Source organism: Haliotis asinina, chromosome 10, assembly GCF_037392515.1.
Source record: "Haliotis asinina isolate JCU_RB_2024 chromosome 10, JCU_Hal_asi_v2, whole genome shotgun sequence".
Lineage (NCBI taxonomy): Eukaryota > Metazoa > Mollusca > Gastropoda > Lepetellida > Haliotidae > Haliotis > Haliotis asinina.
Window position 1 is genome coordinate 30,859,577 of NC_090289.1, and position 106,857 is coordinate 30,966,433.

The 106,857-nt window shown below is 39.5% G+C and overlaps 4 protein-coding genes and 1 long non-coding RNA gene across 5 annotated transcripts in view; 3 read left to right on the forward strand and 2 right to left on the reverse strand.

Moving 5' to 3' along the window:
* Nucleotides 1-1,439, reverse strand: part of LOC137298365 (uncharacterized) — a 9,475-nt gene extending 8,036 nt beyond the window's left edge. The window contains exon 1 of the mRNA XM_067830586.1: nt 1,302-1,439. Coding sequence (XP_067686687.1) covers nt 1,302-1,316 — 15 coding nt within the window. The 5' untranslated portion in view covers nt 1,317-1,439. The remainder of the gene's footprint in view (nt 1-1,301) is intronic.
* Nucleotides 1,440-7,028: 5,589 nt separating this feature from the next.
* On the forward strand, nt 7,029-9,469 carry LOC137298263 (uncharacterized). Its single transcript, XR_010957733.1, has 2 exons — nt 7,029-7,150; nt 7,813-9,469. It is a non-coding gene; the product is annotated as an uncharacterized lncRNA (long non-coding RNA).
* A 15,810-nt stretch (nt 9,470-25,279) lies between these two features.
* Nucleotides 25,280-41,461, forward strand: LOC137299163 (aspartate aminotransferase-like). The gene is made up of 12 exons (XM_067831715.1): nt 25,280-25,805; nt 29,470-29,607; nt 30,221-30,348; nt 31,016-31,079; nt 31,795-31,834; nt 32,815-32,905; nt 36,099-36,164; nt 37,146-37,259; nt 38,177-38,259; nt 39,110-39,263; nt 39,811-39,987; nt 40,371-41,461. The coding sequence occupies exons 1-12, from the start codon at nt 25,610-25,612 to the stop codon at nt 40,416-40,418; spliced, it is 1,299 nt and encodes a 432-aa protein (XP_067687816.1). The 5' UTR covers nt 25,280-25,609; the 3' UTR covers nt 40,419-41,461.
* Nucleotides 41,462-47,430: 5,969 nt separating this feature from the next.
* On the reverse strand, nt 47,431-85,883 carry LOC137299162 (electrogenic aspartate/glutamate antiporter SLC25A13, mitochondrial-like). The gene is made up of 18 exons (XM_067831714.1): nt 85,841-85,883; nt 85,642-85,713; nt 68,691-68,747; nt 67,567-67,709; nt 66,283-66,398; nt 64,029-64,168; nt 63,021-63,167; nt 61,802-61,943; nt 61,235-61,328; nt 60,448-60,532; nt 59,319-59,415; nt 58,510-58,718; nt 56,671-56,751; nt 55,848-55,988; nt 55,202-55,340; nt 53,832-53,990; nt 52,621-52,711; nt 47,431-50,204 (listed from the first exon to the last, which is right to left on the reverse strand). Exons 1-18 carry the CDS (start codon nt 85,856-85,858, stop codon nt 50,042-50,044), a joined length of 2,094 nt encoding a protein of 697 aa, XP_067687815.1. The 5' UTR covers nt 85,859-85,883; the 3' UTR covers nt 47,431-50,041.
* A 20-nt stretch (nt 85,884-85,903) lies between these two features.
* LOC137299164 (histone acetyltransferase type B catalytic subunit-like) lies at nt 85,904-101,887 on the forward strand. Its single transcript, XM_067831716.1, has 11 exons — nt 85,904-86,028; nt 88,225-88,296; nt 88,650-88,725; nt 93,931-94,072; nt 94,982-95,123; nt 96,555-96,708; nt 96,949-97,053; nt 97,446-97,552; nt 99,864-100,015; nt 100,353-100,469; nt 101,011-101,887. The coding sequence occupies exons 1-11, from the start codon at nt 85,977-85,979 to the stop codon at nt 101,179-101,181; spliced, it is 1,290 nt and encodes a 429-aa protein (XP_067687817.1). The 5' UTR covers nt 85,904-85,976; the 3' UTR covers nt 101,182-101,887.
* Nucleotides 101,888-106,857: the final 4,970 nt, after the last annotated feature.

The following is a 106,857-nucleotide window of genomic DNA, read 5'->3' on the forward strand; positions in this document are numbered from 1 at the left end:
TAATATATAAAATCGTGTGCCTCGTCATGCTCCAACGCACACACTGACTTGGCTCGTTCCCAGCGCATCTTTAGCAGTACTGCAGCCTGTTTATTGTATCAGTCGGAATTTTACAATGAATGAATGAATTATAGTAAGAATTAAGAGCAAGAATTATAAGTGAATGAATGAAAGAAATAAAGAAAAAAGTACATGTGTGAATGAATGAAAGAATAAATGATTCACCACTGCCATCCCTCTCAAAACATGTTTGAGAACGCAAATGTATCGCTAGAACACATATGTTAACATCAGCTGTCCTTTTAAAAAAATCTACTTTAACAAAATGTTAACTGACACTATCACACATCCCTCAAAAACAGAAAGCGTAAACATATCACAAAGCGTTATAAACACCTTTCCAGTTTTGTCAAATAATAAGGTCAACACGAAATATTAAGATCAAGAAGAAAGAAATAAGTTACAGAACTATAACCCTCACGCATCACCAGCATCAGTGGCGTATCAGGTCAGATCGTCATATTTTTCACTCATATCAAATTCGCCCTAACAATTTTTCTAAAATGATAAAACTCACTATTACCTGCAAACACACTTCACCCGATGGTATATTAACCTCATAAAAAATACAGGTGTATGTGAAAGAGGTTTTAGAATAATAACTAGAAACACTCGAACAACGCAGTGTAGTATTTCAATGGCTGATCTGATCAAATCAGCGATATGTCATATTTTTCACACACTTCAAATACATGTTTTTTAGATGATGAAACTATCACTACTATCTGCAAATACATGTCACCTAATAGTATATTCCCCTCATAAAAAATGAAAGATGTATGTGAAAGATGTTTTTGAAGTAATAACTAGGAACACTCGAACAACGCAGTGTAGTATTTCAATGGCTGAGTAGATTAAATCAGCGATATGTCACGTTTCCACAAACCTCTAATACACCCGGACATGTTTTAGATGATGAAACTATCACTATTACATGCAAACACATTTCATCTGATAGTATATTCCCTCATAAGAATGAAAGGTGAATGTGCAAGATGTTTTTAAGCAATACCTTCTACATATAGTTGTTCAGTTGTCACAACACTCAGCAAATGTAATCAGCTATTGAAAATAAACCGGGCTCAATCTTCAATACTAAGCTGCCGCCATATTGTCTACACTGGGCAGTTGACGAGGCGAGAATACGTTCATCGGTTTTTCGAGGAGTTTCTGCTCCCTCTCTATATAGGCTCCCTGATATACCGAAAGGATATGTCAGCGACGTAACACAACAAGCTTACCTTGAAAACTGCCATTGTAATTATCAGTATCTCACCCTTCGTGTACACGTTTCATACTACGTGATCATAGGTCGATTGTTTCGCCTGCTGAAGTCCCGCCATTTTGTATGCTGATATCAGCGTGCACCTTGATTTTATGCGTCAATAACTACCAGATGCTATAAATAGTCACTCGCATTGTTGTTGAAATGCACTTCCAACCCGCCACGAATGATTCTTACTAATTCCAAATGTACTAGATCACGAATGCAGCTCGAATGAATCGGAATACAGTAGGAACAGTAACAATAACGTTAGATCACACTAAGAATACTGGTAGTTAAAATTGAATTTCGACTGCCGTATGAGTCCGGTTCGATTGCTGCGTGAATAGCACTTGAATTTCAGTTGAAAAGTACCTCGAATGCTGTACGGCTTTACACAGCATGTACTCTTACTCAGAGCCCTCTCGGAATGATCCCGACTATGCATCGAATGTTAAAAAGGTGAAAACAGCTCGAATATTTCAAATGTCCTTCAAATGCACGTAAAAGGTGGAAACGAATACCCTAAATGCATCAAAAATACTCCTGAAATGATCTACCTGTTGAATCTGGACCTTTCATCAGTCTGCCCATCTCCAATGCAATATGGACCTCTGGACCATGATGCTTTGCTCGATTGCTGTTCTCCAGCAAGACCTGACCGAAAGAGATGTGGAGAGGACCTGGACATGCAGCAGAAGAAACAGGAGATTCCAGACCAGACAGTGGCTGGCTGAAGTAAGGAGGAGGCTGTACGGACATTACGCAAGACTGATGGAGAAGCTCAAAGTTGAGGACACGCCTGTCATGTTTGATGAGTTGGTGTAGAGAGTGGAACCAAATGTACATAAGCAGGATACATATATGAGAAAGGCCGCACCTCCAGGCTTGAAGCTTGCACTCACATGGAGTGTCCAGGTTTGGGGGGAATATAAGGATGATGTTATCAGATGTCCTACCACACCAGAAGAATGGTCAGCCACTGAAGAAGCATTCAGGAAGAGGTGGAACATCCATCATGTTGCAGAAACTGTAGATGGCAAACACAACATATGGACGTTGGTGCCTATACGGAAGCATGTCTGATGCTCAGATCTTCAACGACTGCGAGCTCAACGATTGTCTTGAAAACGGAAGCATTGTATTCCTGATCCGTTGCCCTCAGGACATCAGGACCTTCTTATGGTCACATAATGTAGGCCTCTCCAGAGAGACGAGATCTACAGGATCAGCATGAACCGACGGGTAGCGAAAAATGCGTTTGGAACCATGGCCAGGAGATGGCAAATCCTCCTTGCCATCATGCTGCCAAAGCCTTCCGCCGAATTGCATAAACACGTAGTCACTGGTCACTGAAAATTCATATGAATTTTCAGTGACAAGTGGTTACGTGCTATGCGATTGGGCGGTGTTCTGATGACGTCAGGACTCATCTGAAGATTGTTAGGGACGTTCTCGCTGTATTCAAGGTGTATTCGACGTATTCCAAAGGCAATAGAAACATTCCCATACTTTCGAAGAGTGTTCCCCTAAATTCCACCAGCAGCCGAAATGCATTTGGGACATTTTTGAATGCTTTGAAGAAGCTTGCCCTCTCCCATTCTCGTCGAATACTTTCAGAACTCTTAGAATGCATTTATGTTGCATTAAAGGTCACATGCAACCAAAAAATCAAACATAATTAAAACACATTTATCACTCATGCATGACATATAACATACATTGTTGCTTCTAAAAAAAGCACATAAGTAGAATCACAAACGTACAATCGCGATTCAAAAGTGCTATATTTTGCACAAGGGCTTACTTTCCCCGAAACGAAGTGCTGGCACATTAAGTCAACTTCCCAAACCCTGCCAATATCATCGGATTTATGGATATTTATGATAGCTCAAGTACGCATGTTTTCCTCCTATGACTAATAACAGGCAAACTGTAACGCAAACTGGCTTGCGCTGCAAAGAGTATCATGCGATCCAAGCGAGCAATGGTTGGCAACGTACTTCCCTCGCCACCATCAAAGGTGCGCACCCATTTGTTCACTTGCCCTTGGTTGTGCGCTCAGATTTCCAACCCCGTTTTAAATAATTTCTCACGTGAAATATATTTTATTAAACATTTCAAGCGCCGCTCGTGGTATATCTTCGCCTCCATTGCCCCTGCCAGCTTCCGGGACAGTGAAGAGACAGGGGCGTTAAATCTAAATATACTTGTTGAATTACGTGCCCGCCATATGGAATACTTGCGGAGCTACCTCCCCTGCTTCAATTCGCAGTAGAGTAGATTATTTCATGTGTCATTTCAGCAGAGCAAATGTACACATAGAAAAGTGCGTTGTAACTCACTGAAAGCGTCCTACCTTTGTACGCTATGAAGCTGTTAGAAAAGAATGTTTTCATTCAACCATAAGCAACAGTCCTTTTATGAACACTCTTGTTTTTATGCTGTATGCATAACTCATGTCTGTATTTATGTGACGTTCAACAGTTAAAGGAAACCTACTCAGTTACTTCACTGACATTAGTATTTCATGCAGTCAAACATTGTCTATATTATGGACATGAGGCCGGTCTCTTCACTGAAAGAACTGTGTGTGTGTATGTTATGAAATCAGTTATGAATGATAAGGATATAAAGTGATCAGCTTTAAACTGCTGGCTTTAAAACATTAGGAGATCATCTATGATCCAATAGTAGGTCAGCTATGACACAATAATAAATCCACTAGGAAGCAACAGTAGATCAACTATGACACAATAATAGATCAGCTAATACTCAACAGCAGATCAGCTATGACACATAAGTAGATCAGCTATAACCTGAATACAGTAGGAGATCAGCTATGACACATAGTAGATCAGCTGTAAACTCATAGTAAATCAGCTATGACACATTAGTAGATAGACTAAGACGCAATAGTGGATCAGCCATGACGCAATAGTAGATAAATCAGTTATGACACAATAGTGGATCTAAAGACGAAATAGCAGATCAGCTAAGAGACAATAGTAGATCAGCGTAGACGTAAAAGTAGATCACTTCTGACACAAATGCAGATCAGCTATGACGCAAATAGATCAGCCATGACACAAGAGTAGATCATCTGAGACGAAATGGTAGATCAGCTAAGCGGTAATAGCAGATCAGCTATGACGCAACAGTAGATCAGGTAAGGCATAATATAATTATAGATCAACTATGACACAATAGTACATTAATTTCAACGCAATCGTAGATCAGTCACGAAACATAACTGACAGGAGAACTGCTATGAAACTTTGTTATCAACCGTTGATAATTTTAATGCGAATTGTGACAAGTGATTGAGGAGGCTGTGATGTGGTGCGGGAGCAAGGCTGTTGAACTATCCGAATCTGCCCGGGTAAACCCCCGACCCGTTCTGCTGGACGACTTTTTCATATTCCAACATTAGCCTGATGCACGCCTCCGTCACACAGAAGCTAGTTAGTCTGTTCATCTGGGGCGAGGCAACTGCATCACGGGACACAAACTGACTAGCCAGCAATGGGTTGGGTTGCTGTTTACGGTTACCTCCCTTCCCAGGCAACTGTTCACTTTGGAGAAGCATGACAGAGGCGAAGACACACGTGACGAAAAAAGCTGAAACAGAAATTTCTCTTTTACAGGCTGTTCATCCTGACGTGATCAAGCATTGCGTGACCGTGTCGCAACTGGTTGGGTCTATTATTGTGAAGGGGTGCGCCTTTGTCAGGTGATTGTCAACGTGCCCCAACAGCCAAGATAAGATCGCCCTTTGATTTCTCAGTGTCGAGAAATCGTCACCAATACGCTAACGTCATTTAAACAATGGGTTAATGTTTCCTATTCGGGCTTTTAGGCAGCGAGCAGCGGCAGTGAGTCGGATTCTGAAAGCTACTGACTTTACGTTGTAAAGTTAGTAAACAAAACTAGACAGCTCACGACTGCGAAAAAACAATTGAAGTAAACCAAGAAATGACTTTTTGATTTTCTTCAGAAGAGTTGTTTTCCGGGACAAGTTCTGTAACGAATCCATCTATGCATGTATCGCACGAACGCAACAAGAGCAACATTCTCTACATTCTCTGCGCCCCTATTTAATGAAGTTAACTCTATCATCCGTTTGTACCTATTTGTCTATGTACTGAGGGCAGCGTTAGACAACAGACAATAAGGTACGCCAAGGAGAGTGTGTAACGAACCTGGATTCATCCTGGTCTATAGGGTCACTTCAGCCAGAGGGGCCTGTTCCGTGAATGTAGCGGTAATTTGGCAGGTGTGTCGACAATGTTATTTCCGGCGATAGTGGTGGGATTGTGGCACCTGTGCTGCAAGAAAGGGTGTGTGTGGTTTTACGCCGCTTTCAGCAACATTCCAGCAATACCAGGTCTGTGGTGTGACAAACGAACGCTTTTACCACTAGGATACTCGTCGCGAGTGATTTGTTGTCTTTTGGAGATTTTATGAGTTGTTTGTTTGTTGTTTAACACTGCTCTGTAACTGACAATAACCAGACAACCCAGTGATCAACAGCATGAGCATCGATCTTTACAACTGGAACACGATGGTGTGCGCAAGCCAGACCACCCGATCCAGCAATATTTCAGCAAAATCACCGCGGAAGACACCAGAAATATTATTCATACATCCACGTGGAGACTCGAACTCGAGCCTTCGGCGTGACGAGCGTATGCTTTAACACTGGTTTACCTCACCATTCCCGATGCGTTTTCATGGATCTACGTTGTGTTAGGGCAGTAAGTTTGGAATAACAAAGTATATTCGCGTTTCCTGTATCACAAAGCATAAAATATATACATGATTGTTTTTGCAGCAGAACATAACTGTAAATAGTGTTACGTATGTATTAAATGGTATGTATGTACATTGTCTTCAAACACATGAACATAATCATTATTACATACATCATGATCAGTCATTACGCCAATCTTATCAAAACATTCTGCTTTTCCAAAATAGCATAATGTGGCATCAGAGTGATAGTAACCTTTAATTTTTGTTCTCATTCATGTTATCAATTTAGAGTGACCGTGCTGTTTGCAGAAGTAAAACTAGCATTTTACAGGCGCATCATATAGTGTCTTTAATTTCAGAAGGCGTGAGTTTAGCTTAACGCCGCTTTTAGCAATATCCCGTCAATATTACAGTTGAGGACACCAGAAATGCGCTTCACACATTGTACCTATGTGGGAAGTCTTTGGCGTGAGAATCCGAGGATCAACAGCATGAACATCAGTCTATGCAATCGTGATACGATGACGTGTCAACCCTGTCAGCGAGCCTGACCACCCGATCCTGAGAGTCGACAAGCTTGGGTTACTGAAGAATTCTAATCCGGAACTTCACGGGTAAGTTGTACGCGAGAAGTGCACACGCTTCACGCCCTCCTCGACAACTCAGTGCCTTATAACTCGATTGTAATAAATACCCTGGACAAATACGGCTTGAGAAACAACTTCTTCGCTATTATTTGTGTAATTAATAAAGTAAAGACTGGAGACAAAAGACTATTCACACTAAATTATCTGTGATGAGCCTGTGCAACGGAGGACGTAAACGACGGCGGAATGTGTCCGGCATTTGTAAACGTCACGTGACGTACCGCCTCTTAGAGAACGGTAGAGAGAGTGGGCGGTGACAGGTTCGTGTGTGTTGAGACAAAGGTTAATGTTGTTGTCGACTCACAGTCGAATAAACCCTTGAAATGAAGTGCAGACACGCCCCATGTTCAAATATGTTGTTACACTCAGACACTGTCCCACATTTAAGATACTGACGGATCGGAAGAGCAGAATATTGCTAGAGGTACGTACAAACGTTATTTTGTATCAAATTTCAAATATATTTTTACGTTATAAATAATTTTGTTAAAACACTGAGATGTAAAAAAGCATTTGGTTTGTTATAAGTCAGTAACAAAATCAGTATGTTATAAGTCAAACATGTCAAACATTTCAGCAATATCACATGGGAGACGCCAGATATGAGCTAAACACATTGTACCCAGGTGCGCAATCGACTCAGGGTCTTCGACGTGACGAATGGCCTCTTTTCACATTAAACCACCTCACAGCTCCTGGACGTAGTAGGTAGTGATGAAGCTTTCGACATTTCTAGCGCCGCTGAAACCCGTGAGCACAATATCCCGCTGACAAAAAAGATTGAAACACTCAGACAAATGTGGATTCGAACCCATGACCATATGTTTCCGTTGTGCCTAGTGGAGAAAATTCAGGTTGGGTGCGTTAGATGCCGTTCGAAGTATTATATATCTCAAAGTGAACCACATAACCGGCTTGCGTCACCGTGGGTCTTCGGTGACAACACATGTATCTACTTATAAAAGCTGCAGTCATTCCATGTCATGCATCCCCTCCACACACACACGCTTTCCCCACCCACCTTCTGTCCCTCTTTGAACTATATGTACTTTTGTTTGTTACTAAAACGTGCTTCCGTCTCTTCAGACATGAAGTTAACGTCGGTCGTAGCTGTCACGCTCCTACTGTGTTCCACGTCAATAAATTGCGCAACAGTACCGGAAGTAGAGGCACAGGCCGCGTGGCTGTTGGAGGTACCCAGGAGGTCCATCCTGCGGTCCATCAGGATGCTAAAGCGACATCAACTCGACACAAAACCCTTCGGAAACCTTGAACACAGACGACGTAGGACAGTGACCGCCTTCTGCCAGACGGAGGAGTGTTTCAAGTTGATGGGGCAGTATGATGAATGGCTGCGCCTTCATGGAGGATCCGGATCTTCCTCTGGTCGCTGGGGAAAGTAATTCACCTCCAAAGGATCCTCTACCCGTTTCCTTGTAATTGTCATTGTAACCCCTAGAAGGTGTATATCAGTGAGTTATGTCTTGTGCTGTACTATTGCATCCCATTGTGCCCTACCACTATCCTCGTGGTCATTACAACCGCCACGAAGTGTATATCAGGGAGTTTTATCCAGTGCTCTACTAATGGCACTAATGGAACCTAGGGAGCTCTAACATTGTCCTAAACGACTCCCTATGTCATCAAAACACCAAGACAGTTTTATCCAATTCTACAGCACAGGATGTTCTGTCTTTGTCGCCGTGTTCTCTGCCATTACAAGAACAATGAAGTGTGTATCAGTGAGTCATGTCTAAAGCCGTACTAATGGAACCAGACTGCTCTACCACTGTCCTTGAGTTCCCCCATTATTAACTTCAAGAAGTGTATGCCAGTGAATTATCCAAAACGTTTTAAGGACAACAACCCAAATAAATGGGTGTTTTCTTGTTGAGGCATACCTGTGTTCAGCCCAATGTACTTCGTCGCATCTTTTAGGTCACAAACTGTTCCTATTAACAAAAGATTTTGCTGTGTATCTTTGTTGAAAACCAGTCACTGACTGCCAAACATCTCACCGGACAATAGAGCTGATAACAACACAACATGCAAATGCCTTTGTCTATGTTTTATGTCATAAAACATTCCAAGAGAAAATATTAAACGTCGCCCTATACACTTTCTTTGTTATATACTTGTAGTTCCGATAGATGCTAGATACATGTGCGTTTGGTGAAAGCCAAGTATAAAACAAACAGGAAGTGATGGATATGGTGTGGATATTATGGATATCCATAAGTGTGGAGTTTCACCGACTGTTTAAGTCTAGTAACATTCTGATTACATTTGTAGGTTTTTTTCAAAGCCAACTTTAAGGGGAAAGTATCTTTCTTAGACGTGCCATGTCATGCATACAGTGACCAACTGTTTCTGTTGTAATATTTTTCCTATACACATAACCTATATACTTCTACACAGCAGTCGTAATTCTGAAATATCTAACTGGAATTTCCATTCCATCGATCATTTGATTGTCTGGTGTATTTACATGGTATCGTAAATATCGTAATACTGTAAATGTCAGGCGTACTACTGTGTAGCGGCAAGAAAAAATACTTCCATTTTCAGGCAAATTTGACAATGGCGGGCGAAACCGGTAGGGCAGGATGTGGTTACCCTTTTCGCGAACACCTAGTGTCTTCACTGATATTCAGCGGTTTTCTAATGCATTGACTTTCTGTGTTTACGAATAGGTGATTATCGTGTAGCTTCTTGATTTGAACCAATGTATTTGACAAGAGAAGAATAGTTTTGTCTTGGTTTCTATATGCTTGGTGCTTACTCCCTTCTACCATCCCAGGAACTGCATAAGGTCATAGAAAAGGATGGTCACATGAATTACAAGCCACCTTAGGTGTGCCCCCACAGTGTAAGGAGGCGTCAAATTATTACAAATGGCGATGTATTACAACACTAATATGGCACGAGGCCGACAGTTTTATTTGGATGGTGTCCGACACTTTTCATTTGAGGAGTGTATAGTGATTCTGCCGAAGCTTGCACTGTCTGAATTGCCAGATACTCACAAATACATTATGAATCACGTATTGTGGTCATTTATGGCCATGTATTCACATTAATTCCGGGAAAACAAAAATGAAATAGGCATACTTTCAAACCTTACTGGGTTTACCAGTTCCAATACACCCAGTTCCAATACTGATTCTTCGAAACATTGGCAATAGTCAAGACAAGTCACATCCTTGTCTTGCGGTCAGATAATTTATTCAGGCGACAGATCAAGGGTCATCTACCCCCACCTTCCAGAGAACAAGCCTCCGCCGTTGTTGATGTGTTGAGATCTGTATGCTTCCATAAGCATCACACACTCTCTTGTCTGACAGAAGGCAGTAGTAATATCGCGTTTGCCTGTCGCCTGGTCGTCACTCTCTCTCAGCAAATGTGGAAAAAACTGCAACAAAACCACCATGGCATGGTGTCTGCCGGCTGCGTGGTTGCCATGAGGCCCTCCCGACGAAAGCGAGGCTCCATCACACATCCATATACACAGCCAAAGCAAAACAAAAGCGACAGCCTGTTCGATGACCTTCATTCTTGCATCTGTAAGACAAACTGAAGTTGCTTTTATCACATTTCATTAGTTTTATATTCAATAACTGGAATGATATAATGGGCATACAATAACACTGATTGAACTAATCTGTATCTTCTGTGTATATATGTAGGTATATATTTTCATGTTTATATTGACGTTTGTCGTGCCATGATGTGTCTCTCAGTCACATTATAGAAAACATAACACTGTGTCTGCAAATGTTCTTATGCTCCTTCAAAGGATTTCCGTGTATTTACGCGATGTACACACAAACATGAGGAAAGACCTTGAGGTGTTCCTGGGTCTTCCTTAAATGCATTAAGGTGCTACTTCAAATGCGTTTAATGTTCTTCTAGAACTGAGAAATTGTTTGTACAACTATAAGTGAATATTTACAAACGAGTATTTGCCAAAAGTCGCCGTTAACATAGTTTACTTGTCCATTATACCTTTTGTATCAATATTTGGTATACCGTGTTCCATCGTGAAGAAACCTGGAAAGCGGCCATGGTCTCTTTAGTTTTTTTTCAAAACATGTCCACAGAAACAGTGAGGTAATATGAGCTATCACAAAGAATATGGCAAACAGATTTCCACAAGGAAACACAATGTTACGGCAAACAGATTTCCACTAGGAAACACAACGTTACGCGTTAATTGAATTTGCCATTTGAGTCAAGGTATTAATCTGCATCAGTCGAATGATGTTTGAGTTTCCAGTTTCCAAATGTGTAAAACATCAAACAGTAGTAAACGGACACAATGAATATATATTTATTTATAATATTTCATTTCACTCTGTTCCAAAGTAACTTGAAAAATGTCTTCACCATAATAGGGTCTATTTGGGCTGGACAAGCTCGATATCCTGATGGGAATTGAAAAGAAAATACTTTCTTACACATGCTTTTGCCACAACCTTTCATTTACATACCGGTCCCGAATGACCATGAGTGGGTCCCAAGACTCACCTGTGTAGTACCTCCAGGTCTCGAGCCTCTCTCCCACGGAGTAGCCCTGACCAGAATGGTTGAAGGTTAGGTCTAATCACTCACTCTGGTTGTGACCCTGGCTGAAATCAGCCAGTTTATCAGTAAAATACACCTACGATACATGCACTACAGGGAAAACATAGGACGGACTAGAAGTTGTTTTATTTTGATGAAAGAATACCTGGATTTTAGATGACTCTCCGATTAAATACGTCTAGTGCAATAGGTGTAAATGTCTTCATCTTACGGCGGGTGGACTCTCGAAAGAGCTCATATGTGCCTTATATTGCTAATATATGCTTTATATTGAGACAAGCTTTGCTAGGTGGGTGAGTGCTCTCTATCAATGTCTGAACGAAGAGAATATGAACCAGCTGCTCTCTCTCTCTCTCTCTCTCTCTCTCTCTCTGTGTGTGTGTGTGTGTGTGTGTGTGTGTGTGTGTGTGCATGTGTATTTCAGTGAGTGATTGTTTTAATGACTGTGACAGTGGGAGAATGAATACGTGGGTGATCAAGAGAGTGAGTGCATTTATGACAGGGAAATTAATATTCCAGCTTGATGAGGGTGGTCTGTAAATAGACAATCACGTGATCATTACTATGAGCATCGATCTACGCGTGGATACGATGACGTGTCATCCAAGCCAGCGAGTCTGATCTTCCGTTAGTCACCTCTTACGACAAGCATGGGTTGTTAGAGACCAGTTGTTACCCGGGTAAATACGCGAATTGGTCGGTGGAGCCATGGTTTAGTTTAGTTTAGTTAAGAAGGTGGGGCGGTGGTTAAAGCGTCCGCTCGTGACGCCGAACGCCCGGGTTCGATTCCCCATATGGGTACTCACTCACTGCAAAGAAGGCTTGGGTTCATATGTGTAACTGAGAGGAGGACATTGATGTACAGGTTCATGAGTGAGTGAGTGAGTGGGGTGTGCGAGTTATTGAGTATTTCTGGGCGAGTGAGTGGGTAGCTAATCACTCGAGGCGCACGGACCTAATGGTACAAACAGGGATAATCTACAACTTGTTTGAGTCTCCTTGGTACAAAAACGACCTTCGCCATTGCAAGATTTTACTCATTTTCACTAGATTTGATGGAAATGTCCTCCACGTGTCACCATGCAACGTTTGGAAGCCTTTGATATTGTATCCCTGAGGAAACAACTTCATATCGCAGGAAGGGCGAAGCTGATTCTGGATTTTCAAAGGTTGTGTAACTTGGACATCAAAGACAGGAGATGACTGAGAACCAAGACTCGACACAACTGGAAAGTTAATTGATGGGCCCCCGTTTTCTTTACAGTGACCTGTATTCTGTATATTGTATATCCCCACGCACAGATCTAAATAAAAGAGCCGACGAAGTGTTATCTGCCCCTTCGTGTCTTTCTCAAGGACAACAAATTCAGCGGAAAGGAGCTCTATGGTGTGACCATTATTGAGTGAAATTCAATTACCCGTGCAAGCAGACGAATGAGAACGTATTTTTACACCTTTTTAGCAATATTCCAGCAATATCACGTCAGCCGACACCAGAAAATGGGCTTCACACAGCTTTCGAAATAATCACCAGCCTGGAGGCCTATCACCTGTTGTTACTGTATCGGGCCAGCACTTTCAAGTAGTTGCTGGTCCTTGTGGACTGTTATTTTTCTCAGTTTTAATCTTTCATATAATGTTCTTTTTTTTTCTTTATTAACGTTCGGGAATCGTCCATGATCCACCATGTTTCACTTCCTAGTATTTCAGCGCTCTGTGCATGGTGATGTCAACACCAGTCTTTAACAAATTCAAACGTCTCTCTGCGCCCCAGGCTCCGCTCATTCATTTTGAAAAACGTTGTGTACAGTGTAGTCTGTTTGTACCGGTTTGACGTAACAAAGTGGACCTGCAGATTTCATTAAGGGCCTGTAGATTTAAAACCTGAATGGGGCCAGGAGGTGTGGATGGCCAACTTGCAACTGAAAATATTGCAAACACTGTCTGAGACACGTTTTGGTTTGTGTTTGTTCTCTTTATCACATTCGACGTAAAGTTAACTTCCAGTAGTCGAAATGTGATAATCATCACTTATGTATAGATGGATGAACATGCAAGCTATTTTGCTAAGTTAATAATCAGCTGTAATACGATCGAATTAATCGGATGAAAAAGGATACTGTTGTAAGAGAAAAACAGTGATTTGTCTTTTATCTAGGTCAGCATTATTCACAATGCAAATAAATGATAAAAATCATTTCCATATATTTGCATGTCATTTTAATGAAATCTTTCAAATATCTGCATAAACATCAGACTACAACAACTGAAAAATAATAATCCGAATACAGTAAGCAACAAAATCTTTACCCGAAGTATTCATAATTTTGAAATTTCTTTGTGAATGAATATTGTTTTACACCGCCACGGTGTCAGTGTCACCGTCATAACAGCAATGTCATTGTCATATCACTTGAAATACCTTTGACGTCGAACCATGGTCCTCAGCATGACAAAAGCTTGTTTAAACAACTGGGCTGCCTCGCCGCCCACTCGGTGAATTGGGCCGGGTGATCAGGTCGATCAGAGCTGATAGCTTATCTCCCTTGTGAAGTGCTATCACGTGTTTGCCTCAACGGCAGACCGGGTGAACTTCAAGGTCCAATCCGAGATACAAGAACGCTGCCTCTATCTCAGATTCAGTACAATATATACTGACCTGATTATTTCAGGGAGAATACAATCTTACCCTAAACAAACCACGAAGGGATTACTTTATTGTGAGTCATGTGTGACTGAGTGTATTTAGTTTTAAGCTGCTTTTAGCAATGATTCAACAACATCAAGGCTGCGGATACAATATCCCTACTGGCATTTAAAGGCAGTTACCTGGGGAAGTGACTTCATGGATTTTCCGTTAGATAACGATTCATCAACGTTACGTAAGCAGATGATGATGATGATGATGATGATGATGATGATGACAGGATATTTGTATAGTGCACATACATGTATCCACGAAACTAGTACATGGTCAAAGCGCTTGAGTGTTCCCTTGATCAACGGATGTCTTTTTTCCTGGCATTCTTTTAACCAAATCAACTATTTAATTCATGTACCTGTCAGGAGCAACGAGTATCGCACAGCCTCGTCCTCAGGGTACCCATTTGCAGCTGGGTGAACTGGGACACGTATAGTGATAAGAGTGTGTAGATGAGTTTAGTTTCATGCCCCTTTCAGCAATGTTCTAGCCGTATCACAGCGGAGAACACTAGAAATGAGCTTTACACATTGAACCAATGTGGGAATTGAACCAGGGTCCTCAGTGTGACGAGTGGACCACCAGGCTACCCCATCGTCCCTTCGTGTAGGCTTCAAGAGTCGTCTTAAGATGGTTCCTGTGACTTCCTGGTAGATATCATTTCACTTTATGGCTTCAGTAGTCCATCATGCCATCGTAGTCCATCGCCAGCTATGCTTGTTTGTTTTAGTAGATGATACTATGGTGACTTTGGCTTAAAACAGTAAATAAACTGAAAGTTGTACCTTGTCAGCTCGCCGCAAAATGGTACGGGCGGCGGGGTAGCCCGGTGGTTAAAGCGTTCGCTCGACACAACAAAGGCCCGGGTTCGATTCCCCACATAGGTACAGTGTGTGAAGCCAATTTCTGATGTTCTTCTGTTGCCAAAAAAGGCACAGAACTCAACTCACTCACTCATATAATGGTACATTTATTACGGTATTCGTCCATCACGCCTAAGACCTCGTTTGAGTTCATCTTCGGGTCGTGTCCTTAAGAATTTATCGGAATCGCAACTGGAGACTCAGTGATAGGGACCTATGAAGATGCGGGTTAGAACTGATCTTCAGGTTGTCGTAAGAGGCGACTAACGGGATCGGGTGGTCAGATTTGCTGACTTGGTTGACACATGTCATGGGTTCCCAATTGCGCAGATCATGTGGATGATCACTGGATTGTCTGGTCCAGACTCGATTACTTACAAACCGCCGCCATATAGCTGCAATATTGTTGAGTGCGGCGTAAAACTAAACTCACTCACTCACTCAAACTGTAGATTTAAGGACGTCTATAAACCACGTGCGACCTACGACCTCATATCTAAATTAGAGACGACCGCTTGCCTCGTATATCCGGAATATCCTCGCTATCGCCTAATCTGTCGCTTAAAAAACACCCTTGAGCAATTCAAACTCCCCCGGAGCTTCGTAGTCTGTAAACACTGTCGAAATTGTTTTATTCTTTATCGGTCACAAATAACGTTTGGTTTCATCAACATCGCATTAGCTGAGAGATTATCAATACAACGCTCCAAGATAAATGTTGACTCACTGCTGATAATTTTTGTTATTGATAATACCTGACACCGTTTGTTCTAGGGATGGGGAAGTTCCCAACGAATATCAGGATAAGCTAATCGTGGATACGAGTCCCAAACTTGTCCTGAAACTGTCTAGTTTCAATGTTTCCATCACCTCGAGGTTTCCTCCATCGAGGTGACATTTTTGTACAGTCATGATGTGTAAGTGTGGTTTATAGGCCGCTTTTACCAATAGCCCAGCAAGGTTCCAGTAATATCGCGGTGGATGACACCAGAAATGGGATTCACCCATTGTGCCCATGTGGAGAATCGAAATCGCGTTTTCGGTGTGACGAGCGAACACTTTTACCACACCGTCCCATATGTAACTTAAACCCACCTATGTCTCAAAGAATCACATTCGATTCTTCCTTGTTATCCATCAATCAGAAAGGCTTCTACAATCATGATATCTGCGCATGGCATGTAATTAGACGTATGGTCCCAGGTATATATACTCTCCCAACAAAGAAACGCATATATAAGAGAATTTGAACAAGATTTTCTTTATTATGATGCATTGTATTGTTTTTAATAATCAGTGAAATGCAATCAATGAAACTTGTGACATAGGTAATGTCGTAAATGTCGATGTTTGGTACGGACTCGAGAACATCAGGTACAGGATCACAGAAAGACGTTTGCTGGCGCAATTAATGTGACCACCATTGGCGTTCAGTAGTGCACGACATCGTCTCGGCATCCAACGAATGAGTGCCTGGATCTGATGTTCCTGAATTGCAGTCCACTTGGCCTGTAAGAGCATGGTCGAGTTGTTAGAGGGTCTGCGACTGTGTGTTACCCTGTCGTACACTCCTGTCCACAGTATCCCAAAGATCGGATTAAGTCTGGTGATCTGAGGGGCCATGGCAGCTCACTGATGTCCTGATTCCGGAAGAAATCTCTAGTGACACGTGCTGTGTATGGTCTGGCATTACTCCCTCTGATGGTTGCATGTGTGGACGAAGGATGTCAGCACAGTACCGTTGCGCAGTCAGGTTGCCTTGAATCATCACCAAATCACTTCTTCCACTTCTCCCTACGACATCACGCTGTCTCGCCCGAATCGGTCAACCTCGGGGACGCAGGCGTCGGCGAAACGTTCATGACGGCGTCTGTACGTCATTCTTCGATGGCGTCGTTTCAAATGACATCTCGAGTCATCGCTAAACCAGATTCGACGCCAATGAGCCATAGCACAGAGCCAAAGTGGAGTGGATTAGAGCGTTTGAGTCGTGGCATTTTCAATAACTAAAGTGACTAAAGAACAAGCAGGGATCGATCTTGTATACCCATCAGTGACTCGTGACCGGGTTTCACTTGCATTGCACATACATTATGACATTGTGTTCTGTGATACTGCATGCACCAACTCAACATCATGCGGTTACATACAGGTGTTTCATGCTGGATGCGTTTGGAAATGATGTTTTCAGACAAAACCATCATGGGAATAATAAACAAATGAAAGTTATTTGTAAAGTCCTCCCTGTACCAATACAAGAATAGATAAAACTTCAAATTCCGTGAAGCGTTTCTCCTTTGAGAGAGTATATGACTCAGGGGTGCGAATCTCTGTGTGGACAATGATTTTAAAAAATATAAATCTAGACTGTTGCAACCGTATAATGTTTTAGATGCGATAATTTACATATATTTCAAATTTGAACGAAATCGGTGAAGAAATGGATTTTTAGGAAATTCTACCGTTACACTCATTACATAAAATACACAAGGCGATCCTAGAAGCCTGATCGAAAACCACACAGCCCGACTATTTTAACGTGCGGTTCAATCAAACCTTACGTTTTTCACCCCAAAAAAGTGTTGAACTTGTAGGTCAGTCTTTCTCCTCCTTGAAAGAATACGTGCTGGAGATTACCAGTCTTCTGTTATCAGGCGCCGGAATGTTAGTCTGAGCAAGATATCATAGCTTGCAAGCTCGTTGCTACTAAACAGGTATAACAACAGACCGTCCCCGTACAGGCAGACCTAGAATTATCACTGCAGCCCAAAATCGGTTCATCCGAGTACTAGTTGCGAGTACTAGTACTTTGGCCCTGGGCGAGAGGACAGCAGCCAGGGTGCTTGGACATCAGAGGATATACGGTCAAACCATACGGAACAGGTTGAAAGAGATTGGTCTACATGAGTGCCTAGTGACTCTACGTCGGGGTCGTGTTACGTCGTCACCATCGTACTCAGCCTCTCCGATACCAAAAGGTATCCACTTAGTTGTATACACATTACCTATCGTCTAAACTCTCATGCATTGAAGTCTGTGGACGAGTCATACATGTTTGAACATATAACATTTTCCCGACAGGTTTCTCGTCTATGTGTTTCTTGTTTTGGATAGTACACATCCTGCATGACTATAGTAAAATTTGTTTTGTTTGTTCTGGATTCCGGTTATGTGTTCTCGGTATGTTATGTAAAGTGTTACAGATTTTCTGTTCAGCTCGGTCTGCAGTTCCAATCGGGAAGCCAACAATGATCTGGAACATCATAGCCAGAATCCCGAAAGTATTCTCCATCACTCATCGAGCGCGAGTCAGGGTCCATCTGTAGATGTTCATCATCCAGGTGTGGAGCGGAAAAGCATTGTCGCAGATGATGAAGTATAGCACTTGACGGGGGAATACAATTCGATCCGATCTCGTAGCTGTGGATGGTTGAATATATGACTGTCTGATGCTGATCCTTCGGCGACGGCGTTGACCCACAGGAAACTGTAGTCTGCATCCACGAGTGCCATCAAGTTGATGGAGAAGAAGTCCTTACAGTCGTAGAAGATGAACACGTCTTTGCTGCTTTGCAGACCTCACATTGAATGGGTACCTGGTGAAAATTAAAGTAATTTAGAAACCAAAGGTTTACTCAGAAGAAAAAAATGGCATTTCCGTCGAGATCCAGTCGCCCCGGTCGAGCACAGTTTGAGTAGAGGTCGTATCGATCGACTTAGGACGACATCAACATGAGATGCGGTCGAAATTAGGTCGAGTACAGGTCTAGCTGGTCGAGTTTAGGTCGAGCATAAGTCTTCTCAACCTGGCCGACCTGAGTCGAGACAGGTCGACTGAAGTTGGACTGAAATCAGACTGAGGTCGTTACGAGGTCGTTGTTAAGTCGACTCAGGTCGAGATACCCCCCAGGTCGAGACAAGTCGAGTAGTTTGCGAGGTCGAGTCGGTCGAACTCTCGAGATCGTCACTGGGACCGAACAATATTAGGGATACACAGTTCACTTGCTTTGAGCAGAGAGTCGATGATAGTTTGTTATAACAATTCTGTTTCTTGATCACAAGGTTTAATTTCAGTGGCCATAGGGTGTTGGGTACTGTTTGCTGTATAAGTGTAGTGTAGCATGGAGACATTTTTACACTGCTTTATTCAAAGCAAACCTTTTCTATATATGCTTCCCTTCTGTCTCTGTAGACTGCAGGCTTAAAGGTCACATTCAATCAAAAAATCAAATATAATTAAAATACAATTATCAATTATTCATGACATATTTGATGAGCATTTTAGAAGTATGGCGAGTCACAAGAAAGTAAGATTCTGTATGGATAACAACTTCTTTTATTGTACTTGATGCGTCGTTTCAGTATGGATTCATATATCGTTGTCAAACAAAATCATATGCACTAGAACCGGTTGTTATCCATAAAGAATGTATGTAGAGATGTTGGGTTTTGTAGATACATATTCTCTGAATTTGTGTTCGATCCAATCAAAAATAATCCCTGTAGAGATGGTGAAGTACTGCGTGGCTGGAAACTGTCATTCGTCCAAGTACAAACTGACAAGAGTTTGCGGAAACTACTGACAAGAGTTTGCGCCAGTTTCCGTCAGATCCAGTTATCCGAGAAAAATGGATGTAGTTTGTTGGCAACCCACAGACATAAAAAACATGTCATGTGTATCACACCTGCGTAATTACATGATGTGGTAGAGACAGGACTCGGGTGCACGAGTCATAAAACAATTTATTTTGTTTATGGCGTATAGCCTGATAGGTGTCAAGTTCAAATTACGTGTGGTCAATAACTGAAGCTGTGTATTGCATATTGTCGTTAGCAGACAGGCAGGCAGACATATAGGTGTCAATACTGTCTCACTGCGCATGCGTTATAGGCGCAGCGCTGCACAGCTGTTGAAACCACATTTTTCCTAGGCGCTGGAGGAAATATAGTGAATCGTTTGAACTCCGACTTCGCGGGCTTTTTTTTTCATTGCGTTTTTTCAACTTTATATATTATATTGGCATTGTTGATGATTTGTTTCGGTATGTGCACACCGAAAGGTATCAGAATCTGCAAAGTTGTATTTGCATGTGACCTTTAACTTGTGAGATCATGAGATTGGATCGGGATTGGACACAAGTGGTGGGTTATCACCTCTAGTTTTTGCGTTAGTTATAAGGCTGCACAGTTCTTCAGGTACTAAAATATGGTCAAGTGCCGCCATTATATTGATCCTCCATTACATGCCATGAATGTGAAACCTGGACCATTGCAGTTGGATTCCATGTTCAATGGCTGTAAACCCAGATCCAGAACACAGTTACTGAAAACACAAATGCTAAAAGAGAAGTGAAACCCAACTCACTCACCCATAACCTGATTTCAGTCTAGAGTGAGGAAGGTCTGGGGTTCGATCCCCCTCATCGTCGTAATGTTAAACATACTGAAAGGTTAAAATATCGTACTCGTTCAATCATCCTAGCACGGATCTGGGTCGACACAGCGACATATTTCTGTTAAAACAGATATTCTCGCACTCTCGTGACCCAATTTTTTACCAGTTAGAATTCCATGCTTACACAGCAGTATTTCGTTTCACTCTGTTTGTTGTGTGGCACCACTTTCTCAAACACAAAGCGAACTCATCGGTTTGCATATCCTTTTAGAAGGCAGTTGAAGTCTACTCTTATATCAATCCGTTTTCTCATTTTCAAGAAATAATGATGTCTTAATTTGTTTTAATTGAGTGAGTTTAGTTTTAGCAATATTCCACCTATATGGCGGCGATATGTAAATAATCGAGTCTGGACCAGACAATCCAGTGATCAACAACATGACCATAGATCTGCGCAATAGGGAACCGATGACATGTGTCAACCAAGTCAGCGAGCCTGACCACCCGATCCCGTTAGTCGCCTTTTATGGCAAGCATGGGTTGCTGAAGGCCTATTCAACCACGGGACCTTCACGGGTCTAAATTGTTTTAAAGATATATTGAATGAAGACTGATATTTTTGTATACCAGTAATAGCAAGAACTGAAGAGATGTTTAATCGAATTAAAGATATCTCTAATTGAATTAAAGATATCTGTAATGTATTTGTGGATATGTGCAAATTACTTCATGATATCTTGAACTAAATGTAAGATACCTTGAATTAATTTCTAATACAAATAGGCACAAAATGATCGTAATTTTTTTACTGATATTTAAAAACAGATATCACACACTATGCTCTTGATATATCTACAACATTTTGAGATATCAATAGTTTTGTTTGGATAGCAGAAGAAATTAGAGATATATCATTTACCGATATGTTAAAACGTCATTTATATATTTAAACAAGCTACTACTGTCTTTAAAGAAATGAAACAGTGAGCTAATATTGAACATTAATCGGCAATGTCTCAGCCATATCGTGACGAAGTAAACAGATGAAGATATCTTCAGTTTCTTAATAAATGTGAAAACGACTTGCCATATACTTATTCAAGCCTAAATGGACCTTGTCTTCCGTGAGCTAGACTTGCACAAGTTTCTACGATGGTAATTAATAGTTTAAATTAATTTTCTTTAAAAATGTAAATAAAAAAAACGTGGAATAAAATAAAATAGAACACATTGTCTCTTTAACATACTCTACTGCCAACATATCATGCCTTTCCTCTTAAAAGGATTGGTTGGTTAGTTTTTTATTTAAATATTCTAGCAATATAGCGTTAGTCTGTAAATAATCGAGTCTGAACCAGACAATCCAGTGATCAACAGCATGAGTATCCATATGCGCAACTGGGATAAGATGACATGTATCAGCCATGTCAGCAAAGTCTGGCCACCCGATCTGTTAGACGCCTCTTACGACAAATATGGATTACTGAAGACCAATTCTAACGCGGGTCTCTTAAAAGGATAGATATTCTATATATCCATTAATATTGGCTCAACGTTCAAATCGTGAGCGAACAGACTTCAAAAGGAGTACTCTTTGATAATGTGAACAACAGTCATCTCGTGAAGCTCCACACTCTACCTCTCCACGTTACCCCACACAGAGTCCTTGGTGCTTGTGTTCTGAACAAGATAAATCCTGGGGCGTGATATTCCAACATCGACGGCTGTGTGTTTTTGTAGGCTCCAATAACTTTGTAGAATTGGATCAGGTTTAACCTACATTACGTGGCGTTTATGTTTACACTAGATAATTCATAGACTGACCTCGAGGTTCTACACGAGCCCCGCTATACACGCCTACATTTACAAGACACATGTAAATCAGGTTTGATTGACAGACGTTTGGACCTCAATTCGGGCATGAGATGAAAGTACCTTTACACGCTTTGTATCCTCGACCCAGGCCTAGGGTGTGAACGCTTTTTGTCATTCACCTAAAGTTTTCTACCGGTGTGTGTAGTCTCTCAGTCTCTGAGCCACATTATTTCTCCTTCTGGCTAGCCACCCCTGAAGCCAGAAATGAAGCACACCCAGACTTCTTAGGTTCTGAATTTCACATCTCACTGGGGATGAAAACCTTTCTGTTTTTTGTTACTATCAAAATTATTCATATTCACAGACTGAGCGTTAGTCTGGGTTCTGTGCTGGAGTTTTGCATATAACGTTAATCCATGGAATGTTTCAAGAAACACATCGGCTGCTGGTGTTGGCATTTTATGCTCTGGATATACCGAACCCTGATGTTGATCACTGGATAGACTGGTCCAGACTCGATTATTTACAAACCGCCGTCATATAGCTGGAACTGTGTTGAGTGCGACGTAAAACTACACCCACTCACTCATGATCATGTGAGTGATATATTCATGACAAACATCACCCATATGATATTGTAGTTTATACAGCTATGGTCGTATGGCTTTACCCCTTGTCTAACGTACACACCTTTACAAGCGTCTGTTTACAGCTCTTGACGTATCTAGCTAGACAGCTGATGTGACACATGCCCTATCATCAATGCCTTGTTTATAGTATGTTTGCAGTGAAAACGCGCCGATGAATTTCACTTTACAGAAAAAAAGTAAATAGAATAAAGTGATATTAAGATTGCGAGTCAGCTTAAGATAAAGGTTGTTTAACAAACGGTCATAGTTTCAAATCGCGTTATTTAGGCGGTATGTACATTAAATGAAACATTGAAAACAGGTAGGGTTGGCCTATGTTAACACCCATCACGTACAGCACGTGCATTTGTTTCAAGGTTCCAATTATAGTACTGTCGGAAAGAAAAAAAAACCTATTTGTTCACATTTATCTCTACAATTTATGTAGCTGATATGTGAAACTGTAAAATATCTGTTAAATTTTGTTCGGCCAAACTACAGTTCGTTCCAGTGGTAAGGATATAGGAAAGTGAAAAAAGATTTTACTGAGGAGAGAATAGTGCAGAAATGAGCAAAGCGTTTTTTTGGGGTTTTTTTTCAAAGTCCATATCAACTTACCTAGCTGAACGACCTAACTGCCATCTATAGTCTCATCAATTATTTTCAGGACCTAGTCGTTTTGTCAGATATTACGAGTAAACATGCTTTTCTGGATGTCCTTTTACGCAACCGTTGAATGCCCAGAAAGGCCGAAATGAGTTAATTTCGCAAGATAACATAAACAGGGAACAGGGAATATTAGGGAACATAAATGACATCTAGGGTATATCAACCTCATTCATTGTCGTACCTCATTCATAAATGTCGTTTTCTGATTGGCTATGCGCTCTTCTATTACTTTCAGTGAATACCTCACTTACAAGCGATGTACGTACCTTCGATGCATATATGAGCCCTTTGGGCTCAGGGACCATAAACAGACCAGTGAACCAGTGAACCATATGTGCACATACCCCTTTTGCCAAGCAACCATTGTTTCTGTATTTCGTCGTCTATGACGTCACCAAACAACTGAAAGTGGCCGAGTATGGAGTCGTATCTCATCTCTATGTATTACCTACGAGGATGAAAATATGGGGGTTCACATTTTTCATACGATGCGCTAGAACATTACATTACTTTGCCATAGTGAATTGACGCATAAACAATGTTCCGTCGTGTTTCTTCTATGACGGGCGTTGAGCATGCGGCGACGACAGGTAGCCAGCCAATGTTCGAAAGTAGATTTGGGTTTAGTTTCGTTAATAAACAGAATATTATATTCGTGCCCACATCATACTATGTTTACGTCACTCGTGCCTAAACATCGGCATGTCGATCCCTCGCTATCGCTCGGAAAATACCAACATTTAGGCACTCGTGTCTTAACCTTAGCATGACATGGGCCTTCACACTATCCACTATGTATTAAAGGGGAACTGACGAGCACAAACACGCACACACATGCACTCACGGTATCCACAACACGCTTTCATGTTACATGAGACTTTATAATAAATAAATCACTGGCCCGGATGTGTGTGTAGTTGGGATCTGACGCAAGTTGGGCTGTTTGCAGGTGCAAGTAACTGAGCAAACACGTTGTTCAGGATACCAGTGTAGATATATGCTCACCGCATTCATTATTTGTGTGGCGCTGTAGCACTGTGGCACTAAACGTGTGCATATTTATACAATTTATACATTGTATGCAACTGCGTAATGTGACTTGCTTGCTTTTGATTTAGTGCTATGGCATTTTCTATTTTTAAATAATAGTCTGCGCTTAATGAATATATAGGTTCTTAAAATACATGTCATTTAGACTTACTAAAAATGTTTACGAATGCACACTTGTTCTCGTCAAAGCATGGCTTGAATAATGCCGATGTGACCTAACGCCTAACGCAGCATCTCAGACTTCGCGCTGTATATTTGTCTGTCGTACAGACCCTGAAGCAAATATATCCAAGGAAGCCCATGGAAGCCTCGAAAATGTGTCTAGTCTAGATTCCCCTAGCTTCTGAAAATGAAGGAAGTCTCCTGGCTCCATTTCATTATATTATATTTTTTTCAATTTGAGCTTTTTTTTCAGTAAAATATGCTCATTTCAGAGACTAGTTGTTAGTCTAGCTACGTATGCTCGACACACGTTTTATCTTGAGCTTGACTCACTGTACCCATGTGGGGAATCGAACCCGGGTCTTCAACGTCACGTGCAAGTGTTTAACCACAAAGCTAACCAAACGTGTCGTTTGAACGTGAAAAAAGTTAAGTCTGAAACGTATCCATACAGTAAAATATCTGAAGATCTTGTGAAGAAAATATAACAGGAAAACCAGGCCAGTGATGTTGTCCTCTGTTCGTGCAAGTCCGTTTATTACTATGAAAACATGTGATCAAACATGATGAATAATATGCATTTTCAAGAATGTAACGTGGACTGATTGTAGACGGCGAACTATTCATCTCACTTCACAAAAACAACATTGATAATTCAGGGCAAACGTTTGTTAAGGTGGCTGTCGCGCGGCAAAAACCGTATCACTGCTTTCAGGCGACTGTTTATAAGTACATTTGATTTAATTTTATTTGTTGCACAAAAGTTAATATAGAAAGGCTGCAAGGTGTTACTGATATATATTGAAGTTTGTGGTTATTTTTATAGACTAAGGAATTACATACTACCGCGTACATTATTTGCTTTGATAGAAAAAGAATGATAGCTATATTTGTAGTTGAGACGAAACTAGTATAAGAGCAGACGACTCTTATACAATAGCTATGCTGGCGAGCTGTTTTAGACATAAGAACCGTCATTTGAATTCAGCTGTTTCAACCGACCGATAGAGGGAAGATGGCGTTGGTGAAATCAAACCAAGGTCACTCACCAGCGGCGAATCTTATGTTTAATGAAAAGATACGACAAATGATCCAGGAGGGACACACTATCTATCATTTCGGATTTGGACAAGCGCCGTTCCCGGTCATTGAAACTGCACTTGACAGCCTGAAGGAAAATGCCGGACAAAACGCCTATCTACCGGTACAAGGTAGGGAACATTGATTTGATTTGATTGTTAGTGTTAATCGTAACGTCATTGTCGTCATATGATATTCAAAGTCCACCCTTGTCGAGCACACAGGCTCTTGTAACGCTAAAAACTCCCATCAAGGTATGCACTGTCACTGACGTGGCCTGACTCTTAGCACTATATAAAAGATCCTTTTATATAGAGCTAAGACCCCGTCCTTTTATATAGTACGAAGACCCCGTCAGTATATACCTTGATGGCAGATTTAGGGTTACAAGCCCCTGGTGTAAAAAATAGATATTCTTTCATTGAAAGCGTGGATGCATTGACATCTGAGGCACAACGCTGAATGATTTGCCCAGTGGGAGGGCCATGAAAGGAATGAGATATCAAGGAATTTTACATTTTGTGTCAGCCAGTGACTTTGATATACTACACAAAGTTTGCTAAGGATCGAATGTTGATGATATCTACAAGCCTGACGATGATTGGGTCAATACACGTATGTGTTCATATTCATGATGAATGAACATGCAATCATTGTGAACAGGGTGCATGTGTTTGGATGTATGGATACAGAATCATAGACACTATAATCATTATCAGCACAATTTGTTGCTGAATACGTTTTTACGTCAAAGAATCTGACATGTGGGTCACCACAACATCACTTTTGGGGTAAGTCAAGGTGTGATCAGCAGGAAATAGAATCAACACCAAACTGTTTGATCAGATACCAAGTCACATGCAGGTGATCGCCTCATAGCAGGGTTTTTTTCCTGAATGGATCATGACGTCATCTCTTTGTGACGACCACCGCACACAAGAATGACCTGCGGAATACCAATGGCGTTGACGTGGCCAGTCGGCGCTGTGAGGCTGGTCAAAAGTAACTGGCGGTGGGGTAGCCTAGTGATAAAATCATTCGTGCCACAGGCCGCAGACCCGGGTTCCCGACATGGTTGTAATGTGTAAATACCATTTCTGGTGTCCCACGCCACGATATTGCTGAAAGTCGCAAAATCCATACTCACCCCAATCACAGGCATGCCGATGCATTCAAAACACACAGTTATTAATGATACATTTTAATTTACTCAAAACAGACTCGAATATATTTTCTTACCTTTACGTCATCCCGGTGGTATTAAGCGTAGTAATACCTTTGTGCATTCCCGTTCAAGATCAAAGATGATTTCACAAGTGTGAAATTTGATGAGCATAATGTCATGTCCCAATCTTCTGAAAATTTCTTAGCTAGTGTTTCACTTAATGCAAGGGAATTCGTTTCTCTAATAATTGGCAAAGTGCTGGTTTAACAGTATGGCGTACGTTCCCCAACTCTTCTTTGTTGTAACAGCGAACACTCAAGGTTTGAGGTTTTTAGTCGTTTTATCTGTATAACGATTGTTATAATCTCAAGTGGTCGATACCGTCAATATAATGAGTATGTGTTTATGAATCGCTACTACCAACTACATGACGAAACAAAAGGTGATCGCTTCCTTCTTGTGGCGCTCGTTTTAAACACGTGCAAAGGCAAGTTAAAAAAAACACGAAAGTTTCGTCAGTTCAAATATACATATGTCTTAAAAGTACAGAAAAGAAACGCTTATTGTATTTCTTCGTAGGGCGGAACTGTTTTTGGTACATTCTTCTCTCTATGGGGTTTTGCCATTCAATTTTTGTACAACAACAACAAAAAAAACGGCATCAAATTTCTCGAGGCAAGCCGCCAGTAGCTTACAAACGGCAGAGTTGTGTCTGTTTCATGCTTGACAGGGGCTGTCTGAATCTGAATATCTAAGACATTCAAGCCCAGTGACCTGGTAACACCTCAGCTGTGCGTTTCTTTTCAAAATGCACCGTAGTATTTCATATATTCCCTGAACCATCTCTTCCCTAATGTCTAGCCCTGCCTGCAATGATAAATCTCTGAATGGAACAAGTCTGGCTTTTCCGCTCCCCTTTCTCTTAAATTGGAATCTGTGAGTTTAAGGTTTACGCCTCCGGCAACATCACAGCTGTGGATACCAGAAATGGGGTTCACACATTGTACTCACGTGGGGAATCGAACCCGGGTTTTCAGCATGACGAGGGAAGGCTTTTGCCCCTGGAATACCCATCCGCCCCCTGTTAGACTGGAAATATTTGCCGTTATCAAATAGGGTAGGCGTTAGTCTAAACTTATTCATACAGGTTTCTTTTGAGATTAGGTCGACATACATGCCAACGTCGGGGTTTGCATATCGCCCAGGAAATAGGAAATAGTGTACCTAGGACACTCGAACATGTTGACAAGGGTCACCCAGTTCAGTCGTATGCCAAGCCTGCACGAACTCAGTCCAATTCACCAAATTTTCCATGATATGGGCAATATAACTATAGTGGGGTCCAAAGGAATGAAATATAACGGAAGCATACATATTCAATGAAAGGGAAGCCTAAGCAACATCTGTCACCACTTTTTCTGAGTCAGTTTTTACGAGGCTTTTAGCAACACTCCAGCAATAACACTGCGTGGAGACCAGAAATTGACTTGCATACATGTTTGAAATCGAACCCAGGTCTTCAGTGTGAGGAGCGAACGCGTTAACTACTTGGCTATCCCACCATGACATGCAAAATATTTTTCGAACCGAAGCGAGGTGAGTACGTTGCCAACCGTTGAACGTTTCACTCGCACATCAGAAGACTAGTCATATACCCTCTGGTGCGCAACCCAGTTTGCGCTACAGTTTGCCTGTGGTTGACGAGATAAACCAGCATGACAATTATCACTGCACCACATACGTGAGTGCTTGGTCAGTGAGACTTTGCTTCGTTATCCACTACCGAAAGGGAGGACGGACGGACGAATGGACGGACGGAACCTGATAATAAATTTATATCCCCAGCTTCGCGCAACACGAAGATTCACCAGCTTCTTTTCATATTTGGTACCCAGGTTCATCAGTGAAAGACAGGTCTCGGTCAGGTTTGGTGACCTTCACCTTCATTTCGAGGTCACTTTACGGGGACTTTAATCTTTTAGCCTTGCCAGGGAGATATCTCAAAAACCATTCCAAGAATTTACTTCATATTCAACTCCTAACTTTTTCTAGGGAAGGCACAGGTCCCAGTCGTTTTGATGACCTTCATAGAATGTTCAAGGTCATGGCAACACTTTGAAGAATTCATGGTATGCTGCATGTTAAGCTTGTCAGCGTGATACCTCAAGAACTGTTCTCTGGAGTTTCTTCACATACAAGATCAAGCTTCACCTAGGGAAGGTGCAGGGCCCAGTAGATTTTGGTGACCTTCACTTTATGTGGAAGGTCACGGAGACACTTTCAGCATGCTCACCTGCATGTTAAGCTTGTCAACATGATATCTCAAGAACTGGTCACTTTATTAAGCCTCATCTTTGGAAGGCGCATTTAACTCCACCTACTACTACTACTACTACTACTACTACTACTACTACTACTACTACTACTACTTTTTCATTACTTTTTGAGTGATAATTTTCGGCGGGGGATTATATCACTTTAGTGACAATGCTTGTTGATGTTATGACACACACGTGGTAATGTCTCGGCGTATACCAAGGTTGGAAATGGTTACAAGATACAAGGACATAAGATTTGAATATCTTTGATGAAATGAATATGCTGCATTGTCTTTTATTCTTTTTCGCCAGGTTTGCCAGAATTACGACAGGGCATCTGTAACTTCCATGCAAGATATGACTCCCTGGAAAACCTCGACCCTAACAATGTAATTGCTGGCCCTGGCAGTAAAGAACTTATCTACCTTCTCCTGAACATCTTCAATGGAAGTGAGTACAATACAAAGGAGATTGTAAAGCTAAATAGTGGAATCAAGGTATGTACTGTCACAACGGTTTCCTTGCGCTATATACAAGGATCCTTTAATATACAGTGTAGTATTAATAGTGTAGTATTAAGATCCCGTCGGGGACAGTATATACCTTGATGGCAGTTTTTAGCGTTACATGCCCCTATGTCTTTTATCTTCAAGCAAGTCTAGATTTCCGAAGGCTCTGGTCTCCCCGGGACTCCTTTTCAATTTCTATGGGTTGGTTTGTTTCTGTCAAAATTATATGTATTCAGAGAGGAAGCATTAGTTTGGTGTAGGTGTAGGTACTGTGACTTGGGAGACCAGCTTTCAATGACCTCGAGTACAAGTGGCCTCTTCCTAGATTCCCATGGGACACATACATGAGGAACATATCTCATAGTGGAATCTCAATAACAGATCAGCGTTTGATATCTGTACATTATATCAATAATTCACATTATAATCCGTTCTGATATCATAGGAACCTTATTATGGTACCTAATACTTATGTTTGCCCAATTTATATTCGCCCAAAATAAGAATGTAGAGCAGTTTTTGTTTATGGTATATGTGACATTGTCTTTGGACAGCGGTGCTGCTGTTGGCACCATCATGGCCGACATATCAACCTCAGGCGGCCTTGGCAGGGAAGAAACCGGTTATAATACCCACATCATTTGACAACAACTGGCAACTAACACCTGAGTTGCTGGAACAGGTGAGTTTAAGATTCCACCCTACAGTATATGTGGGCATATTGTGCTTCCAGAGAAATACATTACCAAGCAAACGAATGTATCCACTGGAAAAAAGACGCCTTCGTGGGGGTGGGATAGCCTACTGAGGAAAGTGTTCGCTCGTCCAGGTTCGATTCTCCACGAGTACAATGTGTGACGCCCACGTCTGGTGTACCTCACCTTGATATAGCTGGAATGTTGGTGAAAGCGACGTAAAAACATGTTCACTCACCCACACTTTGTGACGTTATGTTCACACCGCTTGTTTTGCGACTTTCGGAGTCAGAAGAATGTCATGACCACAACAGTCAATTGCGAACTAGGCTGGAATTTTATTTTGCAATTTTTACCTGACGGGTATGTAGACAGAGGCTTTGTTCAGAACATGACAATGCCTCGGTGTTTTCGATCAATTGTAGATTTTGCATCTGTAAGATGGGTTGCCCATCTTAGGCTCAAGGGCACATCCTTGGACCTCTGGGATGTCAGATGCATCACAAACCCAGATTCCTCGGTTGTGTGTCAGCTTATAAGACTACCATTACTTAGGGTTATTCATGCCCATATTATGATGTTTAAGATCATTAAAGTGTAGTAGAACCTGTTAGCCAATGACATAACATAGTTATAATATTGCTTTTCTGACAGGCACTGGAGTCAAACCACGTGACCGGAAACAAGATTCTGATTCTGAACAATCCAGATAATCCCAGTAAGTGAACTATTTTGAATGGTCACTCGGTCGGTTACCTTGATACCAATGGAGCATTTTTTGCAAGTGACGGATCAAGCACTACAATAGATATATTCGTAACATAACATTTCCCTGAAAGTGTGAACTGAACATATCCTTTTGACAAACCTCTTCCCAAATCTTGCCATCAATGTTCTTAATTTAAGTAATATTATCCCGAATGCCTTATGTATGTAAAATGTATTTTTATAAGTGATAAACGTGAGGGAATTTAGAAGAATTCATAAATGTCAGCTTCAGTATTATCAGAGCACAAAGTTTTTGCTCACTTCCTCATTGTGTTGACAAAGTGTCAGAATTCATGCCCAAATATGCCGGATAATACAAATTTGGAATATTTGGCAGGGTTAACTTACAATAATTTACGCTTATATCAATCTGATTTAGGAATTGTTGTTCCTGTACGATATGTTCATTCCAAAGACTTGTTAGACCAATGCTCACACATTCATCATATTAGGTGTGTACTCCATCAGTCAACACAACGTTTTGCCTTAGTCCTTTTATCGCCTTGTGTTCCTTATAATATGGAAGCTGACGTCCATCATTTTCTCCCATATTATGCATATCTGCATCCAGCTGTAAACACGCGTGGTAAACACGTGTATAAGTGTGAACCGTCACCATGACCTCGCGTACGTCCTCTATGTATTACAACAGCCTGTTCTTTCAGCCGGAACCAGTTACGGGGATGCCCAGTTGGTTGCACTGAGGTAATCTATCCAATTAGTAGGTTTAGAGAATGGTAGAATATGAGAGTTTTCAGAGTTTAGCGTATTTGTGTCCAGAGTATGACTACGAAGGAATTAATAAGGCCATTTATGTAACATGAACACCATACCACTAAACGTACGCACAAAGCGCAATGGCCTTATTACCCCGTATGAAACAAGCTACCTGTGGGGCGCTAGAAGGTTATACTCATATGTGTGCCTTATCCCACAGGCCCCATTTTCTGCTAGGTCAACCATACTGGTTGCAATTTTTATAGATAGGTTTATAGAATTGTAGTAGAAATGGACTGCTGTCCTGCAAAGCGATTACTGCCTGTGTTTGTGTGCAATACATTAGCATAAGGTGCAGCAGGACATGTGAGGAAAATAATGAAAGCCCAAACAATGAATTGTCGTGCCCCAGTTTTAAATGAATCTCTTTAGACACAATTCTTGCTTTATCCTCTTAATTTAGAAGACAAGGGAACCACACGTACCACATTTATACAACATTTTTGGTCTGTCGCTTTTTCGGTTCGAACCCTGACCATCTACTCACCATGCACACGTTTTATCCACTCAACCACGAAGGCGGTTTGACGCAACCTTGATTAGTGATGACGTGGTACATCATTTAGCTTTTGCTGTTTCTTCTCTGTATGTTTTTTTCTGAGAAGTTTAAGTATAAAGTTAGTGCCCAAGGTTTGTGTGTACAGGTGCTGAGTTGCTCTTGCATGCTGCTGGTTGGTGTAAATGGACCGCTAATTTGGAGAGGTCGGTGGTTAGAGTGTTTGCTTGTCACCCCCTATGCCCCGTGTTCGATGCCCCATATAGGTACAATGTGTGAAGAACCCTCTGCTATCCCCCGCTGTGATGCTGCTGAAATATTGCTAGAAGCGGTATAAGAACCATATCCACTCACTCACCCTTATATGCAGAGCGCTGAAGTGTTTTTTCTGACTGCGTTTGTTTTATTACAGTAAGGCTTTTCGAAAGAACAACGTGATTGTTCTGAGTGACGAGATCTATGCGAGACTTCACTACACTCAAAGTCACGTGACACTTGCGAAGGTACGCACTACTACGTGCATTATGTGATATACCTTTTTAGTGTGTGTAAATATAGTATTACAGAAAACTACAGTTATAACGAACCAAAGAGACAACGAATGTTAGTTCGTTGTAACAGGAGCTCGTTATACGCATTTTGACTGAAATATACAGCAAGTTATGTCATTTTTGAGCATATTATGTGTATTTTTGTAACGTACAGCGTGATCGATATTATATCAAGTCCGTACCAAACCGCCAGCTGTAGCGGGTGAGCCTCGTTTTGAGATTTCCACGATTTCTGTACGTCAGAGCACGCTGCACGGCGTGTTTGCAAGGATTAGAAGGAGCGTAGTGTTGCAGTATTCAAGTGATGTATCAAATAATATTGAGCAATATTTAGTTGGTCTCAGATTCTAGACTGGCTATTGTATACTACCGACAGAAAATAAGGGAACCAAGAAATTGAATGTAGATGACTTTGACTGTGACAGGGTCCGTTATCGTGGCGTATCTCCCAAACGCAACATCCAGTGACAATGGAATTTCGCATAATGCATGCCCAGCACGTGCTACACGTGCATACAGAAGTTAACACCTGTAAATGTACTGGAGAAGTCGCAATCACTAATGCAATAGAGATTGACACTTACTGACAGAAATGCCTCCGAGGCAGTATCTCGGTGAAGCAACAAAATGAAGAATTGTGGGGATGATAGAGGGGGGGACATCATTATGTGAAGTTGCCCGGCAGATGGGTAAATCAAAAAGTGTAATTTCACGCCTGTGGGATAAGTATCGTCAAACGAGTGGGGTTGCAACGTAGACCAAAATCAACGACACCACGACATGATCGTCTCATTATGTTAATTGCTCTACGCGATAGGTTTAAATCGGCCCCTGCCATCAATAGAGAATTCCGCACACTCACTGGAAGATGCATTTCAACCTCAACCGTTAAAAACCGACTCTATCAAGCTCGTCTGAAAGCAAGACGGCCTTTTAAGGGTGTCACCCTTTTAGCTCACCATAAGCGCCAAAAATTGGCATGGGCTAGGCAGCATCAGGGACGGGCTATGCGCCACTGGCGTTACACCACGTTCTCTGATGAGCTTACGATTCACAGATGGCAGAAAACGTTGTTGGCGTCGGAGCGGGGAGCGATATGCCAGAGCAGCAATTCTTGACCATGATCGATATGGAGGTATAGGTGTGTCATGGTGTGGGGTGGGATTACACATGACAGACGATCAGATTTGGTCATCATTAACGGAACCATGACTGGTCAGCGATACGTTGACCAAATATTGCGTCCTGTTGTGGCTCCATTGGCTAGAGTTATCGGCCGAAATTTTGTATTCCAAGATGATTATGCCAGACCACATCGTGCCCGAATTGTCTCCGCTTATCTCCGACAAGAAGGTATCCAGACATTGGACTTGCCCTCTAAGTCCCCAGACCCAATTGATCATCTCTGGGACGTTCTTGGTCGAAGGGTGTACGCCAGGGACCCAGGACCCGCCAACCTGGCCCAGCTTGGTGCAGCTCTCCAAGAATGGCGGGCAATACCACGGGCAACCATCCAGAAATTGATTAACAGCACGCCATCAAGGTGCCGTGAATGTGTTGCCCAACATGGTGGACACACCAGATATTGAACTTGACGCCTAAATTGATTTCGTGGATATTTAAAGCAGTTTCAAATTCGCTATTATTTCATTAGTCCCCTTATTTCTTGTCGGTAGTATACTACGCTACGCAATGGGACAGAACCCAGTCAGCGGGAAATGAGACTGTTGGGTAATCAATGTTTGACTTGTGCATGCTAGTGCAAATAACAGAGATTACTGTGTGCACTCTACAGATGTCTGAGATGTCTGACAGACAGAAACATATTAAATACACATGCAGGTATTATATACCATGTTATAAACACCATATAATATAACGGACCGTTTAGCTCTTGGCCCTGAGGATGACACATTTCAACGAATTGTGTTCAGTATGAAGACAAAGTTAGGTGTGGTGAAAAACGGAATTGTAACACTGGAGTTTACTAAAAATTGTGTTCAGTATGAAGACAAAGTTAGGTGTGGTGAAAAACGGAATTGTAACACTGGAGTTTAACTTTAACTGGATACTAGATACCGAGAAAGTCCAAAGGTATTTGACGAGTACGACGTAATGTAGTGAACCCACGAGCACTGGTGTAGGCGATTCTGAGACTGAACATGTGGAAATCTAGACTTGCTTAATTTAAGTCTTTAGCACTGCAGAGAGGGCAAGGCTATAGGGGAAAATATCGTGGTTCGGGGACTGTGAGACTCGCACAGATGTTCCGCTGACACTCCAAGAAACATACCTGATCTTTGCAGATCTGAAATTCGACTCCACAATCTTGGGTTTACGGTTTCCTTTAGGCATGCAACTCTGCAAAGCAAACTGCATCAGGATAGCTCCTAAGTGGCATTAGCGGTCATGCAAGTAGGATAAGGACATGCAAGGAAGATAAGGGACCAAATGATGCCCCTTTATTCAGTGAGGTATTATCCTCAGTGTTGACCGATGTCATAGTTATGCCACAATCCATCGCTACTCAAACAAGTGTCAAGTGACGACGCCCTCGACAGTGGGTGTACTTACATTCAAGCAAGTTGTTTGAATAGGATATCATTGCCCTAGCTGCCGATTTCGTACATCTGGGTTGCTCGTAGACGCTTAGCCTTTGACATATATGTCCTCCAGGGACCGTGGGACGGACAAAGAAAGTAATGCCATTAAGGGACTGTGAGACAGACAAGGAAAGTAATGTCATTCAGGGACTATGAGTCTAATATCATCGGTAATCGAAAAAGTGTATGTCTCATCTTCATTCTTTCTTGTAGGCAAATCTGAAAAGTGTGCATACTTTTAATAGGATACTTAGAGTTATCATTGTTGAATTCGCCCTGAAACGTACTTGTGTGTTGACCTCGTTACATCCCTTTAATATAGTTATAAGATCCCGATAGTGACAGTATATACCTTGATGGCACTTTTTAGCGTTACAGGCCCCTGTGGTATGCTGTTTGTTGTAGGTACATATACGTATATACCTCCTACAAACCCATGTTAGTTATATTATATATAGCCACGTTTCACATATTGCTCCAGATTATACCACATATCACCGTGTGTTCACCTCATCTCGTTCACAAATGCCTTTGTGTTTCAGCACTACCCCGAAGGAACCATCATCAGTAGTGGCCTGTCCAAGTGGGCGAGTGCTGGGGGCTGGAGGGTACGAATGTTTATTTAGTGTTTGGCAAAATCTACATAGTCTCCAAATGTCATTTGTGTCCCCTACGCACGGAACCACAGTTTATGATAATTACAGATCTAAAAGAGCTGTTGCATTTTTATTTATATACGGTTAATGTTTGAAAAACATTCCCTTGTGATCATGTGACTATTTATGATTGCAACATCTTAGCCGACTTATACCTGTACGTTTGAATGCAGTGTCAGACAGTAATACCTTCGTGTTTACGTAATAATACTTATTTATCATGCGCCTTACTCCATGCACAATGCATGCTCGAAGCGCTGAAACAACCTGATTCTTATTATGACGGTTAACCCAAGCTGCCTGTTGCCGAAGTTGAGACCACAAGTGTCATGTGCTTCGTTGTGGGGCAGGACCCTGAAGCCCTAGAAAGTCTCAGGAGTCAAGCTGCCAAATACGGTCACCCAATCAAAGATTCTCCGAGCCCAACGTTGCTTAACTTCACCTGAATTGTGATCTGAGCTCTATGCCAACGACCACATACCACCACGGTGCACACAAACATGTATATTTCCTACGTCTCGATTGTTCTTGTTTATTTCATGTATTGTACATTCTACATCAATTTAATTTTGTAATAACGTATGGTATGGATTATTTACAGACTGCTGCCTTTGAGCTGGAACATTGTGGAATGCAGTGTTATGAAAATAAGGACATAAATACCCATAAGCAGTGTTGCATTCCTGCATCTAAGACGTTGAAGCAATGTATCACAATTCAACCTCATTATCACATAGGCGACAGAATGAGTTTTATGTTATAGAATACAGAATTCTTGTACAAAAAAAAAATAAAACTCCCCAAAATACACAATAAATGTTGCATCCGTGCGTCTAAGCGGGGACATTCCAGTGCATCAAAACAGTGCATAAAAAGGACAATATCAGCCGTATGTTATTAAATACAGATTTCTTGTATTCTTTTATTCCACAGATTGGTTATCACATCTACCCACCTGAACTCTCGTCCCTTTTGGCTGCTGTCAAGGGCGAAGCGAGTCACACCTATTCTTGTGCACCGGCGCCAATGCAGTTTGCTGTTGCAAAGGTGGGTGACTTGAGAAGCGAGAATGGCGCCTCTTTTAGGACATTGCAACCATTGGCACCAAATTAAGGTAGAATTAATTTTCAGTTACCAGCCAGTCATATGATTGTCGATTCATGATTTGTCGGTCTATGAAACCGTTACGCCATCTTCGCGAAGCCATGATATAACAGGGCCAAGAGGCTAAGGCGTTCGTTCGTCACGCCAAAGACACATGGACAGATTGTGTGAAGTCCATATCTGGTGTCCCCTGCCATGATGTTGCGTGAGTATTGCTGCGGCGTAAAAAACTAAACTCACTCACTCACTATGGAGTAGCCACGAAGACAGCAGATTTATATATCTGCATGGAACAGTGTCGTTCTGATTAACTATCTTGGTCCTGTTTATGGTATTTCCATGAAATGCACATTGCAGTCATTCAGTGGTGACCATTAAAACGGGAAAGTATTATTTCTTAAATCTTGCTTTTTGAGGTAGGAAAATATCCATTTGTATTTACCTCTGTACAGGATTAGGAATGCGCGAGTAAGTTTTCTCAACTCCCAACAATACTCCCACATTATCACACCAGAAATGGGCGTCACACATTGTGTCCACGTGGGAAATCGAACCAAGGTCGTCGGCATGACGAGTGAACGCTTTAATCACTTGGCTCCCCCTTGCCCCCTCCCGATAAAGGATTAGGGGTGGCGGGGTGGCCTAAAGGTAAATCGTTCGGCCGTCACGATGAATACCCGGGTTCGATTCATCACATGGATTCAATGTGTGAACCCGATTTCTGGTGCCCCCCGACGTGATATGCTGGAATATTGCTAAAAGCAGCGTAAAACCATACCCACTTACTGATACAGGATTAAGGGTAAGATTTGGGATATTAAGGGAAACACAATAATTGTCAGAGCATAACTTTATTCCAGATGTTTAGTGACCTGGTGTCCTGTGATGAGTACATCCGTCACACCACCCGGATCATGGAGGCCGTGTCCTCCTTCTGTTGCAGGTGCGTGTACAGAAAGGCTCACAATGCCCACTTATTTGACCAGATTGAGTTTAAGTACCTTGACTAATGGCCACCTAAGCACTTGACGTCAGTATTGTGTTTAAGTACCTGGTGCATTCACAGTAGAACATGATTTCAGGATTGCTTTTCATTACCTAGACCAAAACTCTGGCTCCATGACCAAGATCATACACTCATGGTAACCCTTTATCATCTGACCGATTACACGGACTTTCCCGGGTTCTACTCATCACACAAACAATGGTCTCAAGTGTAATGTAAAACTGAATGTCTGACTTCTATAGTCACATGTGCGGGATGACTTCCGGTACGTAAACGATCCCATATACCCAAGCCTTGCAGTATGAGGCCATTAAACGAATTGTGAAGGGATTCGGTAACAAGTAAGATGCTGATAGTATCTACTTATTTACCCAGCAACCCATGCTTGCCATAAAAGGTGACTATGCTTGTCGTAAGAGGCGACTAACGGGATCGGGTGGTCAGACTAGCTGACTTGGTTGACACATGTCATCGGTTCCCCATTGCGCAGATCGATGCTCATGTTATTGATCACTGGATTGTCTGGTCCAGACTCGATTATTTACAGACCGTCGCCATATAGCTGGAATATTGCTAAGTGCGACGTAAAACTAAACTCGCTCACTCGCTCACTTATTTACCAGTTTACCAATTTACCTGTATGCTGATTACTGGCCTTAAATAAAAAAATACAGTGGACAGTGATGGGGGTTTTTTTGCCTTCATATAGAAACCATTGAAAACACTCCAGTGGTATTTGTATAAGTATAAGATACATGAGCTGGGCACACTCTGCTGTTATTTGCAGAGAGCTGAGGTCTGTTGGGGTAAAGATGGTGACCCCGAAAGCTGGCTACTACGTTTTTCCAGACTTTGAGGTCATAAGACCGGCCTTGACATTGCGCGGTCTCACCACCTGTCAGGAGATGTGTGATACACTATTGAAGGAGGCATCCGTAGCGGTCAGTGCATGTGTGCTCTGTGTGTATTGTATAAGTCCTGTGAGGTGGAAGAATTACGAGTTTAATGATGAACACATTGTAGAGGTTTCTGACTTAAATGGATGTTGGTGAAACTGTCGCCACCAATCAATACGGATATACCTGTCTGCAACCGCTTTTGTGGAAATTCTCTCTCTTATTACTGATCTCTTGTAACACAAATGAAGAGCAATTTTCAAGAAAAATGAAATCTCATAAAACTAAACATTCATGTTTAGGTCTTCTATTTAGGAACTTGACAAAAATCATATTTGCGTTTCATTGGCTGTTTAGTATATTTCATTGAATGATAGCGAATAATAGAGACCGAACTAAATGACATGATTACGTACTGAAGGACTGATGCACACGAATTACTTACGACTTCTATTTTCATTGTATTCTTTTCCATGCCCTCCCTGTCGCATCTTAGTTACTATCTGAACTGCATTAATTTTGAATGTATTTTCATCGGATATTCATAATGTCATCTTGAATGTCCCTATCTGAATCTGAACACTATTTGCAGCTAATGGCGAGTGGCCCTGCTTATCTCCGCCCATTAAAGGAACTGACGACCAGGCTATGCTACGTCAACTTCGAGGGCAAAGGCGCCCTCGCCAACAGCAGAGAGCTAGGATTGGATGAACCTCTACCAGAGACATTTGTCCAAGAATTCTGTACGCCTGTTTATGACGGAATAATGGTAAGAGAAGAGAGCGGAGAACTGTAAGTTACACTACATGGAACAACTAACCCAAGTCTTTTTTGTTTGTTCGTTGGTTAACGATCCCAATCACGCAAATCGGCGATCATGCTGTTGATCATTGGATTGTCTGGTCCAGTCTTTTACAGACCGCAGTTATATTGCTGAAATACTGCGGAATAAGGCGTTGAACAACAAACCAAGTGGATTCCTGTTCAAACCCAAAATGGCGCCATGCTAGCTGATGCAGAGATATATAGTGTCCTGAAGAGGGGCAGGTCTGTTAGCAGCATTGAACAATTCGCCTATTTGTGAGATATAACATGAAAAATATTAAGTGTATTTGATAATATATTGACATTGTTTTCCATCCTTTGTTGCAGGCCTTAAAGAACTGGGTTTTACAACTGAAAGATGAACAAAAGTCATAAGTCTTCATCACAATTTGTTGGGTCATGATCATTTGACCCAGGGTAGCTGTTTACCAGACTAGATTTTGCAACATATGTCATATTTGGGATTTCACTTTCATAGTAAAGTACAAATTCTAGTACTTTTTTTTTTCGGCCGAGTCCCATCTGGGATTTGAACCCGCACCCTCAGAGGCACCTAATCCCCAGCATGCAAAGACAGCCGCCTAGCCCACTCAGCCACCACGACTTCCACACAAATGAAAGTCGGATAACTGGTAGTCTAGACTGCGTACTTTGTGTGCCCCTCTGATAAGTGTAAATTGGCACGGCCCTCATGGCCTAAAGCTATGATTACACGATGCCATATATCCTCAGTGGTGTCGTGGATAGAGCATCTGCTGGAGAACTGGCAGATAGCGGTTCAATCCCCAGGTCACGTCATAAAACAACCACATAAATATCAGCTCTGTCCTTAAGCGCCAGTGCTGGTGGATTTATTTTCTGTGAATAATTTGTCCATGTTTACCTTCAGCATGGTATTTCAGTTCATAAGTCCGTACTAAAGGAACAGAGATAAATGTCACTTCTCCTCGGGTGTGAATCTTGTATCATTAAGAAATTGATCTTTGCAGACACTTTTCCCCCACTTAAAGGGCAATGCTGCTAAATTGGGCATTATATAATTGGGTGCATAATTGGCTGCTAGGGCAGAGAGAGAGAGAGAGAGGTGTTTCGCATACCATTTATGGGTATCAATGTCGCATTGAAGAATCAAAAGTGAAATGAGTGAACTGATGTGTTATTTTCACATGTACTCAGATGAAATACTTACTTGGGATGGAAATAATCAAACACCTTTAATGTTGTGTTTGGTTGTTTATTAAAACAAATTCTATGTACACTCTACATATCCGGAGGAAAGAAGTGGCCCGTACCACATTTTCCCTCTTCAACATGATGTGTGATCAAGGTAATTCTCTATACATTATTTCAAATGCATTTCAATGCTTACTTATTCATACGTTTTCATATCAAGCAGCAAATATTTAACAAGATTAAAATATGTATCTGTCTTCATTTCAATTAATTTAACAAATCAGGTACACATGGTTAAAATGGGTTAAATATAAAAATTCCCTTAAGTCTCTGTAGTCCTCTTGAAAAATGACAATAAAATAATGATAAAAAATAGTAAGAGTTGTCCCCCTTGGTGGTTTTAAGAGCAAACAGGTTATCAAAGAGAAGGACCACAGAGGTGTCTGTTGGGGGAATGACCATTTATGAGGAAAAGGGGTACCAATCAAATTTGAATGTTTATACCAACTCCTTATAACACCTGTTCCCACACAATATCCCTAATGAATGGTTATTCCCCAACTGGCTGCCAGCCACTATCCCAAACTGTGAAGCAGTTTTGTGTGTACCACAGACCTTTCAATGTTTTGAAAGGTTTGACAGCAAGCCACAAGACGCAAATTCTTACTGATATACATGGAAAAAATAGACACAAGAGTAACACTCCATTTGCCAAAGTGTAAATTATACTTTAAATCACCTACACAAAGATTAGTTCAGAATACTGACGCTGATGTACTCTTGAGACTTGTATGTATTTTGTGGTTCTCCTGTTGAAAACCCAATTGAGATTTTTAAAAAATCAGTTTCACAGCCATATCACCGGACATACCAGGCACTTGATATGTTACAATATATAGAGTTTAGTGTCCACTCAGTAGGTATGAGATCAAGCATGGAAGTAAATAGCAAAGATCACCAGGTAGGAAAAAGACCAACTGATCTACATGCAGCCTTAAAGTGAGCAAGTGACTTGGGTTTTATACCACTAGCGCTATTCCGTCAACATCAAAGGAGACACCAGAAATGGGCTTAACAACTTGTACCCATGTGGGGAATCAAACCCAGGACTTCGGTGTGACGAGTGGACACTTATACCTACTAGGCTATCTCACTGCCCCTTGCAGCCTAAGAAATTCATAATTCCTTGGACTAATCCAGACTAGTCCTAACAATCTTCAGATGCCCTTTGAGAATTGTACTTGATCCAGCTTGTAAAACAATATGGATTTTCTTCATACTTTGTGTCAGTTTCATTTGGTTCCAAAATGTGTCAAAATTGAAGCCTAAGGAACTGAATCAAACCTCAGCTGCCTCATGTCAATGATTACACCTACCATCATTATACTTGTCTTAATCACAATTTCGCACTCACGAGCTGACACGAATTTTTCAGGCTGCAAAGCTCAAAGGTTGCATGTTTGTCCAGATCTAAAAGTAATTAGTGTTATCCGAGAAACAGTGACATTGTTTTGGATGTAATAAGCTGATCATGAACTCCAGACAACAAACAGTTGGAAAGAAACAAAAATGTGCTGGAGGGGCTCAAACCCTAAATAACTGTCAAGTTAAGCCTTGTCCCTTCTAGGATATCACAAAAATTGTGAGCAAGTTTGGTTTAATTTTGCTTTAGACATTATTTTGCTTAAACTTTGATACTGGGATTGAAACCCAAGGCCATAGGGCTTTGACTCTGACAGTAAATTCAGTTACTTCGAAACTCTTGCCCTACTTCAAATACACAAGGTGGACGTTCAAGATCGTCAGAAAGAAAAGGATGTTATCTTATTTGTTTCTCTAACCTTGAAAAGTCGTCCCCATGTCAACGATATGTAGATGTGTGTCCACCCTTGTTAGTATGTTAAAAATATATTCATTTAATCAAGAATATGGTCATTGGTTAAATATCAGCACACAAATATAACAGACTGTCTGCAGAAATTGTATGATATTGGTAAACAAGGCAGAACGTCCTTTTCTATAAACCCTGTCTAAATATGCAAAATGGGTCTGTAGACTAGAATGCTATGTTACCTTGGTTACATAATTGGTTGCTAGGGCAGCAGAGCAAATAATCACTGAAGTACATACAATCAAACAGATGTTCTATAAATATGCACACATTTGTAAAACAACAGACACACTACCATAAAACAACAACACAACAGACTTGGGTAAAAACAACAGCAATGGACTGGTGAGTATTCTGAAACAATACTTGTCAATGTTCCATGAAAATAATTTACATTCAAAACTCAAACAATACCTTAGCAGTCTGACATCCACTAACCATCTAAATTCAGTATAAAATGGGCCTTAACATGATTCCCTCTTTCAACAATTTCATTTCAAACACACTTTAAGTACAGAGCAAAATGTTCATAACTTCAGAATACTTGTTTCAGTACAATATTCTTGCAGCCTTTGGCAGTGTCAAATAAATGCTACCATTAGGTTCTTGAAAAGCATGTTGAAGTTGGTATAAGAGAAAATGTTATGGATGCCAACTTCCTTATTGTTTACACGTTTCTGGGTTACTCCTTGCCTCAATCAACAGGTGGACTGTCTATGCGACGAAGGAAATGATGTTTAAACAATAAAAATGAAGTTGACATCCATAACACTGTCTTGAACCTAAATGCTGCCACGTTCATATTCACTATGACTGATCAGAGCCATCTGAATACTGCTAGCTGTGGAACTTAAATTCAAACTAAGACCCTAATTAGCCCTATCTATCTATATCAATCTCTCAGATGGTATCTGAATTGTTTTCTACAGCTAATAAAACCCAAAATAACCCACTTAAATTGAGCTATGTAGTACCATTAAAAATGTTCTTAACAGTAATGAGGAAGCTTAACCCATCCAATCATAGTGCCAACATACATGTCAAATTATCAGTATGTATCAAGATCCTACCCTGGTTCACCTCTTGTACACCTACCATTTCCTCACTTGTATTCTTTAGCAAACTGCAGCAGGGTCTCAACAACATTAAAGTCCATTGCTATGTAGAGTTATGCAAAATGTAGAGGATAATAAACTACCTTCTGTGTAATACCATTTTTATTAAACGAGTTAATGATTTAGTATCAAAGGAGCGAAAGCGAGTTTGACACTAAATCTTTTAGTTTAATAAAAATGATATTTCATGGAAGCGAGTTTAGTATTATGTTTATTACACGCCAACATAAATTGACAGAAACTGCCGCAAAATTCCCTACAGTGTGAGGACTCTCAGCTTTCTGAGAGTCAAGCAAGGTCTAGTAAACTTGCAACATCGGCATTAGCATTGTGACGTCACAACTTTGAACCATTTTGACGTCATATGTCAAACGGTATTACACTAGTGCAATATAACACTGCAGTATCTTCAACGGGCGAGTAATAAGCTTGGATATTTCACCAATTTTAACCTAAGAAGCTACATCACACTGGGAATACAAGCATAATTTACATTCATAATTCTTCTCAGACATGTCAGAAAATACATTCCAAAGGAGACACTCTAAAAAAACTATCCTCCCGATTCTTGCAACATAATTGCAATTATTCAAACATACAATAACAACAGAACCACCAACACTTCACCATTAACCAATGAATATTCTATGCAAACACAACCACTTGTTTATATGAAGCAATAATACTTTGTGCATAGATCAAATTATCCTTTTTCATCAATTATCCTCAATGTTTATCATACCTCGTAGCAGTGTCATGATTCAACTAAGCATCATCCCAGTTCCACGATTTGTCTGATAAATTATTAATGTACTACAAATATAAATTTTCCGTTAATTCAGCAAAGGTTTTGATTAAAATTGCAACAAAGCCACAGCTCACCTATCTACGCAAATATCAATGTAAAAGACCGAAAACACTCAGGATTTAGAAACAGAGATTGTTGTCAGAATTAATATACAAAGATTTTCTGCAAAATTAATGACTAATAATAATAAGAACCTTATGATTTGAAAAAAATCTCTCAAGAGAAGAATCATTCAAGTTAAGGTTGCTCAGTCTATCAGTGTGACCATTTCAAAACTAAGTCAAAATTTGATATGCTTTAAAAAGGTTAACTAATAACACCACTCTAACTCCATATCGCTCATAATTAAATTTCCCAATATGGCAGTTTGAACGGCCATATCGAAGTATCAGGGCAAGTGTTAAATCATGGTAAAATTAAGCAGCATAAAAGATAGACAAACCAGCCACAACACATATCCATATAAGCAAATACAAACATAAACAAATAATTAAGACAGGCTTCATATCACAACAAAACATGCAAACTTACAGAGACTATTGTGACATTTATTTGCCAATTTCATATTTCATAAAATCACTGCGACCATGATAATAGAACACTTTCTTCTCATTGTATCTGGTACAGTCAACACAATGGTTTTTTTTCCAATCCATTTTTATTGTGACACAATACTAAACTAAATTCAACTAATAAACAAATATTTTTCATTGGGTAAAGTCCCAGGAAAATGAAGCTGCCAATCTGAATCATGACACAACTACGTCTGCAGGGAGACTGATAACAAAACAATGATAAATGAGCTGAATCTTCGTACTAATGTCTTTAGAACGAAATAAATATTACAACTGCAACTGAATATACTGGGAAAACAACTATGGACAACAGGCCTAACAACCAGTGGTTCAGTTCATTCATATATATATATATTATGCACAAACATTTTACCTTCAGATTTAACTCTTTGCCTCACTGGAAGCATTCTATCTTGTGTAGTTTTGAGCAGTTGATGTGCTTGACTATTCCCAACAGGTGTACCAGTTTGTGGGAAAAGGGGAGATAACCCATCCCTATCCAATCTTGAACTTTCAACATTTACACTGGAAGGATGTGTGACATCATAGCAAGGTATATGACGTAAAAATTGTTTGACAGTGTACAAGCAGTATAACAACACATACCAGCGCGAATGGCCCTGAGGAATTATGGGAAACACTGGTTGTCATAGCAACAACAGTAACATCATGCCCTGGGACTGACTTGATTAAGTGCATGAACAAGAAATTTAATGCAGCAACATCTGTATGATGACTAACAGTGTGATGTGCTTCAAGGCAAGGCTCACAGATATAATAAGCAAGTGTCCAAGCACAACGTTTGGCCTTCAAAGAGCTTTAAAGCATTACGAAAAATCACATTCTGATAAACTAAACATTTTTACCTTAGATTTCTGGCCTGTCATTTCTGATTGGCAAATCTTGGTTACCAAGGTAATGGAGAATATACTGTATAACAGAGAGACATTCATGCTAGGATCTGGCGACCACAGATGTCCATGTGACTGGCCTGAGTGGAAGAAGGCATGTACTGAAATGCTTCAATAAGTTGTCAGTTAACTTTTACAGTTACATAGGGCTTCCTATCTACACAGCATAATCGAACAATAGACAATCTGGTAAACCAGACGTCCAACAATGTGCAATCTGATTTGTTTCCAACCTGATAGAAGACTGAGATTATATATCTGTCATCAGTTCTGGTGACAGACAGTACTCAGGGTGCCAATCCACAAAGCATTAGTAGAGTTACGACACTCGCAAGCCTATAATGAACTATAGTTGACAGGTCGTAACATTGTGAATGCCTTGAGTATTGGGACTGATTTTCTCCACCACCAGCCCAGTCCACCACTGCCGATATTTGCTACACTGTTAATGTCTATGAGCACAGGACTGGGTCTGACAAGAATCGCAATCAAATGAAACTTACATCTGAACACACAAAAGGATTCCCCATTCTTAAAGAAAGCGTACAATTCCCTTCACATAATACAATGCCTAGCAAAAATAAAATGCTTAGTAAAAACAGACATGAACTAAAAAAATAAATAGTCTTGTCTAATGATGCTTAATTACAAATTTGTCATCTTCACTGACAAGGTCATTTTCTCTTGTTCTTTCAATGTTGTTTTCTTACCTCCAGAAGAGAAAGTGTGATGTGATAAAATTATAAATATGTAGTCCCAATCTTTTGTGAGTGAAATTTTCACTACAATTCTGCATCATGCTAAAATTTACTGTTTGTCTCCATGGTGCGGTTTCATGGTACTTTTTAAAATTATTAATATCAGAATCTATGCATCTGAAACGCGCAAAATATTTTTTGCGTGGTTTTATAATATTTTTTTTGCATCAAAAACACATGTTTCTGCGCTAACATGAACATTGAGCCAGTCACATACACTACCTCCTGTAAAAGGCAAATTACTGTATCAAGGCACCATCACTCATTCAGAGACCAAGTGTACGTATGGGTACAGAGCCATGGTGGTCAACTTGTCAAAAGATCTTCCTTTTTCAGACCATGAGGTCTATTAATGGCATTAATTCCAACATATTACCACAGTTGTTTAGTTGAAGAAAGCAGTGTATGAAGTAGGGCCTGTCCGACAGCCTGAGACAGGCTAGATTTTTGACGGACTGTAAAGTTTGCAGCTAGCCAGCTCAATGGTCTGGTAAATGTTCCATACATCTAAGAAAATTCATCACATCTTGGTTCTTGGGGTGGTTAAATCCTCTTGGGGCTGGTAACTTCAGAATGTCTGGCTGGATTTGTAGGCTTATTTCATACACTGGAGATATGGAATAATATATTCAGGTCCATCACATTCTATATACTGTTTGCCAGGTACGAAGTATCCAGGGATATAAGGTAATTATCATCATAAAGATTTTCATTGGGAGTTCTGTTAGTATTATGCCAAATGTTACCAATATTGAAAGAAACACTTCAAAAAGCAAGCTTGGGGGAAAAAAGTTAGCAGAATATATCAATTATCCTAGCCATATCAAGGAATAACTTGAAGATTTCCAAGTTTCACGGGTTGCATCAACCCAGGTTTTTCATCTTATAACCAGGGATCCTGGTTCAACCAAGGGAAGCAACTATGGGCCACCTTGATAAGACTGTGATTGGTAACAACTACTGATACAACAACAAACTTTCTATCTCATGCACACAGGTAAACCCAAATTTTAAACCCAACTTTAATTCAGTTCTACCTGTCAGGCTGAATTATTCATTAGTCAAATTATCATGTTTTCTCATCAGGTTTAAAGGGATTAGCAAGTTATATATATGCATATCATACTTCTAGATGTTATCAATATATGTCATTTCAGAAACTGATTCTTTTGGAAAGATGCCCGCCCATATCCCCCCAACCCCTATTCCTCCTAAACTGTATCCTAACCCTTACCATAATCCTGATAATTTCATATCCATGTTTACAATGTCCAGTCAAAGGCTTATAGTCAAATTACCTGAATATATATCCATCTTCTCACTCATCACTAAAATTTAGGGGCATACAGGCATAAGTCCTAATATCCTTTTTCAGTTCAGAGATGGCTATGTTCTGCCCAATCATGTCCCAGTTTGTTGTATTTCAACAGGTTCTACAGTTAATACAGCTCACAGTCAAGTCTGGAAAACATCACTCACTGGATTACCCTGTTCAAATAAAGCCAGTTTTCTGACTGTACAGTAATAAATATTCATCCTGCATAAAAAAATATTTAGCAGTAAGAAACTTAACGTATACATGTGTTTATCCAAAAGGGATCTAACTGAACATCCGTAACATGTAACAAAAAATGAGCTTAAACACATTCCAAACAACCTGTAACCACGATGTTGATATCATAAATAGCTGCTATCAGAGAGACTCTGTAACCGATAGTTTCCACATCGCCACAGTTTATGCATCGAAGATGTTGATACAGCTAAGTTTTTCGAGAAGCGAGATTTTCGCTGGTCTGGAACTAGCAGCCATGCTCACTAGTCAACATTTACATCCTAGTCTGTAATCTGCACTGGGAACTGACATCACAAATTATCTGTGACAGAAAAAGCTTTAATGATTTGAGGAAGACAAGATGCCTAACAATCAGTCTTGTCATTCCTGGAGCTGGCGTGGAACAGTCTGTTGTTTTGCTCTGCAGAGCTCTGCGTAGTATTTGGAGATGATGCCAGCTCCGTGCAAGTAGCTTTTGCTAAGGAAAAGTAGGTAGTCTTAATTAGGCACTTGTGTTGCAGCAGTCGTGGCCAATGGCTGGCACTGTCAGTAGCTGGTGTTGACTTGAGATGGCCCTGTCAGGAACTTGTGTTGCAACCGCCTGAGCGGTTAGATTTTCTTTTGTAAGAAGCTGGCACTGTTAGAAACTTGTGTTGACTGGAGATGGCCATGTATAGAGCATGTGTTGCAACCAGCAGATTGATTAAGAGATTTTCATATCTGCGTAGCTGGCACTGTTAGAAGATTTTGCACTGACTACCCTGCCCTGTTAGAGATTGTGTTGCAGGTAACTGGCAAGGTGAGGAGTTAATTTTCATGCTTGCTACGTGAACATGAGAATCTGGCCATGTCAGGAGCTTGTTTGGTGCTCGTTCATAGACTTGACCTGATCTCCGTTCTCTTCTACGTCCCCATACCCAGCATGTTTTTCCCAATCTTACACAATCCAGTGACAGAGATACTCTGCTAGCAAATTCATGGTTGAAAGGCAAGACAATTATCACAGATTCAGAATATATAGACCTCATCCAGTGTTAGTACCTCCCGGGACCTGTTGGCGCGTTTTGATGACTTGTGACATATAAGATGGGGATCTAACTCTCGGTGGACATTTGAGGTCATCACACACTACTACCATTACTTCTTGTCATTCAACTGCAAACTGGCAACCAGGGCACATACATGATTTCCCTATCCTAACGAACTGTCATCACCTCATTCTGTAGCTGTGGTACGGAATTTTGGCAAACAAAGTCCAAACTGTGACTCGATTCCCTGGAAGGTAGCATGAGCCAGGCGGTACCCTCCTATGTGGTCTGGGTTACGAGACATTAATTCCTCTAAGTGCACAGACTTGGCTTCTGAGCCCTCAGGACGCCTGAAACAAAGGCACACTAGCATTAGATACGAATCTGCAATATTCAAGCTTTTTCATGGCAGCGATTAAATATCTAAATGTCGGTTAGATTGTTAAGTCATTGATATCACGACAACTGATGTAAACCGTCTTCTCAAGAGATATCAATTACTACAAATCAAAAATAATGTTGATTGCCGTTCGTTCTTTAATCAGTTAACTATCGGATGGCAGTGTGTGTATACTCAAATGTGGGTCAGACTATTCAGTGATTGATAGCAAGATCACTGCTGTTGGGATAAGACATGTATCAACCAAGTCCGAAGTTCAACAACCACACAATTATGCTGTTAGTGGCTTCCTTCAAAAGGGTTACTGCAAACTGATAATATCCTGGGCCCCTGAAAGTGATTGTAGCGCTATGACAGTCAAAGTCTATGTTAAAGCATGGAAATTAAGACTATCGTAGAAACTGGGCCCTGGATCTTCACAGTGATTAGCTGATGCTGGGACATTAATAGTTGGTTGGTTTTGGGTCTTGGGGTTTTTTTTTTTTTTGTTTTTAATCTTATCTTTATTACACTGGGACATTAACAGTTGTTTGACTTGACACCTACGCCCCAAAATACAGTCATCCCTCGCAGTAGCGCGGGTCTTTGGGTCCACGGACGACCCCCAGTGTTATTAGACATCAGTGTTACAGTACCTATTACATCATGTGGAACAAAGTAAAATCACATTTTTATAAGGACATGACAAAATTGCTATTTTGTGTACTGTGCCTAGTCAAAACTATATTGTATCCTTGAAGGTGGAAATAAACAAACTTTGAAAATGAAAACATACATATACATACAGGAAACTTGCAATAAAAAAAATCACTAGACATGATAATTTAATTGTTGTTCCTGCTATGCTACCTGTTATTCAACTGTGCGATCAGCTGTGCACAGATGTTTTTGGTCCAATGTACCTGCGATTCAGGTAAAAACGATCCTATAATATTACATCAAAGAATTTCTATTCCATTATGAGAATATTTTATATATTAAGCAGTTATTGTAACAGACATATTTTGCATTGCCATTAGGTTAGTATATAATGCACGTTTTCTGCAAACATATTTAACAATACAATGAACACAGGCCATTACCTGTCTGGATACATCGTACATAGGAGAGATTTTAACGAGTCACTGCTGACTTTCCATGATACTTGCAACTTTGATTGTAATAAAAAAAAATGTTGAATGTTGGCTATTTAATTGTTAAAAGTGACTTCAATGAGTCAATCATGCGGGTCTCGGAATCCATAGATTACAGGGTTGTAATCTGTTCTTAGATTCTAAGAACAATGTAAATTGGTGCTATCGTGGTAGGCACGAAAAACGGACCCTCACAAATGTGGTAAGCGGAAGTTGTACGCGTATGGAATGGGGTAATGCCATTCTCTCACAGTGTCTCTGTTGTTTCTGTCAACAGTTTTAATGAATAAAAATGGGATTGAATTTAATAAAATAAAATGTGTTTTCTGACACCATACATTCCCAGATGCCTTTGTTTAATCGTGCCATAGCGAGGTGTGTTGCATCACAGCCGACATTGTAAGTACTGGTCGTAACTCGACTGATAGCATGTCTTGTCTTTCATAAGTTACTACTACGATGTCGGTATGATTATTATTGAGAAAACCCTGCATGTTTTAAGCATCTGAAACACAATGGATATCTACGATAAACACTGTCAGTTGCCATCCGCCCTGAATTTCACTACTTTACATTATTTACCTGAGTGCAACAGCGGATTGGTTCAAGAGCTATTGTCGATTTTGTGAAGGGGGGTGATCGCAGTTCAACTTTTTAATGGGAGCCACGGATTACCCCACAGTTTAACCGAATCCGTGGTATCACGAAGCGTGTCATTGCGAGGAATGACTGCATACATATTTATGTGTCTCTGCTGTACATGTGTGATTGTCTGCACATGAGTCAGCATGTCTTGTCTTTCATCAGCAGATTCACGGCTAATTCTTTAATTAAATGAACCAGAAGCACACAATCCAGTTATGGATATAATCAGCAGTCACACATGTTCTAAGTGATGATGCCAGACCAAAATGTAAACCTGAGCACTCTTATCCAAGAAGCTGCATTGTAAGACCAGTGTAACTTGCAGTGGAAGTTCTTTGAAAGGCATTTTAGAAGTTGTACAGATGAAGGAAAACCAAATGCTATGGATAGTCAACTTTCTTAATGCAGTGGGTGTGACGTTTCTGTGTGGGTTCTAAGACCGTTATCGAGCAAGTGATACTCTATGTAATAAAGAAGTGGACTATCCTAGAACTTGGGATTTCCTTGCTGTGGACAAGTTAAACCTGGACCCTCAATGTGCTAATAGTTTTCTATATGCCACTTAAAGATACAAGGGTTACTGGTTACCTTCCACCAAAGTCGATATAGAATACACGCTGCAGCAGCTCATATGTCAGCAGTGTCACACCGAACTGAGGTGAGGACCGGAACACTCGGGCTGAAACACACGACAATGCAGGTGTAAGGAAAGGTTTCTGTTTGTCTGTTTCATTCAATTTGCCAGTTTACCACTAAACAGTGTCACAGTAACTTTCAACATGTCAGCTTAACACTGAGTAAGTTGGGTTTATTTCTTTATTCCAGCACTATCAGTGCAGGGACACCAGAAATGGGTTTGTAAAACCTACTTAATTACGCCCTGAACAGTGATGCTTGAGTTGAACACTTTTAATAAAATTTGAAACAGAAACATATATTGCAATAATTTCTAGCTACAGATCAACAGAAAGTATCATTACATGAACCTGTATGGAGAAAATGTTATCATAAAATGTACGAACCATAAGTGAGAGAAGTAACAGACAAAGAAGGTGTGATTTTTCAAAGTTCAGTATTTTAGCTTCATATTACTGACATGTGCCTAGAATGACACATTGCACCCATGTGTAAAATACAACCTGGGTCTTTTCCAGCTATATGGCGGCAGTCTGTAAATAATCGAGTCTGAACTAGACTATCCAGTGATCAACAACATGAGCATCAATCTGTTCAATTGGGAACTGATGACATGTGTCAACCAAGTCAGCGAGCCTGACCACCCAATCCTGTTAGTCGCCTCTTATGACAAGCATAGTCGCCCTTTATGGCAAGAATGGGTTACTGAAGGCCTGATCATGATGATCAAATGCTGTAACCACAAGGCTCCCTATCATCCTATCATTAAATATAGCAGGAAGGAGCAAAGACAGAAAAGAGGAACTGTCCGACTTGTCATAGTCAGTTTGTCAAATGTGAAGTAGAATTCTAACTTCGTAGTGATGTCATTGTTTGTTTTTATCGCTCAGGCAAACGTTTCATATTAACAGCCACTGTTCACTGTTTGTTGTTTAACCCAAGCTGTCTGTAAATAGAGTCTGGACCAGAATCCAGTGATTGATACTACAGCAACAATCTATAGCCTTGTAAGCGATACAGTTTGCTGACGCTTACTTATTTGTATCATCATACCAAGTGTTGAAAAACCAAGAATCACACTCTGGAATTTAACAAACGTGCAGATTATGGTAAGTAAGACATGAAACGTCAGAGAACAATCAAAGAAATTGTATTTCTCCTACCTGGTGCACCCTTCCAGAAGGCCCCCCATCCCTCCTCCATGTAGATCTTGCGGGTGCAGTCCAAGACACCACTGTATGTTGTCTGGCCCGTCCGTGCTGCCACCTGGAGGCGTGTCTTGATCACATCAGCAGGTGTTGGTAAAAATGCAGCAGGCATACCTGGGGACAGGCAGTAATATCAGCCACATGCATCACACACTGCATGACCATCTGGCATTGGAAATACCACAGCATTTATCACATGCTGCATCAAAAAAGAACTAGATTCCTGCATCTGTCTCACAAAGCTATCACATAGATGTGACTATTACACCTCCTACAATGTAACAGACCTAAAATAGTTGTGGTGCTACGATATCCTTGGTGCTACAACAGGGCCCTGTCTCCGATGAAAAATTATCATACAAGCATAATATGTGTTATCAAGTAAACAAATCTGTCAATTATGTAGAAAGCACCCAAGATCAGAGTGGCTAAGTGTGACCGTATTCAAGTTTCAAGTAAGTAAGCACACCTGTATATATGACAATAAGAATCAATCACACAAGCACACCTGTACATAGGTATGATAATAGGAATCAATCGTACAAGCACATCTGGTCATAGGTCAGATAATAGGAATCAATCGTACAAGCACATCTGTGCATATGTCAGACAATAGGATTCAATCATATAAGCACACCTGTATACAGGTCAGAAAATAAGAATCAATCATAATTATATTGCCTGTCAGTTCTAATCAATCAAACATCAAACACTGTCTGACACTGGCATCAATAATACATTACATATTGTCTGACACTGTCATCAAACATGCATTGCATACTGTCTGATGCTGTTATCAATCCCTGTAATCAAGGTTTGACACAGACATCAGCCACACAGTACCTGACAAATAATAATAATACGTTCATTTATACTGCGCCAAACTCCACTCACAAGGTGAATGCTCATAGCACTAACAGTCAAAGCAGGCATGTTATTACCCCGGATAACCCAAGCTGCTTGTTAGGCGCTAGAAGGTTATAGTCACATGACTTATCCCATCAGGTAACCATTTTCTGCTGGGTGAACAAAGGCAATTTAGAACCAACTCACTTGCCTAAGGTGAGACCATGTGTCATATGCTTCGTCGTGGGGCAGGACTGAAGTACTAGAAACTGTCAGGAGTTAAGCTGCGAGTCACCCAAACGGGCACTGTCCATGCCCATCGTTGCTTCACTTCACCTGAGTTTTATGCACTGGACCACATGCCACCTGTCTGACTACAGGTTTCAATCATCTATGCTTAAGGCAAGACAATAAGCTCAAACAAACTGCCGTGCAGTAAAGGCCAAACCAGGTGTAATGTCAGTTAAAACCTGACCTACCAGCAATTGTGGCAGACAACAGCAGTGTGCCAGGGGAGTTGTAGCCGTTCTCGTCTGCGAAGTATTTCTTCGTGTGTGCATAGGCAGGGAAGTAGATGGCGGAGAATGGGATGTCACGGAGGAAGCAGGCCTTGGCTCCCTGGAAACAGGAGTGATTTTACTTTGAAGAACAAGACTTCACATACATCTTTCAGACACAGGAAAAGCAGGAGACATCAGGCCACATTTCATGCCACACTTTCAAGTTCATCACTTTGGGTTTGGTTAATGGCCCTTAATGAATATGCTACACATTTGCTGCAGATGGTCATCTTTATTGTATTCACCAAATTGACGCACGTAAATGTGCCTGCTTCACTTTGGGTGACCTCTATAGTGAGTGAGTGAAAGAGTGAGAGAGGGAGTGAGAGTGAGGCTTTGCATCATTTTGTGCATTATTCTAGCAATATCATGGCAAGGAACACCAGAAAATAGCTTCAGACATTGTACCCATGAGGGGAATCGAACCAGGGTCCTTGGCATGACAAGCAAATGTTTTAACTACTGTGCTACCATCGCCCAGACCCCTATAGATTAGATCAGTTACAAGATCAAGGAGAGGTGACAAAAGGATTCTCTATAACTTATCTCCCCAACTCTAACTTACCTTGTAGAGGCCAAAGAAGCCTAGATCCTTTACGACACCAATTGCGCCGACCTTTGACCTGCCAACAATTTCCCCAGCTACTTGGAGACGGATTTTGACGATTTCCAAAGGATTTGTGAAAACGACCTGCGATCCACCAGCCTGAAAACAACATTCAGCATATGGTGAGTGAGTGAGTTTTATGCTGCTTTTAGCAATATTCCAGCAATATCACAGCTGGAGACACCAGGAATGGGTTTCACACACATTACCCATGTAGGGAATGGAACCCAGGTTTTTGGCGTGACAAGCCAGCGCTTTCCCCACTAGGCTACCCCACCGCCCCAGAGCATATGGTGAGTGTAGGAACATCCCATAACACTGACAGAGCACTCACTTAATACCCAGTGTTTATACACACATTAAGCATGAAAGCCCTAATCTAGGATGTGACAGGAATACTGAGTGTCAGATATTGAGGGTCAGTACATGAAAAGAAGTATAGGAAAAACACACTTGATGTAAGAATCATTAAACATGAAACATATAACTGTATAACATATCTACAAATCTGTATAACATATCTTCAATTTGCAAACATAATGTAAATGGTTGGTTTGTAATCTGTAAAGTAATGAATCTGGGCCAGACAATCTAAATTTTGTGATATGATGATAGTCTGCCAAGTCACCGAACCTGACCACCCAATCCCTTTAGTCGTCTCTTACGACAAGTATGGGTTGCTGACAATAAAATTCTAATCTGGATCTTTGAGTCTGTAATGTAAACAATAAATGGAAGCAGGAAAGGTCAGTCCATGTTGAGAAACATCAAGGCTACTTACACATCCTCCTGCTACCATCTCAGCCCACAGCTCAATGCTGCCGTCGGCCTTTGTCAGCTTGTCTCGCACCAAGTCATTCACCTACAATAAACAAAGAATGTGAGTGAGTGAGTGAGTGAGTGAGTGAGCGAGCGAGCGAGCTAGCAAGTATTGCCTGATGTCACACAGTGGCGGATACAGCTTTTTGAGAAATGGGGATGCATACTCTTGAGAAAGTGTGGGGAGGGGATTTGATGCACACCCCTGCATCCTCCTCTCTGTCAGCTACTTACACTCAGATTGTGGATGCACTGTTAGGAGGTAGTGATTTACTTTGTGCAACAGTGTTTTAAAAATTATACACTGATTGTGATAGTTTTATTGAACTTGGTCTTCATGACAGTATGTGTGGTATTTGTCTCCAGCTTGACTGTCCCAAGCTGGACCTGGGCTTGACAGTGGGAGAATAGGCTCTTCCTTTGTTCCCAACTCAGAGGATAAGCTATTCCTTGGTCATTTCTTGGTCAGTTTTATATTGTCTACTTTAACATCAACACATTTTAAATTCGTCTACCGCATACCACCTCACAGAAAGGCACCTTAAACAAATGATGCGACTTTCTGTCGGATGTCTGATTTCTCCTTTTTCGTCCACTCTGTTGAAGGTTAGTTACCTTAATTATAACACATGTCATCTAGGCTGTAACATTTGTTACGCATAACACATAAGCATTTGTGCCTGCTGAGCAGCCATCTTTGTTGGCCATGTTGTATTCTTGATGGTACATATAATGTTTATGCCATTTGAAATTCCATATTATTTTGATAACTGTTTATTGTATATATTTGTAAGGAAATCATGGCACAGAAAATGTTGTGTTGGTAAAGTATTTATATTAATTATCCAGATTGGTTTTCATAGTCACTAAGGTAGAAGATGCTCACTATCACCTGAGCACAATATAATTCGTAAGTATCCTATCTGGTAAGACAGAAAGACTTCCGCCTGTATCCCCCTAAATTCTAACATTGAGAATAACGTTCTCGGAGTGTCGTATTTATAAGTTGGATATGTGTTTCAGTATGTTAAGATATAATTAAAGTAACATGTTAAAACTCATCCTTATGAGATGAGGAATACACAGTCAGGTGATATGATTTAAGTGAAACTTGAGGGGATACCAGCTGAAGTCTTTCAACCAAAAGTAAGAACAATGTATAAATCTACATCAAAACATTGTTAAATGTCATAAATGGTTGTAAACCATAAACTTGGTGAGTCAAAAATGCAACAACAAACTTCTAAAATGCCAATCAAACAACTGATTAGACTTGTTTGTTTGTTGTCTAATGTTGTACTCAGCAATATTCCATCTGTATTGAGATGGTCAGTAAGTAACTGAGTCTGGACTAGACAATCCACTGATTAACAGCATAAGCAATGATCTACAAATGTCTCAACCAAGTCAGCATGTCTGACCACCTGTTAGTAACAACTTAAGACTGCAGATAACTGCAGACCAACCCAGGGCCTTAATATTCGATGCTCTCTTAGCACTAGGACAGTAGTAAAGTCCATACATTAAAATTTAAGTATGAAGATCTTAGTACAAAAAGAGCTTAAAAAATCTATGCCCGAAACTTCAGGGGTATTATTACCCATGATAAGCCATACTGTCTATGAGGCGCTAGACTGTTATAGTAATATGCCTTATCCCACAAAGTACCCATTTCCTGCTGGGTTAAAAAAGACCAAGATCACGCTGGTTGCAATTAATCTATGAGTAACTACTACTTCAAAATTACTTTGATCACTAGAAACTGGTAAATCTGATATTATAAATGGTGTTTCAAACTCACTGTAAGTTTGATGGCCTTCTCTGGAGCCACACCCACAAGCTGAGGTGCAAGACCTCTGTAGAGACCCAGTATACCTTCGTGCCGGATGACCTTCTTGGCACAGTCGAAGCTGTTCTTGTACATCAGTTCACCCACAAAAGTCCCTGACCTTTGATTCTGCATCCTGGTCTTAACCAGATCAATGGGGTAAACAGCAGTAGCTCCCGTAGCTGCAAGGACAGACAGTGAGTGAGTTAGTGAGTGAGTTTGGTGTTGTGCTGTGTTCAACAACGCCTCGCCTTGCACGCGCTACCCATGCCCTGAATGTCCGCCGCCACTAAAAAAAGACTGTAATATTTATAATATATTCACTACATCTTACTTTTTGGTCATACACAAGATGCATGAAATGACTGGTATCTGCATAATCACCTAATGTAGGCTGTTGACAAAATCGAAGACATTGGTTGCATTGCTTTATGAGATATCATCTTAACCTAAGTTTGAAAAGTGAACAAAGTTTTGTGGTCACACTGGAAATAAGATCAAGGTCATCAAAATCAACTGATGTCTGTGTTATGCCAGAATGTAGGCTGTCACTAAATTTGAAGACATTGCGTACAACAGTGGGACATCAGGGTAACAAAAGCTTAAAAAGGGGTGACCTTGAAGATAAGGTAATCCCCCAATGTAGATTGTCACTAAATTCGAAGACCATGGGTACAAGAGTCATAAGATATTGTGTTAACAAGAATCCGGAAGTATTTAGAGATGGACATACAGACACTGTTAAATATACAGTTCCCCGTTACGCAACAAGCCAGTCTCACCTCCAGCAATGGCTCCCAGGAAGAACCTGTAGGCACTTTCCAGCACTGCTGATGTCACTGTTCTTGTAGCTGTACCTTGCTCCTGCCGCAGTTTTTGCTGAAGATAAAGGACCATAGCACTGTAGTTCACCTCACAACATTCTAGAATGTCAACAAAGATGACCTCTTTACAAAAGGTGCTGTCAACATAAATATTCAAACACTTTCTGCATAAATTAAAGACAATGAAATATAAACTTCTATTCTATTCTATTCTTCATATTCTATAAATATGCCCAAAATGTTATAAAAATATACATATTAAAGTATCATTCTGGAAACTTCAGATAAGATATTAACTGAGCCAGATTCTGAACATCGATAAAAAGTTGTAGATAGAGCATCAGGTAAAAAAAGCTGTCTTACTGCTAGGTGAAACTACCACCAATACTTTATCAAAGTCAGTCTTTACTAGTAATGTTTGAATGATCAAAAATAATAAAAAATCAATCAAACGAAGGGTTCAAAATAATTATTGATTGTAAAAAACATATTTTTGATTGATCAACAGCATAAGGCTATGCACATTGTAAACTTTTAACCACTTTTATTGTTGAAATACAATTCCAGTGTCTTTGCTGAATGCATGCATTTAATTAGTTATATAAAAAAATCCATTAATTACAAAGAAAACAGAGGGGAAAAACCTTCAAAATTGTTAATCACATTAGAAATGTATATATTTCGATTATCAATTCTTTTTTAACTCCTGGACAGAGTACATTTGCAGATAATGAAAAAAAGAGAAAGAAATAGTAAAGAAATGAAAAAAAATACACTAAACCAGAAAAACAAACGAAAAAACCCTCATACTCATCCACACACATTCATACCAACTGATGCTTCTGACATGTTAGATACTGCAGAAGAAAAATATCAGCAAAGGTTTTGAGGATCAAGTTATTACTAGTACCTATACATACGTACATACCTACCTACCTATATACTTACATACATATCGATCATAACTGATAATCATTCACCAAGTCCTCCGATAATCGATAGTGGATTTGGTTTTATTGGTTGTGATTTGCCACAGAACCTACTCAGGGTTGATAGTTACAGCTATGACTGCTGGGTGACACCATACCTCTGCTATCTGCATCTGGATGGAAAAAGGACTCTCCACGCCCGTCATTGGGTTTAATATTTCCAGGTCAGACAGTTTCACCTTCCTATGGAACAGATGATTCAGAACAGACTAACTTGTGGTTTTTGAGAAAGAAGGAAAGAAGTCATGAAAAGAGTTTCAAGTTGGGACAGTGGTAAGGATGGACGCCTTTAAGGTTCAATCACTCCATGGTATCACAGTTACATTCTTAATGATTAGTATAGTGGGTGATTTCAAACACCATCTTATACATGAGACAATTTCGGAATTCCTCAATGTAAGTTCACAAAGATTGACATTAATATTCAGTTACATCCCTCATGTGCTCGTAGCTGGACATCTTAACATTGCCATTCTATAAAAAATGAAACAAACATGGATGTACATGAACATGAGTTCAATCTTGCAGCAAAATTCTTTGCCACCTACTTTCCACTGTCAATGCTCTTTGCCTTTGTGCATACTAACTAATTTCGGCATGCTTGTGCTGGCCATGTGCATAATCTATAGGACAGTCGCTGAAGTCAGGTACATCATCACAGAAACCTTCGTAGACCCATATACCACTGTTTTCCAAAACTGATTCAGGTCTTCAACTGACTAGCATGGGGACTGTCCTTATCAACCATGGTTACAGATCTGGGCCTAGATTTTCGAAGCTCTCTTTGAGAGAGATTTTTAAAAATCTAGGCCCACTACACTACATACACTACAAAGCCTTCAGAACAACAAGCATGTTTAACCTATACAGCAGATTACGACATACCCTGTTTGATGATGAAGACCAACAAGCTGGAACAGAATGTCCAACTCTAGAGGAGTGATCTGGGCAAAGTCTTGTGCTTGGTACATCAACTCCTCTGAAACAAGAAACCTGTATTATTACCCTGTTCTATCTATACAGTGCTGTCTGGTGGATGATTTTGTCAAAACATAAACCAAATTTTATTTTCAATCCCCAAATAATACGAGCAATGATTCCTGCCTCCAAGGATTGTCATCAAACAAGTCACAGGACATCAGGCCCCGATTTCGAGTTGCACTCCAGAAACGAAACCCATCCCCACGTTTGAGACTTCAGTCCTTTGGAGCCTTCTTAGTTACCTTCTGGACATCCACTATGTCCCCCTCCATTAAATACCAATTATATCCCATAAAAATTATGCCTTTCAGGCAAGGGATATTTTAAATCTGCAGACTATCCAAATTTTTGCTTGTCACAGGCATAAGGCCTTGAAGCACACTGCACTGTGTGGAAATGACCATATACACTATATTTTCAGTGCATTGTAACAACAAGCTCGCCACTGGGGATACATTAATCTGGAGCTACCTTTGGTGATTTCCTTGTTGGGGTCGCGGCGTGTGGCTGCCAGGTAGATCCTCTTGACCAACTCCAGGTTGTTGAGCAGTGAAATGAAGGCGTTGAAATATGCATAGCTGATCTGCCGTTGTTTATCCCCCTGAAGCGCCACCTGTACACAAACATAATCCGGCATTAGTAAGTGAAGGGCCACCTGTACACAAATATAATCGCAGCATTATTGAGTGGAGTGCCATCTATACACAGATATAATCTCTATATCTACGCACAGCATATTTAGTCATATTTCAGCAATATATCAACAGGGGACACCAGAAATGAGCTTCACACATTCTACCCATGTGGGAAACTGAACTCAAGTCCTCGAAATGATGACCCCACAGCCTCCAAATTATTTTGATATAGCTGTAACATTAATTTCATTAGTAACAGAGCTCAAAGCAAGAAACTTCATTTACACATTTTCTCAAAATACCTACCACACTGAAATGTATAATCATGTCTACCTTATCAGTGAACAATAAAGCCTAGCACTTCCTACAAAGAGAAGTGGTTGGTGTTTTTGTTTAACGCCGCACAAAGTAGTATTACAACTATATGGCAACGGTCTATAATTAATCTTATCAGTTCCAGACAATCCAGTGGTCATCAGCAGGACCATCGACCTACACAACAGGAGTACAATGACATGTGTCGACAAAATCAGCAAGCCTGACCTGACCTTTTAGCATGGGTCACTGAAGACCAATTCTAACCTGGATCTAAACAGGTCTACTAAGAGGAGTGGTATCATTTACTATTTTCTTTATCAATATCTAAATAGATACTTTGTGACATGATTTTATTGAGCTACTTTATATCATGACTTCAGAGTAGTATTTAATAGAGGTGAGACGATACATAAAATTAAAAATATGATACATATCGCCATAGCTTGGAACAATAAGTTATGATTCGATGCATATCAGGATATGCTATCTTTAGTTAATTTCTTTAGAAACGTATATATTGACATCAAGTAACAGTGTAAATTTTGGACATAACCGTCAGTTCCTAGTGACACTTAACAATTTTGAGGTCAATGATACGTATCACGATACCAAAAAAGTATCAAGACATTTATCGTCTGATAAAGTATCATGATTATCAATACTACGATATATCATCACACCTCTAGTATTTAAGTCCCAATATTGTGGAGCCAACGGTCATATTCTGCTGTACTCACAGGAACGATGTTGTCCCTGACGAAGGGTGTGAGCAGGTAACTCTTCAAAGAAACCATCACTTGCTCAAAATCCTTGGCAGAAATGAAACCACTGTTGTTCTTGTCGAACTTGCGGAAAGCCTGCCAGGCATGCTCATCATGGAAGTCCTGAAACAATCCGAGTGGAATATGTCAGTGCTGTCAACTTGGGAACACTCTCTATTTACACTTGTACAGTGAGTGACTTTGTTTACACTGCTTTCAGCAATATTCCATTAATATCACCAGAAATGGGCTTCACACATCGTACCCTTGTGGGCACTCAATCCCGGGTCTTCGGTGTGATGAGTGAACGCCTTAACTATTTGGCTACCCCACAGCCCCCCTCTCCACAACATGAACATATATATGTACATACAGATACACACATGAAGCCATTGCACTCGGAACCTCTTCTCCTGGAACTTTCACGAGGTGACGACAATAAAGTGAATGGATACAAATGAGGGAACACCAGGGGTTAAAAAATCCCATCGCCCAACGCCTGGGACAAGTCAGTTTTCATTTCAGGTCATCAAATAACGGTATCTTTTCCGTGGACAACTAGATAATTTCCACTTATGGTTTCAAACTGCAAATGAACGTTTATTTTATTTCATATCTGCTCATAATGTAGCTATTACGTTTTGCATTAATAGTAATTTTGAGCTATCGTTCTTTGAAATTGATCACTCTGCGATAAATAGTCCAGTAAACATTAACATCAAAGATTGTGTCCTAAAATCAGGGCAAGTAGAAAATTAGTCAGGACAAGTTACTTTCTTGAAGTCACTTGCCCTGTGGCAAGTCACTATAAAAACAAATCTGAATCCCTGAAAACATGAAAGTACAAGTGTTCCCTCATTATTTTCCAGGTTTCTTAATAAGGTATGTACTGCACTTTGAGTGAAATCCTGGAAATAAAGAAACACTTTTTCTTTCATATGTTTCCTTGCTTATTTCTACAAGTAAATATATAAAGTAACTCACGTGAATAAGTTGTGTGAACTCGGCGTATGATACCTTCCTGGTTTTGGTACTGCCAAAGTGCAGCTTGATAAAGTCACTGTTGAAGTTGAAAGGGATATCCCGGTGAAGGGTGGTGTGCTTGATGATGTCTTCGAACTCATCTGGAAGTGAAACCCATGGCTTTTACATGTTGTCATGGTGTTCATGCCTCAGTGAGCAATGAGCAGTAGTTATTTACATTTTCCGCAATGTCTGTTTCAGCGGAATGTAATGATGCTTCAAAAGCTTCATAAACTTAAAGGTTGAAGGCAATGTACAAGAAAAGAAGTGAGTGAGTAAGTATGGTTTTGAGCTGCTTTTAGCAATATTGCAGAAATATCACAGCGGGGGATACAAAAAACGGCCCCCCTTAAGGAACTGAAGGAATTACGACAAATTTGAAGGAATTGCATCTCAAATGTAAACAAATGCAGCCCACTTGCGAAACAATTGCAACAATATCGGTAGTTTAACGGTAATAACATAAACATAACGCCCATATTGGAAGCAATGTTGGCAATACTTGAAACATGTTTGGTCATCTTCGGAGATTTCTCAGCTCTGTTTAGTGAATTGTCGGTCCCGTCCTGAAACTCACACATCAAAACATGGTTTCACTACAAGGAGCACCCATCTCAGTGAGTTCTGATTTTAGTTTCTACTGTTTTCATTTTTATAATTATCCACCTTTGACCATCCACATTGAAGGCGTTTAGGTGTGAGGCGTTGTTGGAGCTATAGATTATTTCTTTAGGAAAATATTGCACTGCAAAAGAGCGTCGTAAGTCACACCCATGGAGGTTGTTTATGTCTGAATTAGTGAATATCGATTGCCTCTGACTTATGATGGTCTTTTGCAGTGATACAGTACGGGCTTTGTGTGTATGTTATTACCGCTAAATTACCGATATCGCTGCAATTGTTTCGCGAGAGGGCTGCGTTTGTTTACATTTGAGATGCAATTCCTTCAAATTTGCCGTAATTCCTTCCGTTACTTAGGAGGGCCTGAGAAATGGGCTTCACACACTGCACCTATGCGGAGAATCAAATCCGCGTCTTTGGCATGACGAGTGAACGCTTTAACCACTAGGCTACCCTGCCAAACCCCTAGAAAAGAAGACAAACTGAAACAACCTCAAAGGTCTCATGTCAAACCACAGCTCATACATTATGGTCACTGCTGCCTTGAGCTGCTTGTAGTGAGTGAGTTTAGTCTTATGCCATATTCAGCAGTATTCCAGCTAAATCTAAATGGTGTCAGTCTGTAAATAATCGAGTCTGGACCAAACAGTCCAGTGATCAACAGCACGAACCTCATTCAAAGCAAATGGAATACAACATGACCATGACCATGACAACCAAGCCAGCGAGCCTGACCACCCAATCCCGCTACATGTCTCTTACAACAAGTATCAGTTAGTGAAGAAGACCAATTCACACCCAGCTCTTCATGGGCTGATGTTGCCAACAGAAATGACTGTCTCAGGGGTAAGTAAGGGGAGCTTTAAAAAGTGCAGGGTCAGAGTTAAATCCCCTGGCTGCACTACAGCCCAAAACATTAAGAAGTGGTACTTGTTAAACAATATGCATCACATTCAGTTCTAAAAGGATACAAAAGTCAGTTCACAAGTCGCAATACATGTAAAGGCCAGCCATGTTAAATGCAGTATGGTAATTCAGCTACCTACCACCTTGACACCAAATATGTCCTATGCACACATGCACTAGTGTTGGGAGTTGCTTAAATTGTCATAATTGATGACTGCTTTGTTACAACCAGTCAATCATTGAAAATAATTGGTTAGAAGCATTCAAATAACTGTCTTGTTTATGCTTGTTTATGAGCAATACAAAGAAAAGACACACACACTTCTTTAGAGTTTTCTTTAGCAAATTACACACAATGCCTTTGCAAATTTGACATCTTCACAGAATGACTAGTATGCTTACAACATAAATTTCCTGGATTCTTTAAGATAAATTCAATATAATTTGGAACAGTGCTTGTGTAATGTAAAAGACACAACCAAGCTTGTGAAAATACTGTGAAAGCAAAGAAATGTCCCAAAACTGTTTGAGTTCGATCATTAGAAAACATGATCAATTGCTTGGTTGTTTCGTCACTGCAACCAATGCAACTAATCTTTGATTATTGAAATTCATTGGATCAGCATTAGCAAGCACTCACGCCCGCATAGTGACAGTCATTAAGTGCCCTATAATTGATATCACTTACCACATGTTATGTAACCATTCCCGTTCCGGTCGAAAATCTGGAAAGCCAGGGCATACATGGCATCGGGAAGACACAGTAGGGCCTCGAACGCTTGGAACTCCGTGAACGAAATAAGCCTGCCATCAGGAAACACATAATTACATTATCACATGGGTATCATCACACCAGACAGAGGCAGCACATAATATGCAGCCTATTTGAGGGATATTATGCCTGACCTTGACCTTGAAACATAACAATTCGAAAATACCTACGAAGTCACATACATTCATTGACTACTTCAAGGATGCTTGCCCAAGAAGTACATAAAGAATGTCACAATTATAAGTGTTGTTTATTCCTGTTGTAAGTATGTGTTAAGATGGCAGTCTATCGCTTTGCTGTGACTGAAATATAACACTCACAATCATTCAGGGTGCAACATAGATTCATAGAAAATCACTTAAGTTTCGATTTTCGATGACAATTATCAATATATTGATTAGATATTTGAATACCTATTTAAATTATTTCCACACTGCCAAACATAATTTTGACTCAAAAGTTTCAAGCACTGAAATCAGCGAAACGTGACCAGTTGACACGGGGCTCATTATCGATTGAGAATTGTTATTAGAAGACATCGCCAAGTTGACAATGGATTTCACACTAAAAAAGACGTTAAATGAAATGAGAGTTAAATGAAATCTGACATTTTTACTTGTATGAAGAAACGAATGAAATGATCGAATCGAGGGTCCAATACTGCAAATCGAATAATGGAATCGATGTCAGTGTGAAATTGTGGCAGCACTGACAATCATGCAAAAGTCATATTGGTCTGTTTGAATCACATGGTTCGCTCAACTACACTGGTACTTCGGGGCTTCTGCTTGGCTTGTTCTTTTTCAAAACTTTGGGTCATCAGTGTCAAAAGGTGGATCATGTTTTTATGTCTCTTTTAGCAATATTCCATTAATATCACAGCTGGGTACACCAAAAATGGGCTTCACACATTGTACCTGTATGGGGAATCAAACCCGGGTCTCCATAATGACAAGTAAACGCTTTAACCACAGGGCTACCTGACAGCTACGTCACAAGAGATTTTCCCAGAATATGATGTATGAATCTTGATACATTTCATGTCTACAAGTACAGTATACATGGTGTATATTTCAGAAATTCTGCAGCTGTGATTTTCTGAAGCCTTGAAATATTCTGTTAACATAGGTCTGCTTGAAACTACCAGTATTTTGTGTGGATTTTTTCTGCATATGTACATGCTGACAACATAGTGCCCACCCATCACGAGAAGTGTCAACGCTGCTGGCCAACAACTGAAGTGTGTAGTCATTGTAGTCTTTGGAGTCAAGCACTTGGAGATAGTGATGGATGAGGTCAGAGTAGGTCAAAAACTTCTCAGAGTCTACCTCCTTCGTTGCATACTGAAACAGAGAGAGGTGATACATTGTAGTGTTATCAACGACATAAACAGCGACAGGTCAAAATGACTTCTTTGAGTGGCATTCATAGAAGTATGGAACTTGAATACCGTAACTGACAAATTTATGGATAACATATTCTTTTAAATTTTTAATTGTACAGTCAATGGTACAAGTTTCTGTGATGAAACATTGCAGTTACAAAATATAAATTCAGAAATTCATCAGGTCAAAGTGACTCTTGGTGCCACTGTACAAACCAATCTTAGCATTAAGGTGAGGTCAAAGCGACTCTTGGTGCCACTGTAAAACTGATAATAGCATAACCCCCAAACCTTCACTTTGGCTTGAGATAGTCTTACAGGAATGGAAATAACTATGAAATTGCTTATATACTCTGGTACAGTGTCACATGTAAAATAATTTGCCCTGACGATTGTTCCACTACACCGGCCGATTTTCTTGTCCACTTTTTAAAGAAACAATATACTTAACATGGGAAAGTCAACTGGACATGTCTACAGCATGATACAATTTTGCTTGCCATACAGAAAAAAAACACTGGACTGGGAAGACAGGCAATGGGTTATTTCCACACCTGTCTCAACAGAAAGGCTGTACAACAGCACCTTGGTCACAAATGGTTTTCATATTGGTGATGATAACTATACTGATATGTTTGAAAGGCATTTAGAAGTTGTAAGAACATCAATGCATGAAACTTTTTATTAAAAACAACTTCTTTAATTCTGTGTCACAGCAGTTCAGAGCTAATTCTTTATCCTTGTGTAACACTTGAAGAAGTGGTCAATGTATTTATGCACTGAGGATGTGTAATGACGTAAACATTGGATGACATCAGATAGAACACATGAGAACAAATGATTTCACACACTGCCTGCCAGTCCGTTTACACTTTAATTTAAAGAGGGGTGATTTGACCGAAAGATATGGCAACGTGAAAGAAATAATATAATTTCTCACCTTCAAGAATATTTCCTTGAGTTCCTCTGGCTTCGCTCGACTCTTAAAGATGTCATCCTGTAAGGTGCAAAGAATGTTTATGTTCTTGGCACACAACAATACACATACACTCTGACAAACATACAGTGTAAGAGTGACAAATATTTCAGACAAACAAGAAGAGATATTAGGTCCTAATGTAAGTAATTCAAAAGATTCAAAGTTTTGATTGTTGTTCAACATGGCACTCAAGAATACTAAAACCATTTGATAGCATAATCATGTGCAAACCACACAATCCAGTACTCAGTATTGTGAACACAGATGTACACAGGCGAGAACAATGGACTTACGGCCTCAAGTTTCACACCAAAGTAAATATATATAATCACTTTCAAACATGACACACTACACTACTAGTCATGCATATTCACACTACTTTCTATGACACTCTATTGATTATAGCAAAGATACTATTTTCTTGACAACCACTCCCAAAGACCACTAAAAGTAACAAAGAAAACAGACTTCATCAAATTGTTTTGGATGGCATGTAACTCTCATTGTACTTGCCACAACTGCCAACCTTTCTTCACATTTCATATCATTTGAAGATTTGAGTAACAGAAAGACGATATTTATCCCAAATTAACAGGTTTTAACCTGCCAATGTAATATTCTTAATTACCTGACAATACAAGATGCAACACAGAATGCATTTCGTCTGTCAACACAGAATATTCCGGGACATCAAGGTCCATAAGACAATAGTGTGCCCCATGAAAATAGGGAATCATATGCTCTGATGTCCTATCAGTTACATAACATATTCATTACAGGTTTTATAAATAACATGACATACTGGTTAAAATTGGAAAAGGTTAATATATATGCTCAAAATATACAAATTGGATTTTTGAATTCCTCCACCACTCTGTAAAACTCATCAGCCTTTTCTTTGAGAAGCATATTAGAAGTTGAGATGTACAATACCCAACAAAAATTATGGATAACAACTACTTCTATCATGCGAGATTGACATTGTGAAACATTCTTGTCCCTACTGGACAATTATACAGTAATGTGTATTGCAGTGTCACAAAATATAGAAAGATTAAGTTGTTATCTGTAACTGACAAAGCTTGCTCAAAATCATTGTCAACAGGAATCTCCATTAATGAGCACTTAAATTTTAAGTGATGCAGTTCTATAATATGTCTGTAAGGCAAAAGGGATATTTCAGCCTACAATCCTGAGTCCTTGCGAGTGGAATGTATGGAGCTCAAATATCCACTTTAATTCAAGAGATCTTCTTTTTTTGGTGGTTGTCTCTGAGTCCGGATTGTCTTTGAGTTGGGTAATGATTTGAAATTCCAGATCATTTCACCTAAACATTTCAGTCATTTCATGAAACAACTAAGAAGCCATTTTGCATCATTTTGTGTAACAACAATCAGTATACTTCAGTCATTCCATGGCATTTCACTTCATAATTTAAAGGTCACATGCTATGCAAAACACAACTTTGCAGATTCTGTTAGTGTTACCCTTTTGTATTGACTTAGATATTGTATAGAGTAACAATGACCAAAAATACTAAATCAACTTATAAACCTGTAAAATAACGTGATGAAAAAAACCTGGCGAAATCAGTTCAAACAGTTTACTTATTTCACTCCAGCGTTGCTGGGGGAAAAAGTGGTTTCAAAAGCTGTGCCCCTAGCGTATGCGCAGTGACTAGGTTTCCATGGCAAGTGAAGAAAGGATTATCGCTGCTTCAACATGAGATGTCTCTTGTGATTACAAGAATCATGGGTCTGCAGAAATAAAATTACATTACCCGTCACATATTTGCAGATTTCATGAAAGTGCAGCAATAGAAATACTTATTTCACTGCTAAAAATTGCTCAGTTTGAAAACTGAAATGTTTTAAAACGTTGATTATGACAAGCAGTCTCTGTCAAAGACAAAACTCAACGTTTGTTTATTGACACCTATGTGGCTTTCTGAATTTCTGCTAATGAAACTATGCAATACACAAATTCAGTCACTGACCACATGCAGCTTGAACTTAACAATAACACCTATAAGGTTATACACCATAAACAAAATACATTGATTTACAGCTCGTGAACCAGAGTTCTGTCACTATCACATTTATGTATTTACACTGTTAGGCAGGTGTGATACTTGTACACGTCACATGTTATCATGTCTGTGGGTTGCATTACTAACTGTATCCATTAACTTGGATGACTGCATCAAACGGCAACTGGTGCAAACTCATATTGTAAGTTTCAAGTTCTGCTTTGTACTTCGATGATTTGATTGAATGGAAGTGCAGAGAGCACATATTTACAAACCCAACATCTCTCTATACATTCTTTATTGATAACAGCTTCTTCTAGTGTATATGATGTAATGTTTCGGTATGGATTCTTATATCGGTGTCACTCTTTGCAGTGTTCACGATTGTGTTTCAAGTAACAGGACACTGGGTCCTGTAAGTTCAGACGTTTGTCTGACCCACTGAAAATTCACAGGACCCACAGAATGAAGTTGAAAAAACATCACAGATTTAACATTTCTTATAATTGGCATTTAAATTATTAACATAATATGATGACAAGCATAAGATTTCTCAACAGCAAACAAGTGTCACACGCCACAAGTAACAACTTTACACAAAGACAGTGTTCGATATTCAGTCAGACACTGGGGCTGGCGGGTTGGTGATTTTTATCTGACCACTGGCGAATCTACCAGATTTGTCAGAGGGTCAGACGCTATTAGTGAACTCTGCTCTTTGTGCCTTTGAAGCATTTAAACCTGTTTGTTTGACACTTGCTGTGTCTAGAGCAGTCACACCTCACAAACCCTGCATACAGACAAAATGAAATTTAATGAAATGACTGAAGTATGTTGATTGTTGTTACACCAAATGATGCAAAATGGCTGACCCTGAGGGTCACTGTATGAAATAACTGAAATTTTTAGCCATTTCATGAAATGACTGATTTCACAATCTGACAGTAATAAATATACATGTACTGGTATAAATGAAGCTGGTGATATAATATGCATGGGTATGTAGTTGACCTTGCTTAGCAACAGCAGGAATGGAGCCATGATGACTAGTGTAAAGGTGATGTAAAACCAGGCTTAATGTTGCACCTTCGACAATGTGCATGTATGTGTTATGTGTAGTTACTTGTACTAGCCCAGACGCAAGCTACCAAATGACTGTTAAGAATGTTTAGACACTTTATACCAACCAAGAGGGACCAGTCCTTATTGGGCCCATTTAGAGTTCGTATATTTCAGGACCAAAATTTAAGGCTTTCCTGGGCAAAATTAAGGCCAGTGAGACAAAGCAATTACATAAGTAGGTGAGTGAGTGAGTTTACTTTTACGCTGCACACAGCAATATTATTCCAGTCTGTAAATAATCAAGTCTGGACCAGACAATCCAGTGATCACCCACATGAGCTTTAATCCGAGCAACTGGGAACCGATGAACTGTGTTAACCAAGCCAGCAAGCCTGACCACCCGATCCCGTTAGTCGCCTCTTACAACAAGCAGATGGGTTGCTGAAAGCCTATTCTACCCTGGACCTTATACAAGTAATCCTAATGACAATAGTAACAAACACAACTTCCAAACAAACACTTTCATAGACTCCCAAGACAGTGTCCCGTAAATTGCTAAATGTATCAATTTATAAACGTAGTTAATAAATACAAGGCAAGATGTTCACGACTAGCCTATACCCAAACATCATCGCTCTCGGCTAGTGTAAGTTCGGTTCCTAAAATTATATATCATTTTGATGCAACTGCTGCCTGTCCAGTTTACATGCCTACAATGTCTGAGGACTGCAGATGTGGTGTTGAATGGGTTAGCAGACACAATCTTCACTTCAAGCTTTAACTTGAAATTCAGGGATTTTTCAAGGCTTCTAAGTATTTTTTAGGCTTTTTAAAGCAAAAATAGATTTTCCAGGCTTTTTAAGGCTAAGTGCCCAAATTCCTGGCTTTTCAAGATCATACAAACCCTGCCATTAATGCAGAGTGCTTGGGAATAGTACCACATCTTATGTCGTAACCAGGGATCCATCATGCAAACTTTCGCTCTCCATGAAGGTGCTCTCAGTCCCACACCACAGAGGCGGTTCATTAGCGTAAATACCCTGTACTGATAATCATACCTGCAGGCGATTATAGCTACATAATTGTTGGTATTCAATGTTAAAGTATGAGAGTTTGTGAAAGATGGACCATGAGAAACAGGGCCATGCATGCCCTCTCAAAGTAACTCGTACAGGTAACCATGGTAATATCACTCAAAAATTAGAATTTAGAGTCGCAAATCTCTGTAGCTCACCTTACTAAACAATTCAGTTTGGTACCAATATCCATCTAATGAGGAAATGATTACATATTCCTGCAAAGAGAGTGCAATATTGTTTTGGACAAGTATGTTGAATATGTAAGAAAGCTATTAATGTAGAGATGTGGACAGTGCGTACTGAATTTTTAATATATATTTATTTTTCAAATAGAGTCAAATCTCAATGGGTCAAATGCCGACCTCTCGAATATTATGCATAACTCCAAGCACCTGGCGGTCCCGACCATTTTATCTACTATCATTGACATACATAAGTCACAAATACATTGGTAAGTCGAATTTATTACTTGGTCTCCGGCGATTCGACCCATCAGAATTTCACTGTACAATATAATTTGCTGTGTCTGAAACAAGACAGGATGTCACCATCATCAGATAAAATCTCCATGCCCAATTCTGCTTCATCAGTGAGGATGAACATGAGAAGATATTTCAGGGTGAGTCAAAAAGTGGATGAAATCATAATTACAGGCATCTAACATAACACTTAATTTGCCATCTGATGACTTGAGAGAGAACACAGCTGTACAAGTAAATGCAGGGATAAACCTACGATGAATTTCTGGGGCATTTCCGCATGAAACTATGAACTGCCCCTGACGGAAATTTGTGTTGCATCTTGTGGACACAAAATATTTGAAAATGCTGCATCAAAAAAGTGTAAGTACAACGCAGTAAATACTGTTATCCATTGCTGCAATCGTACAAATGACTATAAATGAACCAGTTTTAATTCACAGGCAATATTATCTTTGGCTGGCTGTTGTAGTTCAGCCAATGAAAGCATGTGTTTCTAAAATTCTTTCATTTGGTAACTTCCGTTTTTGTTTCTTTTTCAAGATCGTGAATGATCATGTCTCAGAAAAAGAGCATTTCAGAGCTTAATGAATTAGTTTTTAAACATACAAATTAACTAAATACATTTACCTGAAAAGTTCAAACACCCAATGTAAAAGGACCCATCTAAATTCAACCCAGTGGTGCACCTGGACCCATCTATCAAGCAATGGTGAACTCCCAAATTTAACAACATTGGGGCCTTGACCCACCCAAAAATGTCCTTGGTTTATCCCTGTAGGTGTGATGATGGTCTAGTCTACCTCAACTTGCATCGCTACATTTTCCTCCATCAAAATACAACAGTGCAGAACAGGTTTTGCGAGGTCGATATGTATTGCTAGCAGTATTTCGCACAATTAAATTATCATGCTGTTCGTGAAAATTACTGAATCATGAAAAATAGTTCTCTATATTGCATGAGATGACCGAAATACTAATGATTGTTTGGCCAAATTTCAATGCACTGGGTTTTTTTAAAAATGAGCTGTTTATTGTGTTCTGAATATAGTGGCAGGCTCGTTTCACTTCACGAAATTCTGTGACGATTTTTTTTCCCAACTTTCAGTCATGCAGAGCTGTGGATTGATTTGGTTTGATGTTTAACGCTGCACTAAGTAAGATTCTAGCACCATGGCAGCAGGCTGTAAATAACCAGACAATGCAGTCATCAACAGCATGAGCATTGTTCTAAAACTGGGAATCAATTAGATGTGTCAACAAAGTTAGTGAGCCTGAAAATCCTATTGCTCACAGTGGTAGGCATTTCTTCTTACATAAATATCACAACTGGGATACAATGACCTGTGTCAACAAAGTCAGCAAGCCTATGTACCAGATCCCAGTAGTTACCTCTTACAACACGCATCAGTTACTAAAGACAAAGTACAACCCTGATACAATCTTTGAAACATAATGTCGCAAAAATAAATATGTTTGAAGCTATTCTTGATCAAAATAATAATACATAAAATTTAACAGTGGTGCTATTTGATATCAAATGTGTACTGGATGGTGAACACTTATCGCCAAAAGATTAGTATCACACGTACCCAGTTAAACTCAATTACAATTCCAGTATTTTCTCCCCAAATGTATTTGACAACAATAAAGGACAGGAAAAGAAAATTGTTCACTGCAAGTTATATTACACAAAAATTAAAGATAAAGTTATATACTTCATAAATACTGCTAAATATAAAATCTGACATAACACGATCAACTGCAGAAAGAGTGGTTTAAGAAACCATCACGCAATTCTGTGTTGTTTTCATGCTTCACACTGGGGGTTGACAAATGGCTGACGAAACAACCTGTGCGAGTGAGTGAGTGAGTCGAGTCTTACGTCAACAATCCAGTGATCAACAACATAAGCATCAATCTCTGCAATTCGAAAACATCTGTCAACAAAGTCAGTGAGTTTGACCAGCCGATCCCATTAGTCATCTCTTATGACAAGCACAGTTGCCTTTCATAGCAAGCATGGGTTGGTGAAGGTCTGTTCTACCTCGGACCTTCATGAGTGGAACAGAACCTGACGAGCTGGGGGTCATCTCACCTGGCTGTGCTGAGTTGTACCTGAATGTATGGTAGTGCTGTTTCAACAGCCATTTGTCACAACTGTTAAGTACAGATGTTTCATGAACATGTGTCCTTATCCCAGTTCTGAGATGATTAAATCATTCATCGTTCACATCTGAACCCAAACAGACTAAATCCATAAGTGAGTGAGTGAGTGAGTTGAGTTTTACGCCGCACTCAGCAATATTCCAGCTATATGGTGGCGGTCTGTAAATAATCGAGTCTGGACCAGACAATCCAGTGATCAACAACATGAGCATCGATCTGCGCAATTGGGAACCAATGACATGTGTCCACGAAGTCAGCGAGCCTGACCACCCGATCCCGTTAGTCGCCTCTTACGACAAGCTGAGTCGCCTTCTATGGCAAGCATGACTAAATCCATAAACAAATATATCAATAATATAATCATTTGAACATACACTCCGGAGGACCACAACTCAGGACCAAGTCTGATTCAAGAGACAACACATCATCCCTGAGGCATGAAAATAATACACATCACCCTCCCAGGCTCTGTTCAGGCCGAAATACACTTACCTCCATACTTGACCACATTTTGAAGATTAACAACCAAAACCCAGCTGTGGCATTAGACTTGATGTTTATAACCGACAGTGATGCACTTTGAAGAGCTCATACTAACAGCAGGTGCAGACAGGTAATACATGCAATATACATAGCTCGCACTGTATGCATATTGTATGAGGGCATAGGTGAGTTTAGTTTTATGCCACTTTTAGTAATATTCTTGCAATACCACGCAGGGTACCCCAGAAATGAGTTTCACATTGCACTCATATGGGAAATCGAACCAAAATGACAAGTAAATGCTTTCATAACCAGGCTACACACCCATCCCCAGTTTCAGCGTGAAGCCAAATTACAGATTACTAGCATAAGTTTGCACAACTGCAATGTTGGGACTAGTCGTACGCCAAGTTGCACTCCCTTTCACTTGATCATTGACTGAGTGAGTGAGGATGCTTTCTACCTCTTTCAAAAAACTGGCTACCAAAGACCTATTCTGAAATCATGTTTGGTATTTCTCCTGCGAGTTTCTAGGACTTCAGTCCTGCCAACGACGCACATGTGCCTCTGTTCACAAGGTATGCCAACCTGTAAGCGTTGCAAATAGTAGTTTAAAATTTAAATTAGCAGTTTGACCATAAAATTAGCAGTCAAATAAATTCACGGATGATAATGATCAGAAGTGAAGCATTAAATTCATATACCCCCCAAAAGCAGTTTTGAAATTATCAGTATTACATTTCTTCTTTATGTCTCTTTTTGGTAAATATGTGTTCCATCGACAAAAATATGTTTTTGTCTACATATCCAAATTCTATTGAATTTCCTTCAAATTTTGTTGAATTTCTAAGGCAATCGTATTGGTGTATCCTGAGACTAAAATTTGTAGCGACTATGATATGAGGTTGGCATCCATGTTCACCCAACACAAAATGGGTACCCAGTGAGATAAGTCATTTGACTATTGACATTCAACCACCTCACAAGCAGCCTGTGTTGTCATGGTAATTACTATCATGTGCTCAGAGAGCAACTTGTCAGAAGGATACTAGAGCTAGATAATGTTTCACATTTGCTGGCAAAAGTGGGGGTCTAGTTAATTGAAATATTCCAAGATTGGTCACAATGACTAAATGACCAAGCAATGAATCGTGTTTTTTCATAATCAATCACAAACGAACACTGGTTTGAATTAACATTTTTCACCAGGTTGGTTTTGTCTGTTACACTGCATAAGCACTACAGGTTCCTTCCAAGACTGATTGAATTTGTCTATCGGAAATTTACGTTCCTAGCGTACTAAACACCCTTTAAGATGTGAAATTTGCAAATGCATTTTGAGCAATTTGAAAAAAAGAAAAAAACACCAAAAAAACCTGAAAGGACTACGTTTTTTTCTATCTATTTTATGCATTAACAAAGATTATCATGAGAATTTGATAAATGATGCTAAGCAATAGTTGTCAATGACTCATTTGTAATGAACCAATCATCTATTGTGAGATATTAACCAATTCGAAATGCCAGCTGGCAGTATATAAATGAATTATTATTATTATAAGTCTCCACAATGACTCATTGGTCCATTCGAGATCAGAGTGCATACATAAAGTGGATATGCATATATATGTATGACATACATATGTCACAGTGATATTCAGATAATTAGATGAGTGAGTGAGTTTGTGTTTAGTTTCACTCAGCAATATTCCAGCAATATGACGGAGGTCTGTAAATGATCAAGTTTTGACCTAACAATCCAGTGATCAACAGCATGAGGATCAATCTGAGCAATTGGGAACCAATTACATGTGAGACGGAACACCCAATCCCGTTAGTGCTCTCTTACAACAAGCATAGTCACCTTTGGTGGCAAGCATGGGTTGCTGAAGGCCTATCCTATCCCTGATTTTCACAGGTTCACAGATAATCTGGACTTCAATGAATGACCTTCAGAGACAGTGATACATGCACTTCACTATTGCAAGTTATACCACTGATAATAATGTATATGTCATAGAAATATGGACACATGATATAAACAATGATATATTTACCATGTTTCACAATAATGCTTTCCTTTATTGAACGAATGCAGCTGTTGCCAAGGATGTACTTGATCAGCATAATACAGGTTAAATGTTACCAAACATCCAGGAATGATTTGCAAGCATAACACTGGCTTCGAATAATTTATATCTGTTGATTGTTTCCATGGTAAGCTTTATTTTTGTTACAACTCTAATACATCTTTGCTGTGTGTATGAAAATGTAGATGACAGGCATAGTAAGTATTTTCTGATGATGAACGTATCTGACGTTATCAGTTGAACATTATCAGTTGAAAGTGAAACAGTTGATAAGTGTTCATTATTTTTTATTTGGAACCGATAATTGTGTCAAATAATTCATAATCAGAAAATAAGTACTTTCTATGCTTACCGCCTTCATTCTCATACACAAAGCAATTCTAATAAAGGTTGTAACATTCAGCAATTAGAGCTCTCCAATACACTTTGACATGTACTACGAAAATGGCATTTTTAAGTGAATATTGTTAAAACTTGTCATTACAAACACTTACAACATGTAACTGGTTTATTACAGACCACCAGACTCATGCTCTATTTGGAGTCTGAGGCATGTAAATGGGGACAAATAATATTTTATAGAGAGTATATCATACATGTTCCACACAAGCTGTTCTACATAGTGAACACGTGTCTTACAAAATTTCATCACAGATTACATAAAATCACCAGGCTCGTACTGTACATGGGGTATCTGACGTGTAATTTTAGAAACATCATATGCAGCAGAAAGCATTCCATACATGCTCCAGTTCAGCTCTATACATACTCAGCATGACAAGATGAAACTGAAAAACCTTAACATAATCTAGCTACTGTGCAAACCTGTAACCTGTAACGATAATGAGCTGAAGGTGCTTGACTCAACTTAGTCAGGGTTAAATATCAACCAAGCCTAATGTCCCTGAGCTAATTATTCACAACAAAACCTAATCACTGCTAATGTACCAGTCAAATATTTTCGTTGCAACAAACATTTTATTTCATAAAATTAAACCATCATAATAAAATTTGGCACTGCATTTTTTCCTTTAGACTAAAAACCAATGGATTTCCAAAGTATTATCTGAGCAAGTTTCCAAGTTCAAATCTTTAAATTCCATTAATTCTTAAAAAGATTTACAATGTCATGATCACATTTTGCACAAACCCTCTCATCTGGACAAAAAAGGTGGTCCCTAGTTTGAGAACAATCTAATCAATAGTTTTAAGTTAATGGTGGACCAAATACGTTATTAAAAAGACGAATGAATGGAAATTCTTGATATAACTATATACCCCTGAACTTCTTATGTTGGAAACATCCTGCTAACCTGGATAACTTAAAGGCACAAGGTCACACATTTTCAACAATATTTTGAACCATATTTCATATATTGGGCATATGAACTCACTTTAGCTTCCTGTTAATGCAATAAAAGACTTATTATCCCTTAGAGGTTGCCTGAAATTGATAATTGACATTTCAAGGTGAACAGTTTCCAAACAGAGAACACATGCCAAATATGGAATGCAAACAATTGTTTAAATAGCAAATTGTTGCAGGTGGTGTTGTCAGTGTTAGGTTTCAGATCATATGTTGTGTACAGAACATTTATAAGGGGCACTCAAAGGGACATAACTCCATGGGGTTTGCTTGACATAATATTTGGGCAGTAGCAGGTGTGAAATCTGATGCAACATTCCATTCATTCATTTGAACTTTTTAACATGACATAGTACTCTAAATACATAAATATTTTTTTTTAAATAAATTATATGGTAATCCTTCCCTTAGGGCTGATACTTGGTATTGAGAGAAATGCATTATGTATTTTGAGAAAACCATGTGCCTTTAAGTTTTAGACAAATCAAATTCCTTGAATATTCTTGATAGGTGTACAAGAAAAGGCAAATTGAGATAAGCCACGTGCACATATAACACAAGAAACTAAACACATATACACATGACTTTAGGTAAACCACTCATTAGATAGACTTACATTATTCTTCATCACCCATAAGAAGCAGCCAAACAGACAATAGAAATAACATTAAAATAATGATCATTAAGTTAAATGTATACTGTCCTGTTTTACATATTACTCAACACCCTATTTTCCACACACCCACAGATCAAAATGATAAAATACAAAACAACATTCACTTTACATGTCGAACTCAATGTATTTATACAAATAAAAGTATTATTTCATAAGTTATTGATTAAAAAAATAAAGACAAACAAATTGTTACCATGACAACCATAAAAATAGACACAAATTAACCCCATTATATCTTTTGTCTTAATATTTTCACACTCTGAATTTCTGCACACTCTGACCAAAAACACATGGAAACAAAAACATTTTTTGGAATTTCAAACATTCTATAGAATTTTTCAAATAGAAATAGTTGATTTGTTGTAACTGAAGACATGAAGAACTGCGGGAATATTGCTGAGCATGACATTAAACAAACTAACTTTGACCTCCCAAAGGATACGAACTGTACATCATAGGAACTGGATTTATCATACAGTCAAAATATTGACTTAAATAGCATACCCCATAATTTCTGAAATAGTATCCTGGATGTTTGATTGGCATTTGGGGAGATGCTGCTTGATGAAAATAAAGGACTTTCTGGATTTCATCTTCTTTTATTCATTGATACAATGTTTCAGGGCCTGTTCTGGCTCCATTTTCAGACGAAACTAAAACAGTTAACTGTGACCATGACATCACAATGCCTACAAAATTTCAACACCATGTATCTTTGAAAAATCATTCTAACCAATTTCTTGATTACTACTCGTTAGTAATAAACTAATAATCATTAATTGTTTGATTTCGAAGAATTCCAATACAATACCATAGACTTGGGCCCACGATCAGCTAATACCAGATGTATATTTTATAATCAGTTCACAGGCTATGTGAATAAAAAACTGTCCACAGGCAGCCTCGCTCCTGGTCACTGAACCATAAAATAAATCTATGAACCTCCTGTTTCTTAGCAACATTGGTGTCAGGACTTTTTCGCTGGCAATTACTATTCATAGACAGCAAACAGCGTACCCATGCTATGTAACATTTCGTAAATATATGATACTGGCTGTATGAATAGAGGAGTATGGTCTGATGGAGTAATTATCTGCTGAATCAGCAGAGCTCATTTGGTGGTGGTGTACGGTGGGAGTGTGTGGTTTATGAACATCTGGATTGAATGTTCATTAAAAGATTTTAAGTGGGGAAACACAAGAAAACAAATTACTGTTTTAACTTTTTTGGAAGTCAAAGGGATGGCAGGTATAACTTTTCGGAATTTTACTTTAACAACAGATAAGAGGGATTCACAAAGGTTTCAGAAGAATGTGCATGCAAGCCAATACAAAATCTCTTTTCAAGTAACACTATCACTGATTAGTGTCTAAAAAATCTAATCAGAGGACCAAAATCATGATGATAAACATGGCATTGTTAGCAGCCCAAGATACATGTTGAAGTTGAGCTATTTAATACACATTAAGTATCTTATGTCTCATAAAACAATTTACATAATTACTTGATATCACATTTCATAAGAACAACAGATGAATGGCCGAGAAACTGGCCAAAATATCCTTTTCAATAAGGTTGCAAAAGCAGCCATTCTAAATGAATCAGAAAATGTGCATATTTTTCTAACGGCTGGGGTTATTCATAGAAAGTTTTACCTTCACCACATTCAGTGGCGTTAAGTGACTTCGAGTTAGGTTTGACACTGTTTTTAGCAATTGACATGACAAGCGAATGCTTTAATCACTGAGCTACCCTACTGACCTTGAGGTTCTAGACACAAAGTATCAAATAAAACATATAAGACTGAAGTGAAAGTTTAAACAAATAGGAGGACAAAGCACAATGCCATGGGCTTAATCCACTCTTACTAATTAGGACAAAGTGATAAAAGGGATGTCCTAAAATGTCCACAGTTTTGAACACAAATATATATTATAATTAATTATTTTGGCACTTCATGCTTCACTCCTTTACCATGTTTAAAGCTGACAAGGTATATGATTTCAATAATGGCAAACATCATTCAATTCAAACCTGAAACATGAATACAGTATACAGTATTTACTTGATAGTCACGATAGTCAAACAATATTCAACATTTTCACATATCTGCAAATGATCATTAATACGGATACTACTATTCATGTGTGCATGCTGTGTATGGAGCCATCTCTAACTATGTTTATAAATAGAATTTCAATTCATTACTTGCAAATACTGGAATAATATTTTCATCAATATGTTAAAAATGAGTGTTTCTGCAAAACGTGTGTGTTCTTCATCAAAACAAGGTATGGAAAACAGAATGCACCCAAGACAGGCAGGACAACAGACTATAATGTTAAAAATTTAATTTGGCAGTAAAGTATTCAATGGTTATGTTAAGTTAAATTTAACTGTTTGTAAGGTCAAATAATGTCAAGAAATATGTTTTGTTCTTGTTTCACTGAATAACGACACATCGACTGATGACTTGTTATCGTTTCCTATTTTTTGCCAATAGGCATCAAGACTTATAAGAGATTGACACATTGTGGTAGGTGAGTTGTCTAACGTGCCAGGTCAGTAATCCAGTGAGTTTAAGGTGCCAGGATCAAGCGCACCAGTGACTGAGTGCAAAAGCCTTGGAAGTCAACTTTGTGTGCAGACTTTTTCAGTACTGTCACAATCCCTATGGAACAGTACACGACCCTGTGCAGTTAAAGAAGCCACAAATCCGTTGCCAGATGGTGACCATATGAATATGTGCAAACACCTTGTTGCAGGTACAACAAATGTGCAGTATGGACTTGGAGAAAGTACTGTGACTATGTGTCCCAGTTCACATAGTTATGAATGGGTACTTTGAAAGGATGGGATTGACATATTAACATGCTTTGCCTAGTGGCTGTGCAAGTTGTATGATCGTCAGGGAGTTGAGACTGAAACCATATAATGGGCTGTTTTGATTGACATCTAAAGATCAAGGGAAAAACATAGCGCTTTGAGCATGCATGTACATAGGATGGACTATTGCAACTATGTAAATACCCATATAACAATGATTGTAATCTTAATCTCTGCGTATAAAACAATGCTTACCACAGGATATTCATATCAAATTCTAAATTATCATGAACGATGACACCTGAGTATAAATATGACATTCAATCATGTCAAAAACATGAATTGTAAAATAGGCAGCAATTTTAATAAGGCAGCAAACATTTGCAGATGTAAATGGCAAAATGCCAAGTTTCCACTCTCATATCGTCTCTTACTGAAACCATATGAACATGAATCATTATTTCCCATTTGAGAACTATTGTTGGCATCTGATAATGACACATTTCAACAATCAAACAAGGACCAGACAATCTAATGATTTACATCATCAGCATCTATTTACTAACACAGTTGGGATATGTTGGTATCTATCAAAAAGGTGAATATGACCACCAAACTGATCTGAAATATTGCACAATTGTTATGTTTGCTTCTAGTTTTGATAATAAGCATATCTGTATTTCAGGTAACTATCTTACCTACTGTTTTATTTGTGACCCTACTGTTTTATCATAGCTGGAAATGTGTGAAAAACCTAACATTAAACATTTAAAAAAAAGCAGACATATCTAAAGTTTATGGTAGCCAGTTTGACCTACAAACTCAAGAAACACTGCCACAAACATCGGGTCCAAACAGCAGTTGTGTTAAACACTGTACAATACAGAATGTTCTCGTTCTATTTAAGCTGTTCTCAGCAATATTCCAGCTATATTATGACGGCCTGTAAATAACTGCGTCTGGACCAGACAATCCAGTGATTAACATCATGAGCATAGAACTATGTTAACAAGACAGACCACATGATCATGATAGTTGCCTCTTTTGAGAAGCATCAGTTGTTGAAGATCAGCTATAACCTGGACCTTCAGAAGGAGTTAAAATGAATGAGAAAGCATATGGTAGTGTTGACATGAATTAAAGCGATGCTAAGACATAAGTTCAGAGGTGTAGACTCAAACGATTTTTGCTGGGATTGAAGATAATGACTACTATAGTTGAAATCTTGAGAACAACCTTTTCCAAAAACCTTTTAGTCATTTAGCATTTACAAATATTGAAACAATATTCAGACATATTTACAGCAAGCTGAACAGGCTAACTGAAGTTGAGTCATATTTTATCTCATTCGAGATAATGCTGTTCAGGAACATCACAAGAACACACAAGACAAAACACAACAATTGACAAAAACATCATGCAAATGCTGAATACTGACCAGAGATATTCAGCAGCTACCTCGGACATGCAGGACGTAAGCACATGACATGACACAAACTGACAAAGATTATGAAGTTGATCTGTCCACCCGCCAAATTATCTGCTAACTTGCAGTGTATAAAATGAAGTGGGGGTCACTGTGGTTATCCTTGCTACTACACTATCAGACAGTGGGATATTTTAATCTTTAAACATGCAGCATACTAAGAGCTAGAACAAATGCCCCCTGACGCAGATACTTCATTTGAAACACTGATTTGTCTGGAGACACTTCAAAAATAGTGAATGAACTTTTACTGCATAAGCTAAAAATGTTTATAAATATATATCATATAGAGTAAAAATCCATCAGTCCTGATGATTACATTATTCAGATTCTAAAATTTTGTTTCTTGCAGAAATGTAATTTTGTCTCAGTGTAACCATCCCTGGTTCAATTGTCCGAAAGATGGGTTACAGTGGTCATAACAAATGAAATTTCTGCCTTTAAAATCATCTGAGATGTAACATATTGCCTGTCATGAAACAGAATTGAATAGGTTCAGACAATGTATAACACATAGTTTGGCCAGTGGGCAGTATGGGTACAATACAGTCAGAATATGTATCTCCAATCTCCCCTAGTCTATATACTTCTATTCTAAACAAGAACTAAGTCATGTGTGAGTTGAATATCAAACATATAAAAAAGATATTACTCATAAAAAAGTAATTACTAACTGAGAATATAATGTTGAACACCTTTGGTTATCTACGTTTGAACACAAGTTGTGGCTAATCATATCAACAGGAATATACTTCCAAAATAGATTTGTGCAGTAGACACGATCTAAACTCCAATGAATTGTCTATAACTTTCTCCAGTATGGCAAATATTGCTTACAGTGTGAATCTGTATCCGGTGGTTAGTTCTAAATCAGTAACCGTATTGTACTGCCCTGCTTTAAAGTCTGTAACTAGTGCGTACACGCATGACACCAGTAATGAATGAAGGGTACACACTCTAAGTAAGTCAAGTTCATTTGACACATGAAAAACCCGTAAAGGTCACACAAGACAGACACTGAAATATTGATCACGGATAAAAACATTGCATGTGCAGTGAAGAGAGGGAACACGAGGGTCATTGCAAGAGGGTGAGGGAGAGGGATCGCAAGCGGTCGCATAAGGGGGAAAGCTTGTTATTGCATGCAGTTTGTGGTGAGTTTACAACCTTCTTGGGTGATTCGCACTCAGCACGTTTGGGGATAGGCCATAACTTGGAAACAATCTCCAACTTAATACCCTGCAATAACAAAGTCGGTTCAAAAGTTACATTATATATGGTTTTCTTATTTCATGCATCCAGAAATATTTAGTTGAAGCTCAACATTCAATTGACATTCATGTTAAATTCACACACCAAAACATACCGTGTCTTTACCCGCCATGTTTTACGTCGAAGGTGAAGGCTATCACGTGAGTTGTGCGATTTCATTGGCTGACACGTTTCCTTGTCCACGTGCTTGGGTTGCAAACAACCCGGAAGTAAATGGCCGGAGACACCGGATGCACCTTCAAAACACACGCGGGAGTGGAGAAAAGGAGACGAAAATGGCGGGTAAGTGTCAAATCAGCGTTAATATCATAGATTGACAGCTGATAAAGAATAATTAGAATAAAAACAATGGTCAAGAAGGAAGTTTACGCAATAATTATCGTTACTAGCCTTTTGTAGCCTCAACGACTGAACCAGTCAGTAACTGCAAATATTTTAAGCTAATGCTCAAACTGCGCATGTATGGAATTGTAAACAGTGGTGTAGTACGTGTATGATCGTTTTCGTGTAACGTGTGTAAACTGGTTATTATTTGAGCTGGAAGATTTTGCTGTTAATAAAATGATACTCAACATGCAAAAGTCATAAAGTGCATCTGGTGCTGTTTTTGCAGCTGTCAAGTGCGGACAAACGGAGTTTCCAAATATTAATGACAGTCATAGTAATTTGGATAGGCTTATTTCATTTTTTTTTTTGGAGTATTAGCCAGGATTTTGTTTTTTATTTATCCAGAGTAGAAAGGATGGCTCTGTTGTTTTCCTTCCCCAGGATAGTTATGTTTTCTGTGTTAATAATCTTTTGATCCTGTGTGGCATGCGAGTTGCGTTTTATGTCGTGTATACCATTTCAGCTAGAAGCATTTTCAAGCTAAATGCATGAAATGTCACTGCCAGGTTTCCGTCATGAATAACAACAGCGTAAGTTAGCAAAACCAGGAAAAGTCACAGTTTGCCATTCTTTCGTTTGTAGCATCTTTGACATGTCAATTTGTTACCAGTGTTTGGGTTTCTAGAGTAAAGCTAAACCAGTAAACTAAAGCTTAAAGATATGGTGTCATTTTCATCTAGATTTCTGTTAGATCTAACTATCACTTATCCAAAGCGAGCTGAATTTGACGATTACATTGCTAGCGCTATATCAGGGAAGTACTTGCACAATCGGAGTGCACAAACAGTTACATCAGTAACTGGCGTATACCCAGTTCCTGTCGTGAGACGTTTTATTGACAATTGCAATCCAGAAGTTAAGTTATATAAAGAGCAAATATTATTCATTATTCAGTGTTAGATTTGGGTGAAACTTTGAGTGGGTCCAAATTGATGAAAATAATGTTTCTGGACCCCCTCCAATGGTAAATAGATGGGCAGATGTAAAATGGAGGGGGTCCTCACTGAATTTGATGAGTCAAAACACTCCAAAACCCTCTCTTGAGCCAGCACTGATTATTATTTACCCTAGATCGTTAATACGACTTCAGAAGCAGAAACAATTGCCTGTATTATAAAAAAAAAGCGAGTGAAATTCAGGATGATCAGTCGTCTGCTTCTGACGGGTTATGTATAAAACAGGAAGCCACGTGATCAAAACACTCTCGTTGTGCAGAGGGAAAAGTAAGGCTCATTGTCGAAAACACTTACAAAATACCTGGATGTGGCAAGTGGCTATAGTTCCACTGATACAATGTGCGATCACAGCTTTCGACTGTGGAAGCTGTACCAATTTACACTTATCAGAGGGGTACACAAAGTAAGCAGTCTAGACTACCAGTTGTTGGACTTCCAGTTTTGTGGAAGTCGCAGTGACTGAGCAGCCTAGACGTCTGACTTTGTGTGCTGGGGATTAGGTACCTGACTCTGAAGGTGTGCGTTCAAATCCCAGATGGGACTCAACCAAAAATGTACTAGAATTTGTACTTTACTGGGAAAGTAAAATCCCAAATATGACATGTTGATATGATGTTGTCAACTCTATTTTTGTAAGAAACACATGATAGTTTTGTGTGAAATAGAGGAATATATCTTTATCACTCAAGGTTAGCAAAATCAAAACTTCAAATGATATTAAAGATAAAAATTACACTTTTGTCTTACCATGCTTACATCGTCAAAAACCGCTAACACTGTGATACCTGATTGTGATTATATATACAAAATTATGCAACATTTTGGTTCTAAATAATTCTGGAATTGTTTTGTTTTAATTTTTAGTTTTGGTTTTTGTTTGTTTCTTGTAGACAGTGTAAGTACTTGGCTGTATTGAAACAGACGTCAAACATGCCACGTTAAGATTTTGGCAAGCAAAGCATGAATTACTTTACAAGCGTGTATGTGAAGGGTTATGCAAAATGAAGCAATCATTACTCTCTATTATGGTTGCTAATCTTTTGGACCTTTTCTAGTGCATAAGCCTTCTTTGGGATATGTTCCATTTGTTGCCTGTGAAAAGTGCTTGTGATGTGTCATTGTTCTTTTTGGACAGGTATGAGCTTACTGAAGAACAAATTTGAGTCGTACAAGTGTTCAGCAAATGATGTCATCCACTTCAAACTTGGTAAGGGGTTTATAAACATTTACATATCATCATTTCCACTTAAATAAATGTATGAAGTCGTATGAAGCTGAAATATTTCCTTGGTATTTGCATTACCAGTGAATATGAAGTTTGATATGCATTGTTTCTAGTTCTGTTATTGCCTTGGCCAAAAACTGAGACTGATTTCAAGAACAATTTGCAAGTAATCTTTATTACAGCCCATTCTTCATATTCTCAGACCGAATGAATGTATACTCCCCTCCAGAAACACGATGAAGGAATGTGCTTTGCAACCTTGTTAAACTATGTTGTCTTCCTATGAATATGGTTGGGGAGTGGCAGATCGATTAAATTGAATAGTTTCATTTCAGTGCGTCAAGAATCGGACATATTTACCGAAACGACAACATTCAAACCGGAAATGACCCACCAGCTGTTTGGGGATCAGTAAGTAATCCATGAGTAGTCACTAATGAGGGCCTGCAAATCTCATTAAGATTAGATGGATTAATTCAGATATGTTGCAGTGATTGAACTTAAGCGATAACTGAATCATGGTTCCACACACACATTGAAGAATGGACGTCATGGAGACGCACAGTATTTATCCTGGGGAGTCATTTTCAACATTTGGGAGTCAGGAAAATTTCATATTTCTTTGTGTAAATTGAAAAGGCAAGAGTTTTGCAAAGATTTTTTTGTTTTGTGTTGTATTGTCATTTATATGATCAGTTGATAAATGGTAATATTTCCATAGTTAGATTCAGTCATACCAAACTCTAGTAAACTGAACCAATAATCACATTTGTCATTTATTCAGTGTAACAATACTAACATACGGTTATTAACACAACCTAAAAGAAATATCTTATGAATACCTTTAGCATGAAAATAGTAAGATTAGTTCAAGGATTGGGAAAGGTGGGGCCTTGGGCCATTTGACACATTAGAATAACAAGTGGCTGTTGGCCACTATTGATAAAGCTAAAAGGACAGTGACCCATTCTGTATTCACAAAATGGCTAATAATCCTGAAAATGGCCCATTGTCAAAGCTCACTTTTCCAATCCCTGTTATTTACTAACAACATTTGTGAACTTTGTGACAGGTTATCACATGCAACAACAAATCACTTCATGTTCTTAGGTGTGATGTTTGTGTTAGTTGTTTTTAGTATTGTTTGAGAGGCATTCTAGGAGTTGCTGAGATAAAGATGACAAGAATTTTTATGGATGATCAACTTCTTTATTGCAGGGTAGCGACGTTTCGGTATAGATTCTTATACCGTTTTCAAGCGTGTGGGGAATGGCAGGGGGAGTACAATATATATACAGCAGAGATGAGCATGTGATGACAATACAACAATAACAGGATTAACAATAACTATTTGAGGTAACAATACATTAGAGAAGTGTTGAGGTAAGCTGATTAAGGACTGAAGCCAGCGGGTGAGTTGACAGAAGCCAGAGTGAGATGAGTGGATTAATTGGTGGAAGCCAGGGTGAGTTGAGTGGATAAATTGAGACTGGGGGCCAGAGTGGGTTGATTAATTAGTGTTAATGATGCAGTTGAATGCCGGAGAGACAAAGACGCCTTGATCCCTGTTGATTGTTGGGTTGTGTCTGCGGATTTGTACTGCTTCAGCAAGTTTGCGTTGTTTGAAGTCATGTTTGTTGCTAGCAAGTGTTGTGACAGTGTCCCAGTTGATGTTGTGGTCAGGAAATTTGGTGATGTGTTCCGAAATGGCTGATTTTGTGTCACCTTTGTTTGTGGAGGTTTTGTGTTCTTTGATGCGTATGTTGAGTGGTCTGGATGTTTCCCCAATGTAGTTGCTGCCGCAGCTGCAGCTGATGTTGTAGATGACGCCTTTAGGGTGTTGTTGTTGTGTACTGTGTTTCCTACCGTTGGCCTTAATGATTGTTTTGAGGGGTGTTCCTGTTGTAAAGTAGGTGTCAATGCCTGCTTGTTGCTTGAGTAGGCGACTGATGTGGTGTGATGTTTTGCCGGTGTATGGTAGTGAGATGCGTATGGGAGCGGGATCAGGCTTGGTAGTAGTGGGTTTGGGAGGTGGGTTGACAGTGGAGTTAATGACACGGTTAACAAGTTGGGGAGGGTAGTTGTTTAGTTGAGTGAAGACATGCTTGAGATGGTTTAGTTCGGGTTGAGGAGAGACAGAGGATAGGTTTAGGGCACGGCGGGTGAGGGTAGAGATGATGCCTGTTTTCAAAACAATCATTAAGGCCAACGGTAGGAAACACAGTACACAACAACAACACCCTAAAGGCGTCATCTACAACATCAGCTGCAGCTGCGGCAGCAACTACATTGGGGAAACATCCAGACCACTCAACATACGCATCAAAGAACACAAAACCTCCACAAACAAAGGTGACACAAAATCAGCCATTTCGGAACACATCACCAAATTTCCTGACCACAACATCAACTGGGACACTGTCACAACACTTGCTAGCAACAAACATGACTTCAAACAACGCAAACTTGCTGAAGCAGTACAAATCCGCAGACACAACCCAACAATCAACAGGGATCAAGGCGTCTTTGTCTCTCCGGCATTCAACTGCATCATTAACACTAATTAATCAACCCACTCTGGCCCCCAGTCTCAATTTATCCACTCAACTCACCCTGGCTTCCACCAATTAATCCACTCATCTCACTCTGGCTTCTGTCAACTCACCCGCTGGCTTCAGTCCTTAATCAGCTTACCTCAACACTTCTCTAATGTATTGTTACCTCAAATAGTTATTGTTAATCCTGTTATTGTTGTATTGTCATCACATGCTCATCTCTGCTGTATATATATTGTACTCCCCCTGCCATTCCCCACACGCTTGAAAACGGTATAAGAATCTATACCGAAACGTCGCTACCCTGCAATAAAGAAGTTGATCATCCATAAAAAATTCTTGTCATCGTTTATAGTATTGTTTTTATATAATGTTGGGAAAATAAGAGATTCTGATGTATTTAGATAAACGCATGTAAATTCTAATTATACCTATGTTTGTATTTTGGGCTGAATAAAATGTCTGTCTGTCTGTCTGTCTGTCTGTCTGTTTTTAGTATTGTAACTGTAAATCACAACACCAAGTGCAACTAAAACATATGTTTATTCAAACACCCAGGGTTGCTCTATATTCTGGAACAGTCGGACAGCTTTGTAAAAATCAAACTATCATTGTTTGCTTATCAGATTGATTTTATTGAACGGACTTCTGAGGGTCACGAATAAATTTGAGTCAGGCTTGACTCATATGATACTTTTTACAAAATTCTTGCATCAATTACACTGGAATCCTGCATCACGTAAAACCCTGCTGAATGAGCTCTCTCTTTGTTGTGGTTACAGTTGACATGGAACAGGGAACATGCTGGTTCTGTGATGATTTGTCTGGTCAGAAGTGAAAATAATTTGAATAAATCTCGTAAACAATAAAAATATATTCTCATTGGAACTGTTAATTGACCTAAGAATCCATACTTTGTTCATGACATGGTCTTTAGTAGGACTATTGGCAGATACATGTATATTAATTTTGTCCTTATCCTGACTCGTACTTAGCTAATTCCTCGTGAGTCAGGATAGGTATAAATATCTAGTTAATGAACAAAATTACATTATTGCAATGTGTTGTGTTAATCGTATTACAATATACTGGGAGCTAAAGTGTTTGACTGTAAATGGTCCTATATGTACATGCAGATCCCATTTTCTACATACCAAGTGAGTGAGTGAGTTTGGTTTTACGCCGCTTTTAGCAATATTCCAGCAATATCAGGGCGGGGGACACCAGAAAATGGGCCTCACACTTCTACATACTAAGACCTCCAAAACAAATGAGATGCTTCTGACAGGATCCTTCCAACACATAGGTTGGATAGTTAGAGATCCCTTTACACAATTCCTAGTATATGAAGTATGGCGTTTCAATAAATGATTACAATGGGGAACTGCTGAGGTAGCTAATACCTGAGGGTTAATGAAAAAATATTTTACCCAGCATACCAGCTCTCAGGGTATAAATTGCAATGCACATTTTTTTAAAACTGAATTTTAAAATTGTAATGACGTGCAGTCTTTTTGGCAACCAAAGTTCACTCAGGATCAGCATTTGAAACAACCGCTGGCCCAAATGCCCAGTGTCCGTTGTTATTGTACCCGACAGGCAGTTTCAAGTATTTTCTGGTCCTTGTGGACTTCAGTAAATTATCTGAGGGATCAAAATAAGAATTCTTTTTTTGGCACTGTCATGATAATTTAAATGTGCCATTTAATTTTTAGGTGTGCCATAAATTCATGGTCTATAAAATGAACTTCAAAACATTACATTACTTGAAGTGAATGTAAAAGTTGTATTTCTAACATTCACTAATAAATCATGAGTGATGAAAAAATACTAGGTGTGCATTTTTGTTTATTCAGTGATCTCCAACTTTGAATAGACATTGATGATTTGCTGTCTGTCTAGCCAGTGTACATTATTATTATTCATTGTTTACAATGTCTCTTTAAATCATGAAAGATAATAATGGTTAGAACATAGTTTAGTAAGCTTTCACAAACAAACCATGTTTGCCATTAGGGCTCACAGACAAGAATTTACCTGTGTCATTTCAATCTTCATCATCCCGTATGTACATCCAGATGACACTAATAATTTTGATCCCGGTCTGTCAATTCATTGTCAATATTATTCTTTCTCGTATTGTTTTTCTTTATTAACATCGGGAATCATCCATGATCTGCTATGTTAAGATAACTTGCAGTATGACCTCCGAGTATTTCAGCACTTTGTGCATTGGAAATGTCAACACCATCACTGTTTGCTGTAGGTTTCTTACGAGAGCATGTAGAAATACAATTATAAATGAGTAATTCTAATCTTTTGCATGTGAAATTTTTATTACAATCCCGAATCATTTCAAAGTTCATTGTTTTTTTTCTATATGCTGCTGTTTTAAGGTACTTTTTAAAATTAAGACGATCAGAATCTGTGCAAACTATTTCTTGCGTGAAAAACGCATGTTTCTGCGTTAATGCGAACAGTGACCATTCCTTAACAAATTAAAACTTCTTTCTGAGCCATAGGATTTGCTCATTGATTTTGAAGAAACAGTGTGTAGTCTATTTGTTTGTATTGGTCTGACGCATCAAAGTGGGCCTGTAGATTTTAAAGCCTGCAGGTCTAATAAGGAGACTTTGGCAGTTGTCTTTTGCAACAACAATTGCAATTCTTGAATTGTATCATCTGAAGTCATTTCTCATAAATGTACAGTTTATATGAAACAAAAACAAACTGAAGTAGTCACTTTTTCATAACTGTTAAGAAACTTGAAGTTGAAACCCAGATCAACTTTGTTTCAGAGATAACAGGTCCAGAAAACTCTAAATCAAGGTGAACCAATCTGGTACATCCTGTATTTTGCAGTGGAAGTCAATTACCAAACTATCGATAGTCAATACTATTGATGCATCAATAGTTTTTTGTTTCTACCATAGACCAATTGCTATTGGAGACTCACCAACTGCATTCCATGGATATATTGAAGCCTAGTTACAGTCCTATTGGTCATGTATATACACACTGTAAGTGGAACTAAGTGGTCAAATTGTTTTTTGTTTTTCAGAGAAAGTATATTTGGCTACAAGGACCTTGTGGTGGAGATGTATTACAGCGCGTGCAGGCTCTCCACTTACGTCAACATGAAGTACAGCGAGAAACTCACTCCAGACAAGATAGTTGATAGCGCTGCTATTTCCCTGCCTCCAGTAAGAATAATATGTATTATCCACTCTCACTGTATTATCCAGTATCAAGGTCCTTCTCTATGATCTTATAAAATTTTCTTTCTTTATCACCAAATGGTGGTTGAGTTGAGTGTATAATATACTTCGTGATTAAGTGATCTCATGAAAGTACAAGTGATCCTTTATATTTTTTCCAAGTTTCTTCACAACGTTTGTATCACACAACTTATGAAGGAACCTGAAAAAAAAGCACTTGTGCTTTCATGTGATCCATTTTTCTCTTCCCTCAGTGTATGAAGTTTAGTGAGGTGATTGTGTTTTACACTTTGCTCCTTCAATAACCATTTGAAGAAGTTCTAAAATTAACTTTAGATCTGAATATTGAGACCGTTAACATTTTCTTGTGATAGTATTAAGAAAGGTCAGAAATGCCTTTCTGAGGTTGGTATCACATCAACAGGTGTTCGCATAATGGTTCTGAAAAACAAGTCTCTTAGATGTTCAGTCAGTGTTTTGTCAAATTTCCAACATTTCATTATGAAAATGGATTTGGTGTTAGATATTAGAAGAATCCATACTTTCATCACGTTTGTTCAGTCAGAAAAGGCCAGAGTAAATAGAATAGTTAAATGTGATTTCTCTTTCAGATGTTTTTATTTTCATCTTAATGCACAATATTTTACATTGGTCGACGGAAGAAAATATCAATCATTTTGATGGGACTCCACAGGGTTTGGGAAAGGCAGGGGCCATGGGCCATTTTGCACATTAGAATGAAAAATGGTCCATTAGAATTTTGAAGTTTACTGTTGACACAAGGGCAGTGGCTAATAAGAAAGGAAATGGCTGATAATCCTCAAAATGGCTCATTGTCAAGTTCTCTTTCCCAATACCTGACTCAACTTCTGTTTTTTCACATGTGTCTTGCAGCCGGACAATGTTCTACCAACCCTCACCAAGGAGTTACCTCCCGGCTTCTATACTAGCAGGGATGAATTTATTACATCCCTTGCTAAAGATGCCAGCTTCAAACCTTTTGGAGAGAAACTGCATTCATATACGGTCAACAAAGGTAAATCTACAGAGTCACTTGATGTAAAATTTGTTTGATGGTCCAAGGGTGCTGGCCCTGTGAGTGTGAAGATCTGGGTTATTGGTTGTCACTAATCCTTGCTTATTGTAAAAGGCGACTAACGAAATCAGGTGATGAGGCCTGCTGACTTAGTTAGTCAACAAAGGTAAATCTACAGAGTCACTTGATGTAAAATTTGTTTGATGGTCCAAGGGTGCTGGCCCTGTGAGTGTGAAGATCTGGGTTATTGGTTGTCACTAATCCTTGCTTATTGTAAAAGGCGACTAACGAAATCAGGTGATGAGGCCTGCTGACTTAGTTAGTCAACAAAGGTAAATCTACAGAGTCACTTGATGTAAAATTTGTTTGATGGTCCAAGGGTGCTGGCCCTGTGAGTGTGAAGATCTGGGTTATTGGTTGTCACTAATCCTTGCTTATTGTAAAAGGCGACTAACGAAATCAGGTGATCAGGCCTGCTGACTTAGTTGACAAATGCTAGCGTATCCCAATTGTGTAGATCCATGCACATGCTGTTGATGACTTGATTGTCTGATCCAGACTTGATTATGTACACACCGCAGTCATGTACCTGAAATATTGCCTAGTAAAAATATAGTTGGGCCAGTGACTGAGATTTATGGGCCCAACTGGATTTTTAGAAGATAGTGCATTTTCATGGGGTCTTTTTGTACCTGAGGCATTTGCTTGTCGCACTCAAGACCCATGTTCGATTTCCCACATGGGCACAATGTGCGAAGTCCATTTCTGGTGTCCCCTGATGTAATATTGCTTGATTGTTTCTGGAATATTGCTTAAAGTGGTGTAAAACTAAACTCACTGACTATGTTGATGTGTATCTTCATATCCAGATTATGTAGATCAGTGCTTACAATTTTGATCAGTAAGTAGATTGTCTTGTTCATACTCCATTATTTGCAAACTATTACCATCTAGTTGAAAATTACATTGCTGAATACAGTATAGTCAGAACAAACAACACATAAATATCACAACCGATGGAGCAAGGCTTCAAAGACATAATTGTATTGACATCCATGAATTCTCACCTTTCATGTGTATCACTTCTAATGCCATTGAAAGATTTATTGATTGTGTTGGCTTTTAAAACATTCTATATATCCTCACCATACGTGGCACATAGGTAGATCTGGTGGTATACTGTTGCCTTTTGGTAGTTTGGGAATTCTAAATAAGATACTTTTTGTGTTTCTATGGCAACAAGTTTGACTTTTACAGCATTTGATGGTAGTGTTCCTTTCTGGAACAGAACTGAAAAACCTAGATACTCTCCTGCCACTTTGCCATATAGACACTAAAACATTTGACATAATCATAACTGGCAGACATATTTATGAAGAGTATTTTGCCATTGCGGGGGATATTGATGACACTGTCCTCTTGGTTTTACAGACAATGTTAATCGCGAGTTTGAGATCTACAAGACTGACATAGAAGCACCCGGTTTTCGAGAATACCATGACAGACTCCAGACATTCATCCTCTTCTACATTGATGCAGCATCTTTCATTGATGTTGATGATGACCGATGGTCCTATTATCTTGTGTAGGTTTCAGAGGTTCTCTTGTTTCGCCCAACACTTTCAAAACAAGTTCGATGCAAGCGACTACCTTGTAAAGATATCTCATTCAGCATTGACTTACTGTAAAATATTGTCTGCCACTATGTAAAGCATGTTTGAAAAAGCTCTGCCTGAAAAAAATGTGAATTCTAAATTCATATGATTTTGATAATTTAATTAAAATTCTTTTGAATCATGATTTAAGATGACTTTTGTACTTTCAGATTTGAGAAATACCAATGTAATGGGAATCCAATGCATGCCATTGTCGGCTATATGACAGTCTATAACTATTATGCTTATCCCGAAAAGATTCGACCAAGAATCAGGTAAAACATTATGTTGTTTATTTCTGCAATAGTTTCACGTTTTAGACTTAATGTAAATCATGCTCATGCTCTTAATCACAGGATTGCCTGGTCCAGATCGCCACCATATAGCTGAAATATTGCTGAGGATGGCGTGAAACTAAATTTACTTTTCCAAGGTTGTTCATGCAATAATGAGATGGTTTGTTACAGCCAAGTGTTGATCTTGCAATAATGAAATGGTTTGTTACAGCCAAGTGTTGTTCTTGCAATAATGGGATGGTTTGTTACAGCCAAGTGTTAATCTTGCAGTAATGAAATGGTTTGTTACAGCCAAGTGTTAATCTTGCAATAATGAGATGGTTTGTTACAGCCAAGTGTTAATCTTGCAGTAATGAGATGGTTTGTTACAGCCAAGTGTTGATCTTGCCGCCCTTCCAGAAGCTTGGTCATGGTGCTCAACTTCTCCAAACCTTCTACAACAGCTGCTACTCAAACACTGATGTCCTGGATATTACAGGTATTTACACCACAATGATATCTCTAAAAGTATGGGTTAGAATTAGACTTCAGGAATCCTTGTAGAGGGATGTGAATAATGACGTGAGTGAGTTGAGTTTTACGCTGCACTCAGCAATATCCCAGCTGTATGGCGGCGGTCTGTAAATAATCGAGCCTGGACCAGACAATCCAGTGATCATGAGCATGAACAACGATCTGCGCAATTGGGAACCAATGACATGTGCCAACCAAGTCAGCAAGCCTGACCTGTTCTACCCTGGGCCTTCAAAATTATGTGAATAATTGGATTGGATTGGTTTATGCAACGCTATCCTGAGATAGATAGATAGATAGATAGATAGATAGATAGATAGATAGATAGATAGATAGATAGATAGATAGATAGCAAGGTGCATTGCAATGCACCCCATGTCCAATGGCTAATCATTTGGTACTTCATGGTTGCACTTTATGTCGAATAACTTTTGACTCATGTAGGATGTACGGAAATTGATGGGCGATACCTCTAAATCTGTTTTTTCTTGTGTCGTCTACAAAATCTAATGGTGGCTACGAAAAGATTTGCCTCACATTCCAGTGAATAAATTTTGACAAAAAACATTCAAATTTAGTGGTGTGAATACTGAGAAGAGTAACTACACTGCAACGACTTTACGAATACAATACCACAGGGAAAAACAGCAAGATGGAGGATTCAAATCATTTTATTCACACACCATCTGAAACCTGTGCTTAAAGCAGTTAAAAATTAACATTGAGGGGTTCAGTAAGATAAATAACTTGTTGACTGGTTCTTTGGGCTCAGGGAGCATAAACAGACATAATGGGTACATCAACCCATAATCCCCTTGTGACCAGTGAACAACTTATATTCAGCAATATTCATGACATGTGTGCATTCAACAGGACCTGACCCCACAATGATGAATGATTCTGTTTTAACTTTGCAATACCTTTATTTATGAATCTCAATTATATGATTACTGCTACATAACTGATTTATGAGCACACAGATGTTTTACAACCAGTCATTTAGTTCCCAGTTAAAATGTACACTGACAGTTATATAATGTTGGAGGATTTATCATGTTTATTGTTACCTGCACTGGATGCAACGTTACTAAAGGTAACCTGCACCAGTCATTGGTAACATGCGAAATCTTACCCTGTGCATGGATTGATGTCATTCACGTCAGTCACTGGATTGTATAGTTTAGACTAATTTTTTTACAGACTGCAATCACTTAGTTATTAACAGACTTCAATCATATAAATGCTACATCACAACAACACAAAAGATAACCTGTGGCTTACCATCTGGTCTGGGGCTGTGTATTGGCGAATTTGTTGTATTTTAATATGTTGCGATTGAGATACCTGTATTGTGATATATTTGGAGCTGAAGTGGATGGTATTGATATGCTGTGATTCTGATGAGTAAGTGAGTTTGAGTTTTAGGCCACAATCAGCAAAATTACAACTAAATGGCAGCAGCCTGTAAAGTCTTGTCCAGACAATCCAGGGATCAACAACATTAGCATCAATCTACACAATGGGGATGTGATGACATATGTCAACTAAGTCAACTGATTCTGGCCACCTGATCCTGTTAGTCATCTCTATTGACAAGCATCGGTTATTAAAGATCTTTTTTTTTGACAAGCATTGGTTAAAGATGAGCTTTAACCTGGTTTTTCATGTAAAGGGCTCTGATAGGAGCAATCTCAAAATAAAATTGGCATTATATATGTCTTTTTTTTTTCTTTTTTTTTTTTCCTTTTCTTAACATCAGTCAGTAGCCATGTCGTTTCCAGGGCATAACTAAAAAAATGTTCAGTTCTTTTGTCAACAAAAATTTGTTGATATATCAAACAGAACCTAAAGTAGAGCCTTTTGCTAGTTATGGATGTTTTAGCATTTCATATGATTTCCATGGAGAGGTGACCTTTGTTTGTAGAGCACAACTCAAACACCATTCAATATCTTTTAACAAAACTTGGTAGATGCATTACATGTCCCAAAGTCGTTTTGCTATTTACAGATTTTTGGCATTTATATTTTTCATGATTTCAATGGATTTGGACTTAGTCTTAAAAAACATCAAGGGTTCTTAAAAAACATCAAGGGTGAACTGTAAGTAACTGTCAGATGAGAGAAGGAATTTGTCATCATCTCTTGACTCTTGCATATGCAATTTATAGCTTGTAAAGAATGCAGTTTTGTCAATTTATTACAAAGGGAAACATTTAGTGTTCCTTGCTGCCTGAATATTACTGAGTGGAAATAAACAGCAGTCGTTTAAATTTCAGTTGAAGACCCATCTGAGAACTTCCAGAGACTGCGTGACTTTGTTGATGTGAAGAACTGCATGGAGCTGACTAGCTTCGAGCCAGACAGGTTGTATCTTGGCTTCTCCGAGGACATGGTGATTGAGGCACAGAAGAAACTCAAACTGTCACGGGTGAGCAGTCTTATTTAAACCATTTTTTTTCATTTTCAAACAAATTAAAACATGATCCTTCAATGGACTTGAGAAGTTCAGGGTTAAACTTTACTTAAACAAACTTGTGCAGTAACAGAAGGACTCGTGGTCAGCCATGCTAACTTAGCTTTATTTAGTTATTGACAGCTGTCCTATTGCTGTACTATTGCTGAGTGTGGTGTTACACAAGAAATATAATACCCAAGCCTTTTCTCATACTATCAGTAACTGTTTGTCGTCACAAGCTGCTGTGCTATAATATTGATAATCTTTAATGTTTTTTTTTAAAATAACACAAATTGACTTGTCCCTGCAGCGTCAGACAAGGCGAGTGTATGAGATGCTGCGACTCCGAGCCACAGACCCAAGTAACAAGGAGATGTACCGACAATATAGACTTGACATTAAGAAGCGTCTCAATGCACCCTTCCAGGTAAAGCTATTGTAATATGGCAAAGAGATAGATTTTTGTGCCACTGCATTTATGTTAAGCATAATAGCGCTGGAGAACTTAGCCGACAATCAGTGAATTGCTATTATCAAAAATAAGTAACTGGTGATGCCCGCATAGGCACACATGCACTCTCACAACAAATTCACTTGCTTACAGGCAAACAAGGATAAGTTGAGCACCGTCCTGACAATTGACCCATATTAGCTTGTATGAGTGCCGCCCTCTGGTGCTTGCCATTGTGAGTAGAGGGGCCCAGGTTGTCCACCATGTGTAGTGCAGCGGGGGAAGCCCATGGCTTGTCTCCGCACCGAATCAATTTCATCAGCATGCACTGCACATGCACTTGCCTACATCTGCTCACCCTCTCTCAAACCAAAATGGGTTGCCGTGCACTGCCTACTCGTAAACACATTCTCTGCGCGTGTCCAACTTATCCTTGTTTGACAGTAGATGACATGTCTGTTGAGTAGTGTTAAACTCGCTCCCATTGCCCTACTCACCCTCTCACTCGCTCTTGCAGAAGAACGGGCGTGACTTCAAGAAGCTGGAGAAGGCTCTGCAGCCTGAAGAGTTGTCGCAGACCCTGAGCTGTATGTCCCTGGAGCAGCGTCACCAGTATTTGGAGAAGGCCTTCCAGGAACATGTGGATGTCTACCGTCACATCCTGGACAGAGTCACCATTGCCTCATGACGGCAGACACAGTTGCCTCCAGCTCATGGTTTCTAACTTAATTGTGGATTAAACCCCCTGACCTTGTCTTGTCCAGAATGTGTTCAGTTATCACCGGAGGTGTGAAAGACTGATGCCAACAACCTCTTCGAGACAGTGGTGGCCACAGATAGACTGTGTTAGGTGGCACAGGGATAATCATTCATCTCCATTAAAATGATGTCAAGGAGGACAGTTGTAGCATTCTGGCATCGTTTCAGTTTCCATCTTTGTGGAATATCAAGAAAATATTTAGGTGTCTTTTTTATAGGCCCGTTACAATACATGACCTAAAATAGTTGTTCATCGCAATATTGGTGTTCCTAGGATGGAAAACATTCTCAAGGGTTATTCATGAATGTTCAGAAGACTCCCAATGCACTCCCAATGCTAACATACCAATCTTCACTCATGAACATAAACAATGGTTGTATCACTGGAATACAGTTGTAATGGTCCTTATTGGGTGACCATATGACTGTAAGTTGCTGTGAATGTCTTTATGACATGTTTTTCTGTACCACAGAGCAGTTTGTCTGATCAGTCACTGGCAAGCTTTGATTCAGAGTCTTAGACTCGCTTCATGGCTGTTCTGGTCTCCTTGTCCATACCTGGTTCAAGACTTTATGTATATCTTTGTGTATATATGTCCATATGTTCCAATAAATCCATTCGGATAAAGTGCTAAGGAGGTCTTGATGTCTTATTTTATCTTGATGCCTGTGTTAATTAGTCATGAAAGTTAGAGTTACTTGATCAGAATATTTCATATCCACATTTTATTTGACATGAACTGTCAAGCCTTAAGTTTCCAAAGAAAAACATTAATGAGCAGTATTAAATCTAAAATGTTGAAGTTGAACATAAGCATGAGTATTTTTTGTGTGACCATGGCACAGTGCATTCTACCAGCATGAAATGGGATAACAGATGATTTTCACACCAGTGAAGATCATGGTTAGAAGATTGTCTTCAGCAGCCCATTCATGTCATAGGAGGTGATACTGACAGGATTGGGTAGTCAGGCTTGCTGACTTGGATAACACATCATTATGTTCCAGTTGCGTAGATTGATGCTCATGCTGTTTGTCACTGGATTGCCTGGTTCAGAATTAATTTATTTACAAAGCACTGTCATATAGCTGAAATATTGCTGAGTGTAACATTAACAGCCAACCAACCAATCAGCATTATTCTGGTTAGCTATTAAGGTGTACATTTGTAACCCTATTTGTTACATCTGGTAACAAAGTCATATATCTTTGAAGAGTTGTCTTAGCAAGATACATGCAAGAGAAGACTAGGGGATCACAGTCGGGCAATCTGTCTTGTATGATGCATGTGTTTGTATCCCAAGTGCCTCAATACTCATGGGATCAAGCACTGGATTGTCTGACCAGAGTCAAGTTTTTACAGATCATTGTAATACTGTTATGTAACAACAAACACTAAAGCTCCCACACCAAGCATGAACACAGACTTAGTATAGGGAACTCCTAATCTCTATTGCAGCTGGACATATAACCTGTTTAAATAATGCTTTGGAGACATACTGCAGGGAACTGAATTCTTGAGTTCAGTAACTGAGGTTGAAAGTTTCCCAAATCAAAATACTTCTTGCTTCACAAGTGCCATCAATCGGTTGAATTACGACCTCTAAATCCCCACAATTTCATCTGGTTGCATTAACTGCACTATGCAAATGGTTTACATGAGCTCCTACTACCAAAGAATTCCTTGCAAGAACAGGAAGGTGAATTTCAACATTTGACTTTACAACCGACTGAAAAGCAAGGCGTTTTGTGAATGCTTTGATTGTTACAGCTTAACATAGACTGGTATGAACTCATTGAAGCCAGACTGTGCGCCAAGGTACGGGTGGTGCATCACTCTTTAAAGACGATGCTTTGGAATCCGTTCCACAGATGGCAGAAAACTTTGGTCACATATCTGCTAGGTTTACAGTCAGTGTTTGTCTTGGTGTCGTGTGTATTGAGTTCGTTATGGGGAATGGACATTTGATTGTCAAGATACCTGCTGACAAAATGTACCGTCTTGCTCGATCAGCTACATACACGGGTTATCTTCAGTATCCCATGCTTGTCATAAAAGGGCGACTCATGGATTCCGGTGGTCACACTCGCCGGTTGGCACGTCATCTTATTCCAACTGATCTTCCTTGTTATCCCCCGGCATGTAATAGTCGACGCCTCGTCTGCCAGTCCTCCGTCCGTTCGTCCGTAATCATTTTGTTTCCGGAGCATAACTCAGAAACCGTACAATATTTTTAGACCAAACTTGATAGATATAATAATCTCAACCCATAGGTGTGCCTTTTGCTATTAACATAGTTTTGGCATTTTCTTTTTTTTTTCCATGGGACATTTTGGTGTTAGTCAAATGGTGGGGTGGGCTTCGTTTCCGGAGCAGAACTAAAAAATCGTTCAATATTTTTGTGCAAAACGTGGTAGATATGTGTGGCAGACCCCAAGGTGGTGCCTTTGGCTATGTACAGGTTTTTGTGATTTATTATTTTCTCGGTTTCCATGGAAATGTTTTGGACTTAGTCTCAAAATGGAGGTATTGGCTTCGTTTCCGGAGCATAACTCAAATACCGTTCAATATTTTAGCATAGTCGGCTTTTATGGCAAGCATGGGTTGCTGAAGACCTATTCTACCCCGGACCTTCACGGGTCGTATTTTACGTCAAGCAGAGACCATATAATCTGTCTTGCATGTGTACCTGTAGCGGGATGAGGGTGTCGATATTTATTAGTTACATGCAAGACCGTAGCGCTGATGGTTAATGACAAAACATGGACATCACGAGAAATCATGGACATGATACATGTAATACAAGGGACAATCTCGTTCAAGCCATGTCCATCGTTGTTCTACCTACCTCTACACATAGATCTGAGGCCATGCTATTGCAAGTCACGACAGGACAATCATGCCACCAACCAGAGCGCTAGATCGTGAAAAAGACAATAAGAACGTTATTTTTAACAATGGATCCTCAGAAAGGTTGACACGTGGAAAAACAATTCTCAACGAGTGCGATTTAACCTGAAGCTTTATCTTTCGATTCAATAACTATTTAACGGAAGAGATTTTGCCAAGATTGTGGAACGAACTGTCATAGTAAGTGGACTATTCAAACTCACGTTCAGACCAGAACAAACTAACATTTTGGGAGACAACATATTGGAAGTTAAAATAAACATGTCTCAATCGAGTGACGGGGAAAGAACATATCACGCCATAGAAAGCAGATATTTTACGAATGCTTCAACGATGAATCACATCGTTTGTAAATCAAAGGTTTGATATCAATCATGTTTACCTGATGCATCATTGCAGACAAAAACATGCCACTACACCGATGACGTCAAGCAACATACCAGTAACGTTATCGAGAATCTGTCGACATGTCCAGTTGAGACATCTCCCGGTTCTGACCACAGACGCATGTCTTGATCGTTTTCTGACTTGCCAATATCTATATATGTTAGGACTGAGAGGATCCATGTGAGGATCCAAGGCAAGTAAAGATTATGGCGTTGTGGTACCCTCGAGAGATAAGAAATCTCTCTCCAGTCTCAAACCTGCCAACGCCAAACTGATCTGACCTACGTCAATGTCAGCGCCTTATTACAGGAACATCTTTCGTCGAGTGACATGATGTCAGAATGATGTCGATCCGGCTGCAGATACAACTGTCTTCAAATGGCATTTACGCAAACTTTTCTGTGTCCTGAGCGGTCTGCGCCAAACGCATTCATAAACAATATTGACCCAGTGAGGGTACGCATGGCATCCTTCTGGGCAATACCTGGGATTCCCCATATCTCTGTGGATTGCTGTTTAAAGAGACAAATCGTTTGTTTACTGTGTGCTGCCAGCAGCCTTTTGTGTCAGACTTAATATTTCTGAAATACTGCCGACCAGTGTTGTATTTTCGTCAACGATGATCTGGCGATTTCGTTGGGGTTATTTACGTTGTGTCAAACGCTGCAGTGGCGTCATATTTAAGTTGTGTCAAACGCTGCAATGGCGTCATCGAAATAGGTTCCAGTTATAGTGACTTCTTCTTGGTAACAAATGGATACAAATCTGATTAGCTATTCTCGAAACGTTCGTAACCTTACGAAGTTCTTAAGGCTATTCTTAACACATTGGCTACGACCAAGGTTAAGAATTCTAAGGCTGCTAACGTTTCGAGAATAAGGGCCATGAAGGGTATGGGTCGTTAGCCCGCAGAATTCTTAACTTTGATCGTAGCCAACGTGTTAACAATGGGCTTAAGAAGTTACGTAGCGCTACGAACGTTTCGAGAATAGCTAGCCAGGAAAATAATGCGTTCAGTTCCAACGTGCTTTACTTTGTTACTCATTAACAGGTGGTCCTTTACTGTTTCAAAATTCAGTTTCGATTGAACTTCCAGATAGTCAGCTCAGTTTCACGGCGCACGTTTGAATCACCTCATGCCAATAGAGCTTCCCGGGAGACACCATGCCTGACTCAAATGTCTGAGAGCTTACAAAGATTGAAAGCAACACATATTTTGCATTCTCGTTTCCATCGTTCACCGAGTTTCTGCAATATCTTGGAGGGTGGTGGGGTTAAAGCGTTAGACTATCACACCGAAGACCCCGGTTCGATTCCCCACATGGATACAGTGTGTGAAAAGCATTGCTTGCGTTTCCCCGGTCTGATAATGCTGGCATAACATTAAACTCAATCAGTCGCCTAAATACGAGGGTTGGCTGAAAAGTTCTCAGCCTGAGTGGTTTTTCCCCACCAGGTAGACACAGGTGTTTGCCACCAATGAGGACAATCATTTAGTGAATCATAGACACAAGACCTACAAACGTACTAATAGTTTTATCTCAACTACAGCTCTTTTGGTAAACCTACCCTCTGAAATCATCAGAAATGGACAAAACTAAATACAGGGCAGTCATCAAGTACTTGCTAAAGAAAGGGATGTCCCCAACAGAGATACATGCTGACATGGTCTCCACTCTAGGGGATGATGCGCCTTCATTTTCCACAGTAAAGACGTGGGCTGCAGAATTTAAGCGTGGCAGACAAAGCCTTGATGATGACAGACGCTCAGGAAGGCCTTCAACAGCAACCACTCCAGAAAACATCACGCGAGTGCTCGATATGTTGATGGATGATCTACGATTGACTACTCGACATATTGCTAGTGTAGTGGGCATCTCTCATGAGGGTTGAGCATATTATCACCAACGAATTAGGAATGACTAAAGTTTCTGCAAGATGGGTGCCAAAGCTCTTGACAGCAGAACAGAAACGTGTCAGGTTCCAGACGTCCCTTGACAATTTGCGTCGTTTTGAAGCAGATCCCGATGATGTTGTGGCACGATTTGTAACCATGGATGAGACCTGGATACATCACTTTGAACCAGAAACAAAACTACAGTCAAAACAGTGGAAGCATCCTGATTCACCAGCTCCGAAGAAAGCCAAGTCTGTTCCTTCAGCTGGAAAGGTGATGGCATCAGTCTTTTGGGATTCCAGGGGTATTCTGCTCATTGATTGTCTTGAAAAAGATCAAACTATCAACGGCAGATACTATGCTGATCTACTGAATCAGTTGCGAGAAGCAATCAAAGCCAAACGACTAGG

Excerpts from the sequence above, each read along its gene's own strand:
- LOC137299164 (XM_067831716.1), top strand. The coding sequence starts at position 85,977 with ATGCACCTTCAAAACACACGCGGGAGTGGAGAAAAGGAGACGAAAATG. Across the intron at positions 100,016-100,352 it reads AGAAACTCAAACTGTCACGG|CGTCAGACAAGGCGAGTGTA; the intron begins GTGAGCAGTCTT and ends TTGTCCCTGCAG. Across the intron at positions 100,470-101,010 it reads GTCTCAATGCACCCTTCCAG|AAGAACGGGCGTGACTTCAA; the intron begins GTAAAGCTATTG and ends TCGCTCTTGCAG.
- LOC137299162 (XM_067831714.1), bottom strand. Across the intron at positions 63,168-64,028 it reads AGTTCACACAACTTATTCAC|GACTTCCATGATGAGCATGC; the intron begins GTGAGTTACTTT and ends GGATTGTTTCAG. Across the intron at positions 60,533-61,234 it reads GGTCTTCATCATCAAACAGG|GAAGGTGAAACTGTCTGACC; the intron begins GTATGTCGTAAT and ends TCTGTTCCATAG.
- LOC137299163 (XM_067831715.1), top strand. The coding sequence starts at position 25,610 with ATGGCGTTGGTGAAATCAAACCAAGGTCACTCACCAGCGGCGAATCTT. Across the intron at positions 32,906-36,098 it reads GTCACGTGACACTTGCGAAG|CACTACCCCGAAGGAACCAT; the intron begins GTACGCACTACT and ends TTTGTGTTTCAG. Across the intron at positions 39,264-39,810 it reads TGAAGGAGGCATCCGTAGCG|CTAATGGCGAGTGGCCCTGC; the intron begins GTCAGTGCATGT and ends CACTATTTGCAG.